Here is a 118,048-nt window from a genome sequence, read left to right as displayed (position 1 = left end):
ATCAATTATAGGGACAAGGAAGAAATTGATTAGTCTATTGGACGTATGAGAAGCCTTTAGTTATAAGAAAATTGAATGGTCAAGTCAATGTTGTCTTCACCTCCAAGCAGCAGCCAGCCTCTAACTAGGTTTACTTGAGTCAAGGTCTTTGTCTTTACTTTGCCATGGAAAAATTATGAGGTTTACAATGAGTGCTTTCATTCAAACTATTTTACTCGCAACAATACTTCCAATTTTAAGGTCATTATATTGTCTCCATCCTCCCCATATAAGTATACGTGTTGGATTAATTGTGTGAAAATTTACGTTACGGAATTTCAAATCACTCAATTCATCTATTCCATATACCCATGAATATAAGTAGGAAAATTATCTGGAAGGGACTTATATGTTCATTATTTTGTCTGGAAGGACCTTATATGCTGAAAGTTGTCTAAAAGGACCTTATGAGTATGTTTTGTTGTTTGGAAGGACCTTGATATCGGAATTTGGCATTTGACTTTGATTCTCCGGCATTGACCCCGCACGTGCATGTCACATGGCATTAAAAAAAAATATCCTCTCCCTTATTTTCCCCTTAACATTGGAATCCGACGTTTGACTTTGCTAGTTGTTTCGGGGTTTTCTGATGTCCTGCGGGAGAGTTACAATTCCGAGACTGGAACCGGACGCCTGTACCTGCAAAACAAACGGATGCTCCGGATGATTGGAGATCCGCCTCCGACGGTCAAGTTAGTACTTGATTAAGGAGTAATTAATGCGGAAATTAAAGTGATTGGGTCTCTCTAGGTGAGAGAGTTTAATGTGTGTAATCTGCGTAATCTCCCTTAATGAGGATTAAGGGAGGTATTTATAACCTCGGGAAACGTGTCAATCTAGGTTTAGGTTAACCTTGGGCTGATTGGGCTTCCCACGGAAGTTGGGCCTAGGTGACCGGTTATCCCAGGTGTCATGGGAAGGACACGTGTCGTGTCGTAATTGGTCCATAGTGGATGGATCATTGCTTGACACGTGGCAGGCTCCTATTGGCCCATGTGACGGACACATGGCGGAACCTGATTGGTCCACTTGTCAGATGGTGATTGGTGGGGAAAAATCCCCTAATCACTAGTGTTTTGAAAGCAGGATTGGAGGAAAAGGGGAAAAAAAAAGGGAGAAGGTAATTTTTTTTAATGTCACGTTACATGCACGTGGGGGGTCAACGCCGGAGAATCTAAGTTAAACGTCGGACTCCGATGTCAAGGTCCTTATAAACAACAAAACAAACTTATAAGATCCTTTAGACAACTTTCAACATATATAAAAGGTCATTCCACACAAAATAGTGAATATATTAGTCTCTTTCAAACAAATTTTCCATATATGTACAATGTAAAATTCACCCCCGCCCCATCACCCATGGCGGGTATGATTTTTATCCCCATCCCCGCCCCACCACCCACCAAACCAAGACTCATCCCCGCCCCACCTGGGGCGGGTCTCCTACTTGACCCGCCCCACTGATATCCCTAGTTGTTGCCCTAGGAAAACAAGGCTCTCGATGTAAAACCCTACATAATAAAGCATCGCGAACTCTTTTCATAAGGACGGACTGCTTTGTTGTAGGGTGTGGTCCAAATATATTTAATTAACCCAAATTATGCTTGATCTTGATCAAGATTAATCATAATCATTCTAGATTTCTAGAATAGATTAATGCTAAGTATGTCAATGCACTAAATGATTTCTCTAGTAAATCCACTTAGAGTAATCTAGAGGTTTCTTATAGTGTAAAGACTAGAATAGACCCGGTCTACAATAACTTATTGTAGACCTAACCTTCTAGTGTACCATACGAATGTGATTATATCATAAGAAATGTGATTATATTATTACAAAAGTGATTATGTCATCTTGAAACTATTATGTAAATGTATCACTCAAAAAGTGAATTTATCATTATAAAAAGTATCAAATAGTAAATTACATCATTCAAAAGATGATTTTTAAATTTTATCATCCTAAAGATAATTATATAATTTCATTAAATGATTTAATATGAGATCAAAATATGACTCACAAAAAGATAATTATATCATCTAAAAAAGTAATTATATCATCCAGAATGTGATTATATTATTTGAAAGTGTCAAATTTTGGGTCTACAATAATTTATTGTAGACCGGGTCCATACAAGACCAATTGTTCTTATAGTCAATCTACATTGTTCTTAGTCCACCGCCATATACAACTATATATATGTGGAGTTTAGGCACTTCATTGGAAGAGACACAAGAGAAGCCACTTACTACGTACTTTCTTACTATCTACCTTCACTTCTACATATAGACCTAATCCTTCTTTAATACTTGTCTTGCTTTTATTTTCTCTTAATCAAGCAAAATGTATGTGCAATGCTTTTACTTAACATATACTAACCTTTTGATTTTTGGGCCCAACTTAGTTGGGCTATGGGCGGTCCCCCGGCCCTCAAAACAACCCTCAAAGCCGCCCTCTACTTCCATCGTTCTTGATACCACAATATTGTCGTTACCCATATAAAATTTTCTTCCAAGCTAAGAATCACTCATGTCGTACGCTTTTGTCAGCCACAATTACAAATGCAATCATTATGATTAGGGGTGGGACTTTTCAAACCGAACCGTGAAACCGCCCGTTACCGAACCGAACCATCACGGACCGATCCGTTTATAAACCGATAAATATAAACCGAAAACCGAACTGAACCGTTCAATATCAAACCGAAACCGAATTGAACCGCTGAATGTCAACCCGTTACGGACCGTAAACCGATAACAAACCAAACTGCGCAAATTTGAACCGAAACGAAACCGAACCGAATGGTTTATAAACCCGTTAATGACCCGAACCGTTTATAAACCGAAACCGTTTAAACCGAAAAAAAAATCGTTTAAACCGAACCATTTGTAACCCGCTAACCGTTTAAACCGACCCGTTTATGAACCGAAACCGTTTAAACCGCACGTATAAAGCGAACCGTTATAATCCGCTAACCGTCTAAACTGAACTGCCATAACCCGTTAAACCGTTAAAATCGAACTGTTTTCGAATCGCAACCTGTTTAAACAAATCCGATTACAAACTGCTTAATTCAAATTGAATTATTTACAACCTAAATGGCTAAATAGTAAATACAATTAATGTTAATAAATGTAGATCTAATCAAACGGCGTAGGTTTATACAAAGGTTTATATCACCTAGATCTAGGCCAACGACATTATTAATATCGTTTCAGATTACTTATTTATTTTAATTACAAGATATATCATTTGTATCATTTTCATTCCAGTAATAATGCTAGTCCACCCAAATTATCTTCATTGTTCCTTCATAAAGATATTCATGATCATCCAATAACACTCAAAGCCTCAAAGGTAACATAAGATTGGAGATGTATGAGATTGCGTTACACAAGTGGCATAAGCATTAGAATATTACTGTACTAGTCAATAAGGCGTACAATCATTCACATTATCACTTTATAAAACTTTCTTATACAAGTATTTTGTAAAGGGGAGGACTAAAATGTTTATAAAACACATTTTTTTAGCTTTTCTTAAATTAAACCATATATTAAGTAAAAGAATTTTAATAAATATGGAGGCATCCCAAATTTGTAGCCACAATTATTTCATAACATTACCACAAATCCAGCAGATAAATAGCATTAAAATTAGAGTAATATCAACAAGCAATTAAAAAAAGTCACCATTTTCATTAATTAAAATTCACAATACATATACCAATACATAATGAAACTACTATCACTACTACCCATATTAGATTTCAGATTTATCAACTGAAACATCATCAAGTTTAGGGTTGCAAAAAATGATACATGATAAGATGAAGGGAGGAGTGAGAATGTGAGTGATTTGGGAGCAGAATCTTGAAGCAGCAACACAGCACCCAAGAGCAGAGGAAATAACATCAACAAGCAGGAACCAGCACACGCAATAACAGATCAACAACTTATCAGAAGCAAGGAATAATATAAGCAGAAGGGACTCAGCAGGAACTTATTTTTTGTTTTCGAAATTGCTCTCAGATTTACGTTTATCGTATCATCACTGAGCAATGACTGTTTTAACTTAAAACTTGAAAAATGCTGCCAGCAAGTACATATACATTGAAGTCTCAACATAAATGACAAGGGCAACGATGATTCAAGAAAAATTAAAACAGCAAACATAAGAAACAGCAGCAACAAAACTTATCATAAATTCATAACACAAAAGGCAGCAACACAGCACCTCAAGCTGGCAGGAGGCAGGAACCAGCTCATGCAGGCAACAATATAGGCAATAACAACTCAGAGACAACAACCAAAAGGCAAAAGCACTACCAGCAGGCAGCAGCTCATAACAAGTTCAAGCAACTTCAAAATTATAGCTTTTGTTTTTAAAAATTGCTCTCAGATTTACATCACTGATCAATTGTTGTTTTAACAAAAACTTGAGAAATGCTGCCAGCAAGTACCAAAATACATTTAACTATTTAAGTCTCAACATAAATGACAAGGGCAACGATTTTAAAAGTCTTGAAAAATGCTGCCAGCAAGTCCGAAAATAAATGACAAGGGCAACAATTTTTCAAGATAAAATAAACCACAATGAGACACAAATACCAGTTATGCAGATGAAGCACTTTCGGCTTCAATCTCTTTACCAATAAGGAGGACGTCTTCCTCAACATCCGCTTGATAACCACGACACCAATTTTGGGTGGTAACCAATGCCTCAACATTCTTTGGCAAAAGTTTACCCCTATATTTGTTCAAAATACGACCTCCCAAACTAAAAGAAGATTCAGAGGCCACCGATGTAATAGGAATGGCCAAAACATCCCTTGCCATATTAGCTAAAATAGGAAGAGAAGAAGCTTGAGATTCCCAGTACTTGAGAACGTCAAAATGTTCCCCTTGAATTAATCGCGAACGAGGTCCATTCAAATATGCCTCAAGATCAGCCAGAGGGCATCTAGTTGAATCATCACATTCGTCATCAACCTCATGCAACTGAAACAGATTTTTATTAAAAGTTAAATTATGACATTACAAATAAAAGTAGAAGACTACCATTAATACTGAGTATATTGTATAACATAAATACCGTGAAAATATTTTGAGATCTCAACGTGCGATTAGAATTTTCAGATTGAGCTGTGTTTGAAGAGGCAGGATTTCTGCAGCTTGTATTAGATGCAGTAGAATAAAATTTATAAAGGTCATAAAAAGCTTCCTTAATCATCATAATCTTTTCGTCGCATGCCTCATCATTATACAACGAGTTCAACATATGTCTCACTCGAAACAACTTATAACGAGGATCAAGAGCAATAGCAACTGAAAGTATCAAACTATAATCCTCCCAATAACTCTCAAACTTCTCAAGCATAACTGCTGCCATGGGTGCAAGTTTAGGGTCTTTAAAGGCTTGAGTAATAGCGTACTCAATTTTTAAAACACTAACAAAATACAAATTAGAATGGGATATTCTTTGCCACACAAATTACAACGAGCATAATCTACCTTTTCATTACCTATCGTCTTTACAAAAAAAGTGTAATGCTTCCATATACCTGTGGTTCTTTGACGTTTATTAACAGAAGGATTGATAATGCCGGTATTACTAGCATCATCATCCGGGACAGAGGCAGCTTGAGAGCTAACAATATCAAAATTTGATTGCCTCTCATAGTCAAATTCATCATACTCACGAGACATGACTGAAACAAAAAAAAAAAAAACAACATTTATAAGTACCAAATTAAGTGACAGATTCTACTAATAGTGAGCAATTAAGCATTCATTGTCTCATGTGACTGACATATGTGTACATTCTAAGTACTAACTTTAAGCCAACTTTAAGCCAATCATACAAGTATACATTTTAAGCATGCATGATTTCCCTGGTAAGTCATTTTTTTCAGTAAGGCATAAGGACCCACAATTGAATTTCAATGGATAAATTCATTCTTGAGTACAAAATATGCCAATTATTACAAGTATGCAATTGACAGTATGGTCAACCATCATTTTTTATGGAGTATGGACCAAAGCATGAAGCACAACTGCACAAGTATTCCAATAAATAAACAATGCATGTATTCCAACAATAATAATCACATAATCTGAACAACCCATCATCATTACTCTTAAATCGAGCATAATAAACAACAAAACAGCACAAATCTACCATTTTCCCGTAAAAAACAAAAATACAATCAACAACAGATTTTAGGCATATTTCGACTATATTCAAGCAAGAACAACAACAATAATCAAATACAAAAACAGAAATACTGTATTAAAAAAAAACGAAAAGGAAAAAGTAATTACCTTTGACGGCTTGAAGGAGATTTGAAGATGGAGAACTGCCTGAACTGGAGACCAAAAGAAAAAATCAAGAATGTAGATTATCAGAACTTGAAATTAAAAAAAAAAACCCGAAACGAAAACGAAAAAAAATCGAAAAAATTACCTTGAGGTTTGACGGCTTGAAGGAGAGGAAGATTTGAAAAAAAAAAAAAACGAGAATGGAAAAGTCAGAAATCAGAACTTTAGATCCTAAACAAAAAATGAAACGAAAACAAAAACCCTAAATAAAAAAAGTAAAAAATCGAAACGAAAACGAAAAAAATCAAAACGAAAACAACAAAAATTAACAAAAAATTACCTTGAGGTTTGACGGCTTGAAGGAGAGGAAGATTTGAAAAAAAAAACGAGAATAGAAAAGTCAGAAATCAGAACTTAGATCCAAAACAAAAATGAAACGAAAACAAAAACCCTAAATAAACAAACCGAAACAAAAACGAAAAAAATCAAAACGAAAACAACAAAAATTAACAAAAAATTACCTTGAGTTTTGAACTTTTGACGGCTTGAAGCCTTCAAATTGAAGGAGAGGAAGATTTGAAAAACAAAAAAACGAGAATGTAAAGCGAGAAATCAGAACTGTAGATCCAAAACACAAATGAAACGAAAACAAAAACCCTAATTAGGATTTTTAAAAGTTGAGAAGTTGAGATTCTTGAGAATTTCAGAACGAAAGAGTGAGAAACTGAAAAATTAGAGAGAGAAACTATGATAGATTGAGAATAAAAGAGTGACCGAGTGAGTAAAAGTGTAAAACGGCTGAATGGCTGATAGAGTGGGTTTTTTTTTTCTAGGTTTAGGTTTTACTTGTTCAGTTGATCTAACCGTCCATATTCAATCTCAACATCTAACCGTTCATTTTTTTTTTGTAGATTCCAGAATATTCATCTAGATCTAACGGTCTAGATTTTTCTTTGTGCTTTTCTAGGTCTTTTTGACCGTTTTTTTTAATTATTTATTATTATTATTATTTTGAGGGATTATTATTATTATTATTGTTAGTATAATTATTTGTTAATATTATTATTATTACAGTTTACTACTACTACTATTATTATAATATTATTATAATTGTTATTATTATTACTATCATTATTATTATTATTTATTATTTATTATTATTATTATTATTATTATTATTATTATTACTACTATTATTATTATTATTAGTTTATTACTTATAAGTTATAAATTGTAAGAAACGCAAATGTTTTAAAATTGAAATTGATTCAATACGACATAGTTAATGACTTAATGAGTTAATGCACATCAATATCTGACATCTCTATATGTATATTATATATATTTGTGAGTCTGTGACTGTATATCAGTATATATAATAAACTAATAAGAACTTAATAAGTAATAATACTAATAACTAATAAAGTAATGAAAATCTAACCATTGTTTTTCATGGGCATTCAATCTAACCGTTGTATATTTGACTATTCGTACATTAGTATTGCATAATGATTTCATCACCACTTTAATTAGTGATTTCGTGATTTCATCCATTTAACTTATTAAGTTGTTTGAGTTAGTAATCTAAATAAAGTAACAAACTAAATAACGAATCCATTTAATCTCGTGTAAGTTATAATTTATAAGAAATGCAATGTTTGAAAATGGAAATTGATTCAATACGATATTGTTAATGTATATGTAATTATAGATTAATTATTATGTATATCATATCGTACGAATGTACGGTTGGTATCATTATCATACTATCATAAGTATCATTGCCTCATTGAATTATTGGTATGTACTATAATCGATAAACATATTTACATATTTGATTATTAAAACTTAAAAGTTTAAAACACTTGTTGATCAATCTAATTGAATACTTGTACATTCTTAATTATCGATTTATCGTATTATAAGTATCAACTCATTAAATCATGGTCATGATTTCGTGATTTCGTCCATTTAACTTATTAAGTTGTTTGAGTTAGTAATCTAAAGTAACAAACTAAATAACGAATCCATTTAATCTCGTGTAAGTTATAATTTATAAGAAATGCAATGTTTGGAAATGGAAATTGATTCAATACGATATTGTTAATGTATATGTAATTATAGATTAATTATTATGTATATCATATCGTACGAATGTACGGTTGGTATCATTATCATACTATCATAAGTATCATTGCCTCATTGAATTATTGGTATGTACTACAATCGATAAACATATTTACATATCTGATTATTAAAACTTAAAAGTTTAAAACACTTGTTGATCAATCTAATTGAATACTTGTACATTCTTAATTATCGATTTATCGTATTATAAGTATCAACTCATTAAATCATGGTCATGACGCGATCTTTAAAACAATCATGAATTCATGACCCAAACCGCTTATAAACCGAACCGACATGATCCAAACCGTTCATAAACCGAACCAATTGAACTGTGTAAACCCTCCACTAAACCAGCCCATTTCAAACTGAACCGACATGATTCGCACCGTTTATAAACCGAACCGATATTGACCCGGGTAAACCCGCCCCTAAACCGACCCATTTCAAACCAAACCGGCTTGATCCAAACCGTTTGTAAACCGAACTGACATTTACCCGGGTAAACCCGCCCCCTAAACCGACCCGTATCAAACTGAACCGACATAATCCGAATCGTTTATAAACCGACCTGCTTATGACCCAAACCGAATTTAAACAGCAAAGAAATAAACCGAAACCAAACCGAGCCATGACTAACCCAAACCGAACCAAACCGACATGCCAGCTAAACTAAACCGTTTCAATCCGAACCGCTCCAAACCGAAACCGACTCAAACCGAGGTCAAACCGAACCGTCAGACCGAAGTCTTACCCCTAATTATGATATATTGCAAGGCTCTCCTTTCCTCTTATAACAAGTTTTGTTAGTAATATATATGTATTTATAAGAAATATGTTTCAAAACATTAATCTCTCTTAAAACTTCCTACTTAGATTATATTTTTTATCCTTTATGTTTAGGTGTATTTAATCTCCAAAATTAATGTGTAACACCATTGTAAGAATTTCTTGCTCCATAATTTTTTAACTTGGACGTGAAATTGATTCTGTCTTTCAAATATATTAATGCAGTGCATAGAATTCTGCCCAAACACGCATACAATCATAGGGACATGGGGAAATTGATTCGTATGTTGGTGGATCCTATTCCCGCCAACTCTCCTTATATTCATTTGTTACTTAAATGTAAGACCTTGATTGCTAAAAGAGATTGGGAGCTTACAATTAGTCACTGCTACAGAGAAGCTAATCGAGCTGCTGATTGGTTAGCTAATTATGAAGTAACGGCTATAGAAAAAATAGTCATCTTTGAGGCGGTCCCGGAGCATCTTCGAACCGTTTTATTGGAGGATTTGAGGGGAGTCACAAGGGATAGGATGGTTCCAACCGAAGCTAATTGAAGTGCAATAAAGGCTGCTTTGCGATGCTGGTCTTAGCAGCCTAGTTCCCTTTATTTTTTTGTTTCTCTTTTACTTTGTTTCTTCTGTTTTCTGTTTCTTAGTTTCGTTTTGTTTCTTTTTCTTTTTCTTTTTAGTTCTTGTTCTAAGGTTTTCCTTTCTCTTTTCTCGTGTGCACCGAAAAAAATAGGGACATGGGGAGAAACTCGATTTTAAAAATTTTGAAATTTATATCCAAACCCTTATTGTATGAAATTATACATTGTTACTAAGATGAGTGAAATGGATAATGTTAAAAAAAGATATGATATAATATTATTGATATGATGGTAGGCAAAGATATATTTGTTTACTATATGATAAGTTATCTGCGTTGTTGATCAAAAAGGGAGAATTTTAATGAAATAACAGATTCAACCTTCTGTATATATTAATCTAGCATAGTATCAGAACCCTTTCTTCTATCATAAAATTCAATAACACCTTAAAATATATTGGGCGACAACACATCACCAATTCTTGATGAAACATATTAGAAATATACATCAACTTGTGGCAAGAACCAATAACGTAATCCAATCTAGTAGGAGCATTACTTAATAATTTTTATTATCATCTATTACGGTGTATATAAATGTTATTATGTGATTGTTGTTTGATTAGTAGATTAAATGTCTATTTTCATTAATTAATATTTACTCATAGTTATTTAAATATATTGATACCAAAATTATGTATGGGCAAATATGCAAGTTAAGTGATGCATTATTTAAAGAATATAAATATTATTTTCATATACAGTTTTAATAAAATTAGAACAATTTGTCAAATTGGTGTTAAAAATTATATAAATTAAAAATTATTTCTCAAAGTAGTGCTACGTAACTGAATTGAAGTGAGTTTATATGGTTCCAAACTATACTACATGTTTCGACCTCGTACGCATCTTGCACCATCACTTGGTTTTTCGACATTAGATCTTAACATCCTTTGAAACTATTTGATTGAAAGCGGGATTTGTAACCTCAAATTTTGGTGATCACACGCCTTGCATGTGGGTGGTTAACGATTAAAATTAGAAGTCAATATTAAAAATTGGTATGTTACATGTACAAGGTGATGCTTCACAAAAAAATTAAATCAGTAATTTTTTATAAAATAAACATGACAAAATTTCCAGTTAAACTTTTTTTTTTAAAACAAGTTAACTTGTTATTTATTTGACATAAACACACAATTAACCAACAAGATGACATCGGTTATCCAATCCCTTTGTCCAAAATCCGACCTCAAGCCAAGGGCGTAACAAATTTCCCTCCATTCAATCCAATCGTTACAATGTATGTAACCATTCAATCATGTATAAATAAAACAACCATAACATAAAAAAATAATAATAATAATAATAAAAATAAAAAACTTAAACCAAATGTAAAAATAGTTTATTTTTTCCCCTAATTTTATTAGTAAGGATTACAGAGTACATTAAGTTTGAGAAGGGGTACACTTAGGTAAGCCACAATTGGTCAACATATCATAAAAAAGTTTCTTATCAATTTCACCAGGAAAAAAGGAGAAGAAGGAATTTTGCAAAAGCAGTTAGCATCACCCTTTTTAAGATCGTTGCAACATTGTGCGCTTGTTGGTCTAGGACTGAGCAATGATGGCCCACAATACACAAAGAATTCACCCAAGGGCACACCACATATATCCTTTGGAAAATCTATCATTAACACTTGATCCATCATTACCATGCTAATTACTGTCATTAACAACATCACTACTCCTACCTTCTTTCTCATTATCTCCATAATCCTCAAATATTATTATTTCACTACTCAATGTTTTTTTTTTCTTCTTAATTACTTTTAGTTTTGTGTTTGATGAAGAATAATGTATTTCCTTAGCTACTATCTATGCAGCATTTTATACTACCTCAAATGGTAATATTAGATATTTCTTTTCCTCATTAAATTTGTGATCTCATTTTATTTTACTTGCCTTTTATGTGTTTGGATAAATTTAAGACAAAATCAAGGTGTAATAAATACAAATAAATTGAGCCTTTGACTATGACGGAAGCGTGTTGACACCAAGCCTCAAATTATTAAAATTGTTTATCACTTATATTAGTTATATACGAGTAAACACACCCCCTCCCCTATTTTTTTTTTTTTTTAATGAAAAGTTTCTCTTGTATAGTTATATCAATGTTAAATTTTGATGAATAATATCTTAATTATCAATAATTAATATTATAACAATTGATTGTTAATAATCTATTCATTGAAACCATTCTAATAAGTATTTAAGATAATCAAATTGTATAATCAAATTCTACCCAAACAAGCATACTATCATACGGCTACGGGGAGAAACCCGATTTTAAAAACTTTGAAATCTCTATCCAAACCCTTATTGTATGAAATTATACATTGTTACTAAGATGAGTGATGAAAGGGATACTGTAAGGAAATGATATGATAGAATATTATTGATATGATGGTAGGCAAATATATATTTGTTTTATATGTGTATCCTAGTGTGATAAGAGATTTTCCATATTAATCAAGCATGGTATCAGAGCCCTTTCTTCTATCATAAAATTCAATAACACCTTAAAATATGTTGGGCGACGACACACCATAACCACTTCTTGATGAAACATATTTAAAAAAAATACACCAACTCGTGACAAGAACCAATAACGTAATCCAATCTAGTAGCAGAATTATTTAATAATTTATATTATCATCTATTATATAAATGTTATTACGTATATATTGTTTGATTAGTCGATTAAATGTCTATTTTTAGTAATTAATATTTGCTAATATTAAATGTATTGATACCAAAGTTATGTATTGGCAAATGTGCAAGTTAAGTGATGCATTTAAAGAATATAGAGACTATTTTTATATACAATTTTAATAAAATTAGAACGATTTGTCAAATTGGTGTTAAAAATTATATAAATCATCAAAATAGTGTAAATTAAAAAATATATCTCAAAGTAGTGCTATGTAACTGAATCGAAGTGAGTTTATATGGTTCCAAATTGTACTACATGTTTCGACCTCGTACGCATCTTGCACCATCACTTGGTTTTTCGACATTAAATCTTAACATCATTGAAACTATTTGATTTGAAAGCGGGATTTGTAACCACAAATTTTGGTGATCACACACCTTGCATGTGGGTGGTTAACGATTAAAATTTCCGATTAAACTTTTTTTTTTAAAAAAAAAAAGGTAAACTTGTTATTTATTTGACATAAACACACAATTAACCAACATTTACCTACATTCAATCCAATCGTTACGATGTATGTAATTATTCAATCATGTATAAATAAAACAACCATAACATAAAAAAAAATTTAAAAAAAATTAAAAAACAAAAAAACAAAACAAAAAATAACAAAAAATAACTTAAATCAAATGTAAATATAGTTTATTTTTTCCCCTATTTTATAAGTAAGGATTACAGAATACATTAATCTTGAGTAGGAGTACACTTAGGTAAGCCACAATTGGTCAACATATTATAAAAAAGTTTCTTATCAATTTCACCAGGAAAAAAAGGAGAAGAAGGAATTTTACAAAAGCAGTTAGCATCACCCTTTTTAAGATCGTTGCAACATTTTGCGCTTGTTGGTCTGGGACCAAGCAATGATGGCCCACATAGTAGAAAGAATTCATCTATGGGTACCCCACATATATCCTTTGGAATATCTATCATTAACACTTGATCCGTCATTACCATGCTAATTACTGTCATTAACAACATCGCTACTCCTACCTTCTTTCTCATTATCTCCATAATCCTCAAATATTATTATTTCACTACTCAATGTTTCTTTTTTTCTCTTAATTACTTTTAGTTCTGTGTTTGATGAGGAATAATGTATTTCCTTAGCTATAATCTATGCAGCATTTTATACTGCCTAAAATGGTAATATTAGATATTTCTTTTCCTCATTAAATTTGTGATCTCATTTTATTTTACTTGCCTTTTTTGTGTTTGGATAAATTAAAGATAAAATCAAGGAGTAATAAATACAAATAAATTGAGCCTTGGACTATGACGGAAGCATGTTGCCATCAAACCTCAAATTATTAAAATTGTTTATCACTTATATATGAGTAACCCCCTTTCAATATATATATATATATATATATATATATATATATATATATATATATATATATATGAGTAACCCCCCTCTCCTTATTTTTTTTTTTAAAATGAAACGTTTCTCTTGTATAGTTATATCAATAATGTTAAATTTTGATGAATAATATTTTTAACTATCAATAATTAAAACTATAATAATTGATTGTTGATAATCTATTCATTGAAACCATTCTATTAAGTATCTACAACACTTAAATTTTTTTTCTTACGTATAGATAATCAAATTGTATAAAGGAAGTAGTACAAAGAGTCAAAACGTTTCATTTTACAAAAATTCAAAGGGAGTTGTTTTGAAGAATTTGGAATTCACTGATATTTAAAAGATCGAAAAGGGTAGGGTCAAGGTGCGTGCTTCAATTCACATAAATAGTGCACCACAAGACCGTACCGCAAAAGGTCACTTATTGGTTGGTTAAATTAGAAGTTTAGAACTATCAACTTTACCTTTTACTATCATAAAATCGATTACATATAAGTCTGATGTCGGTACTTTAATAATTAAGGTCACTATGTATCTTTATGTGATCGAATAAACCCTAATATGCTTCCCAACCATCATTTATTAAATTTGAAATACCAAGTTGTCACTTTTTTTTTTTCCGACTTTCATACATGAATTATAGGTAAATTAATTAATTGATTTGTGTTACAAGAGGTCAATAATTTGTGTGTGTGTCTATATATATATATATATATATATATATATATATATATATATATATATATATATATATATATATATATATATATTGAATAGTTTCTTATTGTCAAAATTGATTGATATGATCAAGTAATTCAACTACATTTACCACCGAGAACAGCCCAAAGTTTGGTAAAAATTACTATATGCTTATAGTAGTATCGGATGAATATGTCCAATATGCTGCCAAATCTTGGTGTTTTCTACATTTACGTACTATAATCTACTGATAGCATATAACTTCACCTTATTAAATCGAAGTACTGTATAACATAGTGCAACTTATTGATTATGCTGTTTTATTTTAGGTAAATATCACGGAATTATGTCTAGTAAATTCACGTCCTTCAAAGCCTCTTGTTTAATCATGAGATGATTGAGAACAATATCACCGTACTCTTGTCATTTTATATATGTAGTATTTAAATTATAATATAGCACAAAAAATATTGATTTGGGCTAGGTCGTTTTATAATTTGTTCTTAAATAATTGTTATTCTATTATTTTCTTTCAAAAATAAGCTTGGATTAAATTATGATTTGGGGTTAAATAACCTGTTCCAATTAAAAATAATTGCGCTCTATGTTCTAATAATAATAATTCCGAGTTTCTTGCTTCCTTATTTGGCCATTCCTAGGTAAAATTCCGAGTGATACTAGATTCCATTGCATAATGTAAATACTATGTACGTATTCCCTCCACTCGATCTAATTATTTGCAACTGCATGTGATTATTCAATCATACATAAAATTAATCGAACAAAACAAACCAACATAAAACTTAAATCAAATGCAAAATCATCTTTTGTTTTCGATTATTATTAATACATAAACTATGGATTACATTAAATTGGAGGAGGGGTACAATCAGGTAAGCCACAATTGGCCAACGTAGCCAAATAATATTCTTTAACAATACCAAGATCAGGCAAAATAGGGGAAGAAGCAAATTTGCAAAGGCAATCAGCATCACCATCTTCAAGAACCTTGCAACAATCAGCACTTGGCTTTTCGGGATGAAGTAAAGCTGGCCCACAATTTAAGATGAAATACTTAAAATAAAATCCACATAAATCCGGTGGCATTTCTACCGTCAACACTTGATCCATCATTACCATACTAATTACTGTCATTAACAACATTGTTACTACTACCTTCTTATTTCTCACTATCTCCATAATCCTTAAAAATTATAATTTCACTACTTAATTTTTTTAAAAAATTTCTTTTTAATTAACTTTAGTTTGTGTTTTGGCTTTGTGTTTGATGAGGAATAATGCATTTCCTTAGCTACTACCCATGCAACATTTTATAATGCCTCAAGCCTCAATTTGGTAATAATAGATTTTTCTTTTCCTCATTAAATTTGTGATCTCGTTTTATTTTACATCCCTTTTTTGCATTTGGATAAATTTAAGACAGAATCAAGGTATTTGACTATGACGGAAGCGTGTTGAAATCAGCCTCATATTATATCAAAATCGTTAATCATATCATTTATACATTTGTAACTTTTACTCTCTGTAATTTTTTTTAAATGAAACGTTTTTCTTGTATACAGGTGTAGTCAATGTAATTTTAATCAATAATATAGTTAATTATTAGTAAGTAAAGGCAATAATAATTAAACAGTTTTAATCTATTCATTGAGATGATTCCAGTTAAGATATACAACGAACTATAATTTTTTCTTATGAATAAATCTCTATCATTAGTCAAAAGTGTATTAGGTGATTAGTGCGAAAAGTCAAACATTTTACTTTAAAATTACAGAGGGATTAGCTTTGAATAATTTTAAATTTACCGATCCTTGAAAACAACGGATCAGGGTGGAATCCTTTGCAAACGACTTAAATACGCGACAGGGTATTTTAAGTGGCAAAGTGGTCTTACTGCCACGATCCACTGGGATTCAACTCCATATCGCTTTGATTCGTCCATCCCCCACTCCCACTCTATTCCCTTAAAACACCTATATTTAGAAAACGAGGTTATCTGTGCATCTTATATGCTAAAAACTGCTAAGTACGGGATTAAGACAAGTCACAAAGCCTAAGTGTTGGGGTGTCGGATGGTGCAAGGGGGTGCTTGGAATCTGCACAAGACATGTGCACAGTGCACCGTGCACCCAAGGACAAGGCATACTTAGAGTTATTTTTGTCATTTGAGGGTATGTTGACTTTACCTTCATACATGATGATTAAGGATGAATGAGATGGTTCTGAACACTATGTATGACTCCCAAGGCCCTTTGGGAACCCATGAAAGTGCTTGGATGGATGCATAATCTCGCAGGGTGAAAATTTGATATAAGGAAGCCAAATACAAAGACTATAATACACGAAATCAGAGCAATCTAGAAAGTGTCGGGACTCATGTCAAAAATTCATAGAACACTATGGGATGCATTCTGGGGGCATATAATATTGTTTTGACCCATATATGACCATTATTTGGCTACGTAAAGACCCCGTGAAAGCTTCTAGCCAATACAAGAGGCGTTTATGAAAACGGGTAAATTAGATGCTTAAAGGCAAATTGGATGGTTCCACCCACCCAATTGGACTCCCGGATGTTATTAGGAACCATGGTAAACATCTCGGCAATTTTTATTTCTTGTCCAAAAAAAGTCAAAATTTTCCAAAATTGAAGGCTATTATCCACGGTTTTTGAATAATTTTTGAGGTTTCGAGACCCCGTGTCGAAAAGTCTTGAGATAATAGGGGATACATCTTAGTATCATATAATGCCATTTGGAACCATATATGATCATTATATGTTGTCATAAATGTCCGTTGTAAGCTTGAGTTTATGAAATCGGTGCAAGTTGTAAACGGGTAAATTGATCGTTGAAATTCATATTGGATGGATTTACCCACCCAAATGGACTCTCAGGGTGTATTAGGGTCCATGGTAAGTATCTCGGAAATTCTTATTTTTGGGTCAAAAAAAGTGAAAAATTGTCCAAAATTGAAGATTATAATACACGATTTCATGTCAATTTTTGATATTTTTTCAAATAATGAACTGAATGCGTGCGGTGACTCCTGGGGTCATCTAAGGAGGTTTGAAACCATAATACACCGATAAAGATGTCGATCTATAAAGTACCAAGAATGAGTTTTGAATCTATTTTGAAATTCATGAAATTTTAAAATATAATGACATCATGATGTGACTTGAATATAATGATGCCATATAAATATAATGATGTCATAAATTAAAAGTATATTGAAGTAATATGACTTGACTATAATGATGTTATATGTATCTAATGATATCATGTTATGTAAATGTTTATAATAATGTGATTTCATAATATGATAAGACTTTAGTAATGTCATGAAAGTATAATTATGTTATATAAATGATGTTATATAACTATAATAGTGATGTGATTTGAAATACTACTAGAAAAGAACACATGATATGATGAACGATGTGGTGATTATGTATAATAATATTACTATTTACATGTGTGTTGATTGATATATTTGCCACGATCCACTGAAATTCAGCCCTATATCGCTTTGATTTGTCCATCCCCTCACCCTCATCCATTCTTTTAAAACACCTATATTTTGGAAAATGATGTTAACGGTGCATCTTATATGCTAAAAACCGCTAAGTACGTGATTAAGACAAGTCACAAATCCTAAGTGTTGGGGTGTTGGATGGTGCAAGGGTGTGTATGGAATGTGCACAAGACATGTGCATAGTGCTCCCAAGGACAAGGCATACTCGGAGTTATTTTTGTCACTTGAGGGTATGTTGACTTTACCTTCAGACATGATGATTAAGGATGAATGAGATGGTTCTGGACACTATGTAAGACTCCCAAGGCCTTTTGGGAACCCATGAAAGTACTTATTTGTAGTACTGTCAAAGCGGTTTGACAGTTCGAGTTCGGTTCGGCATTAAATTGGGTCAGTTTGAAATCGGTTTAAGTGTATCGCGGGTCGGTTTTAGTTTGGTTTAAATAATTATCGATTCAATTCAGTTTCGGTTTATTCTTGAGCGGTTTTAATTCGGTTCAGGCTGTAAACAGTCCGGGTAGTAAACGCTTCGGTGCAGACGGGTCGCGGTTTGTTAACGGTTCAGTGTAAACAATTTTTATCCCGGTTCAAACAGTTTTGGGTTGGAAACGGTTTCGGGTTAGAAATAGTTCGGTTCTTTTTCGGTTCAGTTTATAACTAGTTCGGTTCTTTTTGGTTAATTTCAGTTTATAACTGGTTTGGTTCTTTTTCGTTTCAGTTTATAACTAGTTCGGTTCTTCTACGGTTTAACATTATTCGGATCGGTTCCATTTCGATTTACTAAATTACGGTTCGAATCGGTTTTCGGTTTAAAAAAATTTATTGTTTATCGAGTCGTTTGGATTCGGGCAGTTAAATGGTCTTGGTTTGAAACTTAATAGTACTTGCTAACCTTTTAAATAGAACCTTTTGTTGGTTAACAATTTTTATATTAAGTCGAGACTTCATCATTTCTTAAATAGGCATCATATTATATACAAATTCTGATTGATTTTATAAATACATATCATGTTCTGTTTCATGTTTAGCCATACCGATCATACTAGTTTGTAGCTGATTTGTTTATAAGCGGTCTGGTTCATAAAATAATTCGGTTTGCAAGCGGTTCGGTTAATAAACGGTTTGGTTTATACACAGTTTGGTGTAAACGGGTTGTGGGTTTTTAATGGTTCGGTGTAAACGGTTTTATCTCGGTTCAAACGGTATCAGGTTGAAAGCGGTTTCGGGTTAGAAATAGTTTGGTTCTTTTTCGGTTCGGTTTGATTTCAGTTCCGTTTAGAACTGGTTCGGTTCATTAACGGGTTAGATTCTTATTATACGGTGTAACGTTATTCGGATAGGTTCGGTTTCGGGTTCATTCACATACGGTTCGGGTCAGTTTTCGATTTCAAAAAAAACGGTTTTTAATCGGTTCGGTTCTCATTAGGGTCGGTTTATTTCGGCCAGTTAAACGATTTCGGTTTGAAATTTGACAGCACTACTTGGATGGATGCATAATCTCGCAGGGTGAAAAATTGATATAAGGAAGCCAAATACGAAGACTATAATACACGAAATCAGAGCAATCTAGAAATTATCGGGACTCGTTATTGGAATTCGCAGAACACTATGGGATGCATTCCGGGGGCATATAATATTGTTTTGACCCATATATGACCATTATTCGGCTACATAAAGGTCCCGCGAAAGGTTTTAGCCAATACAAGAAGTGTGTACGAAAACGGGTAAATTGGATGGTTCCACCCACCCAATTGGACTCCCGGATGTTATTAGGGACTATGGTAAACATCTCGACAGTTTTTATTTTCTGGGCCAAAAAAAGTCAAAAGTTTCCAAAATTGAAGGTTATTATCCACGGTTTTTGAACAATTTTTAAGGTTTCTAGACCAGGTGTCGAAAAGTCTCCAGATAATAGGGGATATATCTTAGTGTCATATAATAATGCCGTTTGGAACCATATATGATCATTATATGTTGTCATAAATGTCCGTGCAGTGGTAGACTTGAGTTTATGAAATCGGTGCAAGTTGTAAACGGGCAAATTGATCGTTGAAAGTCATATTGGATGGATTTACCCACCCAAATGGAATTTCGGGGTGTATTAGGGTCCATAGTAAGTATCTCGGCAATTTTTATTTTCGGGTCAAAAAAAGTGAAAATTTGTCAGAAATTGAAGGCTATAATACACGATTTCTAGTCAATTATTTTTGATATTTTTTCAAATAATGAACTGAATGTGTGGGGTGACTCCTGGGGTCATATAAGGAGGTTTGAAACCATAATACACGGATAAAGATGTCCATGAGTACCAAGAATGAGTTTTGAATCTATTGTGAAATTCATGGAATTTTAAAATATAATGATGTCATATAAATATAATGATGTCATAAATTAAAAGTATATTGAAGTAATATGACTTGAGTATAATGATGTTATTATATGTATCTAATGATATCATATTATGCAGGTTAATACCCGGCCCATGGCTGATATTTTGACACTTTTATGATAATATGATAGCAAATATTTTTTTGGAAAAATAAAACTTTCAAAATGTAGGTTAATACCCATTATTTGGATTCCACAAAAAAAAAAAAAAAAAAAAAAAAAAAGGTATTGTTATCACATTTTCACAAGTTTTGACCCGTTCTTGCGTTACTGTCAATCGGGTGTTCACAAGAATTTTACAAGAGGTATATTTTTCTGTCTTCGCGTTTGGCTTGATGTATATTATCGAGTTAGGGCCTATTGATATTTACTTAATTTCAGTTCAGTTTCAATCATTTCAATTCAATTCAGTTCAGCTCCTAATTTTCGTCTCTCTTAAGATATTTAGTTAAGTTCAATTCAGCTCCAATCAGTTCAGTTCAGTTCAGTTTAGCTCCAATTAGTTTAGTTCAGTAAATGTGAACATGCCCTTAGTTTGATTAATTGCTTTGTGTTTAAAAGAGGTCCAATAATCCATATATAACGGAGTATATAGGAGTAAATTGATTGGTTTCTAATTGTTACAAATTTTATTGATATAATCAGGTAAACCAAATACATTTACCACTAAAACAACCTAAAGTTTGGTAAAATTATTATATGCTTATAGTGTAAACTATCTAAACTTCTTGTTTTTTGTTTTTTTTTTCTTTTTTCTTTTAAGACGACGGCCATGTTTGGTAATTGGATTTTTAATATCTTTTTGGTTAGGTTTTGGCTTTTTTAGGTGGTCAAACAGTAAAAAAATGTGTTTGATAATTGACTTTTTAGTTAGCGAAAAAGCTGGCTTTTAAGCCAAAATGAAAAAGCTGCTTTGAGTAGCTTTTTTATTGGCTTTTGGCTTGTTGGCCCACAAATTATCTAATAAACAACCAACAACCAACAATTAATTTACCAAACACTTTTATAAACAGCCAGCTTAAACAACCAATTTCAAAATCAATTATAAACAGCCAAACATTCCAGCTGGTCAAACTAGGCAAGTGAACCAGCCAACAGGCGACAACCATTTGCCAAACATGGCGGACATCAATTATCGGATCTCTGAGTAAAATAAAAATCTCTAATCAAGGGTGTAACATGTTTCCCTTCATCATTCAGTCCCATCAACCATCATTATAGATGTACGTAATTATTCAATAATATATTCAATTAAATAAAACCAACATAACACAAGAAACTTAAATTAAATGGAAAAAAAAAAAGATTTTTATTCATTTTCCTGATTTTATTAGTAAGGACTACGGAGTACATTAAACTTGAGGAGGGGTATGATAACACTGACGTAAACCACAATTAGTCAACATAGCATAATAAAGTTTCTTATCATCATGACCAGGAAAAAATGGGGAATAAGGCCTTGTGCACAAACAGCCAATATCACCCATTTTAAGGTTGTTGCAACATTGTGCGCTTGGTTGTATAGGACTAAGCATTGACGGCCCACAGTACACAAAGAAATAACCCAAGGGTATACGGCATATAGACTTTGGCAAATCTATCATTAACACTTGATCTGTCATTACCATGCTAATTACTACCATTAACAACATTGTTACTACTACCTTATTTCTCATTATCTCCATAATCCTTGAAAATTATGGTTTCACTACTCAATGTTTTTATTTTTCTTCTTAATTTTTAGTTTAGTGTTTGATGAGAAATAATGCATTTCCTAAGCTACTACCCATGTAGCATTTTATACTGCCTCAAATGGTGATATTAGATGTTTCTTTTCCTCATTAAATTTGTGATCTCATTTTAGTTTACATTCCTTTTTTGCATTGGGATAAATTTAAGACAGAATCAAGTTATAATAAATACAAATAAGTTCAACCTTTGACTATGACGAAAGCGTGTTGACACCAATAATTCAAGCCTCAAATTATCAAAATTGTTTATCATTTTTATTTTTATTTTTTTTAATAGTGTTTATCTCATTTATATACGAGTAACTCCCCCCTTTTTATGAAACGTTTCTCTTGTTTACGTATGTCAATGCAAAATTTTGATGAATAATATCTTTAATTATGAATAACTAAAGTTATAACAATTGAATGTTAATAATTTATTCAAGGAAAAATTGCCCGCAATAATCCGATCTTTTGCCCGTCCGTTGAAAATAATCCCAACTTTCGATTATTTTTTTAATAATCCCACCTATGCCCCCCGATCTTTTTTAATGGTCTCAACCGGTTAGTCTTGTTATAACAAGTTATTTGACACGTGTAGTAGGCACCCATTTAGTCCCAAAAAAAAATTAAAAAAATTAAAAAAATAAATAAAATAACAATTAATTAGTTTTAGAAACCAACCACCACCAAACCATCTATCCTACCACCAATCTCGGCGCGCCGACGCCCCTGCCACCCCTTCCCTGAACCACCGTCAAACCGCCTCCCCCGAACCACCCTTAAACCTCTCCCTCCCTCACGAAACCACCATTAAACCCTCACGAAACTAGAATCTCCTCCCCGGCTCCCCTTGAACCACCCTCGGACCTCCTCCCTTCGTTACACCGCCGAACCTCGTCACGCCGCTGAACCTCCTCACTCCGTCACGCCGTTGAACCTCCTCCCTCCGTCACGAGTCACAAATCCACAATTTTGGCCTCCCATCACTTTCCCTTGCCTCGATTTCGGCCGCTCATACCTCCTATCCCCTTCCCCCATCACGTGAGCTCCGATTTGATGGTCTGGTGGAGGGCTGCTCCTTTTTTTTTTTTAATTTATTTTTTTTATCTAAACTTTTAGACAAATTATACAGTGACACGTGTACTCTAAACAAAAAAAAATATTACCATTGTATCAGGTAATCGGTTACTTGGGACCATTGGGAGCGGAATGGGGGTAAAGGTGGGACTATATAAAAATAATCGAAATGTGGGATTATTTTCAGCGAAAGGGCAAAAGATCGGATAATTCCGGACAAATTTTCCTTTATTCATTGTGATCATTCTAATAATTATCTACAAAACTATTTTTTTTAGGAATACACTTTAATAAACTCAACTATGAGCAATTTATTTCTAATTATCCCAACTCAGGTTTATTTTATATATAATAATTTTAACTATGGGTCAGTTTGCCACTAGTAGTCCTGGCCCAGTCGGTCATCAACCTAATATAATAGGTTGCTTTGACAAGTGGCATCACATGGGTGGTTCAAAAAAAAAAATTAAAAAACTGGAGATTGAATTATGATTTGAGGTTAATAACATGTTCCAATTGAAATTTGTTAAAGGATCATCTCAACCAAAATTTTAAGTTGATGGTTGAAACCTAGGATTATGTTTTAATTTATTCTTTATCACGCCCCTTCACACACGAGAGCCCATTAGGCTTGACGTGTGAATGCAGCATTGACCCTACTCATACCCAACACTTCATATTCCACTTAAGGTGGGGGTGGATGAGATTCGAAGACGTGACCTTTGTATCACGCTAGACCATGTTAAAAGGATCATCTCAACCAACAGCTTAATATGATGTTTGTGGCGTAGGATTATGTTTTATACTCTATCAAAATTAATTTGAAACCAAAAGATGCGCTCTGTGTTCTAATTCTAATTCCGAGTTGCTCAATTCTTTGGTCAATATATACAAGTAAACTACGAGTTATGAAGCTAATAAAATATAAAGTACACGCAAAGTTATGGTTGTGACTTATATAATTATATTTACACTATGATAGATATCACTTCTCATTGGATTTAGTTGGAGAAAATGCACCATGTATGTAGCTTTTATATCTGAAATTACCTTACTCAAGCAATTGAATTTTAAACCTTTTCAATTACACTGAATTTTCTAGACGTAATAGGAAAAGATATATTAGTATATTTACTAAATCTTATTGTTTGGCAAGATATATTTTGTTGATATATTTTCTAGCTTATCTTAGGAAAAGATATTAGAAGATTTTAGTTTCCTAGAATGATTATACTTGCTAAATATCTTCCTTGTAGCTCAAGGAGAGTGATTGTATAAATATTTGAGGCCTTGGATGAATACAGGCAAGTGATTGAGTTTCAATCTTATCATGGTATCGGAGCTAAGGTTGCTTCAATAATTTTTTTTTTTACCATTCTACCACCATGGCTGGCGATCCACCGCCACCACCACCAACAAAAATAGAACCTACCTCTCCATTTTACCTTGGACCCCAAGATCGTCCGGGCGATTTTATCACCTCTCAAAGACTAAAACTTGATAATTTCAATGAGTGGTCTCATGCAATCTACATTGCATTGTCCTCGCGAAGGATATTCGGCTTTCTCGATGGCACTATCACGAGCTATGCTCCTCCTTGCACAAAGGATGATTGGGTCACGATACATTGTATGCTCGTTTCATGGCTCATGAACACAATTGACTCGGAGGTCCGTTCTATGCTATCAAATTATGACAATGCCAAAAAGCAGTGGGATGACTTGCAAGAACGGTTTGGCCTCGTCAATGGCCCTCGCATTCAGCAACTAAAATCGGAAATAAGTCGATGTGAGCAGCCCAAATCGATGCCAGTTGCGGTGTATTTCAGCAAGTTATCTGTTTTGTGGGATGAGCTTGATAAACACGAGCCCAAGTGATTGAGTTTCAATCTTATCAAGACGCTTTCAAAATTGAACATTTCTTATGAGAATGTTATGCTTATCTAGTATACTCTGATTGATGTTAGTTTCCACTGCACAATGTAAATACGATGGCCCGCAAAATACGATGAAAGCATTAAAATAAAACCCACATAAGTTTTGTGGCCAACTGGCCATTATACCGCCAACACATGATCCGTCATTACCATGCTAATTACTATCATTAAAACCATCGTTACTACTACCTTCTTTCTCATTATCTCCATAATATATATAAAATTAAATTAAATAGCTACTCAATTTTTTCCCTTCTTTTGTTAATTTATATTTAATGTTTTTGGTTTTGTGTTTTTTGAGGAATATAATTACAGCTATCAATTCGGGTAAAAGGGTCGGGTTTGAGTCGGATAAGAGTGGGTCGGGTCAACTCGGGTCGGATCAATTCGGATTAATTTCATAACCTATGCGGGTCGGGTTTGGATTGGGTCATGCTTGAGTTGGGTCACGTCGGGTCATACTTCTTATCGGGTTTGGGTCGGGTTAATAACAGATCGGGTTACATTCGGGTCGGGTGAACAATAGGTCGGGTTTAATTCGGGTTTCACGGCTTAAAACGGGTTAGGGTAATTCTCGGGTTCGGTTCAAGTCAATAATTTGCGGGTTAGAATCAGGTCGGGTCATTCTCAGGTTTGAGTCGGGTTTGGTTCAAGTTAATAATTTGCGGGTTATAATCAGGTCGAGTCATTTTCAAGTCAGGTCATTCTCGGGTTCAAGTCGGGTTCGGTTCAAGTCAATAATTTGCGGGTTATAATCAGGTTGAGTCATTATTAATGTAAGTCGGGTCATTCTCGGATTTAAGTCGGGGTATGTTCAAGTCAATAATTTGCAGGTTACAATCAGGTCGGGTCATTTCTAAGTCAGGTCATATTCGGTTTCAACTAACTATAAATAGATAATTATCATTTTTATCAAGCTAATTATTTCCTTTGACTATAATATACTACCTCCAGGTTATGTGCAACAATTTGACATAAAGCAGAGAGGGAAAATGTCTAATCGTTGCACATAACCTGTAACGGAGGTAGTATATGGCAATGTACTAGGGAATTATAGTCTATAATTTAGGAAAATAATTATCTCCTTTGACCATACAACAAATATATTTAAATTTGAGGATGATGCTCCTTTCTTTTGCTGGCCTGGACCGACTTGGTCTCCCTAGACAAAATGTTTTGATAAACAATAATAAGGTGGTCTAAATTGCATTTAAGGTGATTTGAAATTGGGTCGGGAATAATTTGGGTTGATTTAGATCAGGTCAATAACAAGTCGTGTTAATTTCGAGTCGAGTTAATAACAAATCGGGTTGAATTTTTGGGTCGGGTAAGTAATAGGTCTGGTAACATTCGGATCTGGTCAATAACAAGTCGGGTTTAATTTGGGTTAGGTTAATAACAAGTCGGGTTGATTTCGGGTCGGGTTTGTAACAGGTTGGGTTAATTTCGGGTCGGGTTAGGAACAAGTCGGGTTGAATTCGGATCAAGTTAGTAACAAGTCGGGGTAAATTTGGGTTTTGACGTGTTAAAACAAGTTTGGGTCAATTTCGGTTAAAGTCGGGTTCGGTGCAAGTTAATTAAATTGGCCGTTGTAAACCGATAAATCAGTGCAAGTTGTAAACCGGTAAATTGGCCGTTTAAAGGAAAATTCAGTGGTTCCACCAACCCAATTGGACTCCCAGAGGGTATTAGGGACCACGATAAACATTTCGGAAACTTTTATATCTGGGCGAAAAAAAGTCAAAATTTTCTAAAATTAAAGTCTAATATCCACGTTTTTTAAGAAATTTTGTAGTATTCGGGGCCCGATGTCTAAAAGTCTTGAAATTCTAGGGAGTACATCTCGGAGCCATATAATGTCGTTTGGAACCATATATGATCATTATTTGTTGTCATAAATGTTCTTGGTTGGCTTGAGTTAATGAAATCGGTGCAAGTTGTAATTAAACCGATAAATTTGTCATTTAAAGGAAAAATTGGATGGTTCCACCCACCCAATTGGACTCCCGTGGGGTATTAGGGACTGTCACCGTCACTTTCGGGTCGACCTAGGCCAGGCCGTCGACCACCCCGCAAAGGTGCGCAAGGCCTTCGAAATACCACTTGCCTATACGAGCAAGTATGCGCTCGGTTCGGGAAGAACGAGCCAAGTGAGGCTAGAATAGCTCACTACCATGTCTAAGGCATGTGAGGTTATTAGGGATGACCTTCGGGTGCTTAGACCGTGGTTCTAGAGAAGCACGGGTCAGCTAGGCCTTGGGCCTATGACCAGTGTGCGCGCGCGCGCTAAAAGATCCTCGGAGTGTTGGTCGGGCAAAACTCCATAACAACTTTTGATTCTTATTGAGGGGACTTATTAGGACCCTAATAGATCATACATGGCCTAAGGGCCAAGGTTGGGTTCAAGGATCGGACTTGAAAGTCCATTATTGTGTTACTGTCAGTTGGGTGTTCACTAGTATTCTAAGACTAGTGCTAAATAAAGCTCTTTAGGGGGCGAGTGCTCACTCAAGGGTCAGGGGCTGACCTAAGGTTTTCCTTAAGGCTATGGAACTTAGGCATGGTCTCGGACATAGGATGGCCTATGAAGACCATAGCACACTTAGATGGCTAGGGTGGACACCCAATAGGACAAACCGACTCGGTGGTCCCGACTAGGAGGGATGCAGGTTGACTAGCGAAGGCTGAGGGCTTAGTACAGTGCATGCTTGCTAGTGGTGCGTGGTTTGACTAAGGGATGCTCTTGGGATCATGTTAGGGTGTCTTTATGGTGGTAACCATAGTGACCCCGGCATGGAGGAACGAGTGCGGCCCGGGTCAACGATGTCTTTGGTGCCTTCGACGAAACCATGGACTTGCGTGGCCACATGCTCGATGCTAAGGAATGACCTTGGCTTGTAGATGGTCTAACCAAAACTCTCCTTGGTGGATTACTTTGTAGGGACTCCTTGACGGTTATGCCTAGTCACCATTATGGTATGCGGTTGCCTTAAATCTAGGGATTGGCTAAGTAGTGGTGGATGGTGGGCGGCTATGCAAGGTAACCACCCACGTTGCACCACTCCACCTAAATTATAGGGCCGGTTATGCTGAGGTGGAAAAAAGGGCTAAAGATGGTTCCTAAAATATAGGACCATGTCGTTAGTAGGTTGGCTAACGGTTATCTTGACCATGATCTTCGACGTGGTCAATCGGGAACGCGGTTAAGCCACACCAGAGGGCGGTTCCTATAAAATAGGAACATCCAAGGGTGGTGGGTAGTAACCATTTGGACGTGGGTAGTTATTCCAAAGGGATAAAGCCACGTCATGTGGAAGTTACCCCCACTCACTTAGTGGCCCTCGAAAATAGGAGCACTAAGGGAGTGAGCGGTTATGCTGAGCAGGAAGTTACAATGGCCAGGCAGTTGAAATGCCACATAGGCACACTGAAGCATGCCTCCTAAAATATAGGAGCATGGCATAGTGGCAAGTGACGGTTACTAGATGGTTACAAGGACATGCAGAACGTGGATAACTTCCCTGACTACGTGGACAGGTCCAGATTCATCAAAGTATGCATCCAAGTAGTGGGTAGTTACAAAATCATGGGTGTAGTGGGTATAGTGGGCAGTTATTGACTGCGCTGTAGTTAGTGCCTATAAATAGGCCAAGGCATTCATTTGCTGGGCATCAGATTTCGGAGTTCTAGAGAGAAATTCTAGAGAGAGAAACTCCTATAGTTTGTAAGCCACGAAAATCAATAAAGTGTTTTAGCCGTTCTTGTCTCTTGTCTTGTGTGTCCTTCTTTTAAAGTGCTTAAGTGTTGTAGGCTGGTCTAGACTCGGTCTAGACGCCATCATGGGAACCTCCTCGGTCCCTAACTTAGGAAAAAAAAACTAGTCTCCAAATTATCCCGTGACAGGGACCATGGTAAACATTTGACAATTTTTATTTCCGTGCGAAAAAAGTCAAAAAATTCCAAAATTTAAGGCTAATATCCACGTTTTTTGAGAAAATTTGAAGGTTTCGAGACCCGGTGTCGAAAATTCTTGAGATTTTAGGGAATACATATCGGGGTTATATAATGTCGTTTTGAACCATATATGATCATTATATGTTGTCATAAATGTTCGTGGTATGCTTGAGTTAATGAAATCGGTGCAAGTTGTAAACCGGTAAATTGGCCGTTTATAGGCAAATTAGATGGTTCCACCAAGTCAATTGAACTTCCGGAAGGTGTTAGGGACCATGGTAAACATTTCGGCAATTTTTATTTACGGGCGAAAAAAAAGTAAAAAAATTCTAAAATTGAAGACTAATATCCACGCTTTTTGAACAATTTTTGAGGTTTCGAGGCCCGGTGTCGAAAAGGCTTGAAATTCTTGTGGATATATCTTGGGGTCATATAATATCGTTTGGAACCATACATGATCATTATTTGTTGTCATAAATGTTCGTGGTAGGCTTGAGTTAATGAAATCGGTGCAAGTTGTAAACTGGTAAATTGGTCGTTTAAAGGCAAATTGGATGGTTACACCTAGCCAATTGGACTCTCGGAGGGTATTAGGGACCATGGTAAATATTTCAGCAATTTTTATTTCTGGGTGAAAAAAATTTAAAAAAACAAATCCAAAATTAAAGGCTAATATCCACGCTTTTTGAGAAATTTTGGAGGTTTCGGCCATATAATGGACTTCTTTTGCTTCCTATCTAACAATTTATACACGTAAATTTTCCTCAAATTGGTAATTTTTTATTATTTCCATCCATCATTAATTTTTTATCACAATCAATTTTTTAACTTTTGTGTTTGGGTATTTAATGGAGTACAAAATTAGGGTCAATAATTTCTAAATTAAAGGAAATATATCACATAGAATTAAATTATAAAGATACGTTTTAGCTTTTTGAAACTTTGACTAGCTATATACGACAATAGAGTTTGGATTTTTTTATTTTTTTTTATTTTTTTATTTTTTTTTATTTTTTGCGGGAGGAAATAATTTCTTTAATGAATAGTCATACGACATCCACAATAATAATAATAAAGACTTGTAAACCACAATTTTAGAGAAACTAACATAACTTTTACAATAAAAAATCATAATTAATTTGAATATTTGGCATAGCTCACACTCCACCGCTTCAAACTTTGACTATGACAATAGAGTTTGGACATTGAATCTAATATATTATAGATATTTTCTTATTTATATATACTTAATAATTAGTGGCTTTGTTCGAAATTTATTTTAATTGATAGTTTGTTGGCTCGTTCATTATTGACCTGCTATTGACCCTCGATCCACATTAGCTCAAACCGCTATATTGACCCTATAAAATGTGACCCTCTTTGAAATAACCCACCCATTAACTAGATCTCTCTCAATTATCAATTTTGTTTTATCGGGCGGCCTCTAGCTATATGATCATCAAATAGTTGACACATAAAATTGTCAATAACATAAAATAATCATGAGGTGTGTCCCCACCATCACTTGAGCTTTCAAGAATTTTATAAACCTTATTATAGTAGGATAGGGATCGAGGTGTTCCGGTGAACACCACGAGTCCCTCATATAGCTATAACCTTTTACTTTGTCTACATACAAGCCTCTCGTTAGATTCAAGGTCACCATAGGCCTTTTTTTTACCAAATTGTGGGGTATTTCATTCTAAGCCATATTTATATGGGGTCAAGATCGAGATGCATCTCCTGCCATCATTTAAGTTTTCGATTGTAGGTCATAAAATCTTCAAATTTTTGGTTTTAAAACGTGAATTATCCCCTTCGGCTTTAAAGAATTTTATTATTGTTGAAATTTGGACGAGGTGCTTTCGAGGATCCCATGAGACCTTAGGAGGCCTCTTGAACGGTTAAAACCATCCACTTTGTCACTTAGCAATCAATTTAGTCAAATTTTTGGTTTTAAAGCGTGAATTATCCCCTTCGGCTTTAAAGAATATTATTATTTTTGAAATTTGGACGAGGTGCTTTTCAAGGATCCCATGAGACCTTAGGAGGCCTCTTGAACGGTTAAACCATCCACTTTGTCACTTAGCAATCAATTTAGTACCAAATTTGCTTTATTATTATCTTATTTGTATAATTCGTCAACAAAAAAATTATCACATTTGTAATTTTAGTTGTCAATAGTGGACATGAGTCATGTAACATAACTTTGTTTGACTAAAGACTTTTACAAAAATTAAAATAAATAGGTGATTTATATCATACGTAGTATAATTTAAGTATATAACAATAGATAACAAGAAATTTTGGTACTCATTTTTCAATCCATTAACTTTATTCAAGGCTCTAAGATAAAATAATACTTTAATTGTTCACTCTATCAGTCTCAAAATAACTAATAGTTACATCAATAAATCGAGTTACGACATGTATTACTCCATATCAATATAGCTAATAATTCCGGACTGAAGGAGTATGTACCATATATATCTCAAACATTAGAAGGGCAAGGTGGGAGGCCACATAAACCCATCATAAGCCATAACTTATTCTTATCAATGCCAATTTTAGGTAAAAGAGGGGATTTATAAATAGTACAAAGACAGTTAAAATCAGCACTATTAAGAGTGTTACAACATTCTCTACTTGGTGGCTCTGGTTTTGGAAGGAAGGTTGGAACACATAACCAATATTGACTAGTGGGTACCCCACAAAGGGGATCATCATTACCAACATTACTTCCTTGCATCATTACACCATCTATCATTATCATGCTAATTACAAGAATTAACATAATTACTACTTCATTCTTCCTCATCATTTTTTAATTGTGGTATTTTAATTGAACTACTTTTTTTTCACTTGTTATGTGTGTGTGTGTTTTTTTTTTTGGGATGATGATGAATGTATTTAGCTTCCAAGGTAGTGGTAACATTTATATACTAATCTATTTGTCTGAAGTTGGAAGTTTAAGATTTGGTTCTTTTTATGATGTTTGTTTCTTTTTATGAAGTTTGTATAGTGTGAATAGAGAGATATGATAGCTAATTTATAAAAGGAATAAATCCTAAATATCCAATTTTAGACTGATTATGTATTATATAACCAATAATTAGGATGCCTAAATTATTGTCTATCTAGCTCAATAAAATAAATTACCAATTAGGATGCCTAAATTATTATTGCCTATCTAGATCAATAATGTAACAAATTGCTACCTTAATAGACACCGTTTGACTTTTTGCACTATTTAGCCATTAACTTTTGACTATTATACCACATATTTATACAAAGATAATAAATAAATTAATTGAATGTTTGTCGTGTAAATGTTGTTAATTTAATGCTCCGTACTCTGGATGTTCAAACATATGCATTGCCATTGGCATATATGCCTCGTCTAATTGTACTATCAATTTTTTTGAAACAGATGAAGATAATAATGGGTCGAGGCATGGCTTGTACAGACCCTCTTAAGACCTTGATCCTTTTCTTGGCCTTTTTCTTTTTTTGAATTGTCTCTTAGCCATAACTGTTGAAACCCATTATAAACCACTTATGAGTATTCCACATTGGAGAAAGATGAGATATAGTCACATTGGAGAAAGATGAGCTATAGTTTCACTTTATAAAATAGAGGAATTACTTCTTCTATTGCCAATTGATTTTAGTATGGAATCTCTTTAGCCGTGTTTGTGGACCAATCTTTCCTTAATTAGATGTACGATACACCCAGGTGTATATAACAAATTTGTTACTCGTAATTTTTACCTTAGTGATCTAATGTTTTCGAAGCAAGATTAAAAATTGAAATTCAACAAACGGATACATACACAAGACTCCATCAAATAAAATTCATAAATCGACATATTATTGATCATCTCATTGCAGAACAATGTTACATATATAATTAATCGATCAATTACAAGCCTCATACTTACAACCTGGGAGGTCACATTTGACAAAGATACCTAAGAATAGATCTTTATCAATGCCATAATGAGGCAAAAGAGGGGAAGAACGACCAAAATCACAAAGGCACTTTTGATCACAACTCTTAATAATATCACAACATTCCTTTGTTGGAGGTTTTGGATTTGGTTCCTTCAATGAAGGCAAACAAGGCAAAAATACTGCTGCATTTTTCCCACAAATCTCCTGTCCTTCAACACCTTCATTTATCCCTCCAATTACCATTATCATGCTAATTACAACCATTAAACTCACTAATTTCTTTCCCATACTCTCCATTTTTTTTATAGTTATATTAATAATTGCTTGTGTATTTTTCAAGTTTTTTTTTCTTCTTCTTATGTCAAATTAACTTAACACCTTTTTTTTTTATTATTTTTTTTTGAAGAAGAATTAACTTAACACCTTGATAGCTCTTTATATAGGCGCTATCTACGAGTAATAAGTTATTTGATATTTGCTTGTATTATAAGTTTTAGTCACATTATATATAATGCTCTTAAAATCATAACAGATTTTTGTTGAAAAGTTTGGACTATATAAGTTAAAGACTTTTTTTATGGATGGTTGTTCGTTTTACAAAAAAAATTAATCACGAGACTCTTACACAAGTCCTAAGTTATACTGGTCAAGATTTTAGTTTGTTTAAAAGGGTGTAGGAAAAGGTACTATAAACACATGTATTTGCAATTCTAAGCTAAGTCAAGGTGAATACTCCACATGAAAGTTCCTTCAATGCTATAACAACTAAATACTCCATCCGTATTTTATTACTTGCTCCATTTCTCCGTACACGGAGTAATAATATTTCGAATGTAATAAGCAAAATTCTTCTAATAGCCAATTTCATCAAATAGAATAATTCAAACGTAACAAGATCGAGAATCAAATCAAATTATTAACCATGAAACAAAGTAACATTTATAAAGATTTTGATTCTAACTTTTACTAATAACAATTTATTTAAACAATACAAAAATTAAAGATCTAATTAGGAGGACAATCAGGGAGGCCACATTTTTTAGGAAGAGCCAAGAAAAGACCTTTGTCAATACCAAACCTACCCAAAAGAGGGGAAGTAGCATAAGAACAAAGACACTTCTCTGTATCTTGTGCAATTGGTTTAAGGACATCACAACATTGTGGGCTTGGAGAAGGTGGATTGGGCTGCTTCACTGATGGCAAGCAAAGAGACAAAGACGATACAGGCACGCCACATACCTTGGTGGGCTTCCCATGGGCCTGTTGTGCTAGCCCAATAACAACTACCATTATTATGCTAATTACAAGCATTAAGTTTACAACATTCTTTCTCATCATCTCCATCTTTTTTTTCTACACTTTTTCTTTCTCTTTGTTTTGTTTTTGCTTTAGTATGGATGAGTTGGGAGCTAAATGTTTAAAATATTTATACTCCAAAGTTTTGTACTATTAAGTACAAAGTTTTGGGTTTATCTGTTTTTTGACAGTTTTAACATTTGAATCATTTTTACTTGTAATATACTTTGACTCTTACACTATTCATATATTCTATTTTGAAAAGCTTGGATGATTTTTACGTAAGAAACAATATAGTCATGTAGAATCTTACAAGTCTAAATTTTTAGAGTTAAGCACACAATTAGGTACTCAATTGTTAAAAATTTCACCTTTTAGGTACTCAATTATTTTTACTTTGCTTTTGGGTACTGAGTTAAGAATTCAGGCTAAAAAATTAAATCAGCCAAAGAATTCAGTACCTTGGGTTAAAGAATTTAGTACCCTTGGTTAAGTATGTGGGCCCCACCCGATTAAAAAATTAATATTTATATAAAAAAATTGTATTAAATTTGACTAAGAAACTAGCCGTTGGTTTCTCTATTTAAAGAGGCATGAACCTAGCAGAAAATTCATCAAAAACAGCAAGAAAATTCATCAAAATTCATCAATAATAATTCATCAAAATTCATTCATCAAAAACAGCAAGAAAATTCATCAAAAACAGCAGCTTAACCAGCAACAAAACAGGTTCATTGAGCATGTTATTTATGCATAAATTCTGCAAGGTTTTGCCAGATTTTGTAGAAAAAAAAAATAAAAATAAAAAAACCAGAAAGAGAAGGGCTGTTGCTTCCCCCTGCTGCTGGTAGTTCAACTCTGCCACAAAATCAGCCATTGTTGCTTCTTTTGTCCAGCCACAAAATCAGCCATTGTTACTTAACAAATTCATCCAAAACCATTTGTCAAAAAAAAAAACAAAAAAAAACAAAATTCGAAAACCCAAATTTAACACAAAAACCACAACCAATCGACATCATCAATTCGTTCAAAAAAACCCCAAAATTCGAAAACCCTAGGTCGCAACAAACATCAACAAATGGGCAAAAAATCCAAAATTTATATCAAATTAACAACATAAAAGATGAGAAATTGAGCTTACCTCAAAAAAATGGCGGCTTTTGGTGTCGTTTTCCCCAGGTTCGAGCACAAAGGTTGCTCGTTGTTCTTCGACGTTCGCAACAAAGTTTTCAGAAATGGGAAAGAATAAAGGAGCAAAAAGGGGAATAAAGAAAAAGAAAGGGAAAAAAATGGGTTGACCCGCGAATTTTTTAATCGGATGGGGCCCACATACTTAACCAAGAGTACTAAATTCTTTAACCCAAGGTATTGAATTCTTTGGCTGATTTAATTTTTTTGGCCTAATTTCTTAACTCGGTACCCAAAAGCAAAGTAAAAATAATTGAGTACCTAAAAGGTGAAATTTTTAACAATTGAGTACCTAATTGTGTGCTTAACTCAAATTTTTAATACATTCAAAGAAACATTAAATAAAAAATTTATGTTTCATGTTTTCAAGAACAATAGTGATATCCTTGCATTAAACATTTTTATGAATAGTATCTAGTTTTATAAGGAAACATATCAAGGAACATTAATTTTTTTTAAAAAGAAATTATGATTCATGTTATTTTGGTTACTTCTTAGAAAAGTCTAGAACCGTCAATGACCATCTAATTTGAAAGTCATGTCAATGCTAATATGATATACCAAATATTTATTTTCTTAAAAAGAAAGATGGTTACACCATGCACATGACATTGATAGCAAATAAAGTTGTTTAACAAATATGTTATTCAAATAAAATTCCATGAAACAACAAATTTATTACAGCATTACTCCATGTAATGAAATATTCAAATTATTGTACAATAATTAGAAATTAGGCAGGACAATTAGGGAGACCACATTTTGCAGGGAGAGCCAAGTAAAGAGCTTTGTCAATACCAAAAGTAGGCAATTGACCGTGGTTATAAACTAAACCACAAAGACACTTCAAATCAGCCTGCTTAACTGCGTTACAACAATTTGGGCTTGGAGCTGTTGGATTGGGCTGCCTCACTGAGGGTAAACATGGAAATAATGATGTTAATGATACCCCACATACAACCTGCCCATGGGCCCCTTGTGTAAGCCCAATTATTATTATGTTAATTACAAATATCATGCTAACAATTTTCTTTCCCTTCTCCATTTTTGTTCTTGTTTTGTGTGTGTTTTCAAAAAATATTTGCTTCTTTTTCTTTCTTCTGTTGAATTGTTTTGAAATTGTCTTGAACTTAGGCTATATATATACTCTAAAGCTTTGGATAAAATTGATAATTTTGTATTTTCATTGATTTATTATTGGAGTTTTTACACTCATCAAATGTTAATAATAGGCTTTCCTTCGTTTCAAAATAATAATAATAATAATAATAATAGGCTTTCCTTGTCAAAAACTTAAAAATAGAGTTCACTTTTTTTTTTTGAACGGAAAAATAGAGTTCACTTGGATAAGATCAAATTCATATATATATATATATATATATATATATATATATATATATATATATATATATATATATATATTTATCTTTCAAAATATTGTATTCACTCTAATAGTGTTTATTGTACTCCTTTATTGTTTTATTGCAAGAGTGTGTACAAATTAAACTTAATTTTGGGTTTTTTTTTATGGTGTGCTCTCCCTGGAAAATGAAAATAATAGTAAAAATTTACTCCTTAAATAGCAATTTCAGGTTGTCTTTGTTATTATTACTCATTATCCAGGGTGCCTTTGAATTGATACTATTATTAAAAGGATTACTATAAATTGTGAAAATCTTATCATGCCATTATGAAATGATTCAATGAGATCTTGTACATAAGAACTTTTTCATTTTTACAATACAGAGTAATTCACCTTATTATATTCGAAATGTATGAATCGATACATAACAATATGATATACATCGTTAATTTTAGCAACTTCAAACCTATACAATTAAAATATCATTAAATTAGTACGCAATTATTTTAGTATATTAACACATATATGTGGATGATTTTTACTAGTAACACTTTGTGTGTTTACACTGTTCCTATACTCTATTTTGACTAGCTTTGATGATTTGTACGTAAGAAAAAGTATAGCCATATGAAATCTTATTTATTTAGATTTAGGCCCTGTTTGATTCACCTTAATTTTGTTGAACTTAAATTATTTTTACTGAACTGAACTTATTTTTACTGAATTGAACTTAATTTTACTGAACTTAAATTATTTTTACTGAACTTAAATTATTTTTACTGATTTTCTATTATAATTCTTCTTTAAGAAAACTGAATTTTACTGAACTGAACTTATTTTTACTGAACTGAAATTATTTTTACTGAACTGAAATTAATTTTACTGAACTAAACTTATTTTTACTGAACTGAAATTATTTTTACTTAATATTATTTTTTTTAAAGTGAAGAGAACAAGGCCTTACAGTTTCATAATATCAAATTATTATAATTTATGTTTATTTTAATCAATCAAAGGTACATTTAATAACAATAATTAAGATTGATATTTTCAAGACCAATAATAGTGATATCCTTGCAATAAAGATTTTTATGAATGGTATCTGGTTTTTTAAGGTAACATATCAAGGAACATTATATATATACAGTGGCGGACCCACATGTAGTCATAGTGGGTCCGCGGACAACCTATTATTTTCTATAAAAAAAAAAAAAAAAAAACTAAGTATCAAGAGTTTTAGCTTGTAGTCTGGTGGTTTGTTCCCCATCCTACGGATATATATATATATATTTTCTTTCAAGTCTTTTGCTCAATTAAAGCTCCTCAATATTTCCCCATTCCTACCTTATAAAAAGTATGAAAAACACTTATGAATAGTGTGAGGATAATTATATCCATAAAAATGTATGTTTACCTATTTGTCCCTATCAATATGATATTTATTGCTTCTAAGCTTTAATTTTCCTAATGTGATTTAATGATTTAACTTTTATAAATAGTGTTTAAATAATTATGTCCTCTAAAATGTTTGTTTAATTATTTTCTTTTTTTTAAAAAAAAAACTATTAAGAATAGTACGCATACATTTATACAAATTAAAAAAATTAAAATATTTCCCCCATTATGTCGCCAACAACTAAAAAACTCCCCGAAAAAATGGCTAGCTATAGCACGTGACAGTGTGACACCCTAGTATTCCAAAATAAAATTGATGGTTGCACCATGCACATGACATTAAATTCTTGCAAGTGAAAGTCTTCACACTTTAGTATGCATATAAGAAAGATACCAAAATTGGTTTTAAAAAAAAAAGGAAAAAAAAAAAAAGAAAAGAAATATACCAATATTGGAAAAAGAAAATTGTTGAACAAAAATGTTATTCAAATAAAAAACCATGTAATAACAAATTTATTACTCCATGTAATGGAAAATTCAACTTATAATCGAATTATTGTACAATAATTGTAGCTTAATCATAAATTAGGCAGGACAATTAGGGAGACCACATTTTCCAGGGAGAGCCAAGAAAAGACCTTTGTCAATGCCAAAAACAGGCAATTGAGGGTTATCAGCAAAAGCACAAAGACACTTCAAATCAGCCAGTTTAAGTGGGTTACAACAATCTGGGCCTGGAGCTGGTGGATTGGGCTGTTTCACTGATGGTAAGCATGGCAATAATGTTTGTTACTTCTATCCCACATACAACCTGCCCATGGGCCCCTTTCATAGGCCCAATAACCACCAATATTATTATGTTAATTACAAAAATCATGTTAAAATTTTTCTTTCCCACCTTCTCCATTTTTTATTTTTTTTTTGTGTGTGTTTTTTCACCAAAATATTTGCTTCTTTCTCTTTCTTCTAGTGAAAGAATGAGGATATGTTTTGAAAATGTCTTGTAATTATGCTATATTTATACTCAAGAGTTTTGGTTGTAATTGGTAATTTTGGATTTTCTTTGATTTATTGGAATTAGTACACTCATTAAATGTGAATAATAGGGTTCACTTTCCTATCAAAATACAGAGTATTAGTAATAGAGTTCACTTGGATAAGATCAAATTTATGAAAGAGTAATAAGAAAATAAATTGTACAAATTGATATGACATAAATTTAAAATTTGATATTTTGATCTTTCAATATATTTTATTCACTCTAATATTGTATATTGTGCTCTTTCTTTTTTAGTTTTTAATTGTAAGAGTGTGTATAATTTAAATTAAAGCTTTTTTTTTTTTTTCTGATGTGATTCTAATAAAGATTGCTAAGGAAATGAAAATAATAGTAAAATTATACTCCTCATATAGTAATTCCAGATTTTCTTCATTATTACTACTCAATAATTATCCATGAAAATAAATTTAAAAATCTTATCATACCATAATAAAATGATTCCATGATACTGTATATAAGAAACTTTTCGTTTTTACAGAGTAATTCACCTTATTTGCTTTGAAATATATCCATACATAACATTTTATTTTTTAGCAACTTGATAAACTATGAAATTAAAATATTTATAAAAAAAAATTAATTCACACATAATTTTTTAAGTATATTACTAACTTTTGTGGATGAGCTCTAGATAGTAAACACACATTAAACAAAACTCTGTGACAAATATAATATTGAATCTTACAGATTAAAGACCCTCTTTAGCCTTACATAGCTACATGCCTTCAGCCTATATTTCTTCCTTTAGGAAAATAATAATAAATACTCAATTTATATCATAATAATTGACACGTTTTGACTATCAATATAATTTGATCAAAGTAATTTGTAAAAACTCCGCTTGTTTGAATTAGTATAAATTTAACATCTTAAAGTATAATAACAAGTGAAAAGATAATCAAATTAAAGTTAAGAAAGTCACAGCGTGGTAATTATTATAAAATGAAGGGAGTATAAAATTATGAAATTTAAAGCGTGATGATTATTATGAAATTTAAAAAAGTACTTTGTATTAATTTTTATTTATATATATATATTTTAATTTTATTTTTTAATTTTTTTGAAAGGGAGATCAAAGCTTAATCATTCATAATAAGAATATCCATGAGTAATGGGGAGAATTCAGGTTTTCATTAGGTAGGGTAGAAATTAAATTGAGGAGGGGATTTAGCTTGGACATAAATGTTGGGCCTGGGCAGAGCCTAGAGGGGGTAAAAAAAAGAAGGGTAAAATATCAGTAAACGGGCAGAGTCACAGACTTACAGTATGGACCAATCTGAGGAAGCTAGTAAATGTGAATTTTTTTATTTTTTTTTTTTAATTTTTTATTTTAATATAATTTGGCAGCTTTTTTTCATTTATATGAATGTGCAATTCTCAGGTGGGTTGTTCAGTCAACTGTCTTGTGGTAAGAAGTGTGAGGTTCATTTAATGATTAATGGAATTTAGACTTTAAAGTCCATATTATTTGGGTAATGTTCAAAGACAATACTGTAGAAAAAATCCAAGTACTACCTCCGTTTTTTATTATTTGCAACAAAGGGGTATTATTTGTGAGACGTAAAATATTCATTTGTTGCATATAATAAGAAACGGGTAGTATATTCGAAAACAAATCATAAATCATTTGCCATGGAAAGCTAAATAATGAGAATTGCAAATTTGCAATATTATTGGGGTCAATGTCATGACGTATGAGCTGAAAACTTGTCCAAAATAGTATCAAACCTACCTTGTTATCAGGAAATTTTATCTTAAAAGAACAAACCTTCTCTCATTTCAAGAAAAAAATAAAAATAATTGAATGAGGCATTAAATTGATGAAAAATGTAGTTTTAGGGCAAAATATAAACATTAAATTTACACTTGATAATTGTAAAAAGTTAAGAAATTGTCAAAATATAAACATTAATCACATTGATTTACACGTGTTTTTGTCAAGAATTCATAAATTTATACAATTTTCAAGAGTGAATTTAATGCTTATATGTAGCCCTTAGGGTTTCATCTAATATTACCCTTGATATAAATCATAGCATAATTGATATAAATACACCGTATATACACAAATTTAGAACTTTTTAGTGTATCTAACTGCTTAATCATATCATTATTATTTTTGGTGCAATTAATCATAGCATTATCTTATGGTTGATCATCTCGATCTCCCTTGTTATGCTATAATGCAGTAATACAAGTGCAACAAAGTGATCACATACATATAACTCACGTGAAAACATGGAAATCCGGAGAAAAACTGAAAATTTGCACTGAGGACCTATTCTCTTACGTTGAAATTCAGTTCAATTCAGTTTAAGCATGTACCATATATGACGGGCATGAACCAAACAATTACGAGTGTCATACAGCGCGCTTGCTGACCTTCTTTTTTTAAAATCAACGGAGCACACAATCGCATACAATTCATGCAACCATTAACAACTTTCAATGTTATTTAACCTTTCACACAATCGCATTTCACACATTTCACCGATCATGCTTATATTAACTTTGAGAATGCTGATGCCTAATTAACTACACAACCAGACATTATAAGTGGTCATAAGATATCAATTCCAAAACAAACAACATACACCATGATACGGATTTAGGGTCTGTTCTCAACGACTGAACTGATCTGAATTGAACTGAACTAAATATTTTATGAGAGAGACAAATTAAGAACTGAACTGAACTTATTAGAGTTGAACTGAATTGAAGTGAACTGAACTGAAAAAAAAAAAAAAAATTCTGATGAGAACAAGGCTTAAGCTATATATGCAAGATAAAAGAACAAAGATCATGAGTCTTGACTCTTGACCACTTTTAAAAGTGCCAAGTGCCAACTGCCAACTGCCAACTACAATCTACAAAAATAGTCGTCCTACTAGTGGCCGTTTTACACTAGCTCTTTTACCATATGCTTTTAACATGCAACAAAGTATGCCTCTACGTGCTTATTGGTAAAACTTTTACTAAAATTTTATGAAAATTTGAGAAAACTTTTGTTAAAGCCACTATATTTTGAATAATGAAAATGGTTATGAGCCTCTTTTATAATTAAAAATAAACAATAATATCATATACTCGTATTAACGTGTAAAAAGAAAATAAAAGAGACAAAAATAACATGCTTGTACATGCTTATTAAAAATTAACTTTTTGGCTTTTTGCAAGAGTAGCTTCCATTTCACTCAACATTTCATCAACTACTCAACTTCATACAAAAGCTGAAGCTTCTTTTTATTTTAATTATCTGTCTTTTTTTTTTAAAAAAAAAAACCCATATAATAGTAAAAAATAATAATTAGTCTCATGGCGTAGACCTTTGAATGTTAATTATTCATAGTTAAAAGGTAAGAATTCCTTTTGTAAAAAAAAAAAAAAAAAAAAAAAAAAAAAAAAAAAAAAAAAAAAAAAGAGGTACTCGTATGAGAATAGTAGCTTTTTTTCTAGCGTGTTGCTTGCGACTTCATTGCCTAAGAAATCTAAGATAATTTATTAATTTCTATATACTCTACTGGCCTTTTCATTCCATGATGTTGTCTCTTTGTCGTAGATTTTCAATGGTAAATGTAATTTTATTAGTAACCTTTATTCTTTGTAAACAAACCTGCTACGTAATATGTTGATTGTGGCCTACACTAATTATTACCATCATTCGTATCATTACCAGATTACCTAAGCTTGAGACCTTGAGTAGTGCTTGACCACTTGATATGTCCGTATGAAGAAGAATGTCTTGTGTGTCGTTCATACATACGGAGTAATTTATATACATAAACTAAAACACACGATTACATAATCAAGTAAGTTTACGTACAAAGTAACAGCATTTTAGTCCTAATTAATTTTTAATTTTAATGATGTTATGGTCTAAAATAATTATTCCTTCGCTCTTTGATCCCATTGTTGTACTATAATGTATGCTGTACTTCATAGTAATCCCTAACAAAGAGGTTGGTATATATAATTCCTACTCCTACTTTTATTATAGTGTCAAAAATAGCCAGAATTTTAAGTTGTTGGTATAATGCGATAGATCTCAACTATAAAAACGTAAACTATATTTTTTTAATTTTAAAATATATATCACATATATGTACATAATAAATTACCTTTATTTCTGTAATATAAAAAAAAAGAAAAAAAAGTATCACCTGTAATTTATTACATTTCATGATAGATCGATCTAATTAATATCGATTGTAGCATGATAGGCTAACATTATAACGTCAAAATTAAAAAGGGAGAATTCACATAATATTTCATCAAAAACACTACAATATAGACTGACATTGGTGTTTTAACTTTGGGGATCATCATAATCCATTAGCCATTGATAACGAGTAATTGCATACTCGAGTAGTAATTATGTACAACTGTTATTGGACGTCTAGACTGTACTCGACATTCCAGCACTATAGAATTATTGGATCCCAACAATTTATTTGCTTTAATTTCTTTTGTGCGTGCTCTAGTAAGCAACGTAAACCTTTTCTTGCTTGTTTCTCACTTGTCTACTTAAAGTTGAGTATTGCACTATTGTTTGTACGATTGTTTACACTATTTATTGCCTTAAATATATGTTTGTCTTCCCATGCATTATTGCATTCTAGCCATACACTCACGTAAATTTGTGAAATTGTAATTGAATTGTCATTCACTCACGTAAATTTTTTGGGTATAAGGAGTATGTCGTTGTTTAGTATATATGTGTTCTCGTAAATATATGTCACTATATATGGTCTATTGATCAAGTATGTCTTTACTTTGTACCATAATCCCATGCTCAAATTAAAGTGTTATATTCATTGCATATTCTCTCATATGAGTATATGACTATATGAGGGGTCGAGAAGTGTATGGTGAAATATTATCGTACTTTACAATGTTAAATCCAGGTATTCATGAAGATATTTAATCATGAGTGCTATTATCCATAAATGTGTACCAATTCAAACAAATTATAACAATGACTATGAGTAACAAACTTGTATTCTTTTAGATATTTAAATTCAAACTCAAACCCAAACGAATTTCAAGTTTCACTTGTTTACTCATAAAGCGGTATCACAGCCTAAATGTGTGTTGTTAGCTCAAAATACTCAACAACAAAATTCTACTCCGATCCAAAGTGATCTGAATCTACGTCATTGTATCAATTTGTCACAAATCAAAACAAAAAATCACAAGAAAATCAAAGCTTTCCAAATTTTTCAATACAACCAATTCACAAAAATCAAATTCAATGAAGCTAAGGTCAATGCTTAACTTTATTGGCAAGGACAAAAATCCAATCACAATATATCATTAAACTTCAACAGCTCCCTAGCTAAAATCCATTAGTTCATGCCAAATTATTTAATTTTTTTTTTTAAAAAAAGCCTCGAGTAAGAATTAACAAAACCTTCCCCCCATCCCCTTTTCACACGCAAAAACAAAACAAGAAAAAAAAATGTTATAAAAATAATATTTATCACCTGAATAAAGTCTGGTAAATTGGCAGCACCTGTACCTGTATATCAGTACCCTCTTCTGCATTTCTGCTATGTTATGTTATCTGAATTATTTTATTCAATTATTTTTAACTGTTCATCACTTCATGCTTCAATTCTGGATCTTGCCTCTTCGTTTTATTTAAATGTTACGAGTACGAGTACTTATTTACCTTAGCAATAGGAATGGTAATAATACGCTCTCTGTTCGAAATTAATGTATTTTACATTTTTACATATATGAAGTATGATTTTCTTCGAACTATTGGTCATAACTCATAAAAGTACCAATCTCATGCATAGTCATGTTAGATGTTACATATGTTACTTGGGCACTACTCCGTAGTATTATATGAAGTACTTCGTATGTTATTTTTAATTTGATGGTAATTATCTCGCTAAAGAAGTCAGAGTAAGGGTCTGTTCTCTTACGTTGAAATTCAGTTCAGCTCCTAATTTCCTTCTCTTATAAAATATTCATTTCAGTTCAGTTCAGTTCAGCTGAGTTCAGTCAATGAGAAGTTGAGAACAAGCCTAAGAACAATATTTAATATCCGTAGTAGAATAATGTAGTAGTACTCCGTTTGTTTTTAGAAAGGAGGAAATAATTTCATCAACCATCAAATTGTGAGCAAGGGTTTAAGACTTGAGATCTAGAAAATATATAGAGTATGGTACTCGTATTAGATTTGTGCTACTGTGTTAGACTGTTAGTTGAGCTCGTGTGATGGTAGTTAGATTGCTAAAATAAGTAAATTCAATAAATCAGTTGTCTTCTTGAAAATCAGAGGTCAAATTTGACATACGCCTAAATTTAGAAGAAGTTACTCAGTTGCTAGGTTTGATATTGCATCAAAGGCATTAAATAGACATAGATCTAATAGTCTAATGACATTTTAAGTAATGAAGAAATATTTCATACTCCGGGCAAGAAAGATTTTGCGAGATTAAAAAATTGAAAGGTTTTGGGCCTCCAATCACCCTCATTTGATAAGATTATAACCCTAAACCTTTAAAATTTGTAGCAATAAACTTATCAAGTAGTGAGTTAAATTTCACCTGGTTAACCAACCTAAATTGAATGATCATCACATTCATAGGTATACAATGTAATAGCCTCCACGTTAAAATTTACAAGATGTAAAATTGAAGCCTTTGCAATAGAAATAAACATTCAGACCAAACTCGATCCAAACAACTTGTTTCCGATATTCTCACCTTGGTAGGCTCATCTCATCGATAATACTTCATATACTTGTGAATAGAAGTGTCAATTTGGACGTCTAGGTAGGGTAAATGAAATTGGATCGAGTCAAGTTTAATTTAAGGGCCTGTTCTTATACATTGAAATTCAATTCTGTTCAGCTCCTAATTTCCTTCTCTTATAAAATATTCATTTCAGTTCAATTCAATTCAGCTCAGTTTAGCTCAGTTCAGTTCAGTTCAATTCAGCTCAGTTCAGTTCAGTTAAGCTGAGTTTAGTCAATGAATACAAGCCCTGAATCTGAGTCATGCTAAACTTGATCCACACAAATGAAAATTAATGGCTCAGATTAATCAGGCCAGTTTATAACACCTATATTCATGGTAAACATGAAAATGGCGAGACTTTAGCTTGGTCCACAAGGTTAGTTGTTCTGTTGTTTACATCAGTAATGGTACAATAAAGTAAGACTAGGAGAAGTAAATAACTACAGTAGCAGTAGAATGACACGATAACCAAAGTAAGAAAAGGTCCAACAACAACTGCTTGCTCCATCTCTTTCTGAAGGAGTAATACAAGAAGAGTAGTATATTGAAAAAACAAAACTTTTTAGCAAGTAAAGCTTTCAGAGTCTGAGGGTTAGTTTTTTCTAGCGTAGAGCTGAGTAAAGAAATAGCACGAAGCACCATGTTTGGTCACATGCATGGGTACTCGTGTGCAGGTTTTTTGAGGCCCTCCCTTTATATTTAATTACATAAACAAGGATAATATTTATTACTCCGTAATAGTGTTCACACTATTCAATCTATGGAGTATCGTGTAACAGGCGTACATGATACTGTATACACAAAGTCATAATGGTTGTAGTCCAGAATTGGCTTATACGAGTACCAAGTATAATTTATCACAAAGAACTTGCATGTTAACTCGGACCAGGTTGACATGTAGTGTGAGGTGCCAATTCCATTGATCGACTTATCCTTACCTAAAAAATAGGCCTATATTGGGTCCTTGTTATATTTATTGTGAGGTATATATGGAGTAAATATGAGAATGTACATAGTATATTCTTCAACTTAATTTCAGTTCAATTCAGTTAAGATCACTTCTCATAATCTTATCAAAAAAAAAAAAAGATCACTTCTCATAAACAATTCAGTTCAGCTCAGCGCAGTTCAATTCAGTAATTCAGAATAGCCGATTGACTGAACTGAGCTGAACTGAACTGAACTTATTAATTAGTGATTTTTAACTACGGATTAGTGATCTTTGATTATTTATTACTATACATATGTGTATATACAAATATACATATTAATAATAATATTATTATTATTATTATTAATTATTGATGATTATTATTATTATTAATTATTGATTATTATTATTAGTATTATTATTGTTATTATTGTTATTATTATTATTATTATTATTATTTATTGATGATTATTATTATTATTTATTGATTATTATTATTAGTATTATTATTGTTATTATTGTTATTATTATTATTATTATTATTATTATTATTATTATTTATTGATGATTATTATTATTATTTATTGATTATTATTATTAGTATTATTATTTCAATTATTATTATTGTTATTATTATTATTATTATTATTATTATTATTTATTGATGATTATTATTATTATTATTATTATTATTATTATTATTATTATTATAATTGTTGTTGTTGTTGTTATGGTTGTCGTTATAATAAGAGCTTAAAAGAATGAAATTTGGTTTTATATCATTAGCAATATCATTAGACGTAAATTAAGAGCTGAACTGAACTGAACTGAATTTCAACGGAAGATGATACCAAAGATGATGTGAATTATTGATCCGAAAATCAACAAAACACAAGGGATATGTTTAAGTCTAATTCTATACAGGAAATCCACCAAGAATTAAACAAAAACTAAGATTAATCAATTAAGAATCCACCAAATTAATCAATCCAAACGAATGTTTTAACTAAAACAAGCAAAACAGCAATTGATCACAATCAACAAAACTTAAGTGTTTAAACTTAAAACAATGTATATTAATCTCTCTGTAATTCGTGTGTTTTACAGCCCTATTTATAGACTTAGTTCACCTAGGAAGATTAGGACAAGTTCCTAATTCAATCCTAATTAAACTAGAATTCTAACTTGCTTGACGAGCAAGCACCTTGGAGCACAAGCATACACCAAACTCCTTGGAGAACAAGCACACGCCTAAACTGATTTATTTTGCTAGCTAACTAATTTTTAAAGCAACTAAATAAATAAATAAAAATTAAAGAACTAAATAAAGATTAAAGATCCTAATGCTTGAACCAAGAAAACCCCTTTCAAGTGAAAGGTAAAAACTTGTAAGCAAAATCTAAGTAAAGAAAATTCAAGAAAGTTCAAGAAAGTGAACTAGACTCCAAGAAAAGCCACTAAGCAAACCGTGGCTTTGCTTTGATATCCAAGAAAGTGTCCATGCAATGCTTGGCTTGAATCAATGTTTAGGGACAAGCTATCTTGATGCATGATAAGCAAATCTTCGAAGTTCTCCATGCTTAGAATTGCATCATCCTCCTCTTTTTCGAAAGAATTTGTCCTCAAATCTCGAAGTTCTTCATCAGGAATATACTTAGCCAAATCGCCAACATTGAATGTAGCACTAACTCCATATTCTCCCGGAAGTTCTAACTTATAAGCATTGTCATTGATCTTCTCAATAATCTTGAAAGGACCATCACTTCTAGGCATCAACTTATTCTTGCGTTTTCCTGGAAATCTTTCCTTTCTCAAATGTAACCATACCAAGTCTCCAACATTGTAACTTTGTTGCTTTCTATGCTTGTTTGATCTAGCTTTGTACATGTCATTTACTTTATCTATTCTTGCTCGAGCTTGAGCATGTAATTTCAGCATACTCTTCAACTTAGACTCGGCATCTTTGTGAATTAACTCACCCTTAGGCAATGGAACAAGATCAATTGGAAGTTTCGGATTGACTCCATAGACTACCTCAAAAGGACTATGTTTGGTAGCATATGTAGGTGATCTATTATAAGCAAACTCCGCATGAGCTAACTTGATGTCCCAATCCTTTTGTGTCTTACTCACTAATCCACGCAAAAGCGCACCAAGAGTACGATTAGTAACCTCGGTTTGTCCATCAGTTTGTGGATGGTAAGATGTACTAAAGAGCAATTTAGTTCCCACAAGCTTCCATAGAGACTTCCAAAAGAAACTCATGAACTTTGTATCTCGATCACTCACAATAGTTTTCGGAATTCCATGCAATCTAACAATCTCTTTTTCTAATTCCTTCTCACTAATCAAATAAGAATTCTTCGAATTAGAGGTAACATTAGAAGACTTGTTGCTTATCAAAGGTTTTAAAGCAACCGGTCTCTCTTTTTCTCCTTTTCTCACAACATACACATTAGTCCTTCCATCAAACTTCACAAATCTATCATATTGCCAAGGACGACCTAATAGTATATGACAAGCATCCATAGGACAAACATCACACAAAACTTTATCATGAAATTTACCAATTGAAAAGGAGATTAAGGCTTGTTTAGTTACCTTAACATCACTCAAATTATTAAGCCAATGAAGCTTATAAGAGCTTGGATGTTCAGTAGTTGGCCCTTCAATTTGTCTACCAAAGTAGTAGATACCACATTAGTGCAACTCCCCGTGTCTATGATCATGTCACACAACCTATCTTCTACCTTGCACCTTGTAAGAAAAATTTTCTCCCTTTGATTGTTTTCCATAGGTACGGTTTTAGAGTGTAGTGCCCTTCTTAGAACCAAACTTTGACCATGAGTCTCGGGATCAATTTCGTCAATATGCCCCTCCTCTTCTTCAAAGTTTTCCTCTTCGTTCTTTTCTTCATAGTCACTACCTTGCTCACACTTAGCTTGTTCTTGCTCCCACTCTTGAGCAGTCATTACTCTTTTTGATGGACAATTAGTTGCAATGTGACCAACACTACCACACTTGAAGCACTTCCTATCTTCAACAAGCTTTTTAGGAGCTTCAAATTTTGATTTAGTCTCCTTGTAGTTCGAACTAGAACCACTTTTCTCCAAGCTGTTCCTCTCAAAAGGTTTAGTGAAACCTTCTACAAAGGACTTAGTGTACGTCCCTTTCTTCCCCTTTATCTGTTTTTCAACTTTCAAAGCTACCTTGCAAACATCATCAAAGGACCAATATTGTTGCAATTCAACTTTTTCAGCAATATTATCATTCAGCCTCGAAATAAATCTAGCAATCTTATGCTCAACAATCTCTTCTAAGCCACATAGCATGCATAACTTTTCAAATTCACCAATATAATTCTCAACAGTCATAGAATTTTGTTTAAAAAGTTGCATCTTAAGATAAACATCTTGAATATAATCACTAGGTATGAACCTCTTTTTCATGTGCCTCTTGAGTTGTTCCCAAGTTGAGATTCTTGCACGCCCCTCCTTATGCCTCTTCTTCTTTAGATTATCATACCAAAGACTAGCATAACCAGTCAGTTTTAATTTAGCCAATTTGCATCTTTTCCTTTCATCATACTCCTTGTAATCAAAGAGTGTCTCGGCCCTTCTAATCCACTCAAAGTATTTTTCAGGTTCATTCATACGCCCATTGAATTCGGGAAGATCTAATCGAAGGTTCCTAACATCATCTTTGGTATCAGAGCCAGGTTACGCAACTTCGGCAAAAATTAAACTGGGAACAATTGGCTGGGAATTTGTACGTGATTCTTTTTGCATTGAACTCTAAAAACTTCCAGCTATCACCATATAAAATTTCATAATTTTTAGTTGAGTAACGCGCTCTAGGAAACTAACTCTAACTTGTAAATTCTAATCTAACTAGGAAACTAACTCTAACTTGTAAAGATAATATTTTGCAAATATGATCTTTAAAGTTAAGCTTATCTTATACTAACCGAATTAAACTAACAAAAATATCCTAATAAATTCGATCATCTAATAATAAACTAAAAATAACAATAAAAATAATTATAATAACAATATTGATGCCTTGGAACCGCATCATACTCCCCCTCTTAAAAAAAACTTGTCCCAAGTTTTAGCAAATCATGGAACCAAGATATCATCCAAATTAATCGAACATGAGCTAAAGAATATGTCTCCATCCAACCACGTCATGCTTATATTTTACACCAATGAATGCACCACAAACTTCAATTGAATGCTCCAAAATTTTAATTGATGACACACCTTTGTCAATGCAATCAATATAATGGAAATAATACGTGAAAATATTTGTATCCCAATTATCACCATAAAAGGAAGTTGTAGAAATTTGACTTTTTGCTACCAACTTAGATAGTTCAAATGTAACCTTCTCGTCAACAAAACTAGACAAAAATACACTTTTGTGCTCCATAATTTCTTTTTTTTCTACTAGTTGTTCATGAGATTGCTCTAAAATTGGATTTGTAAGATTATCACTCGGTAAAGATACAAGCTTTTCCTCGTATATAGCCTCAACAATTGGTTGCTCTAGTTTCTGTTTCTCATAAGACATATCTTGTACACCACATCTCACGTCATGAATTTGAAAGAGAGCATCAATTCTATCCAAACATTCATTCATTTTCTTGATTTCCATCATAAATGCTTCAAACCAACTTTTATTTTCCATGTTTATGTGGATGAGAAAACACACAAAACCAGTCCAGAAATTGATCGAAAGTACGAGGATCAAAACCCAATGAAAACACCTCGAAAAATTCTGAAATTTTGGATACTGCTAGCCCTATCTGTCTAAAATACTCGACCAAAAATTCAGAAAAAAATTCCCAGCCAAGAAATCGCAGTTTTTTTTTTTCTCAACAATGGCAGATTAATTTGATTTTTGACCAGGTGTAAAGAACGAACCCAGTTTAATAGCTATGCTTCTCAAAAAGTTCTCAAATTTTGCAGGTGAAAACTAGACAAAATATTAACCAATTTGAAAAAAAGAATCACCTCAAAATCTTTTGAAACGAAGGAGAACCAAGTCGATCAATATGACATTCGAAACTGAGTTTTTTGACACAAATTGTCAAACTCGTCCCTCGTCAAACAGCATTCACACCAATTTGATATGGATTTTGATGGATATAACCTTCAATCACAGTTGAAAGGTTTGGAATTTTGAGTCTCGGTCAAGAAACGCTAAGCAACACGAGCTTAAAACCTAAACTAGGCCAAGAATACACAAGCACAAGCTTACGTAAAACTTTATAAATTTCAAATCAATCAATCATACTTTTCTTTAAACACCATCACGTATTTATAAGCTAAATAATTAGCCTAAAAATCGGTAAAACAAATTCTAATCTAACTAGGAAACTAACTCTAACTTGTAAAGATAATATTTTGCAAATATGATCTTTAAAGTTAAGCTTATCTTATACTAACCGAATTAAACTAACAAAAATATCCTAATAAATTCGGTCATCTAATAATAAACTAAAAATAACAATAAAAATAATTATAATAACAATATTGATGCCTTGGAACCGCATCAGAAGAGAACAGGTCCTTAGTTCTACTAGAGAGGGGTACATAGTTTTCAAAACTTTTTCATGTGTACATTACTACATATGTAATAATCATCTCAGTTTTACATACAAGTATAAAATACTCAATATGCAAAAGTTAAATCGAAATAGTAGGGTTTTTTGTTTCTAATTTGCGATCTATAAATAACAAGAAATATAGTACTACTCATATAATTGCATTTTTAAGACAAACATTCTCTTGAAAGGCCCACAGTTCAAACTTAAAACTTTATAGTTGTAAAGTTAATTTTATTACAGTTCTGCCAAATCCACTTCTATATCAAGTACTCAGTAGGGTTAAATTTGTAGCATTACAGTGGTCATTTTTATCAAATCTTGTACTTTTTTTGGATTTTCCAACTCATTTTTACTGTTACAGTAGCCGTGCTCAGTACTAATTGAGCTCAATGGGAGAATGACCATTAATTTGTAGGGTTGATGACTTTATGATAAGAGTGTACATATGAGTGATCCACGTCGATAACAAAGAGAAGGTATCGCTAACATACCCGCATATGTATTTCATGTACGATAAGTTTAGTGGACTACAAAGAGCCTATATCATTTGATAAATAGTTGAAGACAATTAGTTAATGTACGCAAATACAATGTAAAAAGAAAAGATAATACGGAGTAGTAAAATGTCATAGTAGATCGCAATTTGTTGAGCCGTTAATATTGTTCAATATTGGAAGAGGAGGTATATATTTCAACTTAAAACTTTAATATGCCAATTGATTTTGGTATAAACTCCTATTGACTATTGAGATATGAGGTTATTGGTGGTCCAAACCCTACTTGGGGTTAGTTGCTCAATGCCAATGCCTACCTAGAGCCCTTTACCTAAAATTTATCACACAATAATGGCTTATTTCTTTTTTTTTTTTTATTAGAGAAATCTAAATTAATAATCAATTACATTCTTAGAGCATGTTCATATTTATTGAACTGAACTGAAATGAATATAGTTGAAATGAATATTTTATGAAAGAAGAAAATTAGGAGCTGAGTTAAACTGAAGTGATTAAAACTGAACTGATATTAAGCTGAAGTGAACAGACCCATTATGACAAGTCAACATTCCTGCACTCTAATTTGCAAGTAGTAAGTGTGGGATACCGTAACGGGCTCAAAGAACCAAAGTAGGGGCTTCTTTCACATTAGTTAATTACTTTGTATTATCTTAGTGTTATGTTGTTAAGCTAATAAGATTCTAATGACAAATCTTAATAGTGTTTTTTACAATGAAGTTGACAATACAATTTTCTGAAACTCATTTTCAACTATTTATAAAATGGGAATTTTTTCTGTAGATTCCCCTTTATAAACGGGACCTTCGAAATTCAATAAAAACCAAATACAAAAAGGAAATTAAAAAAAAGTTGGAGAGGTCCCCAATAATAAAAGAGTATTGGAATATACTAATATTAGAGTAATTCCAACATTACCCACACCCCTGCATCACTCTGTTTATGCTCTGTTTTTCTCTGTTTCAAAACCCACAGCAATTTTGAAAGCAAAGTTTCTTAAATTATTACAGTTAAAAAGAGAAATTCACTAATTGCCTAATCAATTTCCTTTTTTTTTTCCCTTTTTCTTTTAATACAGTATGGATACTTGTACATCTCAAACCAAATTTATTTTATACTCCGTACTTCATCGCATGGTCTTCAATACGTATTTTTGATCATCAACATATTTAGTTACTCCGTACATATTTACAAAGTTTAGGAAAAGTTGATCGTGAAAAAATACACACGAATGTAATACAGATTAGCATCTCAAAATCCTATTTTTTTTTTTTTTTAATGCATATACATTAACAAGAAATTTAACATCCTAGTTTTAGAATTTTGACAAGAAATAAGCTTTGTAATATAAACAAAAAATGGGCCCAATGTTTTTTTAAAATAAAGTCAAATTGTTACAAACATTCTAAAATATAGAAAGTATGTTTATTTAACTTATAGGATCAGATCAACTCTTATTGGGGTTTGATTTCACATCATCCTAACATACGAAGTATATTTTTTTAGACAACCATATTCAATAATGTAGAGTATATTAGAGAGTTTGAATAATACAAAATCAAGTCTTAATTGAAAAAAAAAAAAAAACTCTCTCAACAAATATTATTGCATAAGTGCATAACCAATTCTGAAACTCAATACATTATCAAAGCTGATACAAACACTCGTTGATAGTCTAAATCTATACACAAATATACTTGTATAAGTAATTAAGGGTGTATTCTGTTCAACTTAGGCCCCGTTTGGTTTAATGTAAAACATTTTCAATGGAAAATTAGTTTTCATGGAAAATATATTTTCAAGGAAAAACACAATTGTAAATTAGTTTTCCTTTGTTTGATTGCATACAAGAAAAGTCTAAGAAAAATAAAAAATAAGAGTGGAAATGTAAGGATGAATGAAAGGGAAGTGAAAAAAAGAAATAAGGAGGAGAGAGGAAAATGTTGTTTCCCTTGTTTTGAGAAAGAAAATATTTTCCATCATTAAGGATGAAATTTTCCACCCTTGGAAAAATTGTTTTCCATCCCTTAACAAACCAAACAAAGCAAAATGAGAAAAAAATGAAAAATTCATTTTCTATGAAAACCTTTTACATCAAACCAAACAGGGCCTTAATTTCAGTTCAGTTTATTTTAACTCTAATCAGTTTAATTTATAATTTTCTTCTCTCATAAACAATTCATTTCAACTCTATTCAGTTCAGTTATTTTCAGTAAATCAGAACATACCTAAGTACCCAATAAGTTACTTTGATAGTCAAATAGGCCAACACGTTATTTAAAAAAATTAAAATAGAGTGGAGTTAATACAAAGTAATGTGTATAAAGCTAATCTCCAAACTAGCCTTTTATCTTCCTTTACTTTCTCTCTTGTCTCTTTCATCTAATTACTTTCCCTTACCACTTTGTCCCCCCTCATCTGTCCTCTTCCCCTCTTTCTTTAATTCGCCCATTCTCTCTTTCCTTCCTTCACTCTCTTTATAAACTTCCTACTATCTCTTTTTTTTTTTTGGCTCAAAATCAAAACACACCAACAAAACCTCTTTCTTTCTTTCTCTTAATTTAAAAAAAGAAATAATGGATGTAAGTTTTCTTTTTCTTTCTTATTCAAAAAATTTATGAATATGATGATTAAGGGTAATGATAAATTGAATTTGATGTTAATTAACAGGAATATAGGTGGAATTATCATGTGCCGGCATTTGGAGGGTGGGATTATGAAGAAGATGAACTGCCTTATACGCAGTGTTTTGAGAGTGCTAGACAAGCTGGTTTTGCTCGTTTTGCTGCTGCTTATTCTGATTCTGCTGATGTTGAAGATAGAGATTTGTATGTTGCTGGTGATTTGTACCAAAATGATATTCTTACTCCTGCCGTCATCGTTGTTCCTCGTCGCAGGGTACGTTTAGTCACGTATACTCTTTTGAAATGAAATGAAATGAAATGTAAATTATTAGTCGTGTATATTATTTTGGAATGAAATTGGCTGGTACGTTTTTGTTGATAGGTCTTGTTGTGGTTTTTGTGGGAAATAAAATTGGATCTACATATAATTGATCAAGCAGATTTATATGGTTTAATACATAATTATGAATTGATATTTTATTAATGGAAATTGTCTTACTGAATATACCATGAATAAAAAAAATGTTATTTTTAAAATGCCGTTATTATAAATGCTTCTACTGTTGTTAGCCCCACTGTCTGCATGCCACTATTTCCTGCTAAAAAGCATCTAATAGAAAAAACCTTAACATTCTTTTTATTTTCCAAATTAATTAATTGATTAATTATTCTTGGACATTAGATAAATTCTGAAAGGCAATAACTAACCTATTTTTGTTCATATTACTACTATGTGGCATACTATTGTTGTATGAATGAAGTTGTAAAAATGCACATAAATTATCTAGTTTAGTCAATTATTATTGACCATTCTTGTAGGCCAAATTTGTTGATTGTTAGTTGGATCCGTATCATAGTTTATTTCACAATCATTGAGAAGTTCTAAAATCACAAAATGGATAGAATTTTGTGGCTAGAAATGGAGTACATATAACATATTCTATTATTTCATGTCTTAATAATTTCATCCTCAAGATACACACACAACCATATAGATAAGATAGCGTTGATATAAAGTACAAAGTATATTGTTGTACTAACATTGATGATGTGGTGTTACCAAAACACGAAAAAACCGTGTCCAGTGTTCAGTATATTAGTCTCCCTATCAACAAATTAAATCATAATTAGATAAGTAGTGGCATGCTCCATGTTTATAAAGCAACAACTTAAAGTGTTACAACATGTGCTACAACATGATGATGATTTATGTTGAATAACACCAATGTTTTGCATAGTAATATGTATTCTTTACTTGTTTATTATATCATTATTTAATAATATGTTTAGTTGTTGATTATGATGATAAATTGACAAATGTAAAATGTTTGGTAATTGGTTGATAAAAAAAAAAGCAGAGAAAAGGAGGATACTCAAATAATAAGAATGTGAAAGGAGTAAAAAAACAGGAAAAGGAAGAATATAATTGGGGAGGATATTCATCATATGATATAAAGGAACCACCAAGTCCAATTATCTCACCTCCAAAGCCAACTAAGAAGTCTAAGGCTGTTGATGAAGATTTGTACAAAATTCCTCCTGAATTTCTCCATGTCAAACCTAGAAAGGTATTTTTATTTTCCACTTTATTATCTTTTCTTTTATATTTTTTTTTATTTTTTCCCTTTAATGTCTCTTTTTTAAATTTTTAAGAAAATTAAACTTTTTTCAATTTTTAAGTATATTAGTATAATTATGTTTTTTTATTTTGCATATAGTCATCTTTGACAAAGGAGTAAAGAAAGAAACTTAGTTTTTTTAATCATGTCTTTTAAAAAAATTTAAAAATTAAAGAGTTGGGACTTTTTTTTTTTTTTTTTTTTATTTTATTCTTTATTATTGCTACCTATATAGGGTTTTATTTTTCTTCATAGTCATCTTTTACAAAAGTGTAAAGATTTTTTTTTTTTTTTTTTTTTTTGGTTTTGCCTTTTTTGCTATTCTCTAATTATTTTTTTGTTTGGTTTTTTGTATTGCAGAAGAAAGGATTTGGGCTATTTTCAAGCTGTTTGCAGCCTGCTTGTGCTTAATCATACAGCTTAGAGATAATGCTGGTTTATTATTAATATAGCTTAGTCTTAAAAGCTTGAGGAATTGGAAGAGAAGTTTAATATTTTCGGCATGCAAAATATAATCATGAGAGTTAAATATGTTAGCCTTGAGCTAATGAAGAGGATTAAGGGTGTAACGAGGCGATTTAATTTCGAATATTTCCTCCATATATATAAATGGGTTGTAATATTAATTTTCTTCCACTTATGCTTTTGTAAAAAGAAAAAATTCAGTTGAAGAAAGGGGAAATTTATGGCTAGTTTACTTTCTGAATGGTAAAAATTGGAGCTTTTCCAAAAGAAGCTACGCATTCTTTTTTAGTCTTTTTTTTTCTCTTTTATACTTTAATATACAAGCATGTCACGAGATGTATTATGGTACGTGTATTAAATATGGTTTAGCTAATTTTAGGGTCTTTACAAATGTACCTTTCATCACAAACATTTACATGAAAAGATGAAAGAATTTTGCTCCAAAAGAATTGCAACTTGAGATATTGGTAACCCTTTATCTTTATCCTGGCTTTGGTCTTTTAGCAATTCTTCTTCATGAAGATGGAAGTTATTGTGGATTCTAACTAAGCAAAAAGAAAATGTCTGTAATATATTGCTTTCTCTTGTTATGAAGTATGGGTGCTGACGTAATTATGTACCATAGTATTTATGTAAGACAACTAGATAAGTGCATTTGCATTTGGATGATGCGCCTCTACAAACACCTACGCCATCAACCCCTCAAGCATAATATATTCGAGTGTATAATAGACATTGTAGTGTGTCTCAAGGCATATAATCATATCTATATACATATATTCAACGATATATTAGACACTTTGGTTATTGACATTTAAGTAGGTATGTTAGTGAAAATTTCTTATAAAAAAACCTAGGTACAGTCTACACATCTTATCTTAGGACTGTTTCTCACATAGTTTATGTAATTAATATGGATGTCATTTTCTCTTTTAAAAAAGGAAGATCTATTAATATGAATCTTCTCCTGTTAAATCAAGTTATTGGAAATTGAAGCGCAAAGTTAAGGAAAATCAATAGAGAAAGAGACTTGGATACTAGAAATGTAGGCACCCCCAAATTATCAAAGCTAAGGCAATTGCTAAATTTAAAGGCTTCTTTGAATCTTTGTTCATCTTTACATTTTTGAATTTTAAACTTTATCTTTTTATCTAAAGAAGTGCAACCTTATACTCCATATTTAGAGGCCATCAAAGCTAAAGAATTGTCATTTTAATTTTTCTTTGTTCCCTTTTTAACCCCAAAGTAGAGCCTTGTTAAAAAGTAAAGACATTATATTTAGTGTTCAAAGATGAATGATAGTCCCCACTAAGCACACCCACAACTAACTAAATAGCTTTATAGTTTATAATTGCACGATTGGACTCACAGGTGCATTACTCACAATTAAACCAACCCTCAAAAAGCAAGGTTCTTTCTATCTTCATATAAAATATACCTCAAAAACCTTTGTTTAAGAGCTATCCTATCTAAATCTGGGCAGTTTTGATAGGGTTGTTCGCCTTCATTTAGTCGTACTCATAAGTAGTCAATAATAATAATAATAATAAATCAATAGATGTCAGTGTCATATGTTCCAAGCAGGTCTCACACGGCCAATTTATGGCTTTTGGGGGGGGGGGGTGTCGGTTGTGGCTGTGTGAAGTAAAGTTACGGGTTTATGGTAGAAGAATCAGGAGGAAGTACATAACATTTGGATCCTCGACCTGTTACAACAGGACTTTGGCTTGTCAAATTCTTAGATTGCATTTCCAAAATACGGCATGAATATGGAAAGTTAGAAACTCGGCGGAATAGCAGAAAAACGTCTAATGATCTCAAACTTGATTCAAGTTTTTTGGGCACAAATGAACACTTTCATCATGTAATTGATTAATATTGACTGAGGCAAGTTTTACAACACTGTGAAACTCTCTACTACCTTTCCAACCAAAACTTAATATACACACAATACATCCCAAATCACCCATAAATCTTACATACACGCTTAAAGAGATCGAGGAACATCATGAAGCTTGTAAAGCTCTGACTCGAGCAGTCAACTCTCTTACTCGGCTCCTTAAACGATCAGGGTTGCAAAAGAAATCAACAAAAACACGCCTTTGGAACTCTACCTCAGATGTGTGATGTTTGACAATCTACAGAAAAAGGACAAGTCATTCATAACGAGTGTAAGAACTAAATTGCAGAATCTTTTACTGAACCCTAAAGTATGAAGTTTCAGATGAAAACTGATAGGTCTGATCCTACACATTCATTATATAGAGCATGCATGACTTATTATCATCTAAATCCAAAGATGGATAGCACATAACACAAACCTAATACAGCAAATCAAACTTCTGAATTATTATATGAATAACAGCATCACTGTATATATTATATGTAAAGAAGTTGATGGTTCCAAAAGCCCAAAGACTTAAACTCTTATAAAATTAAGAAAACAAAAACACATGAAGAGAGAAAACAAAGTTATCATAACACCAAAATTTTACCTCGTTCTTCTTGTAATGTTCAAAATTAACATTCTCAATAGCAGCAGAGAGTCTTGCATTGATCTTTTCCATTTCATCAAGCTCCTTGGTCAATTGCTGTCAGAAGAAAGTGCATTACGATTAATTTTATCATGCACAACAAACCGCACCTTACAGAGGACTTGCAAGTGACATTATAATATTTTTAAGGAAATTTTGTGAAAAACTACCTATTATAATCCAGAATTTGCGAGAAACTACCTATTAAAAAAAATGTTGTAATTGCCTACCTAATTTTTTAAAAATGTTGTAATTTACTACCTTTACGCCGGATTATGAATGAGTTTGACCAAAATTCTCCGGCGTTGACTTGGTCACGTGACACTTGGTGAAAGAAAAGGGTCATTAAGTGTCACATGATGGTCACGTGACCAAGTCAACACCGGAGAACTTTGGTCAAACTCCTTCATAATCCGGCGTAAGGTAGTAAATTACAACATTTTTTGAAAATTAGGTAGTCAATTACAACATTTTTTTTAATAAGTAGTTTCTCGCAAATTCTGGATTATAATAGGTAGTTTTTCACAAAATTTCCTATTTTTAATCAGCTCGTCTAGCAAGCACCTACATTGACATGATGAAGGGTAACTTGTGCAACAGTGAGCCTGGTGCACATTAACAGTTATTGTGTTTATCAATTAGGAAGGATGGAGGGAATAAACCTACATACAGCTGGAAGACTTAATAGCATGGCTGCGTCACAAAGCACTCATTATATTCACACAAGCAAGGACCATCGTAGTATATTCACATACAAAAATGCAATATCAACGTCAAGATGTATTGAGAAAAGGCCAAGACAAGTGAGAGACTATATATGATAGCAATGGGCAATATTCAGCTTGGCAAGTAAAAATGAAATGGTGAGATACCCTTTGTGTCAGTACAGGAAGCGCTGTCGTTGACGAGGCAAATAGCAACTGCTGCAAACTCTGAATTAGAGTACAACTGAAAAATGGAGATGGGAGCCCCTTAAAACAAAGCAATAGATAAATCCTGCAAACTTCTTCAAACTAATTAGGGAATTGCAGAATGATAGCAGATTTTTACTCACAGCTCATTGATGCATCTATTTCGATCCTCGATAAGCAGATTTTCTAGGTCAGATTGAAGAGTCGTCAAATCTGACTGGAGGCTAGATATTTGTTGAACAATTCCTGGAGCTGATACATATGTTGAGGCACTAGTTTGGGCATCTGAAAAATGCATAGATTAGCAAACATGCACATAAAAACAAGACTGGCAATCTGCCTTGGGGGTAAAGGTCTGGAAGGGTGGAGATGGAGGCCAGGTGTAAGCAGGCAAGCAGCCTAACCCCCGAGTAGCTGAGGCTAGTAGAGAAAGAGGCTAAAATATAAAAGTTTTGACAAGAGCAAGTGATTACTTGAATATATGCTTAAAAGATCTCTAACACCATGCAAGAAATTGTCCCTGTCATCTACGGCCCCTTGCTCTTGTACATCAGATGCAGCTTGAGTCAAGGCTTGACAACGACCCTGTCAAGATAACAATATCATCATGAAACAAAGACATGAATCCTGGAATGAAAATAAGTCCTACACAGGTCCAGAGTAGTAAATTATTAGGACATGGCAAGAATAAATGAACAAACACCCAAGGTTTCTTTACTCACCCACTGAACATGATAAGCAAAATAGATCACATTCGTCATAATCATAAACTACCTCTGCTCCTTTAGGTTGATCACAGTTAAAATTTGCACAAAGAGAGGTGTATAAGGTGCACCATGCGTAACAAACAGTCGGGGATACAGAATTATCAGCGAGGTTTATGTGAGAAGCAGAAATGAGAGTATTGTAGGTGGGATTTGTGTAAGATAATGTAGGAGAGTGTTGCATGTAAGGTAAGCAGGGGAAAAAGGTTTAATAAAAAATAAAAAAATAAAAAAAAAGAACGTTACAAATATGGATGAAAGAGTAAGTGTAAATAACTCTAACGAATTGCTGAAAAAGGACTGCATAAAAAGGAACAAAGGTAAAGGTAGTACAAATATTTCAAAGCAATTTTGGGGCGTTCTTGCTAGCTTACTATATGATCACGAGGTGTGGAATAGCATTCACCAGTCACCACACTGCCAGCAAAAGGACAATGGAATACACAATCATGGATATTACCAAGCCTCATCTTTTAAATAAAGGAATACGAAATAAATAAATATCGTCTATTGCTCCAGATAAGTAAAAATAATTGATTCACTTTTTCCTTTGTCATACTCATAGTACATTACCTTTGTTATTTCATTAAGAGTAATGCTTGGACTTTTTCAAACAAGATTTCTTTAGGAACCAAGTACAATAGATAATATTTTCGGCAGAGTTGTTTATTCTCATACTGGTTTTTAAAGTCATTATCCACAGCAACAAGAAATTTAATTGTACTACTAGTATATTCTCTATTGAGTTAGAGCACCAATTGCGATCATATATAATCATGACAAGTATTCAATGAAACATACCACTCGTCCTTTTGTTGCCAAGAGGTATGACTGAAGTTCTGACTCGATAATTTTAAGCAATGAATATGCTCCAAGCATTGTTTTCTTTTCCAACTGGCATGCTATCTTTAAAAACTGATGTATTGCAAGCTGGTCAATCAAATGATTGATGAACTGCCAAAAATAAAAGCAAAAACAATATGAAGTTAATAACCAAGTTGTACCCTAGGCAACAACCGACAATTGTTTGGCTAATAGAAATTTATCCAAGCCTAAAGAACAAGTACGATAGCGTAAGATGATACGTCAATTCAAGTATTACATAACTCTTAGGGGGCGTTTGGTTCGCAGAGTGGTATAGGTTTGGAATCAGGAATAGGGTTAAGGTGGTATCGGGTTGGAACTTGATACTTAATACCATGTGTTTGGTTTAATTCTGGAAAGAAATATCATCCCCTTAATTTCATATATTTGATACCTAAGGGAATGGAATGAGCCAAACCCACCTTTCCCCCAAGGTTTCTAAACCCCATACCTCATGGGTTTGAGGTATGGGTTTAAAAATCATATTTTTGACAACCAAACATATGGTATGGGTTTTGGTCATTCTAAACCCATACCTAATACCTATAATCCGCGAACCAAATGCCCCCTTACAACAGTTCCACCTTGTTGGGCAATTTCATTCATAGACAAACACAATTTTCCATTGGAAAGTACAAAGCTTTTCAGAAAAATCTTACATAAGAACAGAATTTTGAACGCATAACTCCGAAAGGAATTGTAAAGTAGTGTGCAATTAACTGTGTTTCAGGAAAAAAATGCTATATAAACCACTTATCACCGCGTAAGCTCCTTATTTGTGGAATTCAGAAGAAGTCTAATGTAGCAGCAGAAAAGAGAGGAACAAAGGGAAACGGAGATGCTTTAACAAAGTTCAAGATTATGTAAGGATCAATCAAAAGTGTAAGAAAAAAAAAATCCCCATCAATTGACAATGACCACTGGAAGGGTCCACGGGTTTTGTATTCTGGGACATCCATGGCTAGCATCCAGTTCACCACATGGTAAGCTTTTGGAGGACAAACTGAAGTACCATACATAAGAACAGATTATTTTGGCAATTGTAAGTATTAACTGATAGTGGAACTGATGAGAACAATCCACCAGGCATTAAAATAAGTTTTCCTTACATTTTGTAGTTAACTTAAAAAATAATAATTCTATATACAGGTACATGCTCAAATTGACTAGAGAAGGATGTTCTTCCATCTTTGCCTATTTCAACAAAGCATATACTAAGTGCACGTGTTTTGGCCATTAAGTCAGCCTTGATTCTTTGCAGCCACAATGTTCAGCTGCTCACAGCTGATTCCTCATAACCCCTATCCCACCAGAAAAAGCAGGACATATGGGGGAGCTGTGCTAATGATAGATGTATGCAATATTTCATTCCTCATTTGTGATGCAATTGGACAAAAATATAAAGGTCATTTCAGTATCTCCTTGTATTGCAAACTTTTGAGTGTTGCAACACAGGCGACAAGCATTTTATTTTTAAGTAACAAAAAAGATGACTACAACTCCACAAACGTTCCATCTTACCGCCTTTTGCCGATTAATATAGAACTCCTGACGCATGATTTTTAAATCATAATCACCTGCAATGGATGGGGTAAATGTGCATTTAATTAACTCAAGAAACAACAAATAACTATAAGCTAAATCAAGGGACAGAAAACTAGGGTAAGCCACTAGTTGAGTGAAGAGATAAATTTCAAACACTGGATACCTTGCAAAATGTACGTGTCTTGAAGTTGAGCCAATTCCCAACAAAGATCAGGAATAGTCTACACAGATTAGGTAGAAAAGGGTCAAAAAGAAAAGAGATTTAGTATGGATAAAACAACGAACTTACAAGCTGGAGAAAGCAATGTATTGCATTATGACTATAGGATTAACTTCAAACTAAAATATATTGTGGGATAAAGTGGTAATATTTGGGTATTCATTCAAGCCTAATTACTCTGGATCACTTCAACTTTTAAAGGCATAGAAAAACATGAGCATAGTTACAACTTATTATAAGAGATACCCACCCTCTATTTCCATAATTTTCAAGACACAGGCAAGAAGCAAGCTATAGATAAACTTATATGATTATATCTTTGACCCTATATTCCTTTATCATAAATGTCCAGGAAAACATCGAGAAAAATTATCTACCACGGCAGTAAAGGAGTTACACTAGAATTGTCCCCAAAATGTAGTGTAAAGAGGAACAATATGCCTGTTGAGAGGAAACAAACCTCTGATAAAAACTTGTCTTCTTTGTGATGAAGATTTGAAAGCTCTCCCACTAATTCTGCATGTTTCCTCCTGTCCATTGGAAGTACATATGAGCTCATATACTACTATCAAGCAAGCACCACAATTGGCCACAGAGCCCACAAGGAAATGCAAGAGACACCAGCATGCTCATAAACAATTCGAAATTAAGAACAAGGTTACATGTATTTTAAGCAAGTCATTGAATTAATTAAGGGCCTGTTCTCTTCAGCTTAATTTCAATTCAGTTCAGTTCGGCTCCAACAGTTCAATTCAGTTCCTGATTTCCTTCTCTCATAAACAATTCAGTTCAGTTCAGCTCCAATCAGTTCGGTTCAGTTTAGTAAATCAGAACATGCCCTTATTCGTTTTATCAAAAGATGCAGAAACTTTAGACCTGCTTTCATTAATCCCTCATAAATCTATGGGGTCCTAAATAAGAAGAATATCACAACAGGTATAATAATCCCAAATGGCTAGGAAACAAGACCGTCAAAGGCCCATCAGCACCAAATTTTTGTACACAAGATTACAAAAATATAAATAAAAATAATTTTTAAGAAAACAATAAAACCTTTAAATCCAATGTATGACCATAAATCCAACAAACACAAGCAACCTACGCTAAGAAAGGCAATAACATGCAAATAAATAAATAACTTAACCAGCTATTAAAACATGTGACTGGCTTTATGATATGATGCAAATTAGAAACTCACCTATGCAACTGAGAAGTTAAAAACTCACTCTCTCCATCCAACTATGTCATCATAGGAAAAAGACATCCGCATTTTAAACTCACATAAGTCACATTTGCTATAAGTCCAATCCATCAAAGAAAATATTTCAAGAAATCGTTTTACAAATTAAGTTCACAACCAGAATCCCATGTAATCAGGTTATACCCGCTACACTATTTGCTAGGTAGGGTCGTTGATTGTCAGGGGATATAACACTCAACTGCTTTTTTTACTGCATTAAAGTAATTCAGTAAGTTCTTTTGGAACAAACCATGAGATTATGACAACTCTTGTGGACGTAATGGAAGGAATATATAGTATCAACCTATTTTAGGGTTCAGGACATTCTACTTTAGTCTAGCATACAATCTGTGACATTCTTTTTGGGTAGTTAATAGTTTCTCTAACGACAAATTATCCATCTCCATGAGCAGGGTAGTCTAGAGAGAAAGCTCTTTCTAATCTGGCATTTCTGGGATAGAGACAGGTACATAAATCAATCAACATGCATTTAAACCAATGGCTAAGCAATCCTTTAACAAAAAAAGAGCAAACAAATTGATAAATTCAAACCTTTGAGATTCACCCCAAAAGACAAAAAATAAGTTCTCCCTTCCTTTCCCAAAGAATAAAAAGAATAACAAATGTATATAAATAAGTTAAAAAAAAATTAAAAAAAAAAACTATTGATGTCATATGAAAAACAGAAAAATTAACCAGATTGACCTATTACCTGAGAGAATGGAGGTCCATATGAATGTGAGCTTCATCTGAAGCAACTTGGGATTTAAGTGCCATAAGAACAGCTTGCTGCTTAGCATTCTCTACTTGAGCCTCCACCCACTGCTTCTCACTTGTCCCAAATCTGCCATACATTAATTGAGGGGGTCAGCACTAGTGTGAAAAATGATCCACAAAGAAATAAAACTCAAATTTCACCCACAACAAGAATGCAAGACAAGTAGGGCAAATTCATAGCACTTCTATAAAAATGGGAGATTCCCTTACTCTCCATCTCCCCCAAGACAAAGACAAGTAGACAACTATCTAAACAAGGAAATTAGATTACTATTTAACATCTCTATTGTAGAAATGTAGGCCACTGCACTGTCTCAATGAAATCTCCGCATAGCTGTTATAAAATGTATGTTGTAGAAAATCAAATTAAGAACAGGTTGCTATAATTAGGTAGCATATCCCATGCAAAACACTAACTATCACCAAGATAATAGATCAATTACTAAAACATACGAAGTATGTGTATACATACATGGAGCGAAGTCTTTGCAGCTCAGAGACACGTTGATGATGACAATTTTCTAAATCTGAAACACAGAGAAGAAGGGTTAAAATCAGCATCTTCTTGGCTAGCACTGATTGACAAGGCACAACAAAGCATCAATAGCAGATACATTACTTTACCTGTGAGGCTTTCATCAAGCAACAAATCAATGGACCAATAGATTAATTGCCAAACTATAGTTCTGTATTGATTTTGGCATAGAAATTTAACAGTGCCCTATGTGATTAGAATAATATTCCCAAACTTTACACACTTGTCCCCATCAAAAGTAAGTGGTAAACTTATTACGGCAATCACTGAACAAAGTGAAGGAGCATATTCACAAAACAAATATCACTATCCTGAAAAAAAAGTTGAAGTTGTTGCCCAAGGGTTCCCAAAATAAAAATTGGAACTTCAAAAGGAGTAATACTTTCAGAAATTAGATGTCTACAGATATTTATAAATAAAGCGTTCCCAATTAACATAACAAAAAAATTCAGAAAATAAAGACAGATAAACAAACCAAGACCAAAAAGTCATGTGCTTTCATTGAATGCATAGAAATTCCTTGTCATAATTTATATCAATGAACAATAAATCTTGATGTTAAATTTAGCGTGGAACATGAAATTAAAATAATCTTCAAATCACTCACGTGTTCCACAAGTCAACATGGGATCTATATGTCTCATGTGAAGTGGGAGTCACAGTATTTAACAGTCATATGCGACATTTATCATGCAACCACTATAAATGTGTAAACGTTATATATCAATCACATGAACACTTACAATTTTTATGAGTAAGGAAAAGGAGATAAGACGGGGGAAAAAAGAAAAAAAAAATGACTAAAGTACCTCTAACGAGAACATTCGAGATGTCATCCAAGCTCACCCAAGAGCATTTAGCTTTTCCATCCTGAGCAACTAGCCGAAATGGGACCTTATAGCAATAATCAAACATTACACTAATCAATAAGCCATGAGGCTCATGAACAAAGGATAGCACTAGAGATGCAACATGAATTTGAAATAAACAGCTTCAATATATACGTAATTACATGTCATACATACCGAGTCCAAATGCTTGGAAAACCACTGACTTAGTTCCTTTGAACAAGCTGAGTCACTATTTAGGTACTGATGAAAATCTGAGTATGCCAAATATATGCCTTCATCTGCCAAAATTTAAAAAATTGATTTTTTTTTAAAAAAAAAAAATAAATAAAATTAACAACCAGCCACATCACAGCAGAAGTTTACAATCAATATGAACCTGGCTATGATGGCTACACCTTCTGTTTTTACCCCATCACATAATTTGTAATTTACAAGTTGGAACTGGGGGATAGGGATATAGAAGCCATTCACTAATTGACATACGTAACTAACTATTTATTTCACCCTGTAAACAGAAATTATTTATGCTTTAACTATTCCTAGCGCACTGTGTATAAATAACCCTTTTCTTTTATTAAGCAGATCATATCATCAACAGCAGCAGCAACAACAACAACAAAACCTAGTTGTAGAAATCGAATCAGAAGAGCAATAAGATAGCCAACAGATGTCTTCATTAATGCAATATCAAAGTTTTGCTATAGTTTTCCCTAAGTAATTTGACTCCTACCTTCAATAAATTAAAGGAGTTAAATTCAGTCATTAAGTGGAGATTTTGATCAAAAGTTCACATCTTTCCTCCTATAAACTATTCCTATACCTTCAACACAAGGAATAAAAAACTTTCCTCTTCAGGACCCTTTACTTGGGCCCTATTGACGAATAGCGTATAACTGCTAGAGTTAGCATAGATGAAAGTCATATCTAAATAACATTTGGTTGCTTATATCAGATGATAAGTTTTGGATACTTAAACTGGATCTTCGTCAAAGTCATAAATTATCCATCCTAGGACTCTAGGAGGCCTGGTTGTCAACACAACAATATATAACATTGAGCTTTGAAGATTGATCACCACGTGACAGATTCAGAAACGTTAATAGGACTTGAGGAACTCAGAGATAATACCTCATAAAGTCATAAGGCTCATACTAGTATAATATAAATAATGTCATAGTTCCAAAAACTAATTCCTTTCCTATTAACATTTTAAGAAGGAATTAAAATATTATGAAAATCGAACTAGTTAAAAAGACAGAGCAGATATATACCATTTCCAGAATGATAATGCGCCAACTCCTGTGCAGTTGAAGCAATCCTTCCAAGAACTGCATTCATCTAATAAACAATGAAACAACATAAAACAATTGCAGACATGGATGGCAACAAATCTCAATGCCAGTAAAGTCTTCCAACAGGAGGAATATCGCCCAACAAGAGAAAAGTAAATAACAAGAAACCTCAATCTTTTAGCTATATCAAGTAACTAGTCCATTCACAATCTCGTACCAGAGCAGTACGCATACCTCCACATTTTTTGATGAAAGGCTATCTTCCATTGTACTAAGTTGTCCTGTAACAGAAGATGTTGCTACAACTCTTGCTCTTTTCCCTTGGATCAAAGATGAAGCCTGGCCAGTGAGTGTATCATATTGAGACTGCAGCTGGTTAAGCTGTCTCTGCAGCTCTAGAGCTTCAGCTTTGTATGCCGAAGTTGCATCCCTAAACTCACAGCAGAAATAAGTTACGGAATCATACAGCACAAAATGCTCTTCTTTCTTTATAGATGGAGCATAAAATATTGACCATGCACTATATGCAACTATGATAGCAGATATACAATTAAATTTATTAGAAAACATTTTTACTTGGTGATAACAATATTAATCAAATATTTGGACATAGAGCTTGCAAATCTCTTCAAACTGCATAATGTGAAATTGTCAAGAACTATATTAATTCACAGAAGCTGGGCGTCCATGCAAGACAATATAACTGCAAATTAATATCATTAGACAAACTAAATAGGACACTCTGCAGCACACTGCTTGCTATAGGGATTGTGCATTATCCTGATGGCAACACCAAAATAGAGATCTTAGTTCAAAAGGAAAACTGGGGTTGTGCAATTTATCATTTACCACATATAAACAGTCATATGGTGCTACGTGGAACAGAAAAAACTACAAAAATCTTTTCACTATTATTTTATCAGAATAAAAGATAGCATCATCACTTAATCAAATAGAATCATAGGTCATTTTGATAATCATATATATATATAAGTCAAGAAAGGAGAAAATCACCAACGCATTCTATTTTCAAGACTTATTAGCACTGTGTTTGGAAAAAGAGAAATGGAGAGAAAGGAAGAGGAGAAAAAGGGAAGGATGCACCATCCTCTATTTGGATACATAATGCAAGGAGGGAAGGGGAGGGAATTGGAAGGATCCATTGTTGGAGAGATTTGGAAGGAAAATGGATGTTCAGCTTCCCCCTCCCCTCACCTCCCTTTCCATCCCATCTTTTTCCTTCCCCTCCCTTTCCCTTCACTATTGTTATCCAAACATAGTATAAGTGAATACACCATCAAATGATCTTATTAAGCCTAAAATTTAATGCATTTGGGGGAAAGCAACTATCACGATACCTAATTTCCTTCAGCCCTTCTTCAGCGCCAAAAACAGCCTCCTGATTGTCTCTCCTAGCGGAAAAGGCAGATATACTATCATGGGCGAAATCCAAATCTTCCCCCTGTAAAAGAAATATGATGATTCCAGTGGATAACCAAAGTTGAATTTAGCACATTAAGAAATCAAAATTTCAGTCCTGTATGATATTTTTATTTCATTTCAGAAGAGCACATGTGTATGAGTGTATCCATCTAATTATGCTCTAACACAGAATACTACAAAAGATGCAAATGGACACATCTAAGAAAGGCGTCACTAGATGATGAACTTTCCAGTAACTAAAATCAAGCAGATAGTCACACAAGAGAAAAGACATTATGGTCATACCTCCAAGAACTTTCCTTCTTGTATAAACTGCTCATACCTGGTATATATTGAAATGTTTTTTGAATTAGTAAGCAAAATATGAAAATCAAATAAATTTATACTACATCTATCACACAATATATAGGACCACTATTACATTTTCACTTGATACCAGCAAGCCCAAGCCATGTTGGTACAGTCTTCTCCCGGAAAACTTAGACTAAGCATGAGTTGCATTTGTTCACAGAGTGTATTACTAAATTATCATGTTGTGGTTCTGCTAAGAGCTAGATTGATCTAGAGTATACTCACACGCAGAGAGAAGTAACAAGAAAAAACTATGAAAATAATGCAAGTGCAAATTTGAATTTGGGAATTAGGATAGGATCAATCTATTTAAGTAATGAACAGAGTGGAAATTACCTAAGACACTCTCTCCCAAGGCTACACTGAAATCTCTACTATCTGAATTATACCCCATAAAGCATGCATCCATCCATTATTCTATTTTCTCCTACCTAGATACACTATTTCACCACATAACAAACTATTTTGACTCTCACACTTAGTCTATTACCACCTAAACAAACTCGATAAGTCGGTCACTAACTCACATTATAGATGTCTAGCACAGCTGGTCTTGATCTATTAAAAGGACTCAGAAGGAGAGTGTTTTTAAACCCACTCCTGAAGTGTTGATAAATTATTCTTTAGGAGAAGACTTCCAAACAATTTTCTTAAATTTCCTATCATTTATTGTGACATTTTTCCCCCAACTAAAATAGAAGGCAATTTTGGAATAGAAATCCTTAAACTCATACATAATTAAAATTCCCTAAAAATTACACACAAACTCAGGTAATGTTTGGTTGACAAAGGAAGTAGAAATTCACATGAAGTTGGAATTTGTGGGAATTAAATTGCTTACTTTTTAGAATCATGGGATTTTTCTAATTGTTTGGTTTGCAATGTGGGAAATAACTTCCCATAGGAATTTAGATTCCTACATATTGTGGGAAGTAAAAATTCCACCATTTTTTTGTGAACCAAACAACTATCACTAATTACAATTCCTAGGATTTTCCAATTCCCACATTTTCTTATGTTAACGAAACAACACCTCAATTTCAAATCGCGACAAGCCAGCACTCCGTGTTAGGTCAAACAAAATTCAAACCATAATTTCAAAGGAAGACATTTGATTAATCACCACAACAAACACTTAATTCTGCACTAAAATTATTCATTTAAGCCCTAAAACTATCCCAAAAAAAAAAAAAAAAAAAAAAAAAAAAAAAAAAAAAAAAAACATTCACCTAAATAGCAACAAAATTAATTATCTTCCAATTGCAATCACAATTTTCCAAATTTCACAACAAATTACTGCATATGCAATTCCAAACACTGACATTGTCTTGCTTGGCATTAAATCAAAATCAAATCAAACCCCATTTCAATTGAAGCATAAATATGATAAAATCAAACAAGCAATGATGAAAAATCAAGTGAGAGAAACGTAACTGAGAAACCTCCAAAGGAGATAGAACATTAGAAGGACGGAGATTGGAGCAAAGCCAGTCAAGAATAGGTCGAGCGTCGTCGTATTGAAAAGGCCATTCAAAGCTATCTGGGTCCAATTTCTGGTGACCTTCAAACCCTAGCTCCCCTAACAATCCACACAATCTTGCTCCACTCATAATAAATTTCTGGAAAAATCGAAGAAATAACTACAATTCGGAACTCATCAGATCCTGAAAATGTAATTAACCAGTGATTTTTGTTCGTTGTGATCGATTAAATAGAGGATCGATTGATTGAATTTGAGATGATGAGAGAGAATGTGAGTGAGTGAGTGTGTTCGAATTGTTTGGAGTTTTATGGCGTTTTTTTGAAGTTTTATAATTAATCGAAAAATGGAGTTTGAAAAATGGAGAGAGGAGAGAAGCAGGGGAAGAGAGAGAGTGATGCGTTTAAAGGGGGTAATTGGAATTGGGCTTCATGTTCATTACTTTTATGGATTGAGATTGATTATGTTCTCTGAGTTTAATTGCTCCCTTTTGGGCTTAGCTCTAACAACTCTTTAGTAGGTTGGGATTTTGGACAATTTGGTAATGACAAACTTTTAAATAAATCGGATGTATAATAAAATGAGCAAAAGTTATAAAGTTGCCCTAGAATGAGCAAAAGTTATGAAGTATTTATGCTTTATTGATGAAATTTACCCAAAAAATTGTAAAATTGACCCTAAATTTTATAAAAGTGACCCCCGATATACAGTAAGATATTGTACACCGGAAGTATACAAAAGTTATTGTTTTGTAATACTACATCCGTTACAGGTTATGTGCAACGATTTGAATAAAGCAGAGAGGGAAAATGTCTAATCGTTGCACATAATATGTAACGGAGGTAGTATTGTTATTTGCCTCTAGTCTTGGACTATTGGTACTCCCTCCATTGGGGACAATGAAATATGCTTTAAGCATGGTGACGTATTGATGTGTGGCATGGAATTGTGCATGGATCGCCTTTAAAATTTTTGACACGATAAATAGTGTTTGGGTCCAATTTATGTCAATTGGGCCGGTCCATAAATAATTTAATTATAAGCCCAATGTCAAAGGTCCAATCCTCCAATTCATGCCAAGTCAAATCAGCCGTCCGGTCCGGTCAACGTGGCAAGCCCACTTGACTTATGGCCCATGTCTCCAATTGTGTTAAGGTATAAAAGTCTTCACTTCTCCCACTTTGCATTCATTCACATATAGCCTCAAACAATTAATTCTCTTACATAGATTTCTCTCTTTAAACAGTATAAACACTGTATTGACTTCGGCATTAAAGGGGTCTTTCTCGACACAACCCCCGAAGTCAATTTACATGCATTTATGTGTTGAGACTTTTATGTGGTAAATGATCACGTCATAAGGTTTATTCTTATTTTTCAAAACTTCTAATAAAGTCAATAGTCACTTGTCCATCTAACCCACATCCTCCAATAAATTTGAGAATGACATAATCAATTTCACAAGCACATCATCACAAAATAATCTGTGTTGTTGCCACTCATCAATTTCCCACGGGATTTTTACTTTAATTAACTAAGTATTTGAATATTCACTTAATCAATTAAAGAACAAAGTGTTCACAACTCTTTGATTATTCTCCTAATGTGTTCATCAACAATTGGTTCTGTCATGATAACGCAGTAAACAAGCTGAAAGATGCACATTCACTAATCTATACTCCTTACCAATTTAGTGGACATAATTAGCACTTTAGTGAAGGAATTTAGCTTCTCATTTTATAATAGCCAAGCATGTGAGTATGTAATTAGTGAATTTCATAATTGAAGCTACAAAATAGACTTTGTTTTTAATTTTTATTTAGACCAGAAAAAAAAAAATGGACTTTGTAATAAAATAATATTCGTCAATTTGATTTGTAGTGCTAATAAACGACCAAATGGATTGACCTCAGGTTGGACGACAGTGAAGATGCCACGACCAACGACCAATTTTATTTTTACCAATTTTTAATCTTAATTTATCCTTACGGGAGGACAAATAATTTATAAATACAAATTGACAATTTAAAAAATACTCGTAATTAGTGAGCTACTGCTATTCAGCTAATGCATTTTATAACAATTAAGATGACTACTATAGTAATTAGTAATATTATAATTTTAAAATTGTTATAATAATAACAGAAACTTTGTAGGATAATGTAAATAATGTTATAATCCCTGCTAGGTCTGCAACGTCGCATTTGTAGGTTATAGTGCTGTACTATATTATTATGTTAAACAAATTGCAGAATTAGTACATAAATCAACAGATTACAAAGATAAGGACAAACTAACCCATATTATCCAAACCACTCCTTAAGGCTTGCACTCTTATTTGGACCTCTTAGTTTAATTATTTACATTTAAAGTACTTTCTTATCTCGATAATATTTTGTTTAAATTCATCAAAAGATTGTCGTCACACACATTATGAATATGAACTACTCATTCTTATTCAAAAAAGGCATAGGCTCGTAGCCTGATAGCACTCAAATTTTCATCTGTTTTCAACATTTATTTTATGGAAGGTGATAAAATTTCATGTGATATCTAATTAATCATACTCGTAACTTATCTTTTCTATTTTATACTACATATATTGTTACGGGGGAGAGTGAGGGATAGTTCAAGTGGTCAGAGCTCCCCTCCCGGTTCCAAGAGATCTTGGGATCGATTCTCATCACCCGCCCTTGTTATGGAGTTACGGAGTTGTTATGTTCTATTACTTCTCTTTTAACATATATTGCAATAGCACTTTTAAAAAAAAACATATATTGTTACGGAGTTGTTATGTTCTATTACTTCTCTTTTAACTACTGAGTAACTCCACTTGCAATAACACTTTTAAATTAAAATAAATAAATAAGAAAATAAAATTGTCATCAGTGTAACAACTTCTCTCACGAACACTTAAATAAGTCTTTTTACAAAGATGGTTTACACTGTATACGTAGGTAGTGAGGCTCAATTTTGTGGCCATCTCCACCAAGCAAACTCTTGATAGATATATTAATACTAGTAATAAATTTGAACATTTAAAGATTATGCAGACAATCTTTATTAATAGTACGAGACAGTAGACTTGACATGTATCATGTTCAAGGAGAGTGGTTGGAGATATATGGCCAGCAATTTTAACAATGTTTTAAAAGAGCAAACATTATAAAATGTGATTTTGTTGCATCACCAAGAAAGCAAATTAGTTAACTGATAAGATCCAGAAAAGATGAGTAATTTCTCTTTTGATACTTAACAAAAGCAAATTAAAACCTTGTAATCCAACAACAAAACAACACAAAACCAAAGAAATGCTTCACAATTTCAGAATTTCTAAATACAATAAAAAAAAAAAAAAAAAAAAAAAGGAGAGAGAAAATAAATACTGTAAATGTAATTCGTACAAGTATAGACAGTCGTTCAAGAAATGGAAATGAAATGGCAGAGTTTAAGAGGAGTGGCAGAAGAGCAAGAACGATCCATCACTCAACGCAGAACACTACACTACACACACTAGTCCAAAATCGAAATGTGGGGACCACTAAATCAACTTTTCAAACTATAAACAACCAATCACAACGCGCGTGATATAATAAACAGTAACACGTTTCGCACATTCATTTGTCGAGTACATCTTCACACCCCTCATCACTTTTTTTCTGCTTCTTCCCCATACAATATTTATTAAAGGACTTGTCACGCTCAACGACGATTCGAATATGTAGGACAAAAAGAAAATTCGAATTACTTTTATTTTATCTTATTAACTCTAACAATAGTCTAATTACAGTCCCCCAAAACCTTTTCCGCTCATCGATGCTTTGATTCCAAACTTAATCACACAATTTAATAAAGCAACATAACCACAAGTCCACAACCATATCTTTAGAATAAACATCAACATTATTTTGACAAGGAGCCAACAAAAAAGAGATGGAAATTAAACCAAAACACGAAGAACTTTTAGACACAAACAAAACACTAAGAACATTCAGACCCGAAACATAACAGAAAATTAAAACAAAACACGACGAAGAAATTAAACAAAAACACGAAGAACATTCAGAGACAGAACCAACAGACGATTAACTAAAGATCAAACCAAAAGACTAGTGAAAATTAAAACAAACCCGAAGAACAATTAGAGAACATAACAACAAAAAATTAAAGACTGACTTTCAAAAAACAAGAGTAAATTTCCTTTTTTTTTTTTGTTCTAACCTCCCATCAAAAAGCCATTCAAAATTCAAAATGAATTCAGGAGACAAGACAACCAGAGAGTAGTAAGCATTACGCTATCAACATTACCACAACTACGCCCAGCAAACTAGAGGGATGATTATAACTGTTCATTCATCTTAATATTTTCTTCATCTACTGCTTGTTTTTTTTCTTAATTGCTAATTAACTACTAACATTAAAAGACAACCTAACAATTAGCAGAGATCAATCAAGATCAGACGGTTGATTAGGCTTCCACCTCAACAGGCTTAGCAGGAGCAGCAGGAGTTGAGATCACCCAGAAATAACCATAGGGATCCTTGAGCTTGCCCACGCGCCCAGCAACTTCGTCTTCTGTCACTTCGCCTTCGGCCACTGCACCAGCTGCTACTGCCTTCTTAATCGCTGCGTCTAGGTCATCGGTCACCAAGCTCAACACTAGGCCTCCTCCTTCAGTTTTCGCCCTGATTTTTCCAAAAGAAAATAAAAAATAAAATAAAATAAAATAAAACAAAACAATAATAATTAATTTGTACGGATAAAGAAAAAGAAGTTTCGGATAGAGAAATCAGATAGTACACGTACTGAAAAATATTTTAAAATATCTAGAAAATAATATTATAAATTAATAAAATATTTTTGATGCTGAAAATCAACAGATCTGAAGATTAATACATAGAAAAGATGGAAAATAGGACAGTGGAAAAAATAGCGGTACATATGAGAGAATAAAGGTGAAAATTAAAACGCTATCGAGAAATTAAAGTAGAGCAAAGTTGGAACGTCGCTTTCTGAAAAGCGAATTCTGAATGATGTTGAACAAAGATTTCAGATGAAATTGAAATAATCGCAATCGCAACAAATAGACACAAAATCACATAGTACATAATTTTGACGTGAGATTATATAATTATTTAGAAGATCAGAAATTAGCAGATGAGCGAAAACACACAAATCGACGCAGAATTTTAAATGAATTGACGGAAAACGAATTTTGACGTGAAATTATACAATAATTTAGGAGATTGAAAATAGTCTGTTAAGCGATAGCACACAAATCAACGCAAAATTAAAAATAAGAAGATTAATCGACGGAAAACGAAGAATATCAAGTACAGATAAAATCACACAATAATCATGCATCGGTCTACACTAGACATAAAATGACGAAAAAATGCAGGAAAAAACTTACAATAATTAAGAAAATAGACGATAAAATAAGAGGATCATTTCATCAACAAACAAAATTATGCATCGTTCAAAAATCACCATCAAATCACAAAAATTACAGGAAAAAGGAAAAGAAGAGATAACTTACGGAGCATCAACAGCAAGATCAGAGACGGAGAAAACAGAGGCACCGAGCTTGAGATCAGCCGAGAGAACAAGAGGAGTGTCCTGCTCAGCCTTTCTCTTAGGGTGCATGTCACGGCTAACTTCCTCAGCGCCAAACGCAGCCTTGTAGAACTGCACAGCAGCAGCAGCGTTAGGGGCCGGAACCTGAAGTTGTGGCTTGAAAGCCGAGAAAGTAACGGTGGTAGCAGCACCGTTGTTGTCAGCTCCGTTCTGAACCTCAGTCGCCATTTCCAGAATTTTGGAGGAGAGAGAAAATGTGCAGAAACCCTAACCCTAGGAGAGAGAAAGAGGATTGAAGAAAAGAGGAAGACGAAAATGGAGGAGAGGGAAAATAAAAAGTTGAACTGAGAAATGGGTAAACGAGGTAAGTGAGGGCCAACTGTGGGGGGGTATATATAGAAGCGGGGAAGCGGAACCGTTTGGGATTTTTAGGAGTTAATCCGGGTATTTTATGATTTTATTACTTGGCCCCTTGTTTTATGAGAATTTACCGGTTTTACCCTTGAAGTTGGTTTTAATAGAGATTTAAAAATACTGACTGATTTATTGTAGGTGACCTACCCTTGGTTTCTTCTTGGGGTTTGGGCCCACCTTTGTAAACGGCTAGTTTTGTTGTTAATGGGCTGGTCTGGCTTTTACTAGCCAATTAGCCATCAATACAAACCCGGTTAAAAGTTTCTCTTTAGTTCCTTTCGTCCTAAAATCCTAGACATAGCATAGCAATTACGTTATTTTTTTGTCAATTATGGGCTGGTTTTAATTAGAGCTGAATTGAATTGAAATGAATATTTTATAATAGGAAGAAATTAGGAATTGAACTGATTTAAACTGAACTAATTGAAATTGAAATGGACTGAAATTAAGCTGAAAAAACAGGCCATATGAGTTAATTCAGGTCTATAAATGGTCCAAAAAATCTAAATCAAATAATTTTCATCACGAAAATAAAAAAAATAATGTTATTTTTATTATTATTAAAAATAAATGATTAAAAGAAACCAATCATATCATGACACGTGTCATAGTTAATTCTAATAGCTAACCGAGGTTATAGTTGTTTGTCATTAACGACATTTGGTGATTTTCATAAAACTTAATGGAATTTGGTGAAATCACCGTTGATTAAATTAGTTCTACTATAACATTTAGACTTAATTGGAAATCATATATTCTTTCTTTTGGTAATATATACCACGCTCCTGATATACGCGAATTGATGAAACATAGTGTTGGATACAACTGTACATGCAATTCATGTGTTGAACACATGTAATTCACTCGGCAATGACAACCATATATATCATGATAATCTGACACGATATTGGATATGCATGCTGCATAACGTTGCTGGTCATATACGTTAGTTCATTATTGATTGACCAACATAGCACACATGAAAAATACCCCCTTCGTTTTTTAAGTGCCCCACTTTCCATAGGATGTATTTTGATAAGGAAAAAAATACACTTTTATAATCTTAACTATGAGTGATTTATTTCTAATAATCCCAACTAAAGTTTATTTTTTAATAATCCTAACTATTAGGTCAATTTTCCACTACTGACAAAAACCGCAAAAGTTTTACCAAATGTCATGGTCAACTTGTAATTAAATCTAGTGTAGCCATTAAAAGTTTGAATTTTGTATTTAAACAATAAAGGGATATCATAGATTTGTAATATGTTTTACTCAAAGGATGCTTAACTTGTTAATTCATTAAATTTTGAAGATTTTATTGAACTACATTGTATACCACACCTCTTGCATTTACATGCTAGCTTGCGTTATAAAGTTACAAGCTCACTATTTTTCACTTCCAACGTAAAATAAAATAATATATAGGTATCAGAGTCATTATTAACAAGATGAGTTGTAAACAAAAATTCATAGAGTGAATAATGTACTACATCCATTCAACCATACAAGGGCACATAAATCAAAACACAAACTGATTTTGCAACTACATTAAAGATTGATGAAATGATTTCTATTAGAAGTTTAAGGTGAAGTAATTGGAAAATATCCCTTCAACATATATCTACATCGTATATCTAAAATCTCGTATACAGAAATTGGATAAATGTAATGATGTCACACACAATTCATAACTACACCCATGTAATACAATCAACAAATTCTCAGCAAATACGCTAATCAATTGGGTTAGTTTATTGATTCAATTAACATTGAATAAAAGTCTTGGATGAGACATATCATAAACATCTCTTTATAAAAGTCATGCTAGAATGATCTATCCCTTGCTATATACTTTGTAGAAATTCTCATTTTAATTTGGTGAAAAAACAAGTCAAAATGTAACGTATTCCCACCTTACATAAAAGCCTAAAATACATGTTCAAGAGCGAATGTTTTTTTTTTTAGTTTTTAAAAAAGTGTACAACATTGACCTATCCTATGAGACGGCTTTGGGCAAGCAAAAAACATTTTTTTAGTTCATGCTTAACTTGAAAAAGATCAAAAAGCCCGCTTTAATCCGACAAGCCTGTGACTTTTTATGGGATTGGACATGACATTTGATATTAAACCTCCCTTTATTTTTTGGTTTGTTTTATTTTTGTTTTATCATGTGGCCGTGGGTTCAATTCCCACATACAACATTTTCTTGTAAGCTTACTTTAATAAAATAAAAAACCCTTCAAAAATCCCCAAACATCTCACATTCTCACTCCCATAATTCTCATTTCTTCATTATCCAATTCCCTTTCCAAAATCCTGCAAATTCCAGCAATGGCTTCTTCTTCATTAATCCCGCCATTTTCACTCACAAATTCTCTCTCCTCCCCTTCAACCCTCCTTCCATTTTCACCTCCCTCCTCCCAATTCAACCCACAAATTGGTAAAAAAAGACCCCATTTGATATCTTTATGCACCAGCTATGAAGTGGGTGGTGGATACCCTGAATCGGACCCGGCAACAAGAAGCAGAACAACAGATAACCATGATAAATTTAGCGAGAAACCCGATAATTCTCAGTATGAAGCTATTCTCAAAGGTGGGGAGCAAGTTACTTCTGTTCTTCAAGAAATAATCACCCTTGTGAGTCCTTCTAGCTATACTCTTTGCGAAGTTACATTTAAATCCATTCCCGTTACCATCATTTATTACCGTCTACTAAACGGGTTGCTAACTGTCGATTTATATGATTATTTGATATCTTGTTCATTTTATTGTTGTGTATGGGTGTTTTTTTTAAGCTTGTTTGTTGATTTGAGCTTGGAATTTAGGTTATTGTACGAGTGAGAAACAATTAAACATGTGCAGGAGTGTTAATTTTTTAGTTGATGTTATATTTAGTTGATGTTATATGTTTGTTGCTTAAACCCTAAACCCTGAAATGAGTTTTGTGTATGAGTTTGTGATAATGGGTATAAAGTTGATTGTTGCTGTAAAACGGAGAACTAATCAATTGAGGAATCGGAATCCTATCTATTGCGTGGTGACATCCGTTAGTGACTGTTCATTATAGAATGGTAGAAGTGATAACTAGTTGGTGTACATTTTCGATATAACAAAAATAACTTATTGAAATTGAAGGGAATATCTTCAAATCAAAGCTATTCGCCTATTCGTTATAGAATTTTAGTAAGAGTATGGAGTATGAAGTACGAGTATTGCCTATATGGCTATGATGAGTGTTTGGATTGTTTTGTTCGGTTTTGCAATTTGGTATAAACTGAGAACTGAGAAGCACTGCCTTTATGTCAGCTCAATTTAGGAGAAACATGATTGGCATATTGCAAGAAGCGCTATTGGTTTAACCCTATACCCTAACGGGCTAACAACGCCTTAACCTTTGATTGGTGACATTAGAACTTAAATACCATGCCATCCCGCCTAAAGAAGCTGACTGCTACATATTCAAAAGGTTATATATTTTGTTTATCATGAGTTTGTTAACATACTTAACAATCCTCACGTAAGTCTTTCACTCAATGTATTAGTTTCTAAGAGCTAGAAATTGAGATCAGATTCTAGTATACCCATAATTTTGACTTTCAGGATTAAGATTCAAAAGAGTACATCAACTAATCAATATAATCTAGTTTGAGTAAAGCATAGCTTTGGTGTGTGAGAAATAAGTAATGTGATTGTTACAATGCTCATTATTCATTTGATATGGGTACAGCTAGAGGATATGTACATGGACGAAGCATCTGAGGAAGTTGCAGTGCAATTGGCTGCACAAGGAGTTATTGGGAAGAGGGTTGATGAAATGGAGTCTGGGTTCATGATGGCTCTGGATTACATGATTCAAACAGCTGAAAAAGACGAGGATGATAAGGTATTTGAGTAAGACGTCTCTCCATTCATGTAAAAAACCATACGGAGTATAAGGTTAGAAGTAGGTATGTCAGAAAATGATGCATATACAGAAAGCATAACGTGTTACCTCTTTCTCACCCCTGAGAAATGAAACTACTCAAAATAGTAACACTCAAGGTCTTACTTCCTAAATGCTAAAAACTCAGTTGTTGGCTTGTTGCTTGTCAGCGCAAGGCGCTCCTGGAGGTCATCAAGGAAACAGTATTATCCCATCTCACGAAGAAATGCCCCCCACATGTGAGAATAGTCTCTTATTCTATGCTCTCAGTACTACATTATGGTGATTGTCTTCATGTACGTGCATTTTGTAACAAACATTGATTTTATATCTAGGTACAAGTTGTTGGACTACTTTGTAGAACTCCACAGAAGGAGAGCAGACACGAGTTGCTACGCCGTGTGGCTGCTGGAGGTGGAGAATTCAAGGGTGAAAACGGCACGAAAGTTCATCTTCCTGGTGCTAACCTTCTTGATATAGCAAATCAGGCTGATGACTTGTTGGAGGTAATTAGCTCTTCGTAGGCCATGCCTCTTCTTGTTAATTTAGTCTAAGAATTGAACTTAGCTCTAAGATATGGATATGAGTTGATATCACTGATAATCTTCCATGTAAGTTTCAGTCTGCATCTCCAGATTCTTCATCCTGTTGTGCTATGCAACATGCTGACCATCTAGATGTATTGCCCCCTTGTTTAGTCTGTAGGAGAATCTCTGTGACCTTTGAAACCTGTCTCTGAAATTTTGGAATATGCATTATGCTAGTGCTAATACTATGGTGTGCATGCTGCATCATAAAAGGCTCAAACATAGTGTATATGATGCTACCAGCTCTTAATGTCAGTGTAAGTAACTTTTAACATTCATCTTCTTCTATAATACAAAATGTATTAGCTACAGATGTGGAGGAAAAGTAGTTTAAAGTTCTCTGCTGTCAATTTTCATAGTTAATTAACATGACTAGTAGTATAACTCTGGTAATCTGGTTCATTTGACATCTTATATCGTACAGATTTGAAAATCTCAAATTCAAAATTTAAAACTGACCGTGATATTGAATTGGCCATTCCTGCGGATATGCTTGTTGCTGCAGTTAGTAGATTGTCATGCAGTAACACGTGCAAATGCTGACAACTATATCCCTGTAAACCAAGATTTTAAACCTTGACCTTGTGACACCTTCACATGTCATATTTAGTAGGTAATGATATCTTGTTGACACTTTTATAATGAAGCATTAGGCTGTGAGATCTGTCTTTTGTCTACGGTTAGAAATCTTAGAACATATCTTGGATTTGCCTGTAGTTTGTTTGTTACCCCAGCTCTACCTATCTAATCTAGCTAGAGTAAGTAAATCTGTTGAGTTTCTTTGACCAACAAGGGACTTAAGCCATACAGGCATACATGCATTATGTAATCCTTCATATGGCGTATGTTAGTGTGCTTCTTTCTTGTGTTCTTTCATCTATGCTAGAGGGTCCACATGCATGTTTCTAAACCTTCCTTCACTCCTTTGTCTGTGCTCACTTTTATTGTTCTAGTAGAAAGACAAAATAAAAAAAGGCCGTTGTCAGCTTAATAGCTACAAATGAGCTGTGAGTGCCATATGTTGCTGGCTTGGATCAGCAAGACAAATAAACTGCAAAAATACTTTGTATTGTTTTTGTGACAAGTTAATTACAAGAGATTGTTTGTTATCTACGATTAAGCTGCTTCCTGTCGTCTAACTTATGCACTGCGATATGAGATAAGAGGGGGCACCTGAATGGGGAAAAAAATGGATGCAGATTACACCCCCTTCCCCCTAAAAATATGATATAGTTGATTACTCCCTTGATAATGTTAGATTAGATACTAACTTTCAGTCCTTTCACACCATAATTTTATTTTTGTTTCATTAACTTGATGTAAAACCAGTAATGGTTAATGTTACTCACTCAAGTAACTTTGACAGACAATGGAAACTCGACCTGTTATTCCAGATAGAAAGCTGCTTGCCAGGCTTGTCTTAATCAGAGAAGAAGCTCGAAATATGATGGGAGGAGGAATACTTGACGAAAGAAATGATCGTGGTTTTAATACTCTCCCTGAGTCAGAGGTTTGACAGATTTCTGGCATCTTTAGTTGGATACTCTTTATTATCAATAATAATGTTGTTACTCAGGCATTCATGTATTCTTTTCAAATCTCGTAATATCATGTATCAGCATGCAAAAGTATGTCTTCTTGCTGCTTTCTTTTCTTCCTATGATTAAATCTTTCTAATGAATACAAATCTACCTCACCATGCTTCAGGTAAATTATTTGACCAAGCTAGTAGCATTAAAACCTGGTAAAACGGTCCTGGAGATGATCAGAAATGTAATGCTAGGTAAGGATGAAGGTGCAGATGATCCCAGCACTGACAAAGATGGCAGAACTGGTGGTCCTCGTGGAGTTGTAGGAAGAGTAAGTATGATAAATCGGTTATTAGGGTGTTGCCTTCGTTGTGCACTATTTCAGTTTGTTGACGTCCTATATATGAATAATTCAGGAAAGTTTATCTGGGAGAAATGCGCCTCCAGTGCGTCCTGGAATTTTTCTCGAGACTGTAACGAAGGTATGAGTGACAATTAGTTCATATACATGACCTCTTACATCCTGATTCCTGAATAGAAGCTACAAGAACTGTTTGTGGCATAAATTGATGATGGATGGACTTTAACCCATCTTGTCTCTTCTTTCAGGTACTTGGGGGAATATATGCTGGAAATGTCTCAGGCATCACTGCACAGCATCTAGAATGGGTAACCATCCTTTTGTCTTCATTTTGGATCAATATGCCAAGGGAGATGATTCATAATTTCTCCTCCCCTATCACATGTTATCCTTGAATATCCTCACGACACTGTTACATTATCATTCATTTCTTTTATTGTTTCCTATTCCCTTTGACGATGTGCATATAATGTTGACTCACCTTGAAACCATTCATTCAGGTACACCAAAAAACACTTGAAGTACTTGAAGAGATAGCATTTTGAGATTCAACTATAGCTGCAAGCCCTGCAGTGAAGGATCTTCAGTTTGAAATCAATCTTTGATCAGTCTGACACTGGTTGAGGTGCATGGCATTCAAAGCTTGGCAGACTAATTGTACATAGTTCATTGCAATCAAACACTCAGGCGATAAGCACAGACTTGGGCAACTTTCCCCCTGCCTACAGACCATGAGCTCCATAGATTGTAAGGTAAAATGATATATATAGGTGTATGGGCAAATTGACACGTGTATGTAGTCGTAGGAGTTAGGAAGCTGGATTATTATTTATACATCTGTTATAGTCTTCCGACAATGTTTTCTTATCATGGCAACCATCTATACTTCAAAAGAAGAAAAGTAAAAGTTCTAGTGGCCTTATCTGCAATATCACTGTCTGTCTGTTGATAGAATTATTTTTTGGTATCTAAATTATGTACCTAATGTTTTACTTTCGAAAAAAATTGTTTTCTGATGAATATAGAGCAATTTATCATTTATCTCAATTCTGGATCTATTTGTTGGTTCGAATTGTCAGATTTTGTCAACAGGTTAAAAATGGACAGTATGTATAGTATGAGGCAGGATCTTGGGCATTTGTACTACTAATGGAACAGCTACTAACTTACTACGTTATCGATTTCTGAAGAAACCCTTTGTTATTTTTCAATTATTGTTTTTGGTTATTATGCTAACTACTCAAGAAATCTAAAGAGTTGGTGAAATCGGATTATTACGATTGTGATTGGGATTTGATAATACAGAAAGTTGATTTATGATGGATTGTTATCAAGGTGACAGTCTGGGCTCCATGGGATGGGCCAAGCCCAAGGCCCCTATGAGCAAATTTTCTCACTTGTCCTTACAACAATATGTGAACCCAAGGCAAAGGAGCGTATTTAGCCTGGAAAAGTTCTTAAGTAGGATCGAGTTTGATGTAACTGTTATGTGTTGAACCACGTTGTCTCAACCTCGACTTGGCTTGTTATCATCCCTACTTGATACATCCTCCAAAATTAAGGCACTATCGGTGGTAAAGTAGATTTGTAGGATTTCCTTAGATGAACCCTTAACTAGTCTTGCGGTGCAGAAGAGGAGTTTGGTGTTCCAAAGTCCATGACAATAGTGTTATTGTTATGTAATGAAGAAAATGATACTTCGTATATACAACCCTAAGGCTTGCATTCTTGCATATAAAAATCTAAAAAAGGAATTATCAAATTAAATGTATTAATCACATCGATTTATGCTTAATTTTCTCATGCATTCTCAAACTAGTTAAAAAAAAAAAAAAGCAAAAAGTGTCTTTCATCTTTGCTAATTACTATTGTCAAACAAATGATAGTAACACATAATCTGTAGGCAAGATTAGAGAGGGAGCTTTCTAATCAGTGACCAAAGACGAATAAAAAGCAAATATACCACGAATTAAAACTTTAGCTTTATGAATCATGTAAGCAGAATCATCTAGTAATGATGGTGCTTTCAGCCTTTCAAGTGTTCAATTACAAGGATCAGAAAAGCATGTGTTATGTGAGGTCCACAACTTAGGATCACCTTAATTATTTTCTTATAACATTAACAACACATTATTGATTTCTATTGTTGGGTTTTTTAGTTGCAAATTGCAAAATACAGCAAATACTTACCTACATAATATATTTTTAGTCATTATAGAGATCAATTTAATGATACTATATTAGCATGCTTAATGGTGTAGCTACACTTTCTGAAGTCTAAAATCCTAGATAGTTTAGGACTTGGCATGTACGACTTATTTTCAATCTTTTTACTCATCTCAAACAAAATAAGATGAAATGCGAAGTATAAGTAAAGATAAATTCTAATAAATTTAGTTAAGATACACAGTTTTGTTCGATAATTTAAGATAAGCTTATTTTAGGCTATTTCATAAGTAAATTAGTTTTTCTCATTTGAACAAAATAAGTCAAATGGAATGAATCCTATCTATTAGCTGATATGTAGAATTGTGTAAAACTCACAGCTTAACTTTCATTAATCGGGGGCTAAAATATATATACAATGCTAATTCCTAGATTTACCTTAATTAGGTCACTAGAAAATAGGAAACAATATAAAAGATAAACACCAAATATTCCCCCAAAAATATATCCTACCAAATATCCTCAATACCCCCCCTCAAGTTGGAGCACTAGGATCATAAGTGCCCAACTTGGACAAAACATGATCAAACTGTGACTTCCCAAGAGCCTTCGTGAAAATGTCGGCCAATTGAGTAGTCGTAGGAACATACGAAGGAGAAATCAAGCCATCAATAATTGCATCACGAACAAAGTGACAGTCGACTTCGATATGTTTGGTCCTTTCATGAAAGACCGGATTCTTTGCGATGTGCAGAGCAGATTGACTATCAAAAAACAATTTGATCGCCTTAGGATGATGAACACCCAAACTCAACAACAAACCCTTTAGCCACTTGAGCTCGCAAGTGGCAGCATACATTGCCCTGTACTCAGCATCACAAGAAGATGTTGCCACAGTTGGTTGCTTTTTAGTTTTCCAAGAAATGGGTGAATGTCCTAAAAAAACCAACCAACCTGTAACAGAGCGACGAGTTAGAGGACAAGCCGCCCAATCCGAATCACACCATCCTTCCAAGGTGAGGTCACTAGTAGCACTTAACAAGATACCCTGGCCCGGAGTACCTTTTAAATAACGAACAACACGAAGGGCCGCTTCCCAATGTTCAATACGCGGCTGTTGCATAAACTGAGACAAGATATGAACAGAGTATGCTAGATCCGGTCTAGTGACACCTAGGTAAATCAAACGACCAACCAACCTACGATACGCCTCCGAATCCGCAAGAAGCTCACTTGTGGCACGACCAAGCTTGTGGTTATGCTCCATGGGAAAACCACTCGGCTTTGCCCCTAACAAACCTGCTTCAGAAATAATATCCAACGTATATTTCCGTTGACATAAAAATAAACCTGAAGCACTACGAGCAACTTCTATGCCCAAAAAATATTTCAAAGGACCTAAATCCTTCATCTTGAAACAATCACTAAGATAAGCCTTGAAACCAACAAGTGCAGCGGAATGATTACCAGAAATAATAAGATCATCTACATATACTAAGACATTAATCTGAACTTTGCCTTTAGTATATGTGAAAAGAGAGTAATCAGAGTAAGATTGAATGAAGCCATACCCTTTTAAAGCCGTAGTGAGCTTTGCAAACCAACACCTCGGTGCTTGCTTCAACCCATACAAGGACTTGTCCAAGCGACACACTAATGTAGGATCTTCACTTTCAAACCCGGGAGGTAATTTCATGTATACCTCCTCATCAAGATCACCACGTAAGTAAGCATTATGCACATCCATTTGATGAAGTTCCCAATTCTTTGATGCTGCAATTGCAAGAAAAGCCCGAACTGTTGTCATTTTTGCCACCGGTGCAAACGTTTCACCATAGTCTATGCCTTCCTGCTGATGATTACCAAAAACAACCAAACGAGATTTAAGTCGTTCAATATCACCATTAGACAAATATTTTGTCTTAAACACCCATTGACTCCCTAGTGCACGTTTACCGGGGGAAGATGCACTAAGGTCCATGTACCGTTATCTTCCAAAGCCGTTATTTCCTCTTGCATAGATTTCCTCCAACCTTCATGTTTCATGGCCTCTTTAAAAGATTTCGGATCATGACCACCAACAATAGCTGCCAGAAACTTACAATAATTCACAGAAAACTTGTCACAATTTATATAATGTGCTAAAGGATAGGGAGTACCTGAAGGAGTGTTGGAGGACGGAGTAGAGGGAGACGGATTGTGAGCAAAAACGGAGTGAGTAACGAAATCTCTATGCCGTACATTTGGGAATTTATCTCGAAGACCGCGCCCTAAGGGCTGTGAGGCTGCTGCCCCTGTACTACCGTCGGCACTGGTGGGGGAGGCAGCTGCTCTGCTCGTGTGCTGCCAGCAGAATCTGCCACTGGCAGAGCAGCTGACCCCGCGCCCGCGGGCTCCACCTGCGGGGTGGCAGTAGCCTGGCGCTGCTGGGCTGCGGGCTGCCCCGCGCCCGCGGGTTTCTCCTGCTCGACTGCTTCGGACCCCGTGCCACCCTCAATGGCAACATCATGCCCATTAGTGACCACATCAACATAAGAATCCCCCTCAAACTCAATAAAATCATCATGAACATCATACCCCGGATAAAAAACATGAGGCTCTATGTTTACATCTTCCGGAGTGGCAAAAGGAAAAACATCTTCAATGAACTTAACATCCCGAGACACAAAAAACACCTTTGATTCAAGGTCATACAAACGCCACCCTTTCTTCCCAAACGGATAGCCTACAAAAACACACTTCCGACTTCTACTTGCAAACTTATCCCCATTAGTTTTCTGATTATGTGCAAAACATAAACAACCAAAAGTACGAATGGCATCAAACATAGGGGGTTTATCAAAGAGGATTTCGAATGGGGTTTTATTTTGTAGCACTGGAGTTGGAGTACGGTTAATAAGATAAGCCGCGGCAAGAACACACTCTCCCAAAAAATAAATGGGTAATTTGGCTTGGAATCTCAAAGCTCTCCCAACTGACAAAATATGTTTATGTTTTCGCTCTACCCTCCCGTTTTGTTGCGGTGTGCCCACACAAGAGGTTTGGAAAATAATACCCGTAGCATCAAAAAAATCACGCAAGCAATTAAACTCCGTACCATTATCACTTTGCACAAGTTTTATGGTTTGTGAAAATTGTCTTTCCACCATAGCAACAAACATCAAAAACATACGAAGGACCTCCGTTTTATCATTCATTAAATAAATCCAAACGGCTCTAGAATAATCATCCACAATAGTCAAAAAATAACGGGCACCGCATGACGAAACATGTCTATACGGACCCCACAAATCACAATGAATTTTTTCAAAAATTCTAGATGCTTTATTGTCACTTAAAGGAAAACTATCTCTAGGATTCTTAGCACGCATACATACTTCACATCCTTTATCTAAACAAGCTTTATTACTAACTGTAGGAAGTAACTTAACTACTTTCTCGGAGGGATGACCCATACGACGATGCCACAACTCCAACTCTGAACTCGCAGCAAGAGCACTCACATGATGCACCAAATCCGTTTTGCTAAAATAAAACAATCCGTCCCTCCTAGTTCCCGTTCCAATCAGCTCCTTCGTTTGGTCCTGTATAGCACAAATATAAGAGTTAAATTGGACAGTACAGTTAAGGTCATCATTGAGTTGAGAGACAGAAATCAAATTACAACTCAAATTAGGAACATAGAGTACTCCGGTGAGAGTAATCTTGTCCGATAAACAAACAGAGCCAATAAGAGATGCCGAAACCGTGTCTCCAATGGGCAAACCAACCGGACATTCAAAACTTTTAGTATCAAAAAGCCAATGTTTTTCTCCGGTGACATGATGCGTAGCTCCTGTATCAATAATCCAAGAAGTATCATCAAACTTACCACTCAAACGATTATCGAAAAGAGTAGCATTACCCATCAATCCCGTAATCGCCTTCCATTGTTCACTAGAAAATAAGCGACCCGAAGCAAAGGAACTTGTATCCTCCGAATTCAAGCCAGCACCCGAAACAGCATTAGCCTTCACCGGACCACCCCGACCACGACTAGCTGCGGGTGGCCCCCCCTGGCTGCCAGCAGCACCCTCCGGCCAGCCATGCTTGTCATAACAACGGGATTCTTCATGGCCCCGTTTCTTGCAATAGGCACATATTTTATCGGACCAACACTTCACGGTTTCATGACCCACTTTCTTACATTTGTCACACACCGGCAGCTGCCTGTCAAAGCCACCGGCGCCACCTGTACGACCCCTCCCTACAGCAGTCCGTACAGTAAACCCGAGGGCAGGAGCAGGGTCCTCCTTTGCACGGGAAATTCCTCTAACATTCTCCTCCTGTGAAACTTGCTCATATGCTCTGTTCAAAGAGGGCAGGGGATCTTGAGAGAGTAATGTCGAACGCAAAGCAACATAATATTCGGAGTACAAACCGAGCAAGAATTGTTGGAGACGATCCCCATCACGCCTTTGTGCGTGTTGCCTCCCAAGATTACAGGTACACTTCCCACATTGACAAGAAATTAAAGGCTCCAATCGATCAAGTTCATCCCACAAAACTACTAATTTACTATAATAAGCAGCAACTGTCATGTTTTTCAATTGCTCACATCTATTAATTTCAGATTTAATCTGTTGAATTCTAGAGCCATTAACGAGACAAAAACGCTCATGTAAATCATCCCACAATTTTTTAGCATCATCATAATGGGAAAGCATAGATTTTACCTCGGGTTCGATTGTGTTCATGAGCCAAGAAACTAACATACATTGAATTGTTACCCAATCATCCTTCGTACACGGCGGCTCGAAGGTGGTGATACTACCATCAAGAAAACCAAACTTCCGGCGAGAGCATAGAGCAATTCGCACAGCATGAGACCAATCGTGAAAAGTATCTAATTTGAGGTGTTGTGAGGTTATGTAATCCCCGGGCCGATCTTGCGGTCCAAGGTAGAATGGGGAGTTGGATTCGATTTTTGCTGGTGGCGGTGGAGGAGGAGGAGTGTCCCCCATCGTCGAAATTCACAGAGAAAAAAAACTCAAGGCTCCGATACCATGTAGAATTGTGTAAAACTCACAGCTTAACTTTCATTAATCGGGGGCTAAAATATATATACAATGCTAATTCCTAGATTTACCTTAATTAGGTCACTAGAAAATAGGAAACAATATAAAAGATAAACACCAAATATTCCCCCAAAAATATATCCTACCAAATATCCTCAATATGATACTTGATATCGTGTAAGATATTTCCTTTTAAATTTAAATATTCCATACAAAATAAGGGAAATTATGTTGATTCATAAAAATTAATAGTATTTTTTTTCATTTCATTTTTATTTATGTGGTTTAAAGCTTTAAACTGATTTGAAGCAAAGGTTACTAACCCCACCGACTTAAAATGGATATTTGGTACTTGCAAATCAGCTAATAAGGCCCATATTTGTTTGCTTGCCTTTAATGCTATGAATGGGCCATCAGTCCATTGGCCTACCTGTTTTTTATATCCTCTTTTTCTTAAATTTATTTATTTTTTGATCCATTTTTTTGTGTGCCTATCTTTGCTAGTGATTCACAGCTAGCTACCTTAGCTATCTGTTCTTGCTTTTGTAATTGATTTTTGTTAGGTGTATGTCTTCTATTTTTTGATGTCTGAAAATCTGAATCTACAATTAAGGATTTTGAAGTATCATCAATAATTCTGTTACATTATTTATACTACGTATAATGTAAATGGTGGGAGACTATGAGAGATCTCCTACAAAACAACCTTTTAAACATGGATTAAGGGCGGGTGCTGAGAATCGATCCCAGGATTACCTGAAATCGGGAAGGGAGCCCTAACCACCTGAGCTATCCTTCACTCTCACCAACGATCATATATGAGTATATGACATAAATTTACAACATATAATTCTCTAGCTGCATTGATATAGAGTAATTGTATTATATCTTACACTCCGTATATGTTGAAACAAAACGAAATATAAGAGATTCAATACAATATTGAACTTAAATGGTACAAGTAATTTATAGTATAAGATCAAATTTTATTTACATAAATTATGTCTTACCTTTGCGGCTTTCTTTTAATTCTTTACACTTACTAATTACAGTAAATAAATTCCAATAATTTGAGGCAAGAGAAAGATCTAGAATAAGAGTGACTAGTGTCGTGAGTCTTGTGAGTTGTGAGTCGTGACTAGTGAGAGCTAGTGAGCCCATTCAAACAAAGTAGCCGTTGGGTTATCCATGTCTTTCAAACTTTTTAAAAAAGTAGAAATATATCTTTAGGCTCCAGCCTTCATGTATTGGTGTTAAGTGGGGCCCTTATTTGTTAAAATGACGAAAATATCCCCATAATCCTTCCCCACCCCTTCATAAAGTAAAGCTTATCTCACATGCAGTGCTTGGTTTAATTTAAAATTGCATTTTAATTTACGTAATAAAGTTTGATTACATTCACGTGTTTGGCCATCATATACTAGTCGGAGTAAAGATGATAAACAAAGCATGTGAAATGGCTCAAATTTTACACTACTACCCCCTCATCCCGTCATCCGGGTACGTATAACAATTTCCACCCTCATATAAACCGACTAAACTATTGATCATCATTCACCATTCATTGTGCTCACATTTTAGGGGTTTGCATTTGTATGTTGTTTGTATTTGAGGGCATCTTGCCGATAATATAGAAACTATTAGAATCTGATTTTGTATTTGAGTTAGGTCACAATTATTTTATTATGAGCAATTTGATACAAGATAATTGAGATGTTATTTATTTAGTTTGGAGTAAAATTGGTAAATTCATTGCAAGTGAGACTAAAGCCAACTAAAATTGGCAAAATTTGAGTATAATGTAAGGGATATAAATACACACACATAAGTTGGTAAAATAGTAGATCTACATGTCTCTAGTTGTATATTAAATGTGTTGTTGACAATTTTATATAGTATGATCACAAGATTTAAATTTTTATATCGATATCAATTTGACTAATTGTTCATATCAGGTCAAGCAAAATATGGCCGAATGACAAGTTTGTATGAACTATCCTTTATTATAATCTTAACGCGACGTGATCAAAAGTAGTTTTATTATCACTATAAAGATGATTTATTGAGTTTCGTCATTCTCCCACAACAGATCCGATGCATATGGTGTGATGTCATTCAACATTACGGAATATCATGAACTTATTCGAGAGGGATACATATTGAATACTTCGTGTTACCTCCGTTACACATTATTTGCAACGATTAAACACTTTAATAATGTGTATTTTTGGGGGTTGTTGGGTCGAAGTACCTATTATGTAAATCTTACCTACAAAAACGTTAATGTATAGTCAACAGTAGTCATAACTTGCAAAGTTTTTAAAATTAGTAGAAAAGCAACCCTTAAACCCAACGGTAAAACGAGGGAGAGAAGGACAAATCTGTCATTATTTGAATTCCAACAACAAAAAATTAAAAAAGAAAACTTCTTTTGCTCTACAAGTCTGACAGCTCTGCTTCTTCAGCCTACTCTCTTCTTCTTCTTCCCTCTCACTCTCTCTCTCTCTTCACTGCAAAGTTTGGAGGAGAGAGAATTCTACTCATACATTTCACGAACAACATCAACAATTTTCCAGAAATCTTCAATCAAATCCCTAATTTTGAGTTATTTTCTCGGTTAATTAATTATATGGCAGGTTACATCGGAATATTGTGCTCAGATCCATGGCTTCATAATCAGTTCACTCAAGTTGAGCTTCGAACGTTAAAATCTCAGGTTCAATTCGATTAATCTTGTTGTTTTTCGTGATTTTTCAGATCTTATAGTTTGAATGATTGTTGATTTGTTGTGTTTTTTGTTGCTTGAATGTAGTATCATACGCTTAGGAGAGAGAGTGGACCTCTTACGCTTTCCGATTTGCCGTCGAAGATGTCGAAGCTTAAGGTTGTTGGAGAGAATTTGACCGAAGAAGAGAGAGATTCGTTTCTGAGAAGTAATTATCAGAATATGAATGATGAAGTTGATTTTGAGCTCTTTCTTAGGGTAAGTCTCTGATTTTGTTTTTGTTTATGAGTTTAATTTGATTTTGGAGATTTATTTCGTCTTATATTTCTGATACTAGGAGTTTTAACAGTGATTTAGGAGCTTTAATCATCAATTTAATGGTTATGGTTTGATCATTTTACAATATTTTTATTTTTGGATTAGGAGATGACAAGTTTTTGTGCAACTGAGAAAATTATATTTAGAGAAAAGCACTTGTAATTACTCCGTCAGTCTAGAATCAGTTGTCGCGTTACTATTTCAATTTGTATTTACTCCGTCGGTTTAGATTTTGTTGTCGTGTTACTAGTTCAAATTGTAATTAATCTGTCGGTCTAGATTTTGTTGTCGCGTTACTAGTTCAAATTGTGTAATTTACGTGACTGTTGATTGTGGATGTAGTTGTTAGCTTGATCGAGCTTGGTAAAGGATGTAATATCAATCTGGATTATTGTAATCGGATATTGGAAAAGTTAGGAAAAGGTTAAGTTTGGGTTTGAAAATTAACTAAATTTTGTTAGGAAAAAGTTAACTAATTATGTGGGGGCAATTAAGAAAAAAGTGTTTAAAACAGTGAAGTTGTTATCATATTCTTTTCCTTAGATATAATTATGTGCAAAGTAAAGAGAACTAATAAATGTGGGCTAAAAGAGGAAGAACTTTGTGGGTGAATACAGGTGTATTTGAAACTGCACGCTCATGCCAGTTCAAAAATGGGAAGTCCAGCTAAGAATTCATCTGCCTTTCTTAAGGCTGCTACAACAACATTGCTTCATACTATAAGTGAGTCGGAGAAATCGTCGTATGTCTCTCATATCAACAATTATCTAGGCGAAGACAAGTTCTTGAAGCAATTTCTTCCTATTGATCCTTCAACCAATGATTTGTTTGAGATTGTTAAGGATGGTGTTCTTTTATGGTCAATACTCTTACCCTTGTCACATTTGTACTACAATTCTTATGTTTCATTATCTTTGATATGGTGGCAAGTTTTTAAACTTAACTTGGTAAAAAATGCAGTAAACTTATCAATGTTGCTGTTCCTGGGACGATTGATGAACGTGCAATTAACATGAAAAGATTGCTCAATCCGTGGGAGAGAAATGAAAACCACACTCTATGCCTTAATTCTGCTAAGGCTATTGGGTGTACAGTGGTTAATATTGGTACTCAAGATTTCATTGAAGGAAGGGTAAGATGAATTTACTTTTCGAGATGATTCTTCATTTGTATGTCATCTTCTTGTCTTCGCCAATTTTACTCAACAGTCAATGAATTTTACTCAACAGTCATGGTATCAATTTGAAGAATAAAGGAAAACTAACACTATTATGGATATATCATGGAAAAACCCTTGCTAATTTGCAATTGATTCAAAAGAAGCTGAATCTTAGAAAGTTAGAAGTCAGACATTTCAACTACTCCTATATTGTATGCGAATTTAAACTATGTGAAGCTGAAAGAAGTTCCTTTTTATAATACTTCAGCATATAGAAGAATATGAAGTTTTAGGGGTACATAAGCAAATGGCATTTAGTCTTAACAATCCTTTTAATATCCTGGATCCTTTTTCCTGTTTATGTTTTTTTCATGTTGTATAATAAACTTCATGTTGTTGGCTGTATCTTAATTTTACTGATTGTTGTAATTTTTTGACAAGAAATACTGATATCACTAATGGTTTGATTACAGCGTCATCTTGTGGTGGGATTAATTGCTCAAATCATCAAGGTATGCATCTATCATACTATCTTACAGTGTAGGAGATATTTACTTTTCACAATCATGATGTAAATGCTCCTTTTCTTTATAACTGTGAATTCACTTCAATTGGGAAGTATTAGAAGTCAAACTTGATAGCTTATGCATACTGTACAGACATTACACCTATGAGGCTACAATCAGATAAAAAATGATCTTATGCATTGTTTATCTGCAGATACAACTTTTGGCAGATCTCAACTTAAAGAAAACACCTCAGTTGGTTGAGCTAGTGGACAGCAGTGAGGTGAGTATCTTCCATAGATGATGCATGGATTCTAAATCTTTTTTAATTCCAATACAATCTCATTACCTAATTAAGTTTCTCAAACTCTTAGGATGCAGAAGAGTTGTTGAGTCTTCCACCAGAGAAAATCTTGTTGAGATGGATGAACTTCCAACTTAAAAAGTCTGAATACAAGAAAGTTGTCTCTAATTTCTCCTCTGATATAAAGGTAAATGTTTAATAAACTCCGTAATTTTTTTTCTCTATTATATAAGCTGCAATGAATCCTTGAATTATATCCGTAATGGCATGTGATTTTTTTATGTTGATACGAGACAATTTTGTTTCTTTCACTTGATCTTTCCCCTGGACCAGACTTAGTATTTTGCTTATGGAGTTGCTGATAAAAAACTGATAACTTTCTGTAGGATGGGGAAGCTTATGCTCATCTCTTAAATGTCCTTGCCCCTGAGCACAGTAATCCAAGGACATTGACAGTAAAGGATCCTCTAAAGAAAGCAAATTTAGTACTTGAACATGCTGATAAGATGGGATGTAAAAGATACTTGACAGCTAAGGACATAGTGGAAGGTTCACCAAATCTCAACCTTGCCTTTGTTGCACACGTATTTCAGCATAGGTGAGAAATGACAGTTTCAAACCAGTTATTTGGACCATTCTGTAGTTTTAAGTTTCTAATGAATGGCAAGATGCAAATTCAGTGATCCATATGTATCAATGGATATGGGCTTTGAATTTCCATTCACAGAGATATCCTATATGTATTTGCTTGCATCATGCTAATACAGTGTATGTTTATTGTGTTTATCTCTTTAATCTTATTGAGACAAGAGGAACAAATTGAAATTCATCTACTGTTTCTATGACAGGAATGGGCTCTCTACCCAAACAAAAAACATCTCTTTTCTTGAAACTTCTCCAGATGATGTTCAAGTCTCACGAGAAGAAAGAGTTTTCCGCTTTTGGTTAAATAGTCTTGGTAATACAATGTGCATTGACAATGTTTTTGAAGACCTAAGGGATGGGTGAGTACATTCTATCAATTGATCACTTTATATTGAATTATGTAACATAAATGTACTGATGGAGATTACATCTTAAACTTATTTGGTATTTCATTTTAGACGAAGTACAAATAATGTAGTTGCTCCATTTTATGTGATGTTGTGATTTATATCATGCTTTGAATTCTCTTGCTTGCAGATGGATACTCTTGGAGACGCTGGATAAGGTCTCACCAAAAATTGTCAATTGGAAGATTGCAAACAAGCCACCCATCAAGATGCCCTTTAAGAAGGTTGAGAATTGTAATCAAGTTTTAAAACTTGGGAAGCAATTGAAGTTTTCATTGGTCAATATAGCTGGAAATGATATTGTGCAAGGAAATAAAAAATTGATTTTAGGTATGTGGTCATTGTTGATTATTTGAATAATGCAATGTACTTAACACTACATCATTACACAAATGGAGTATTCTGTTTGATTGATGGTTTTGAATTATATATTTTCAGCTTACTTGTGGCAATTGATGCGATGCCACATGCTCCAACTCCTAAGGAATTTAAGGTTCCATTCTCATGGGAAAGAAATCACAGATGCGGATATACTAGAATGGGCTAACAATCTAGTGAAAAACTCAAGAGGGCAGTCTCGTATGAACAGTTTTAAGGTATAGAAATCCACTCATATAACTCTTACCATCAACATTATCAAGACAATGCTAAAGAGGCTCTGCCTTTGTATGGGTGATGATAATCTGGTTGAGCTCAGCCTCCTGATCTTGAGCCTGACTTGATCTCGTTTTGGTTGATCCATTTGTCACTCCTAAGCCAGTCTTGTTTTTATTATGACTTTTTTTTATCATGAAGGATGCTCTTTCAATCTGGCACTAGTTTCAATTTTCACACAAAATGCTGAAATAAGTTGTGTAGCATGTTGATTGTTTGAGTAATACTGTCTTTTTATGCTTGAGAGGGACATCGTGAGCTCAGTAGAATCTAAACCTTGATAATCTGATTTGCAGGATAAGAGTTTATCAGATGGAATTTTTTTCCTTGAGCTTCTAAGTGCAGTGCAGCCAAGAGTAGTAAATTGGAGCCTTGTCACGAAGGGATTAAGTGGTATGTAGACTATGAACTTCCGGAATTCTCACTGCTATCATGTTGCAAGCTGCATTTAGTTGCATGAAAGTTTCATAGGATAGTATCACGTCTCACCTTGTTTTCTTCTGGCTGCATAAGATACTAACTTGAATAATGGCATTGCTACATATTAAACCAAGAAAAGTATAATAATAAGGTGGAATTCAAAATCTCCTTGACTGAGTATCCCATTACAACCATTGGTACATTACCTAACAGGGCCTAGCAGTAATTGTTTGCTATTGCATATTCAGCTTAAATGTTTTTGTTAGGAATATATATCACAATAATATAGCCTACATAAGATAACCTACACAATATAAACTCTATCATATAAACTTCCATAAATCTATCTTAAAATATCACTAAGATATATTATTAACCTAAATATAATATCATAAGATCTATATGGAAAATATATCACAATAATATATTTTCCTATATTCCTAACAGTTTTCCACTAATTGTGCAAATTGTCATATTCAGACGAGGAGAAAACAATGAACGCTTCATACATTATCAGTATTGCAAGGAAACTTGGATGTTCGATATTTTTGCTTCCTGAAGACATCACTGAGGTATGTATTATTCGTCGCTCTCTTCTTAGTTGCTTCAGTTCTTGAACACACAAGACGAATGACATAAGTGTTGAATCTAGTAGCTAATCTGTTGTCATGTTCTAGTCTGCATTGTTAATAGCTCAAAGTCATCAAACAATCGCAGTATTGTTGTGAATAAATAAAATGCATCTACTACTTTGTCGACCTTGTTTAGCCATGAATGATCAACGTGCAATGCCAAATACAAGACTGTTAATACTTGAATCATGTTCATCAGGTCAACCAAAAGATGATCCTCACTCTAACGGCAAGCATAATGTATTGGTGCTTGAATCAACCTGTAGAAGACAAGTCATCCAGTTCTTCGGACAGTGAGAATGGCAGTCAGTCAGAAACAATGTCAAATTCGACAATGGATGACGCTGCATCCGAATCATCATTAGAATAGATTGGATGTATATATGTGATCACAATGTATATGGGAACTTTAACTGAAGTTCCTTTAATTACAACTTCATGATCTGTGTTTTTTTTTTCCATTATTTAACTATACCGCCATGGTTTTGCTTTACTTATAGGGAGTGAGTGTTTGAAACCAATTTTTATAAAGAAATTACATGTGAATAGTCAGCCTTTAATAGCTTTTCTTGTTATACTGTATTTTATTCACGGAAGAATCATTGTGGCGATTAATGTCTGCCGACCCAAATAATTTTGGGACTTTGGCATATTGGCATTGATGTTTTTGCTATATTTATTTCAAAATAAAAAGATCCTATTATTTAGAACTTATCTGTCTTTACCCCCTTCTTCTGGTAATAATCATGACACTTAATTTATATGATCGTTCATAATAGTTACGGAGTACAATACTTAATTTAAGGCATGTTCAGTTGTTCACATTTACCTAATTTCAGCTCCAATCAATTCATTACAGCTCTACTCAGTTTAGTTCAGCTCCAATCAGTTTAGTGTAGTTTTTAATTTCCCTCTCTTATAAATACTCATTTCAGCTCAGCTCAGTAAATGTAAACATACCCTTAGTTTGTTACAAAGAGTTACTTAATCAGTGTTATAAGGGTTACTTTGTCTGAACAATTAAATATACATCCACTAACTAATTTTCATATTATAATTTTTTTTTTGTTGCAATGATTGTTATTGCAATTATTACGAAATAGAGGGAATATTCAAGATAGACTATGACTCTATGAGCCTATAATTACTCCCTCTTTTTTTTTTTAAGGGAATTGCAAATTTTATCAAAATCAATCACAATATTTAATGAGCCCTAAAAAAGTGGTTTGACCTGTAATATTTGGTCTACTGTTGTGCCTAAATATAGTACTGTTTAATGTAGAAACTATGTTGAGCCAGGGGAAACATGCGCGTTGCGATCCAACAACTTGTACAAGATAAAGTTGACCCCTTGCGGCAAACACCTTTTGAACTTCCGAATCCGATTCATTGCATGTTTGTAAAATGGCGCATAATTCAACGTTGGTAACTGAAAAATCACATCTTTCAGCATGATGGAATTCTCAACTATGAAGGTTGCAAATTGCATATCAATTGGTTGTCCTAATAACCCAAAAAGCTCCAATGTCTTCAAACTCGTGAAGGGGCGCCCATTGTATTTGATTTCTTTCATTTTATACAAATCATATATCCGACCATTCCCCGAAAACTGCAAGATGGGAAAACCTGGATCAATGTTGAGCAGATCAAAATCAATGCAAAAATAATATAACAAAAGGAGGGGTACCCTGCCTTGAGAGTTAATTTCTCGAGAGCTGGAGATGCCTCGATAAAGCTAATCCATCCAACGAGGCTCCCATCATTGATTGCTTTAATATGGAGTTCTAAATGCTTGAGGTTTGACATGGTAGGTGGGTTCTTAATCCCCATATTCCATTGTGTAAGAAAATGTCAAAATTTATGTAAATACACAAGCAAGCACAACAAGATACGAAGTAGACATGAGTATTCATTTACTAAGCCGGCATCAATTCCATGGATTACCTGGATTATGTTACTGCATCGAGGGTTCAGGAGCAAGTCCCATTTTAAGTAATCCAATTGCTGAAAGTATGTCGAAAGAGATCCTGAAGCAAAGGGTACAACCGATCCTTGATAATCTCCATTACCAATTGATACTGCAGAAAGCAAGGAGGCACCTCTGAGACACAGCACTATGGGGCACCCTTGGTAGGTGAATGACACAAGTTTTGGGACAAAAATATCTATGCTTGCCAAACGGGGACAACATGATACCTCTAAATGTTTCAATTGAAGAGGTGAATGAGGAAGATGTATATCTGTTAAAGCGCTTGCCCCTCCAACAATGCGCAAATCCTCAAGGGCAGGGCAATATTTCAGAAGACACTCAAGGTCTTCCACAGTAAGATTGACGTATTTAAGACACAAAGATCTTAGGGAAGCCAAATTACGAGGATCAAATGATTGCACACGACATTTAAGAGGCCAAGTATAGCAGTCAATTAGGGAAATACTTCTGTGGAAAAATGGTGTAAAGTCCAATTCTTGACGTGTTTTGCTAATGCAAAAACCACCCACTTGTCAATATAAGATTCACAATCAACATCCAAGTCAAAAATCACCCTCAGTTCATCTATAGTCAGACCACGATGAGCTTCCAAGACGCTATTCACCCACCTCGTAATACCTGATAAGAAAGTATAAGGAGAGAGTATCAGATACTAATCTAACAAGAAAAAAAAAAAGAAAAAACACTGTACAACCAGCAATTTAACAATTAATATGAGACCATGTAATCTAATACAAACCTAATCTTTCTTGGAAAAGTAATTGATCATCTTTTTTAATTCTTTCCATTGTGGGGGAATTCGCTTCAAAGAACAAGACAGGAAAACATTGCCACATGAATTTCCATTTGCGTGAAAGAACACTAGTTCTAGCAGCTTCATTCATTGTTAAGAAGGACATGATCAACAGCAGAATATCATGTGGCAACTCACTTAGTCGATCATTCAGACCTACACCTCTTGCTTCCGAACACTGAGTAAATAATCACACATGAACCAAATATCACCATGAGAAAACCGTGTAGCAAATTTTAAATTAAAATTAGTGGATGGTAGAGGAAACATATTCACACCTGATGCTTGCAAGATTTGAGGGCCGGCCATGTCTTTTTCATCATAATGATCACAGGCTTCTATAAACAAGATAAATAAAGCTTATCAATAAAATTGGAATTTAACAAACAGATCAGAAATACAAAAGGACAAGCCAATAACCAACTCTGAAATTTTCACTAGGCTGGGCAGTTCATATGAAATCACAACAACATAGCCTAAGTTAGAATGATAAGATTTAGTATGTGATTTGATGAAAGTCACACATGATAATGTCATACATCATGGTTCTAAACAATAGTTCTCTTACGTAAAAATTACATGTATAACACAAACACGAGCACATAAATCACGAAGAAGCAAAATGCTAGTAACCACACAATAAATCAAACATAAGCCCAAAAAAATAAAAATATAAAGTTAAGCAGGAGTGTATCAAGAGAGAAAAAGATCTAAAGAAACAAATTTAGTAAATAAAAAAAACAAGTCCAAGATGAATAAAAAAATAACAAGCTTCTGGCATAGCCAAAAACCCATAAATGAGTGGAATCAGAGATATTACTTGTTGAATGTATGCATAGTTAGACGAGTTTAAAGAAACGTGTCAACCAAAAAAGAACGGAGGAACTGAGGAAGTAATACAAAAACAAAAGTCTTTTAGGTTTGTTTGGACAGAAATTAAACTTGTACTGGTGAAAAACTCGGTTTTCTCTTGTTTGGTAGAACGGAAACTTAATAAAATGCTCGCTCTCAATTAAAATTTGATCAACATCATCACAACAATGGTAGGAGTAGCAGCATAATGAATTGAATACAAGAATAATATACAGACTCAACTAAATTATTTGAAAATCCAAAAATTTCAGATTAAATACAAGAATAATACATGACGATGTAAAAAAAAAAAAACAGCTTTAAACTATAAGTGGGCTAAAGATAGGAACTTTAACAGAAAGTTGAAGTGAAATTGAACAATATATAGTAATATAAATTAAAACTCTAGGAGCAAATTGGAAAATTATATGATGAAATTGATAAATGGGGAGAGGTCTTACCAGATCTGTGGAGTCTCAACAGCAAACCTCCGCCGCTGTGCCGCCGTGTTGCAACAACCGCTGGCTGCTACTGTTGTTTCTCTAAAATTGATTATTTATGTTTTGACTTCAGCACTATTCACACACTTTTTTTTTTTTACTATGATTTCATGTTTTGTGATTTATATGTAAGGAAAAAATATAGTCAAATGACAAATTCTTAGATTCGTAGACTCACAATGTATATTTTCATAATATCAACTTTTTATAATTTTTGTTTATCGGTAATTAAAGATATTTTTGCAAACGTGACTAAAGATAAAAAGTAACATAGGAAGTATTTTTTTGAATAATATTGGATAATTGTTGAATATTGTAATACTCCCTCTGTCCCTAATTGATAGCCCCCTATGAACAATTTTCATGGAAATTAATAAACACAAATAAAAGTAGCAAAAATACATTGAAAAAGTAAATTTTCATTGGGTATGCAAAAAAGTAGAGAGGAAAAGTGATAAAAGTAAAATGGAAAAGACAAATTTATATGGAAAATTTAAATTTATACAAATATCGTTGTAAATTGGATGGAATTTTGTTACAAAAATTGATATTAATGATAATTGAAATAAGCAAATAGGTCTATCATTTTGGGACTATCAATAAGGAACAAAGGGAGTAAATTTGAGTTATAAACATAAGTATTGTCCAAAAAGGATAGAATTTGTTATATATATCTAAATGTACCGTACACCTAACTAACGTAAAGTAAAAATTAAAAACAAGGAAAATTTGCAAATTGCAGCCATTTAAAGTTCGTATTTTGCAAATTGCAGCCATTTAAAAAAATTTGCAAATTACAGCCCAAAAGTTCGTATAAATTGTAAATTGCAGCCCGATTCAACTTTTTCATCGGTTTACATGTCGAAAAATCTTCGGTTAAGGTTTAAGGGGTCATTTTAGTTCTTAAGGGTCCGAATTGAGTTCGGAATTAGCAAAAATTAATGTAAGTGTCTCATCTTTACAATTTTCCACAAACTGATACATTTTTGTTACGCAAAACGAGGCACTTACGTTATTTTTTTGCTAATTTCGAGCTCAATTCGGCTACTTAAGAGGTAAAATGGCCTCTTAAACCTTAACCGAAGATTTTTCGACATGTAAACTGATGAAAAAGATGAATTGAGCTGCAATTTACAATTTATACGATCTTTTGGTTTGTAATTTGCAAATTTTTTTAAAATGGCTGTAATATGCAAATTTTCCTAAAAACAATTATTAAAAATTCAAAATGAGAACAAATCCTGATGGATGTACAATACACTCAAATGTATATAACCTCTCAAAAAAGTGAAGAAAAAAAAATTGGGCTTGAGCTTAAGAACCTGTAACACAGGCCCGTAGCAGAAATACAATAAATGCTAAACCTTCCCGACTAGACTACCTCTCTATAAATTACAAAACCCCAAAAAGTGGAGTAAATAAAACTATCAAGTGTGGGAAACCCAAAGGTATTCTTAGATGTTACAATAGGCAATGAAGCAGCCGGAAGAATCGTGATAGAGCTCTTCGCCGACGTAGTCCCAAAAACCGCCGAGAATTTCCGTGCACTTTGCACCGGTGAAAAAGGGTTAGGGACGAACGGATTACCACTCCACTACAAGGGATCGAAATTCCACCGTGTGATCCCCTGTTTCTTGTGCCAAGGTGGTGGCGGTGACATCGAGTCAATCTACGGAAAAACCTTCGCTGATGAGAAGTTTCAGATCAAACACGCTGAGCCAGGCATTGTCTCCATAAGACTATGTGGCTCGACGCAATACACTCTGTCTTTGGAAAGGTCATTCAAGGGATGGAGGTTGTTAGAGCTATGGAGAGGGTTGGTTCTAGTACTGGCAAAACTCGTCAACCTATTCTTATCGCTCACTGCGGCCAACTCGAGTAAGGGTCTGTTCTGATTTACTGAGCCGAACTGAATTTAAGAGAACATGTCTTAACTTTCTTCTTGTTTTATCTGTGCAAAATTCGTATTGTAAATAAATACCTTTAATTTTCTACTTTTCTCTTTAGTTGGATGTTAATTTTTTCTACAACTTAATTAATTGGTTAACTCTTTTCTCATTGGTTGAAAAACTCTTCACAAAAACATTTTTTTTTTTTTTTTTTTTGTTTGTTTGTTTGTAATGAAGTTGTATGTGAAAGGAAAATCAGATAGGTTTTGGTTTATGTATTCCACTTGGTTGGTCCATTATATTTTGGCAGTCGTGATTACTGATTGGTTATTAACATTTGTGGAGCAAAACAGGATTCTGTGGACTCTTCTGGTAAGCACCAATTTTAACATTGTTTTATGCTGTTGATATTACCTTTTCTTGAGAGGTTTAGGACATGAGTTTGTATTATATGATAACATATTTTTGAACGAATGTTGTATTTGTGGTGTGGTGTGGCTTGAAATCTGGTGATTCATTCAATATGTAACTTTGGTGATCAAAATTGGCTTTAAAATCTAATGTCAAAACCTTACAAGAGGATGCCCCAAAAATGAAGTTTGTGAGTCCTGAATTCCTGATTCAAAATATAGATGTAATGCAAATGCACATATTCAGTTTGTTGCTGATTATTTGACTAGTAGTGGGGTGATGGAAATTGGGTGAGGCTTATATTCTAGAAAATTCGTGACAATGCGAATTGGAATTTGATGATGTAGGACTGGAGGATGTAGATATAAGCACAAGTTATGGGTGCCCTTTTGCTGTGAATGAGGGGCAGACAGCAGCAGTGGAGAGGAGTGTTGTGTGATTTTACCACTTGTTTATCTTTCACTAATTTTAAGCTCTTGCCGTTCTCTTATGTTTAGTTTCAGTTTAGTTCAGTTCAGCTCCTAATTTCCTTCTCTTACAAAATATTCATTTCATTTCAGCTGAGTTCAGTCTATGAGAACATGCCCTTAGTTTGATTTCGTCACATTATGATTACTTTGTTTCAATCAAAGGGGTAAGGGATCAAATTAGAGTTATCCAAGTTAAGAAGTTGAGATTAGCTAAGAATGTTTAAGGTTTAGGATTTCAGTGTTTTGGGTTTGTGCTTGAGAACTAAACTCTAAGCATTTGTTAAAAGACTTGTTCAATGCACGAATGACGGCCATTTATATAACCTACAAGTAATTGGTGTTGCAATGAATATTGTACCTATTTATCCAGCTTTTATATTGATTTATCGGTCCTACTTAAGTAGCTTTGCTTATGATTCCCTTATTAAGAGCTTGGTCTTTCTTTAAATTGAGTCCTATGTTCAGCGCCTTTAGTCGGTTGCTGTGCACTTGTACTTGTCCAAATTACATTCTACTTAATAGTTAATATGGCCAAGTTCCAATCATGCTATATCTAGCTCTTTACTTAATGTAGCAGACTATACCATTCAAAAAAATGGTCGTATAGTCTGCTATGAGATCATGGTCGTTATTACACTCAAACACCCCCCTCTCTATAGCAATCAACCAGTGTACTTGGGCTGCTTCGGAATTCTACTTCTCCTTAGAGTGTAATAACGAAAGTCAAGAGCCCATCCTCTCTCACTGGTCTCCTCCCCCCCCCCCAAACTTCTATAAAATCAACTGTGATGCATCCTTCATTCATTCCTCTAAAGAGGCAGGATGTGCAGTGGTGTGCCGAGCCAGCTCAGGTGAATGGATTGAGGGTCTGGTCTGGAAGAGTTACCTTCCTTCAAGCCACGATGCAGAATTGAAAGCTATTGAGTTAGCTTTAAATCTAGTAAAAGATAGAGGCTGGATGAATGTTCTGATCTGTTCTGATGCGAAGAGGGCTGTTCTAGAAATTAATTCCCCCGAGTGTACCTCTAATGCTATTACATTACTCACTAATTGCAGGGACCTCATAACGGAGCTCCATCTGGATATGCTCTTTGAGGAAAGGAGCAGCAATGAAGTGGCAGATGTGCTAGCTAAGGATGCAAGAGCCAACCTGATTCGCATGAATGAAATTTGTATTTTGATGCAACCACCTGCTGTTTGTAATGTCTCTTATGAGAAAGACCTTAACCTTTGTACAAATTTCTCTATGAACAATTTGCCTGGTGATGTTCCAGCGAATCTGGCTTGTGATACTCTTATTGTTTAATTAATGCATCCTTATTTCAAAAAAAAAAAAAAAAAAAAAAAAAGTCTGCTATGAGATAGGTTCTGTTATCTGTATACTGATTGTTTTGCTGTTATTATTAGCCAATTTGGAATGAATGTTCGAAAAGGTTTCTGAAAAAATGAGCCACTTCAACGTTGTTGATAAAGAAAGGGTGAAATGTACTACTCTATTGAAGAAGTTGAACTCTATAGAAGAATTTGGCCTGTCTTTTTCTTGGTTAGATTTTACTCACACATATTGTCTTGTCTATAAACTTGAAAAAGTGCCTTTTGTCCAGCATGTTGATCTTTTCTGCTCTTTATTTGAGATGTTTATCATGTTTCTTACCATAGTTGGTATATTGCATATTGTTAGACAAGGTGACATTTGTATGTTTGTGTTGTGCTCGACATTGCTGCTAGGCTTGCTACTTCTGCTGCTGTGCTGACGCTTCTGCTGCTGTGCTGTGCAGAAGTTGTTGCTGCTGTGCTGTGCAGAAGTTGTTGCTGCTATGCTTAACAATGCTGCTGACCTTCCCTAGTGTATTAACTTATTATCTTTACAATCCAATCCAAGCATATAGTAGTTGATGTCATGTGTATGCTGATTAAAAGAGCAAGTGTTTAATTAGTTATGAGGATTAGAAACAAGTCAATATTTGAATACTTTGGAAGTTCAAAATTAATTGGTTGCGTTTGATTAGCTCCTTATACCAACTGAAAAGCTCGACAATTATCCTAAATGACCTAAAGGCAGCAGCCCAGATGTACATGGTTGAATTAGAATAAGGAGTGATTCGGCAATGGAACGGCCTAAATACAAAGTCGAATTAGAATAGGGACTTAAGAAGTGATATGAAAATGGAACGGCCGAAATACAAAGACGAATTAGATTAGAATAATGACTTAAGGAGTCATATGAAAATGTGTATTTTCTCAATTTTAAATAAAAATAAAAAAAAATAATCATTTGGGCCATGATAGAGTCCAAACTTCTAATGTTTAGCAACAAAGGCCCAAATTAAATGTGGTGACCAACACCTAATTTGACCTGAATTTATCTGAACTTAATTTATTAGACTTTATTGGAATTTATTAGATTTGATTGAACTTATTAGAATTTATTAGAACTTATTGAAACTTGTTAGACCATTTTTTTTTTTTTTTTTTTTTTTTTTTTTTTTGTGGAAACATCTGTGATTATATTAAGATTCTTTATGAGAGAAGAAAATTAGGAACTGACCTAAACTGAAATTAAGCTAAAGAGAACGGATCCTTAGTATCCCATCTAGCTACAAAAAGAGCAACCGTATTACCTGCACACTTAACATGCTTACATCGAAATAATTAAAAGAGATAGCTATCCTTAATACATCTCCAAAAAGAATGGAAATTGGTGGCTCACCCATTTTCTTCTGTTGTATAGCACGCACAACATTAAGAGCATCACACTCCAAAATCCTAGCTAGTCTGCTGGTTACCGACCACCGTCATCCCATACCTCGCTGCTGCACCTGCCTCGGCCAGGTCAGGGGTCCAACTCACTCCGATTTTCTTCACAGCAGCTGCCTGCAAAGTCCCCTGAGAGCAGCGAATAACAGCACCAAATTGAACAGCATTATTATGAGATAAATGCGCATCAACCTTCAACCTTAACAATGCCGCTTGGGGGTGGGATCCAACACGAAACAGAAGATGTAGGAGCTCGTTTCACAGCCCCATATAATAATTTCATATGTATTCTATCCATTTCAAATTCAAGTATTTACCGAGTATGGAGTATAACTTATTTTTGAAGTGGCTTATTAGTCAAAAGTGATATTAATTAAGTGTTAACTTATTGATTACCATGATAATTAAGTAGAAATTAGCATGCCAATCAACATTAGACCTCATTTTGTTACTTAAGTTATACAAGTTACGAAGTGTCTAGAGTTGTTAATTGTTTTTAATGTTATAGTACTCAATTTCCTTCTCTCATAAACAATTTAGTTCAGCTCAGCTCAATCCAGGTCAATTCTGTTCAGTTCAGTTCGACTCAATTCAATAAATTAAAACAGGTCATAAGTATAAATACAAATATAACCAAATGAATCACTTGAAAGTTCAAAATGTATATGGAGTACAACTGTACAAGAATAGATCTAAATTTTAATTACTGATTACATCTAATAATAAGTAGTCATGCAAGTCTCCAACTACAAATAAAAGTACGTGTTACCTGAATATTTATCTTATTAACTTTAATTTCAATTTACCTTTATACGAGTATATTCTATATTTACTTTTACTTAATCAAACAACACTTTTTTTTTATATTCAAGTTTATCAATCAAATTCCACTCTTTTCTTCATTCATCTTCTTAAAACCTGTGCAAACTATATATAAATGAGATTTTTTTTGTAAATATAGAGGGAGCAATCAATAAAAAAAAGTACTGTAATCCATAACTGTTAGGAATATATGGAAAATATATCATTTAGAAAAAAAAAATGCAAAAGACCACGGACACCAGTGAAGGGCCTAACAGAAGAAGATCACGGACACCAGCAAAGGGCGTGGCAAAGAAGATTACGGACACCAGCAAAGGGTCGTGGCAAAGAAGACCACGGACATAGACACAAGCAAAGGGCCATAGTAGCAAAAGTTTATTTTTTTAAGTAAAAAAAAATTGAAGGCAACATCAACAGAGAGGTGCAACTCGATCGATTTCAACAAAGTGCGAATTTCCAATCGTAACGTTCGTGTTACTGCCATTACGATTGCGGGAGGATGTTGGGAATATAGGAAAATATATTATTGTGATATATTTTCCATATAGATCCTATGATATTATATTTAGGATAATAATATATCTTAGTGATATTCTAATAAAATAAATTTATGGAAGTTTAATAACTTATACAGAGTACTAAAAGAACAATTGCTGACATCATTTATTAATCCAAATTGTACACGTGTCAACTTCTCCTTCAAAATTTTTCCGCCTAAACTTTTTTTTTTCTCTTTCACATTAAAAAAAAGAATTAAATATTGATTAAAAAATATTTTAATACATAATACTGTACATTAAACTCTTCACAATTTTTTTAATAAGCCTTTTGACAACTGTTTACCTAATATCTTAGGGCCTGTTCCGATTGACTGAACTGAGCTGAACTGAAATGAGCTGAACTGAACTTATTAATTAGTGATTTTTAACTACGGATTAGTGATCTTTGATTATTTATTGATTATTTATTACTATACATATGTGTATATACAAATGTACATATTATTATTATTATTATTAATTATTGATGATGATTATTATTATTATTTATTGATTATTATTATTAGTATTATTATTTCAATTATTATTATTGTTGTTATTATTATTATTATTATTATTTATTGATGATTATTATTATTATTTATTGATTATTATTATTAGTATTATTATTTCAATTATTATTATTGTTATTATTATTATTATTATTATTATTATTATTATTATTTATTACTTATTGATTATTATTATTGTTGTTGTTGTTGTTGTTGTTGTTTTTTTGTTGTTGTCGTCGTCGTCGTTGTAATAAGAGCTTAAAAGAATGAAATTTGGCTTTATATCATTAGCAATATCATTAGACGTAAATTAAGAGCTGAGCTGAGCTGAACTGAACTGAACTGAACTGAACTGAATTTCAACGGAAGAGAACAGGCCCTTATGATTTTTTTATGGAGTATTATTTAAATAGCTCTATTTCTTTTTCATGATATCCATACGTAGCACGGGAGCTAATCTAGTAAAAAAATTAAAAAAAATACTTCGACGAAATATATTATTGTAAATAAAATAAAAAAAAAAAAAAGGCATGGGAGAGGGAGAACACCAATTGCTGAGTCAGGTAAATAAAGAATCAGAAAAAAAGAAAGTGGTCCTAAAAACAGATTCAAGGACATGTGAAGTTGCTTACTAAATAGTTAAGCATAATTATGAGTGTGGTTAAAGAGTCTAATTAAGTGAGTCGAGTAGCTAATAAAGTTGTGTGTACGTGATTAAACCCGTTCACACACCATTGGGCCTATTGGGCCCACCATGTTCTTCGTTGACAGTTGCGGGCCCACTCTACGAAAATCCTCTCCATCAACCCCCAAGCGTGTGCTGTTGACAAAATTTTCATACTATTATTGCATGTCTGTCGTTTTTTTATTTTCATTTTTATTACTTGTATTGGTCTAAATGAGTTACAACGGTATTACAAATTATAAGTAGTGAATTGGATGTTCGAACTTGTGAACTATTGTCTACAAAATTATTGACTGAACTACAATACATCAACGAGTGAAACTGAAGTCAATTACTCATACGAACATGCTACGGTCTTACACTCTTACATTCAGTGGCGGAGCCACATTGAGTTCTGGTCGGGCACAGAAGAAGAAGGAAAAAAAAAAAAAGATTTGTTAAATTTCATTTAAATAGAATACGAAGCACAAACTTAATAGTAGCCTAGTGGTTGGAGCGTTACCTAGTGTATCAATGGACATGGACTCATGGGTTCCAATTTATCCATTATCCCAAATAACAATACAACTTAAAGACTCATTAAGTTTAATTGTAATATTTCTTCTAATCTGTTAAGTGTACACCTGGATTATTAGTTACAAGCCCTTATAATCGGTATATTAGATCATGCTATTTAATTTGATACGAAAATATCTATCTAGTGATTCCGCCAAACCTTTAATAATTTAAAAGATCTTAAAAAAAATTAACAGGGTAATTGGTTAAAGCCATGAATTGGGGGAATATTTAATGGATTTTGGAATAAAAAGGTCTGATAAATACGAATTTTGAATCTCACTCGTGGAAAAAAATTAAAGGCCTTCGATAAAAGAGTTCCAGACTTTCGGCTGGTACGGTGCTCTACTATTGTCAAAATCCTGGCTCCGCCACTGCTTACACTAATCTAGCTCGCCAATAATTATAGTATAAAAGCATAACATGCATATTATTATTTTCATCATTAATTATGTGTTATGTCCCACTAGCTTATTTCAATTTCTTCCTCTACAGCTAAATCAAAGACTTGTGCATTCGATGGTCTAATGACGATCTCATCTTTTAAACCCTATTTGAGGGGCTAGCATGAATAGGAAGCTCTAAGCGCCTTCAATTATATTTGTAAAATGTTAAAAATGAGTTAATAGTTTTCGCTATAATTACTCCATTTTTTCTTAATTGAACTTATCACATCATCGATCTTAATGTTTAACCATTCCGTTTTATACTTTTATGTATAGGCATATAGCTAAATTACTACCTTACCAACCACTAAAAAAAAAAGGTATAGAAAAGGATAAAGTAGAAGAATGAGAAGAAGAATCAAGCAGAAAAGATAGAAGATAAGAAGAAAGAGCTTATTATACACTATTTGTACGGAATCATATTATATATAAAAAAAAAAGAGACAGATCCACTAAGCATGTATGAATATATCTCCAACATGCCAAGCTAGCAAAGATTGTATAGTTGTTCTTAATTTGTTTTATTATATATAGTCTTAGTCTTACATTTAACGGTCGTTAATTAGTTTAAGAGTTAGTTAAACTATTAATTAATTTTAAACATAGTACTATTTGATCATAGCTTATAGCTTCATAAGCTAGCTTAACTACGCACAGTGCATCAGATCAATTGTATTGGACCATACAATATGCTATACATATATATTCATACAATAATAATTTAATTTATGAATTTAATGAATATATGTATGTTATGTTGGACCATATTATTATACATGCAATTAGCTGTCTATCTAGAAGATCAAATATGAGTTGTACATATGCACGTATGTATGTTTATTAATACGTGCATGCGTGCACCTCCATTTTCCACACAACATATATTCTTTAATAGTTTATCACTTATCTGTGCTATACTAAATTTTATTTATAATTTGTAGAATTAAACTCATTATTTCTATTGAAAATATCACAATGCAAAATGTTATTTAATCTATAGTATATTAGTATATATATGATTATAATATAATTAAGATAATAATGAAACTAGAATGGATTCCAAATGATGTTACTCCATGGATCGGGAATTTTCTTGGCTCGAACTCTCCAACGATTTGAATGAACCATATATCCAAGTGAACCCGTGAGCCAGAATAGAAGAGCTAGCTTGCCCCACCCACAAGTAAATAATTTGTATTAGTCTCAACTCTCAAGTCCGATCCAACCCTAAATATATATAGTACCAAGCAAGTAATTTTACTAATTTGATAGTATTATTTTCTTCATTCTAGTGAATTAATATATCCCAATAATTGGTTCTTATCGTGCTTAATTTCACTTGGAAATATGAATAAGAATGGAACAAATGCATTCAATTTGTCATTTGTACATAAGATGTTAATTAATGATGATGTTACAGCTAGAGGAGTTGGGTAGATCGACTCTCCTAATTAGTCTAATGAATGAGCAATCAAATAAACATCTTTTGAAGTCAACATCAAGCAAGCTTTCTTCGTGTGAATCATGTCCAATCATTTTCCTATGAGAACGAAGTTCAGTTGAGCAATTCACATAATAAGTACAAATATATACATGTGCAATTGTAGAGTATTTTGTCCTTAATTAAAGAGAAAGAAAAGGAATTAAATCGATGATCCAAATTAAATCTCTCGATCTTTAATTAGCTATTTCGATCCATTCTCTCTTATTATTTCTCTCTTTTTAGTCGAAGTAATAACAATACAAAAGAATAAAGAGACATAAAACAAGATGATTTTACTCTAATCACATACATACATCATAAATATTACGATGAGTAGATATTTATTACTTCCTCTTGATATCAAATTGAACATAAATTTAAGATTGTACATATGCCATATCATATCATAACATATCATATATTAATATATATAATAGTATAATTAAGAATCGATTCGATGACCTACAACTTTTATTAGCGATTACGTGTTGTTTAAATTGACACTTGTGTGACAAAAAAACTGTAACCACATGGGACTATAGTCTATAGAGCTTATATACCCTAAATTACAAAGTTGATGCAACAGCCTTTAACGAACCCAAAAGGCACTCGAACTGATAGATTGAGATCGAGAGTATTTGGAGAAATGACGACAATTATTTGTGTACTCCGTAGAAAATAACAACAATAATATATTTTATACTTTATATATATGTCTAAATATCCACCACATTTTAGAATATAGTCGGCAATTACTTTCCATTTATAGGATTATTATTTAGTTCTCCTATGACAAATAATGGATATCACATAATAGATGAAAAAACTTTGTCCATACTGTAGTGCCGACTCATATACTTGTAAAGGATATACTTTTATAATTTTAGCTAATTCAACTATCCCCATATATAATAAAAATAATATTATATATATTATGATCTTAATAACATTTATGTCAAGTTTTATACTATGTTTGTATGTAAGTTTAATTATTATTCTTGGCTTATTAACAAGATGCAATGCAACTTTTTACTTGTGGAGACGGGAGCTAGCGATTAATATGGAGGAATCAAAATCAACCTCTATAACAAGGGTCTTATAATAAACTTTTACGATAATATACATGCGAGTTAGCATGATTATAAGAATTAAATTACGATATATTTCAGAGTTCACTTGACAACCCTAATACGGAGTAGCTAGTTTACTACTTAAGGTACCTTCTAAGAAACGTTGTGACAGGTTCACTTTTAGGTTATATATTCATTTACCCATGTGCAAACATGTCTCTTTAAATAGCAAAAATGTAGAAATAAAAGTAGACCATGATTATAATGATCAAGCAAGCCACCAATATATAGCACCATGCATGCCTATCAGCCTATATAGCTTCTTTCACAAGGCTTTATCTTCAAAGATTCGATCTCCAAACATATACTAGCATTTTTCCTACCACTCTCGATCAATATATATCCACACAATTCATACAAGCTTGAGCTATTTATAGAGCTTTCTTTTGTCCTAACTCCTAATTCTATTCCACTCACTTAACCCTTGACAACCATCTAAAGACATCACATAACATTATTACATAGATATATAGCATTATATATATAGTATTGATCTCGGAGAGAGTGAAGGATAACTCAAGTGGTTAAAGTTTTCCTCCCGATTTCAAGTGATCCTGAGATCGATTCTCATCACTTGTTCTCGTGACTCTCTAAACAATAAAAAAAAATATAGTATAGATCTCGGATCGGAATATTTACATTATCTTCATTATTAATTAAGGATTATATGATATGATCCTATACTTTGCTTAATATTCCTTGATCCTTCCACTTCCTTGATTAATTATCTAATTTTAAAAAGAGTCGACATTATTCTACCTTTTTGAAGAGACACATTACACGTAAATCATATTCTTTTTTACATGCAAAAGATTAAATAGTGTCTTCGTAGAAATTTGATCCTATATCCAACAAATTGAAGAATATGAAAGTGACATTGTGACCTGGCCATAGCATTTGTAATTATATATCATAACTATTGACAATTTTGCAAGTAAATTAATATATATCCACTTTAAATTATTTTAAATGAATATAACATTATCACCCTAATACTACTTGAAGATTAAAAAAGGTCAAATAATCTATATGTACAAGTGTATAACCTTATCATTCTTTATACAATTGCATGCAATAAGTAATGAAGTATATTATACCTTATATTAATAGCAAAAGGTACATGCATGTATGTCATACACTACTATATATATATACAAAGTACTAGTCATTCACATCATAAATTATTACAAAATCTAATTTAGAAAGAGATATAATTAATTAAAAAGATCCTGAACCAAAAATAAAGACTTTTTTTTTTTAAAGAAAAGAAAAGTAGAGTAGTGGACGATAAATTTTATTGGAATTGAACCACAAATAAAAAGTATAACATACTGTATAGGTTATAACTACATAACCTAGCTCTTGATAGTCTTGACCTCTTGTAGATCGTAGCTCTCATAGTCTCTATAATTCTTCCTTTCTAGATTGTAATCTCTTATAACCTAGATTATTCATTTTAATCTAAAATAATCGATTTCAAACATCTTAATTTGTAATATGCTATTGTTTTTTTTTTTTTTTTTTTATCATTTAATTTATACGTACATATACCTCGAAGATACTATATATTGTTGATATGTTTTTTTGCATTATGACGAAGACTTTTGTCTCCTATTATATTGTTAAAGCCATTCATTTTATTGTTTTTGGAGGAAGTTAAAGCTTATCTTTAGACTAATAGCTAACAAAATTGATGATTTGAAAAATCAACCAAAATCATACATTCTATTTCAAGATCTGGTCTAGTGATCTACTACATGATTGACATATTCTTCATATGTAGTACAGAGTAGTAATTAATTTTGTTCATAAATAGTTATTAAAAAAGAGTAGTATTTAATTTATCAAAATAAGAATATCCTAATTACACAACCACCTACAAATCAAAATAAGAATATCCAT

General features: G+C 33.3%; 7 protein-coding genes and 1 pseudogene across 8 annotated transcripts; 4 read left to right on the top strand and 4 right to left on the bottom strand.

Moving 5' to 3' along the window:
- Positions 1 to 15,570: 15,570 nt before the first annotated feature.
- Positions 15,571 to 15,903, bottom strand: LOC110700845 (putative lipid-transfer protein DIR1). Its single transcript, XM_021878429.1, has one exon. The coding sequence runs from the start codon at positions 15,901 to 15,903 to the stop codon at positions 15,571 to 15,573; it is 333 nt and encodes a 110-aa protein (XP_021734121.1).
- A 39,877-nt stretch (positions 15,904 to 55,780) lies between these two features.
- Positions 55,781 to 58,489, top strand: LOC110700310. 2 transcript variants are annotated; one of them, XM_021877829.1, is made up of 4 exons: positions 55,781 to 55,990; positions 56,079 to 56,306; positions 57,388 to 57,600; positions 58,012 to 58,489. In XM_021877829.1, exons 1-4 carry the CDS (start codon positions 55,985 to 55,987, stop codon positions 58,060 to 58,062), a joined length of 498 nt encoding a protein of 165 aa, XP_021733521.1. In that variant the 5' UTR covers positions 55,781 to 55,984; the 3' UTR covers positions 58,063 to 58,489. The 2 variants fall into 2 exon arrangements, with proteins under 2 accessions (XP_021733521.1, XP_021733522.1); XM_021877830.1 differs by having other exon boundaries at positions 55,796 to 55,990; positions 57,391 to 57,600.
- Positions 58,490 to 59,910: 1,421 nt separating this feature from the next.
- LOC110700309 (AUGMIN subunit 3-like) lies at positions 59,911 to 73,388 on the bottom strand. Its single transcript, XM_021877827.1, has 18 exons — positions 72,878 to 73,388; positions 71,378 to 71,414; positions 71,008 to 71,111; positions 69,884 to 70,079; positions 69,629 to 69,695; positions 68,532 to 68,635; positions 68,316 to 68,400; positions 67,444 to 67,498; positions 66,907 to 67,038; positions 65,415 to 65,484; positions 64,898 to 64,955; positions 64,711 to 64,766; positions 63,127 to 63,279; positions 62,035 to 62,146; positions 61,705 to 61,846; positions 61,523 to 61,598; positions 60,612 to 60,707; positions 59,911 to 60,254 (listed from the first exon to the last, which is right to left on the bottom strand). Exons 1-18 carry the CDS (start codon positions 73,051 to 73,053, stop codon positions 60,123 to 60,125), a joined length of 1,851 nt encoding a protein of 616 aa, XP_021733519.1. The 5' UTR covers positions 73,054 to 73,388; the 3' UTR covers positions 59,911 to 60,122.
- A 3,711-nt stretch (positions 73,389 to 77,099) lies between these two features.
- Positions 77,100 to 78,875, bottom strand: LOC110700308 (uncharacterized protein At5g48480-like). Its single transcript, XM_021877826.1, has 2 exons — positions 78,463 to 78,875; positions 77,100 to 77,608 (listed from the first exon to the last, which is right to left on the bottom strand). The coding sequence occupies exons 1-2, from the start codon at positions 78,726 to 78,728 to the stop codon at positions 77,392 to 77,394; spliced, it is 483 nt and encodes a 160-aa protein (XP_021733518.1). The 5' UTR covers positions 78,729 to 78,875; the 3' UTR covers positions 77,100 to 77,391.
- Positions 78,876 to 81,094: 2,219 nt separating this feature from the next.
- Positions 81,095 to 86,366, top strand: LOC110700307 (protein PEP-RELATED DEVELOPMENT ARRESTED 1, chloroplastic-like). Its single transcript, XM_021877825.1, has 9 exons — positions 81,095 to 81,557; positions 82,648 to 82,803; positions 83,013 to 83,081; positions 83,178 to 83,348; positions 84,796 to 84,939; positions 85,137 to 85,289; positions 85,375 to 85,440; positions 85,568 to 85,627; positions 85,820 to 86,366. Exons 1-9 carry the CDS (start codon positions 81,249 to 81,251, stop codon positions 85,862 to 85,864), a joined length of 1,173 nt encoding a protein of 390 aa, XP_021733517.1. The 5' UTR covers positions 81,095 to 81,248; the 3' UTR covers positions 85,865 to 86,366.
- Positions 86,367 to 94,890: 8,524 nt separating this feature from the next.
- LOC110700305 (fimbrin-2-like) lies at positions 94,891 to 101,022 on the top strand. The gene is made up of 14 exons (XM_021877824.1): positions 94,891 to 95,258; positions 95,355 to 95,525; positions 96,203 to 96,444; positions 96,546 to 96,717; positions 97,218 to 97,256; positions 97,465 to 97,533; positions 97,625 to 97,741; positions 97,941 to 98,152; positions 98,403 to 98,558; positions 98,737 to 98,936; positions 99,045 to 99,202; positions 99,557 to 99,653; positions 100,161 to 100,252; positions 100,512 to 101,022. The coding sequence occupies exons 1-14, from the start codon at positions 95,172 to 95,174 to the stop codon at positions 100,680 to 100,682; spliced, it is 1,983 nt and encodes a 660-aa protein (XP_021733516.1). The 5' UTR covers positions 94,891 to 95,171; the 3' UTR covers positions 100,683 to 101,022.
- A 575-nt stretch (positions 101,023 to 101,597) lies between these two features.
- Positions 101,598 to 103,186, bottom strand: LOC110700844. The gene is made up of 4 exons (XM_021878428.1): positions 103,042 to 103,186; positions 102,812 to 102,920; positions 102,257 to 102,749; positions 101,598 to 101,921 (listed from the first exon to the last, which is right to left on the bottom strand). Exons 1-4 carry the CDS (start codon positions 103,184 to 103,186, stop codon positions 101,598 to 101,600), a joined length of 1,071 nt encoding a protein of 356 aa, XP_021734120.1.
- Positions 103,187 to 105,871: 2,685 nt separating this feature from the next.
- Positions 105,872 to 108,951, top strand: LOC110700843 (annotated as a pseudogene).
- Positions 108,952 to 118,048: the final 9,097 nt, after the last annotated feature.

Source organism: Chenopodium quinoa, unplaced genomic scaffold, assembly GCF_001683475.1.
Source record: "Chenopodium quinoa cultivar QQ74 unplaced genomic scaffold, ASM168347v1, whole genome shotgun sequence".
NCBI classification, from domain to species: Eukaryota; Viridiplantae; Streptophyta; class Magnoliopsida; order Caryophyllales; family Amaranthaceae; genus Chenopodium; species Chenopodium quinoa.
This window is presented reverse-complemented; position numbering and strand designations above follow the sequence as displayed.

What these genes read in the sequence shown, in the direction of transcription:
- LOC110700845 (XM_021878429.1), bottom strand. Translation starts at nt 15,903, where the DNA reads ATGGAGATAGTGAGAAATAAGAAGGTAGTAGTAACAATGTTGTTAATG.
- LOC110700310 (XM_021877829.1), top strand. An exon ending in TCGTTGTTCCTCGTCGCAGG is followed by an intron (nt 56,307 to 57,387) that starts GTACGTTTAGTC and finishes TAAAAAAAAAAG; the next exon opens with CAGAGAAAAGGAGGATACTC. An exon ending in TCCATGTCAAACCTAGAAAG is followed by an intron (nt 57,601 to 58,011) that starts GTATTTTTATTT and finishes TTTGTATTGCAG; the next exon opens with AAGAAAGGATTTGGGCTATT.
- LOC110700309 (XM_021877827.1), bottom strand. Translation starts at nt 73,053, where the DNA reads ATGAGTGGAGCAAGATTGTGTGGATTGTTAGGGGAGCTAGGGTTTGAA. An exon ending in AGACACGTACATTTTGCAAG is followed by an intron (nt 64,767 to 64,897) that starts GTATCCAGTGTT and finishes CATCCATTGCAG; the next exon opens with GTGATTATGATTTAAAAATC. An exon ending in TTCCTGTACTGACACAAAGG is followed by an intron (nt 60,708 to 61,522) that starts GTATCTCACCAT and finishes TTCTTCTGACAG; the next exon opens with CAATTGACCAAGGAGCTTGA.
- LOC110700308 (XM_021877826.1), bottom strand. Translation starts at nt 78,728, where the DNA reads ATGGCGACTGAGGTTCAGAACGGAGCTGACAACAACGGTGCTGCTACC. An exon ending in GATCTTGCTGTTGATGCTCC is followed by an intron (nt 77,609 to 78,462) that starts GTAAGTTATCTC and finishes TGGAAAAATCAG; the next exon opens with GGCGAAAACTGAAGGAGGAG.
- LOC110700307 (XM_021877825.1), top strand. Translation starts at nt 81,249, where the DNA reads ATGGCTTCTTCTTCATTAATCCCGCCATTTTCACTCACAAATTCTCTC. An exon ending in CGAAGAAATGCCCCCCACAT is followed by an intron (nt 83,082 to 83,177) that starts GTGAGAATAGTC and finishes TTTTATATCTAG; the next exon opens with GTACAAGTTGTTGGACTACT. An exon ending in CTGCACAGCATCTAGAATGG is followed by an intron (nt 85,628 to 85,819) that starts GTAACCATCCTT and finishes CCATTCATTCAG; the next exon opens with GTACACCAAAAAACACTTGA.
- LOC110700305 (XM_021877824.1), top strand. Translation starts at nt 95,172, where the DNA reads ATGGCAGGTTACATCGGAATATTGTGCTCAGATCCATGGCTTCATAAT. An exon ending in AAGATTTCATTGAAGGAAGG is followed by an intron (nt 96,718 to 97,217) that starts GTAAGATGAATT and finishes GTTTGATTACAG; the next exon opens with CGTCATCTTGTGGTGGGATT. An exon ending in TTTGAAGACCTAAGGGATGG is followed by an intron (nt 98,559 to 98,736) that starts GTGAGTACATTC and finishes TCTTGCTTGCAG; the next exon opens with ATGGATACTCTTGGAGACGC.
- LOC110700844 (XM_021878428.1), bottom strand. Translation starts at nt 103,186, where the DNA reads ATGAATGAAGCTGCTAGAACTAGTGTTCTTTCACGCAAATGGAAATTC. An exon ending in ACTTTTCCAAGAAAGATTAG is followed by an intron (nt 102,921 to 103,041) that starts GTTTGTATTAGA and finishes CTTTCTTATCAG; the next exon opens with GTATTACGAGGTGGGTGAAT. An exon ending in TGTGAATCTTATATTGACAA is followed by an intron (nt 102,750 to 102,811) that starts GTGGGTGGTTTT and finishes ATTTTTCCACAG; the next exon opens with AAGTATTTCCCTAATTGACT.